A 121,896-nucleotide genomic window follows, 5' to 3' on the forward strand; every position below is an offset into this window, starting at 1 on the left:
CGGATCCTCATATTGTTCTTTAAATAATTGTTTATTATAATTAAATGTCTTTACAAATAAGAGATTGAAATAAAAATGTCTTATTACATTGTATAAAATAATAATGCAAACTTTTGCTATGTTTTTATTACTATAGCAGTTACAGTTTTTGTATAAATAAGCATTTTAATTGGATTTTGTAACTTTCGAGGTCCGTTGGTTCTATAGGCGCGCCGCTCTCCTGTGTACAGCATCGCACTGCGGCTACGCGCATAGGCTTTCCCCCACGTACGCATTGAGCGCATATATAGAAGTGAATTTTCATAATTCGGGGCAGACTAGTTTCTGACACGGCCCCAACTACTTAAACTGGCCAACGTACCTTTGTACACAACTCAACTCAAACTAGCCAGACGGAACTCTTGTTTCTTTATTATTGCCTAAACAAATTAGGTAATTAACTAATTCCCAAGTACTTTTTTTTAAACAACTAAGAATATACCCGAATAAATCATTCGAATATTGAACTATTGATTAATCACCAACAACGATATTTATTATCAAGTTTATTTGAAATATAGAAATATTAGTCCCCTATCTTAAAGAATTAATAAAGAATGAAATACATGTATTAGAGTTGATTAATGATAATACATAAATCTGAAATAACAATTTGTAACAGTGGCGAAATAATTGTTTGATGTACAGAATGATGAATTATTAAAATTATAATTTTTGTTTTTCTTGTTGAACCTGAAATCTTGTCTCCAAACCATTGTGTCTTCTTTTCTTAAGTGTTCCATTGCCTGTAATTCTAAAATCATATACTTTGATTGAAACGAACAAAAATAATTTATCACAAACACCACCTCCTTTCATATTTCCATCTATTTTTCTCTCTTCATCTCTCCCCTCCACCTCACCCTTTTTAACTGTCTTACCGCTCGGACTATCCTGAAAATATTAAACATCTTATTTTCTGCTAAGGGGTGATATGTCCACCAATACCCGGTCAAGAGTGAAAGGGAGTGGGGTGGTGTGGTCGAAACCGTAGAGGGCGACGGTGACGGCCGGTACAGTACTTATAAAAGAGAATGATAGTAAAATCTAAAACTGACCCGAGACAGTGTCTATTCTAACAAAAATCAAGAATAAAAGGCTTTTGTAGTAAAATTAGAGCTTTACAAGCACTGGTCGCATATGCTTTGTGAAACTAGTCTATTATTGTCATTTTCTTGATAAGAATTTTGTAGAAAATGTTCAGGGTTGTGAAGCTAGCGGCCATAAGATAGTCGAGACACGTTTTTTTGTGAATTGTATCATTTTTTTGAGAAATTTTTTTTTTTTTTACTAATCTTTTATTCTCTTCTCTCATAAAACAAAATTGAACATAGTAAAATATAACATTCATTACAAAGTTTGATTTGAACTTACAAATATTATGGTTACATTTGACAATTCTTAACAAAAATGAATTTAAATAATGTCATAAATAAATTCTAAATCAATTCAATTTGTTGTAAGTGTCTGATGTACATTCTTTTCTCTTACATTTTTATATATACATAATACATATGTTAATTGAAGAAAAACAAAGTGCAGCCTAAAATCGAATTATTCACCATTTATCACAAAGAAAACTCTGTAAAGAAACCTGTAAGTTTATCAAAATATAGGATTTATGAGAAAAGATTTACTATCTTCGGACCTTCCCGCACACTCACATCCCACCCCCATCACACTCAAAACCGATTCACGCACAAACACCCCCTGCCCACACACCCTAACACACACACACCCACACCCGCACACACACCCTCACACACACATACCTCCACCAGATCAAATGCATTTCATCTGTCCGCATAAGTGTTAAGGCAGCTGTCATGAAAATAAGTGCCATGCATTTATTAAAAACAAAAACAAATGGATTCGGAGTGCCTCGTCATCATGAAGTATGAAAATTGTCCCACTTCCTCAGGTGACCGGATAATTTTCCACGTGCCTCTGCTATTCTTTTTTCCTCCTTTTCATTTTCCAATATCTTTTTCCTTATCTCTTGAGGGGTTGGGGGTCTTCTTTTAGCCTTACTATGCTCAAATATCATAAATTTAATTAGAAAGATAATATGATTTAGTAATTGTTCCTTCCCTATATCAAAAACCTTAACTCCAATATGAATATCCTTCCAATTAACATTTTCTATTTGACGTAATTTAAATAAACAACCACATTCTTTCCATAAAGTTTTTATGTATTCCGTTATGACCCCGTTATCCGATCGATCGACCAACCGATAGACCAACTAACTCTTATTCGGCTGAGCTCGTTGTTGGAGGAGTCTTCCACTATGGCTGCAAGATATTTACTCAGATTACAACCATTGCCTTTGCGCTTTGGTTGCATGATTAGACAGATGGTATGTATGAAATAATCTTAGGCACCATAATCTTACAGTTAAAGCTACCAATAATGTTAGAAATACTGCTACAATCCAACTTTTATTCTTGTGAGTTGTGACTGTGTAAAGCTGTCAAGAATTTCATTACTATGGTCCCACCTCCTGATTTCTGTGTTAGTGAACATCCGGCTCTCTTACTCTTAGACACATGTATGTAGGATTGTAGCCAGGCGGCTTCTTGAGAGTAAAAATCATTTACTGCAGAGCTACCAAGTCTCACGCATTGTGCGTGAGACTCATGCATTCAGGGGCCGTCTCACGATCTCACGCATGGCACCCATTTTTCTCACGCATCGGGACCCGACAGAAAAAAAAATAGAAAAAGTAGCATTATTCGCCAGATTATACGACTGGCCGACCGCCTTCGCGTCTAGCACGGCACGCGAGACGAATCGAGAGTGCAGTCAGCACACAGCTAGTACGTGATATGATGAATCCCGTGCGTGCATCGCATGGTTTTGAAGCCCATATCTCATGCGCGCGCGCCCCTTTTGCTTTTCGCAACGTACGAGTGCAAGTACTGGCCGCGCGCGCACAGAGACGTCGAGTCATGAAAATCTCACGCATAACATTTTTTTTAACTTGGCATCTCTGTTACTGACGTAGGCTTACTTAGCCTGGAGGCGCTCTGGGGTAAAAATTATAGTACTATTCGTACCTTTACCCCCTAACGCCTGGCACTTGGCCCTATAGGGCCGCACGTCGGAAAGGAAAATGCAACTATACAAATGCACCAAACAGCGCCTTATAATTTGAATCTGACGTTAACACTTCTGTACATGGGTATAAATATCGGTTAGGAAAGTTTGGTACGATAGAATTAAATGAAAGGGAACAAAAATCGCAGAAATGGGATGAAGAAATAAAAGTAGAAGAGAGTTTACTCACATTTGTTGTCTTCGCCATCTTGGATCCATTGTTAATGCAACCTAGTTACGTGACGCTTATAGAGGGCGGCAAAATCAAGTGCTAAAATGTCCCGCTTCAACCACTGAACCAGGGGGGTGTTTCATATCAGCGCTGACAGTTGTCGCGTGACAATATTGATGAAACACCCCCCTGGTTCAGTGGTTGAAGCGGGACATTTTAGCACTTGATTTTGCCGCCCTCTATAAGCGTCACGTAACTAGGTTGCATTAACAATGGATCCAAGATGGCGAAGACAACAAATGTGAGTAAACTCTCTTCTACTTTTATTTCTTCATCCCATTTCTGCGATTTTTGTTCCCTTTCATTTAATTCTATCGTACCAAACTTTCCTAACCGATATTTATACCCATGTACAGAAGTGTTAACGTCAGATTCAAATTATAAGGCGCTGTTTGGTGCATTTGTATAGTTGCATTTTCCTTTCCGACGTACGGCCCTATAGGGCCAAGTGCCAGGCGTTAGGGGGTAAAGGTACGAATAGTACTATGATTTTTACCCCAGAACGCCTCCATGCTAGGATTACTCTCAATGAAGCCAGGTATTCCTTTCCATACACGTGCGTGTAGGCCGCCAAAACCTGAAACTTTTGCCCCCATCGTTACAGACGCGTGCGTCGCGTAACGTTTACGAAGAACAATGGGAAACAAGATGGCGGCGTAAACATCGGGCAAGTCTCTTCCGTCTTGTTTTGATGTTTTTCTCATTTTTTTGATGAATTGTTTAAAAATAAATTTGATGGCGCAGAAATGTCGGAAATGAAGTTGAATCCCATTGTTAGGGCTAGAAAAATCTAGATCTTTTAGAAGGAAAGTAGAAATTTCGGGGGCGAAAGTTTCAGGTTTTCCATCCACGCACGTGCATGGATAGGAATACCTGGTTCCATTGAGAGTAAGCCTACGTCAGTAAATGATTTTTACTCTCAAGAAGCCGCCTGGCTAATCACATGCACAAAACACTTGTCACAACTCGGGCATGTCGGGGAGCTCCGTCGTCTGGCTTCAGCGGCTACCGGCGGCGTACCTCAGGCAATGGTTCGTGTAGGCTCCACTACACTTCGCTACCACCACCATCCGCTAAACCAGTAATAAATAAAACCAGTAACAAACTGTCACTTTTTGGTAAAAAAGGCAACACTGCTTTTATTTTATTGATAGCCCCTCCCTGACCTAATCTTAAGGACTCCATGATGAGCATGTAAAATATAAAGAGATGCTGAGTTATTACAAGCGGACTTAGATCGTCTAGTTTCATGGTCAGACAAGTGGCTATTAAACTTCCACCTGGATAAATGTTGCGTACTTACAATAGGTAAAAAGAATGATGAATTCAATGACTATACAATGACACATGATAACGCCTCACATAATCTATCACAAGTTGAGACTAGTAAAGATTTAGGAGTGATTGTCGACAGAAAGCTTAGTTTTGACAAGCACTTTCAGTCAAAGATAAATAAAGCCAATAGGCTAATGAATCTAATTAGGAGAACATTTGTTTATCTCCACAAGAAGAACTTCTTACTCCTGTACAAAGCATTGATTAGACCTCATTTGGAGTATGCTCATGCAGTATGGAGTCCATATATTCAAGCAATAGAAAATGTACAAAGAAGGGCCACTAAGTTGGTACCTGAGGTTAAGAACCTTCCATATGAACAAAGATTGATTCAACTAAAACTTCCTACATTAGCATATCGCCGTGCGCGAGGAGATATGATCGAAACATACAAGTTATTTCACAGGTATGACCAAGAGGTAGTGCCAGATTTGGGACAGGTGCGTGGGCCTACCAGGGGTCATGATAAAAAATTGTACATTCTGAGGTCAGTAACTGAGAAACGTAAGAATTCTTTTTTTACATAAGAATGAGGAAACCTTGGAATAGCTTTAGTAATGAATTAGTAAATTCACCCACTGTCCATAGTTTCGAGAATGAACTGGATAAGTATTGGAGATGCGAACCTGTGAAGTTCAAGTTTGATGCTGACCCACCAGGACATGATCCGGCCAACCTAAAGAGGAGACAGAATTTGGAACTGAATATAGAGTCTTAGACTGCGTTCAGAAGCATCCATAGGTATCCATAGGTATGTCTTGTTAAAAAAATTGATACTTCTTCATCATTGGAGTCTTGAACCTCCGTCCATGTTCATATATGCATAAAAGATGGATTTCCCCAGGAAATCCATCTTTTTTATTAAAAATCATGTAATTGGTCATGATTTTAATTATCTCTACTCATTACTTTTAAAAAAAAACAGTCAATCGAAATGTATAAAATAAAAGTTTCTTACCAGACCGATGTCGTGTAGATCCCTCGATCCAAATTTACACAACGCAAGTACAGTAGGGTCAACCCTTGAACCGCCTAAGTATGACGTACATCCGGTTAGTGATGCCGTTTTGAAGAACAATTTATAGATAAAAATTATTATTTCACAAATAATAAATTTTATAATGTGATTATAAACAATAAGTGTAATACTACTAATTATTCATCATGGAGCCTTGAACTGCCTGCAATATATGTATGACTATAATAAGAGACACTGGTCAACAAAGATGGATTTCATCTTTTAAGATAAAAATCAGGTAAATGTTTTTTATTTTATTTATTTTTACACATTCATACACCTAATGCATATGAAGGTTTCCAAAATTGGTTATTGAAAAGGCGAAAATATTAAGGTTTCTTACCACTTTACCAGACCGATCATGTGTAGATTCCTCGATCTGTTTGTCAACAAAGCAAACACAATAGGTCTGACCCACTCAAGGGTTCACTACATGCCGCTGCGCACAGAAAAATCAAGCCATAGATGTTGTGTGTTGTGGACACCAGAAATGGGGTCGCAGCACGCGCGACCCACTAGTTAGAAATCCAATGCCAAATGCGGTTCATGGTGCGAGGTTAGTATACTAATAATACTTACCTCGCAATACGTGTGAGTGGGTCTGACCCTTGAACCACTTCGTACGTACCTTCGATTAGCAATGTTACAAAATGCAGTTTTGAAGAACAAGTTATGGATAGATTTAATACGTGATCATAAATTATTATAATGATAATAATTATTCATAATCACATCTTAATTTTAGTATAATATATGAATTATTACTACAACTGACATTGAGAGAGTAAACATTTTTTTTTTTTGTTTTACAGTATTCTTTTAATATTGATTCTTCCAGTGAATACAAACATCGACTGGCTTTGTTACTTGTAACATCCATAACTTCATAATGTCATAATAAATGATCCATGATAATAACTTCATAAATAATGCATCAAGGTACCAGTAAATACAAAAATTTATAAATCAATCCATTCATTTTTAGTCACTGAATAATGATCATCATGATGAAAACTGTAGGATGGGGGGTCGGGTGTCCGGACACTTTATCTTTTTGAAGCCTTCTTTTTTGTCTGTGGATTACACTAAAAATACGAATTCACTACTTGTTACAGGCCTATTGAAAGGAATTTTGATATCTTTTATTGTGCAGTATTTTAACTTATACTTTGCACGCAAATGTTTGAAATTTGTAAAATGACCTGAATCATACCCTACCCTTGTCAAAAAGTGATTTTGAGTATTTCAAAATTCTGACGAGTGCGTGCCCGCGTTGATAATGAAGATATGGTTGATAATGTGATTTTACAAAATGGCGTCTAGATGCTGTCATGATGACCTTTTGACCTTGAACTTGTTTCATACAGATGACATGAGAGTTCCCCATACCTGATGATATTTTGATGAAAATTGAAGATGTAGATTTTGTGGTAAGAAGAAAAGGGCAGAATAATAAGAATAAATAAATAAAAGAAAATTTGTACGAAATTAATAGTTGACCTGTCGATTGACAGAAAAGAAGAAGAAACACACCTGCACATCCCACTCACAAAAAATAATAAATGTACATGTAGGCAGATCCAGATTTGGTGGCACCACCCCCCCCAAAAAAAAAAAAACAACTTCTAAAGAAGGGAAAGAAAGTCAGGAAAAGGGGAGAGGAGACGATGAAGGAGGTGAGAATTGTAAAAATAGTGGGTTGTGGTCACTCCTAGCATTAATGTAGTGAAAACATAACAGAATTGACCTTTTAGGCAACAATATAGCGTATATAGCCCAGAATCTATGCTGAACTGACTAATCTGTCATCATGCCTCCTTGGACCCACAGAATCTGTTCAGTTTAGGTGAAATTTGACTTTGGAAGAATACAGGGGCCGATTGCACGAAAGTGTCTTTCCAAGGACCGTCCTTCGTGTCACCCATCTTTTATGATACGCTGTATGCGGGATATTTCTGAAATGTATGATAAATCAAATAAAATTTGTTAGCTAGCATTTAAAACCAATTTGTATGCAATTTCATGATACATCACATCATTTCATAAACAAAGATTTTGTTTTAACGGATGAACAAAATATGTTTGCAGGTAATTTATTCAAAATGCGTTTCACATGGCGCATCATAATAAATGGGCGACACGAAAGACGGTTCTTGGAAAGACCCTTTCGTGCAATCGGCCCCAGCATTCTGGTCTGAAATTAGTAAAAAAACAAATCAATGACATTGCATAGTGTGTCTCACTATTTTGTCATCAGTCACTCTCCAATGGTTGAATTTATAGATGGCTGTGATCAAAAGAATATTTTGAATGAGAATATACTGCAAGCCAGAGTCTAGTCTGTAAGCAATGAAGTTTGGGTTTTGAATGGTGCATAATGCAGAGTCTGAAGTAATGAGACTATGTAGATTCACTCAAATACTGTGGCTGCTTCTTATTTTACACACACATAAGATTCAGAGTGTAGTCTCCACCCTAGACATGGCATTAAATGTGAATGGTGTCAACTTTGAGTCTCAGCTTGTAAACTAGCCACAGACCCCATAATCGATGCCCTGTTGATGGTGAGATGGATTAGAGTTAGATATGACATTTTAAAAAGGAGAATAACTGGATTGCACTGGTTGTTCATTGGGTATGCTGTGCAAGCCCTTCACTAGAAGAAAGAGGTCTGAATATGCAGCCTAAGGCCCCTGTCAATTACTTGTATCTGTGCTAGTCTTGTGTGAAAACTTATTGATCAAAGTTTCAATGAGTCCACTCTGCAATTTATACATATTAATATCGTGTAAACAACAAAAACCTGGTTTGCGCGGTTGCCCCTTGTGAGCAAACAACATTTTTGTAGTATATTTTTGTAATATGTTTTTCATGGTAAAGTAATTTTCAGTGCTCTCAGTGTAAGTCTATGAGGAGTGATTTCAGGTCACTCGAGTATGACAGGGAGAGAAAGAGTAAAAGAAAGAGAGAAGGGAGAGAAAGGGAGGGATAGAGGAGGAGAGGGGTTATAGAGAAGAGAGTGAGAGAGGGGGATTGGAGAGAGAAATAGACAATAAAGAAAAAGTTCATGTAATGCAGATTGAATGGTATAGCAGTAAAAATATTCTGCAGTTTTAGTCTGAATACCAAGACTAGTTGTGAAATCAGGAAGTAAACAAATGATTTAAGTCACCAATATCTGAAGTCCCCTACAAAGATATTACTGATCAAAGTCTATCTCATTTTTCTATAGGATGCGTGCTCTCATTGTTATTATCCTAAAAGGCGATAGCTAAGAAGAGGACAGAACAGAAAGTCAATGGTGTTCAGTATACATGCACTCTTCAACACATAAACACTGGCAGAAGAATTTCTCATGAATGCACACTATAGTTACTGTTGATAAAGAAACACATTAACTTGTGAAGTTATCAGGATAAATAAAAAGAAAGGAAAGAACAGCCATGAAGCTTCTTCTGTATACATGTATGCTGCAGGTGTGTGCAGTTTTCGCAATAAGCAGGTTTGCTGCTTCTCCAGGGAATGAGCCAAAGTTCCAGACAGTAGCAAACAACTACACATTCCTGGTCCTAGCCGACTGGGGTGGCATACCAATATGGCCCTACTTCAGCCCTTTTCAGTGGGCTGTTGCAAATCAGATGTCCAATACTGCTTCGGATCACATTGCCAAGTTTATTCTTGCTCTTGGAGACAATTTCTATGAGAAAGGAGTGACCAGTGTGGACGATCCACGGTTTAAGGAGACTTACGAGGATGTCTTCCATTGGCCTTCGATGCAGATTCCCTGGTTTGTAGTTGGAGGAAACCATGATCACTATGGAAATATATCTGCACAGGTGGCTTACACGAAGGTGTCTCAGAGATGGATGTTTCCTGATTACTATCACAGTCACACCTTTGAGATTCCCAACTTCAACAGGAGGTTAGCCATCATTCTTGTTGATACTGTTATTCTGTGTGGGAACACCCATGACAAGACTACAGGATCTGACCTTCCGGGACCTTCTAGTACCACAGCTGCAGAGGAGCAATGGGATTGGCTTGAGAAGCAATTAGAAGCTTCCAAGTCTGCTGACTACCTCATCGTTGGTGGTCACTTCCCGGTCTGGTCCATTGCAGAGCATGGACCGACCAAGATTCTTGTTGACAGGTTGCTCCCTCTTCTTGAAAAGTACAATGTCACTGCCTACTTCTCTGGACATGACCATAATCTCCAGCACATCAAGCAGGATAACTCCACTGTAGAGTACTTTGTAATAGGATCGGCGGATATCGTTGAGCCATCTCGCAAGCATGCAGATTCCATCCCTCCCTCATGGCTCAAGTTTATGGATGATAACGTCGCAAGTTTAGGGGGGTTTGCTCGGGTGACGATCACCAATGACAACATGTTTCTGACTTTCATGACAGGACTTCATGGTAAAGATGTATACACTGTCAAAATGAACCCTCGTCCGAAGAATTTTGACTGATGACATTATTCTTGACACAATAAAATGATAAATGAATAATGAATGGAAGAGATCCGCATGCATCTGAGCTTGGCTTAATTTATTATCTTTAAACTATTTGTTGAACTCTTGATTTTTTATGAAACTTAATGTATCATGCTCAGGGGAGGGTCTTTTTTAAAAACTGTTTTTATATGTTCATTTGATTGCAAAATGAGATCTGAGAATTGCTTGTCTTGCTGGGATAATAGCCGGTTATACATGTACATTATTTGGGTTGCTCAATGTGAAAAAAAACAATCCGTCCACCTGCCAAGTTACATTTATACTAAATATATTTCTCTGTTGTGAAGGTTGTGTCTGCATTTACCATAAGGAATATTGAAAAGATATGCTATATTAATATGAAGAATACTAGTAGATATTGTAGCAGTTATAAGAGTACTCAACAGAGAGTAGATATTGAGTCTGATGTAAGACTATGTTTATTCAATTACCGATATGCAAAACTCGGTGGATATACATGTATTAATTTCCTTTCACAAAATGCAAAATTTTGTACCATTGTACAAATATGAATTTTCATTATTTGTTTTGTACAAGCCTGAAAACTATTATGTAGAGGTGTCGATCAATCAGAAATCAGGTTTGTAACTACATTTACATGTAGTTAACATTCTAAGCATTGTGAACAAAAAACATTCATGCATTTCTCATTGTGGGGAAAAGCAAGATACCTAACACCAAGTTTTGATAAATAAAAGTGTTGGGTGACTGTGTAAATTGTTGCAATAAAAAATAAATATGTATATATGTACTTGTCTTTCTCATGATTTACAGTGTAGTAGTGATTAATTAAGCTTGTTCTTGATTGCCATTCATACGCTTCACAAAATATGAAAAAGGAACAAAATTAACAAATAGAATCTGTTTTCATTACATACATATAGTAAACCTCTTGTCTCTTATGGTCATTTTCAAACAAAAGTGGACATGGGGGTGAAAATTAAAACTTGCTAGAAATCATTAGGCTTCAATGTTTTTAGAAACTAGACATCTTAAAGTATATTTTTCCATTTCATTTACATAAAATTATTAATTATGTCTTGAGATACAGTGAATTTTATGCAAGGGAAATTAAATGTTACAAAATGTTGATTTTTGCATTAAAATTCACATATTGCCTATCACAATATAAAATTTGTATTAGAAGCGCATTTGTTGGCAAGATACAAGCTGTGTATTGTATCTAACTCCTAAATAGCAAAAAAAAATTCTTTGAAGTGTTTTTCTGAAAAAACTTGGGTCTCAAAGTTTTCAAAACTGGTTGTCGTGTCACTCACGTTTTAAATGCAAAAAGTTTTCTAGAGCTGTGTATTCTGAAAATTTATTTATCCCAGTACTGGAGCAAATACAGTTTATCTGTACCTTATTGTATATAAAGTAACTTGGTCCAATGTGTTAAGGTAAAGCTAAAATTAACTGTTAAAGTTGTGTCGTGTCACTCACAATGTCGTGTCACTCACAAAATGTTGTGTCACTCACGGTATTATGTTGTATATAAAAAAGGACATCCAGTAATTTTTGAAGCGTTTTACCAGGGATACAGTCAAAATGTTGTTCCTGACATCATTTAGGCCTATTTTAGTCTAATAATTTCCTCCATCTTCCTAATTTTACTCCTTATTATGGAAATATTGAATTTGACATAAAGTTCATCTATTTTCTCTCCTCTCCGTGGTTGCCTTGGTTTAAAAAATTCTGACAATTTTCCATTGGTATGAAGACTCGGATCCTAATTCATATTTTGGTGAATGTACTGTGATTAAGAATATAACAACATAATCAATCAACACAAAATTATGAATGTATCAAGAGGAAAACCACAATACTTTAGCAATGGACATATTTACAATTATGCATAAAGGATTGGTGATGGTGATGGTTCAAGTCATACCTAGGTATTACTTGAACATTCTCTGTCTCCATTTACAGAAATGAGCAGAAAGTTCACCTTTCTTTTCTTTGTTATACTCATAGCTAGAAAGGTCAGGGATCCTTTTTTGAAATTTGCAGAAATTTTAGTGGTAAAGTAGTGTACATGAGATATAAGCGATCACCATGAACACCAAACATTTTTTCAAATTCGGAAAAGAAAATATTTTTCTTTTCCTTCTGATTGATTAAATCAACCTTTTCATTTGCCACAAAGCTTGTATTCCAGGACATGAAATAAACAAATTTGCAAGAAAACATAAACATTTCAGGTGAGAATGTACTGAGATTTGATAGAACATTTTGGATATTGCTTGAAGCAGCTACATGCCAAGTTCAAAATCATTATTTGTTCGGCCACCATTCATACCGCTAGTGATTAACTACTATGTAGGGTATGAACAGCAAACTACCGTAAGCGGGCCAATGTGTGTTCAGAGCAGATTTGCATTTACACATATTCATTACAACAAAATGATGCATGTTCATGTAGGTCCCAACAAGTCCCAACCAAGACCGCATTTTGATTTGAGCAACTTTGGATGGGTTGCCATGTACCAGTAGATCAATTTTGTTTTTTTGGGGGGGTACCCTGATAAGAACAGAGCTGGACCTCGAGGGGAAAAAGGTATTGAGGTATACATGTAAAAGGAGCCTGGTTAGGATGCTGAATTGGATTTTAGTGTGACATCCAAGGGCTTAGAAAAGGAAAGGCTAATGACTTGTAGTTGTTATGTAATAGTAGCAGACTGCAAGAATCAGGTACTGACTGCGTCTTTTACCTTGTGGCTTTCCCTGGATTCCCGTGGTATGGTATATGATCAAATAATTAGCAATGAAAAGGCACAAGATTCCAGCTAAAAGCATAGCTCTGAATTTTGGTATAGTGCCTACATGTACTGCCTTGGGAGGGTCCACATACAAGCAGTATTCAGGAGAAAACCTATGCTTGTTGAGTTGAATTCCCAAGTTTCTCAAGGATTTGCTGATAGTCCATCTGAAGTGTGCAGCAACGTGATTGTGGTTTGGTACCAAAAAAGACATTGAAACTGCCATGTCCTATTTGGACAATGCCTAAAATATTAAAGGAGGATAATATTGTAATCCAATATTTCAAGAAAAAGGAGTCATACATGACATCATTGGCTACCAGACCATGCCAGATGATGTGAGTGACTATTGAGAATACCTTTCTTACAGGGAAAAATTATTCCATCCCTTGTGGATGCTTAATTGTATTCCCCCTGAAACTTTCATATACAGATAGGGAGAAAGAGGATATCAGGCCACAAAAAGAATGTTTGAGTTGATGTCAATGCCAAGACCTCATAACACCTCCTTCAAGGGCCCCCTCCTCCTCTAAAGAGGAGAGTGGTAGAAGCCCTAGTGTGATAATGTGGTATGGTATAGGGAATATGAGTAGATGGGCAAATATGACCATAAACCAAGATTAAAACATCAGGATGACATATTATGAACTTTAAAGAAAGCAGTTATTATGTAATTAAGCTTGTTTTTTGGTTAATGGTATTTTACTCTTCTACATCATGCAAAAAATACTTTCAATGTTGAGATAAATGTTGTATTTTTGCACTTGTCGTGTCACTCACGTTTTGGATGTCGTGTCACTCACGGTATATAGGAGGGTACCATTTTCCATAGAGGTTTGATTGATTTTGACTATATGTGTTAGATAGGTACACTATTTTTGTCCATTTACTGGTACTCACAGTACTCCATGACAACTACTTGGGCACGAATCCAACCATATGTGTTAGTGGTCAGAAACCCATGTCCAAAATTTGTCGTGTCACTCACGCACCGTTTTTTAATCATATCTACTAAACGAATTGTTGAATTCAAATCAAACTCGTAGTGGCCCATGCCAGTCCTACATTGTATATAATATAGTAGTCATGATTGATTCATAACCTTTGAGTTTGAAGATATGAGCCCTTAAACCTCTCCGATTGTCGTGTCACTCACGTTTGAAAATGACCATATATGCTTGCCTGGACTTTGTTTTGATAATGTCTCATACTTGTGTTAATAATTTTACAATATGAGCTCAATATTTTTCAAATATTTAAGCTTATTTTGATATCTGTACACTCATAAATTTAATTTTGATAATGATATACGGGTTATTCCACTTTGAAATTTGGCCATATTTTACTTATTCCTTTCAAAAACCTTTATTTCCTTGATGAGTTGTTTGATTTTTGTTTTCTCTTGTATATTACAGTATGCTTTTGATCTTAGATTTTATTTATTATATTCATAAGATAACTGTTTAGTGTGAGAAATAAAGTGAGAGATAATGATTTAATCTTTGAAATGTTTAAAGGTAGAAACTCTTGTAAATGTCTCAGTTTCTTGTAAACATATGCCTTTATTCCTAATAATTCCATGAATTTGGAGTCAAATGACATATATACATGTAGTATGTAAATTTAAAGAGAATGATTGATAAAAGCATATTTTAACTTAAATTAAAACAATTAGAAATTCTACAGAATGACATATATTGTCATATTTTTCTGCTGGTTATTCAGTACAATCTATCTCTCAGAGAATGTCCTTCAAAGCTTAATAGACAAAAACAACACTGGTGTAAGTGGCTTTCCATAGATTTTTCTAAAAGAGCCCCCCCCCCTACCCTCCAGCTCCCCTACCCACCCACTCTGAGTGATACATATTTTATTCTACTTTTTGGCAGTTTTTTTATTTGTTCAGATGAATTAATAATCTATCAACATATGCAAATGATTTACAGATAATTACAGTGCTTGACCATAGCCTTTGAAATGATAATAAGTCACAAGACTTCAATCTGATGATAACCTTATGAAAAATGTCATCATAATTTATTTTTAGCAGTTCTGTATTCTACTTGTACTCTGATCAGGTAATTGAACTTGTAGAGGAGGTGTGTAACTACATGTATATTGTGTATGACTTTTAAAGTTATTTGTCCCTCCAAAGTTTGAAAGAGAGCTAGAGTATGAAGCTGCTTTAAATAATTACAAATGATGCTAAACAGCTGGATTATCAAGGTCTCTGTCAGATTAGAATGTCTATTTGTCATGAGTGCCAAAATGATATGCCCAAATTTTTTTGTAATTTTCAAAAAATCTTGACAGTATTTTGAAAAAAAAACATGATTAAATTGTTGTAGAACGTTATATAATATCTGATGTTTTCACAAATTGTGACAGTATTTACATTTTAAAAAATCTTCATTATATGGAAAAAAAAAATGCTCTTATATGAAGAATGTTTAGCAATAACTTGCATTAATGCAAGAACTGCAACCTTCATTTGTGTAGTTCAAATTTTGCTATTGCAATTAAAAACGCAGAAGATATTTAATCAGCACTTGTTTATGAAGTTGCTTGTAAAGTGATTTGTAACTTCTGAACAGTTTTATGACCACCATCTCCCGCCCATGTTGTAGCTTCTCCAAAGCTACAGTAGTGCTTCCTATGCAGAGCCGAAACGGGCTGTGGAAGGGGGGGGGGGGACTGCAGGGCTTCAGGCCTCGCACTTTTTCCAAAACTGTGTACAAAAATGTTAATTAACCCATCTTGTGATTATTATGATTTTTTCCATGGTCAGCCCCCATGCCCCCCCCCCCCCCACTTGCAAAACCATTCCACAGCACCTGCAAAAAGCATGCAAAGGTGAGATATCAGGCTAAGATGCATGTTGATGTACAGAAAAGGGTTATGAGAGATTAAATGGGAAGGAGAGAGGAGGGGAAAGAGATGTGTGAGGGAGGGAGAGAGAGAGAGGGATCGACAGAGAGAAAGAAAGAAACATACATGTAGGGATAATGGAGAAAGGGGGCATTGAAAAAGAAAATGTTTTTATAGAAAAAAGGGAGAAGGAGGAAAATATCTAAGGTTAAACACTGCAAAAGTTTCATTATGTAATAGGGATTAGACAAAACAATCAGATCTATCATCCTTTCACTCTGTGAAAAAAAAATCGTAATTTGAATGATGATTCCGGTGAAAAATACTGTAAGGCTAATGATGAAAATCTAGCATGTGTGAAACCAAACTAGAACATGATTGGAATCACGTACGATAATCACAGTCCTGATTACAAAAGCAATCGTCATTACAATGATGATTTAAGATTCACTTGTGAAAGGCCCCTCAAAAGATAGACAAGGTAGAGTGACTAGAAGTGATTGTTGGAATGAGACCCTGATCCCATGAATGACACCAAATGGAAAAAGATGTGTCATTCTAAAAATCCATTTTCTACATGTGTTTGGAGGAATTATTGCTCAATTGGTAGAGCAACGTCCTCCCATTTCAGCTCTCTGGGTTTGAACCATGTTGATGTGTGCATGCCTTTGCTACAAAATACATAAATCCTGGTACATTGGAGAGGATGGTTAGCCATCATTCCTTCTGGCTACCCATGAGCAGTTTTAATTTTTTAGCAGTCGGATAAAAACTAGTAACCGCCACTGGCCTTGAGAATATTTGCTAAATAAAATGTGAAAAAAAAGGTTTGATGCTACAAGAGAGATCTAGGAAAAAACTTACAATCATCGTCATAAGCAATAATGGTGATGATAGTCAGTCCCATGTTTTTTAAAAATAATTTTATTGCTGTGTACTCTTCCATTATCTCACAAATGTTGTTGTTTCCCTTTCCTACAAACAGAAGTTTCAACCCTGGCCTCTGCAGCAGCACTGCTACTGCTCTTCAGCTGCTCCTCAAACCAGCACATCCACACCATCTGCTTCATCATCGTCATCACCAACATCTTCATCACAATCATCTACCCAGCCATCATCATCTCAGTCATCATCAGTTTCATCATCCACCACCAGCACGACAGCTACCAGCACTCCCACTACAGCAGTGACCCCGTCATCGGGCCCCGCCCAAGATAAGGCTGTGACCAAGGCAACGAGTATGAACCCTGTCCTGGACGTTGGCCCTAACGACGAGGATGGCTTCCGGGAGAGATTCATCCCTCTCTCCAGACGATCTCTCATCAGGGAACTCATGCAGGAGGATGACTTTCTTACTGATGCCGAGAGGAGAAGGTTTGAGGAGTTTGCCATCGCCATGGACAATGCCATCAGCAAACAGTACCACGGTGTCTTAGCAGAACTTAAGGTATTTTTTGTTAAGTCTTTGCATGCTGACATAATTCTGTCATAATATTATGACAGAATTATGACAATTATTTTTATGTTTCCTTTGAATCCTGATTTCTTTATTACATCATTGATATTTATTTATTATATTGGATGAACTTGAGTGGTATATACCGGTAGCCCCATTGGAATTACATTTTTTTGCCTGGTGCTAAACCAGGCAAATAATGCTTTGACTTCAGTCGGGCTAATTATGAATTTTATAATATCTTATCTTTGGCCCCCATGGACTGATTCCCATTTGGTCTCAGTTGAGGAATTTCATCATGCCCTACCAAAATATGATATCAAATATGCTGAAAAAATTGTGATGTCATTACTTTGATACTTAACCACTAAGAATAAAAAAGTAAACAATGCTGCAGCATTAAAATAACTATCCATAATGTAGGTTCTCATTAATTGATAAAAAAAATAGTGGTAGATGTGTAATGGACAAGCAGTTAACATGAACTGCCCAAGTTATGAAAATGCTTAATTTATAAGTTAAAAGAATGAAGACTTTGTACTAAATGACATAAATTACCAGTGGCTGATCTAATAGCAGTTTTGTCCTTTATTATGGGTGTACGGTACATTTGCAAGTCTTCATCAGCTCTGAATTAATGATAAAACTGCTATTCTGTTTCACAAATTTTTAACAAAGACTTCTTACTTGTTCTTTTTAATTTGATGGTCATTTGATTACTCCTGTTATTGAACCCTTGTTTACATCGCTTGGTGAAACTCCATAGTAGCAATCTCTAAGAACTTATTCTTGTTTCTTTAATGATATTCTTTGCAGCAACTGTTTGACCCTGTAAACCCAGATAAGGACACCATAGCTAACCGATTACTTGGGAAACGGGAGAAAGAGGACAGTGAGTTCTGGTTGATGCAGAAACTCCAGGCTCTGATGGAGAGTGCTAACTTCCATGAGCTTCCAAGCCATGTTGTGAAGAAGGCTCTTGATGAACATATGGCAGGAGAAGGGGTTAATGTAAGTGCAATAAAGGCCACCAAAGGGAAACAGAAAAGTGGCCATTGTAGAATATGGCCTTTATAGACAGGTTCTTTACCGCACATTCCTTTCAAATGTGAGCACAATAGAAAGGTTTTCACTTTAGACAGATGACAGCTAAGACAGGTTTGACTGTTCATCAGCCTCCCAGCCAGTCTGAAAAGAGGATAAGATTTTTATCATTTAAAGCTATTTTATAAGCTGTTATTTTGGCCTACATAATTTTTCATGAATCGCGGGGGGTCCGAACATTTTCGCGATCAGAAGTTATATATCAAACACTTCCACTTCATTTTAGAGAATGGCACTGATTACCAAATGTGTCAATATTTTTGCCAATTGGCAATTCGTGAAATCCGCGGAAATAAAACCCCTGTGAAAATAACAGCTTTTACAGTATTTCAACACAACTGTTCTAATTTGCCTGATGTTTTCTTGATACTCTCACATTGGCAATGTTCTTCTTGCATTTAAGCCTTTTCATCTCTGCTTTTCTGTAAGAGAGATAGGGATGTGATCTTCATACAATGGTCATTTTTATGTTACATTGCCTGATCGTGACAGACTTGAGGCAATCACCGACAATCTTTCCAAGAACTGGTCATATCTTATAAACCAAACGAATCAGTAACTCAAGTTTGGTATTATCAGAACGTTAGTTAACTGACTATTTGTTCCATTATGGCATACAGTAAGTTTGCATTACAAATTTTCTTGTTACAGTTATACCTGTATGAAGGGAATGAGGTTGATTGTGACAGCTGCATCCTAAAAAAAGAAACAAATCAACATTATGCTATTTAAAAAAAAATCTAGTTTGACAGGAGATAATTGAATAAATATCTATCTCTTGCAAGTTTATGATCAGCAGTGTTTAGAATGTGCTTCTTTTATTAAAAGCAGGTTGATGTAGTTCACAATGTCAACATTTATTCAAAGGTTGTAATATCGTATATGCTTTACAATATTTAAACTTGATTGTTACAAATAATGAACATTTGCTTCAACTTCTTATGATTTTTTTTTTCTCCAGGTTAGTGTAAATCCAAAGAACTATCAGACCCTTAGATTCTGGGCTCTAGGCAAGGAACTACCTGCAGACACCACTCCCTGGTACACACGTCTGTCAAAATCGGCCTTCTACAAGGCATCCAAGAGGTCACCGCCTGCTCCTGTCCACTTCTACAAGCGCATTGTTGTTGCTGTCAAACCAAAGGGCCAAGACAAGCTTATGCTAAAGATGTTCAAAGAAATACCTACAGGAGCAATAGAGCAGTTGCTTCCTGATGGCAAGATAAAGATGAGTGCATTTGATCAAGGTCTCCTGATGGCTATGGCATCTATCGGTTCCCTCAGCTTACTGATGAAAGCTGTTACATTTCTAGCTGACATCCAGCTTCAATGGACACTTATCGCTGCCACAGCGGCTGGTATCTTTGGTCTTCGTGGGTGGAACAGTTACAAGAACCGACGTACTAGATATATGATGCAGCTATCCAAGACTCTTTATTTTAAGAATGTTGCCAACAATAGAGGGCTCCTTGCTTTGGTCGTTGACAGGGCGCAGGATGAGAGCTTCAAGGAGTGTCTTTTGGCTTATACCTTCCTGCTCACAAACAGACCTGACACAGTGAGGGAAGCAGCAAACAGCGATCCAACAAGTCTTCCTCCACTATTAGGTAATCAGAATGATGCATGTTTGTTTCTATAGATTCTTGTACATTGGAATCCTTAATTGTTTCCTTTGTAGGTGGAATGTCAGTATAGTCCCTGATAAAATAGAATAATGAGACAGTTACCATTCATGGCCAATATAGTCATGAGGGATGTATTGTCTTGTCAGAGCAGTGAGCGTCTGGTTTAGAAAAAAATTGGACAGGGTAAAACTTATTGATGATTCACTTTGCTATTCTGTTTAACCAAATTTTGTTGGAAATCTTTATAAATTGTTAGGGCTGAAAATGAGGGAAGGGAGTTAGCCTACCCCCCCCCCCATATTCTTGATATTTTTTCTGTGTGCTTCTTGAAATGTTGAACTTGCTTGCATGCGAATGTGCTTTTTTCTTACTTTTTTACATTTAATTTTCTTTGTTCTTTTATCTGTTTATTCAGGTGGTATATCTGGTTCAGCCCTTGATAAGACCGTTGAACAATGGGTCCAGGAAAGAACAGGTGCCACCATCAGCTTCAACTCCAAGACTGCCCGCAGCATCCTGGAGGACTTTGGTATCCTCTACGCCGATCAGGATGACGACCTTGCCGTCCTCCCTCTCGATGCTGCTCTCTTAGGTCTCCCACGGCAACCGGCTTCCATGGCAACGAGAACAGAAGAGGTGGAGCTTGAGGAGGGGTACGACAAGATCTTCAGTGAGGAGGAGAAGACCTACAAGAAAGAAGAAAAATTACAAAGGAGACATGGGTGGTCATAGGCAAAGATTAGTTTTTAAATATTACCGTAATATGAAATATTATATGAATTCTTAAATTGTTTCTTTTGCAATAAGAAGATATTTTCTCACGAAGTGAGCGAGGCACCTCAAAAGAATTACAATTTTATTACCGTGTCCAATAGCAGGAATCCTGTTATAAAGGCCATAAGCGTCTTTCACAGTAACTTTCTGCAGTCCTTTATTTTGACTGCAAATATTACTATGGAAAAAAATTATTGTTGGAGTCCTGCTAGAAATACCTGGTTGTACTTTTTAGTAAGGTGCCATATATGCTGATTCCCACCCCAGGGAATTAGAAGGGTTTTGATAGTACCCTTCCAAGGTTGTGTCTGACAGTAATGTGTACTTCAGGGACCGCAATCAAGTCAGAAGACAATTGGACAGTCGCCATAAATTGTTTTACCTGATCAAAATATCTTCAAAGGTGTCAAAGTGTTTGAAATCTTCTTGCAGTGTAGTCAATACTTGTTCAAATATGATACTTTCTGTGACCTCTCTGACATGCTTTCCATGAAAGTGTGTTTAATATGACTTATAAGTAATATCTCATATTTTAGTCTGACAGTAATGTCTACTTCAGGGACTGCAAACAAGTCAAAAGACAATTTGCCAGTTGTCATTAGTTGTACCTCTTAAAATCTTCAAAGGTGTCAAAGTGTTTGAGATCTCATTGCAGCGTAGTTGATACTTTTTCAAATACTAAGTGTTCGTGATCTCTCTGACATGCTTTCCATGAAAGTATTTTTTTCATGACATACAATATCTTGTATTTACCTAGGTGGCCACTTCAGCTATAAGCTGATCTTCCAGTGGGCTCTGCATAACATAATATGTTATTACTAGCCCTCCCCATTCTCATTGTAATATGCTGAGTGCTTGGCTAGATTGCAGGTTACATTTTTTGGAAGTCTTTGGTATGACTTGGCCAGGTATTTCACTCCCAACCTCCCGCCATGACATCATTTTTCCCCAAGTACTAGTATTCAAGATAAGCAAGGGAACATGTACTCTTAGGATTACTGCAAAATTTATGACTGGTTTCTGAAGGGGGGGGGATGCAGCATCTTATTCATTCAGGATTTGTCATATCACAAATCTTTTTCCAAACATTAATAAATGTATACTACACATTACTAAGAAGTATGCTTATATATGTTAGTTGGACAACCGCTGAATTTGTCCTGGGTGAGATAATCCTGGTTGGCGTTTCATAAAGCTGCTCATAAAGTTACAAACGACTGGTGATCTTTTCTTTGGAGCTAAATCTACACCTGGTGTGTACACTTGGGGTGTATGATTACCTCAAGAAAGGATCACCAGTCATTTGCAAAGTCGCTCATAACTTATGAAACACCCATCTGGGGGCTGTTTCATAAAGCTGTTCATAAGTTAAGAGTGACTTTGCAAATGACTGTTGATCCTTTCTTGTGGTAAATGATATTTACTATTCAAATGTTCATTGGTGATTATTTTAGCACTGAAGAAAAGGATTACCAGTCGATCTTAAAGTCGCTCTTAACTTCAAACAGCTTTATGAACTACCAACCTGGACTAAATGTGGGGCTAACCCATCTCACAATTCGAGGGAATGGACCTGAGTATAAGTCCCATGTTAAGGGTAGTGCTAGAGGCCAGATCAAGTACCACCAAATTCGAGGTGTGTAAAGCCTATACATGCATTTTTGTATTCATTAAGTGATAACTGAAGCTAAGCAAGCATTTTTAAAGGGGCAGTACCCCCTGATAGTAAATTTGTTTTAATAAAAGAAAGCAAAAAGAAACATGTAGGTAAAAATTCACTGAAATTTCATCAAAGATAAACTGAGTTGTCGATGTATCAAGTTTCAATTTGTTGACGTCACACATGAACAGTTCCATTCCTTCATGTGTCATGTTATCATTGAAATTGATTTTTACTTTTGCATTCATCATATCATCCGACACATCAATTCATATATTTTTCTATAAACGAAACATTTTCAGACATCATAAACCATTAAAACATTAAAATTTATTCAATTCAGACAGCTGTTTGTATAGGACAACACAATTTAAAACTTCATGAATTTTAAGAAAATTTTTTGATGGATTTTCATCAAAACTTACCAATTCTCGTCTCTATCATCAGGATGAACTTCTCCTCGATTGCTTACAGTCATGGCGGTGCAAAGCAACATTGCAAAGAAATATTATAACTTGACTTCAACAAACCTTAGTCACTATTAGCTGCTGAAATTTGCTGTTAGCATTCAGTTTGCAATCTCATTCTTGCTTACATTCAAATCCAAAATTCATGACAACCAAAGGTGCTAGAGAGTTGATCTAAAATATCTGATTGCCTGTTTGGCGCCCTCTTTTTCCAAACATTATATCTCTCAGTTTTCTCTCTGATCTATCTTGCCTTGTACCTCATCAGAATTTTTCCAAAGGTTTTTATTCCCTTTTTGTATCATTTCCATCTCAAGATGTTATTGTGAAATATTCAAATATTGATAGTCTAATCCAAGGAATCAGTAAACTTTTGAAATGCTCTCTCTCTCAGAATCTTTGCATATCTCAATTTTCCCCATTTTCTAAATTTTTAAAATTACTTATTAGCATTTGGGTCAGTCTAAGAAATGGCACTTATGTGTAAAATTTAAATAAGTTGCTTGCCTTTGCCACCTTCTGCTTAAAGCAATATGATGTCTTCTTGACTTTTTAAACATAAATGATTACCATATTTCATGACATTGTTTAAATTTCTGCACTCTTCCCATCCCTCTTTCTCTCTCTCTCTTGTTCCCAATTCTCTCTGTTTCTCTTAATCCCTATTTCCCTCTTTCACTCTGTCCCATCTGTCTATAACCACATCTTCACCACTCCCTTCCTTTCTTTCTTTCTTTCTTTCTCTTCCCTCTCTCTTCCCTGTCCTACCCTCACATACTTCCCTTCCCTATCTCTTTTTACATGACAGGAAGAATGATGTAACTGTAGTGCTTCACGTATGCAATCACAGAAAATAAGGAATGTACCATACAAACTATAAATTACCACCTACATCATTCCCTCCCTTCCTTCCTTTCCTTCCTGAATTTATTTACAACAGGAAAAGGTGGTATTTAAAGTCATTTGGCAGTAGAACTTAAAACAAAAAAGGAAAGACTTCCAGAGTGAAGGCCAGGGTAGCTATTGTAGTGTATTACCTATCTGTGTTATTTCCCGGGGTTTAATGCCCCTTGGAACGCTTTGAAAGCAAACAAACATTAGGTGGTTTCAGACCGCCTCGAAGTTCGTCAGTTCCAGGTATTTTCTGATCTGGAAATTTACCCCAATCAGAAAATACCAAGCAAATTGCGCGTAATCTCCTCGAAAGAAAATACCCACTAAATAGTAGGTACTGGTCAAAATTACGAGAACTTTTTCGGGGATTTTTCCAAGGTCGCAGGTATTTTGTCAATGTGAGAATAATGTACAGGAACTTTAGCCCAGCTGTAGTTAGGCGTGGGTGCCTTGGGTGGCTGCTGAGCTAGTGATTTTGAATCTCGCACCTCGCTTCCTTATCAGACCATACTGCGCATGCTCGTAACTTCAGGAATTTATCCCAAAGGGTATGTTTCGGGGTGGTGTAAATGCAGGAATAACTAATGGGTATTTTTTAGCCTAAAAAAGTTCTCATGATTTAACGGGGATTCTTATGATCGAGGCAGTTTGAAACCACCTATTGAAAGTTCATGTCATTGATACGAAGGAGCATAATCAAACAACAGTACCATTTTTTCTCTCACTACTACCAGAGGAGCTTTTATTATTATGCCATATTTCAGTTTATATCCCTTTTATGTTTGATTAACTCTTTGTGCGTTGGGCCATGAACCCCTCAGTGCTGATTGTTTGCTTGAGCGTGAAACGTGAAGTTCCTACGTAGCACTAAGTGTCCATTGGTGCGAAGTATGTGTGGAAAGGGTTAAAGGCTAGGGGGGGATATGTGGTGACAATATTGTGCTTTACTGAAAATATGTGATTACAATGCACATCACATTTCCCAAGTCGAATTGAGTTAATCAGCTCCATAGTTGGTCAACTAGCATGCATAATGTATTGTCGACAGTGCTAGTATATAGTCTAATATAATGTACGTGTCATTTCAACTCTACACAAGTCCCATTCAGCTCCTTTAGTCTGCTAATTCAGACACTTTTTGACAAACACACTGGCCTGAATAAACAAAATAGGATTAAACAATGAAGGGCTTTTAAAATCATGGATTTTTTGTGTATAATTTGTCGTATATGATAAAAAAAGTGTCAAAGACACTTTCCCAGGGACAGTTCCCCGTTTTTCCAAAGAATGTTGAATATGCACTAAAGTAATGCTGTTTATAAATGAAATCTGCATGTATCTATATCTCCCCATTGCTACAATTTCTTGTAATTTGGGGCTATTGTGGCTTTTATGGTTTGATATTGAACAAAAATTGTACTTTCCGTTAATGGATATTCCATTAAGCTTTAGAGGTTCATTGAAAGTTTTCTGTCTCATAGAATCCATAAAGTTCATGGAATAAATTTGAATTGATTTCATTTGACAATAGATTGAATTACCAGGGACCTACCCAGCTTAACTTTTCAGTCCAGCTCAACTTGATAGGAGAAATGCAGAGCTGCCAAGTAGGACAGATTTTCTGTATGCAGTACTGACAAATGAGGAGAATACTTATGGTTTCATTAAAAAATATTGATTTCTAAGCTTTCAGTTTAATGTGGTCCCCTATGGTATGTCTTTGAAAACACCAATTTTCTCACCAAAATACTGATTTTCATCCTTAAAAATACTGAAATGTTCTTGTTCAGTTTGGCAGCTCTAGAAATACAACTTAAACTTTCATCAATCAGGAGCATCCATTGTAGATTTAGGTTTAATTTTAGGATTCATCCTTATGATCAAATTGCTAACCATCATGCCACAGGGTCGTAGATTAATTACAAGAAACAACCTGGGCCCTGTTGTACAAAGAGCTGCGATTGATTCAGTTAATCGTAACTCTATGGAAATCCATTAGTGTTATAATTTTTTCTACGAAAAATTTGCACAATGTCCTATTAATGCAAAGAGAAGCGCAGTGAATTTTCAAGAAAACAATGAATGGATGAATATGCATCACATCTAGAAAATATTTTGAACAAACATGCATAATAGATGTTGACGTTGCTGGCCATCCATAGTTGCGATTGATCGGATCAATCGTAAATATTTGTACAACATGGCCCAGTCATTCATTCATTGTTTGTTACAACCAGTAATCATTTTACAATGACTAAATCTTGAATGTTCTCTTTCTGCATCATTATTTAGTGTTACATGATCAAGCACAAAGAAGTAAACAAATGAACCATTCAGGCGTTTTTTTTCTGCCAGCAATACCAAGGAAAATAGCAGCACAGTGCTGGTTACTCCTTGATATATCAAAAAGACAAATTAGACTATGCTCACATTTGTTCTACAGCAGCCGTACGGCGAGTCGAAAACAGCCGTTTTATCAATTTTGATTCAAACCCCCTATATGTAGTTGGACAAAAACTGTTAAAACGGCTGTTTTCGACTCGCCGTATGGCCGCCGTAGAACAAATGTGACCATGGCATTAGGTGTATGTGATTCTTTTGGGGGGTTCAATTCGTACATCAATGAAGATGCAGGCAGAAACCAAGAGATGTTGCCAATTCAAATTTGTTATTGTTAATGATGATAGAATTTACAGCATTTGTTTGAGCATCTGATTAAGATGGAAAGTACGCCATACAGATTCCATGTATTAGTATTATTGTTGTTGTTCTTTGGAATCAAATCTGTTGTAAGAATATTGAAAGGTGCAAACTCAAAAGGTTATTGAGGGATTGCCATACCTGTGTGATTTAGATTAACATGTGGCAATGTGTTACACTGGCAATGACCTATGGTTCCAAAACCAGGTCTGTGACAAAGGAAATGGAACAGAAACTAAATACTACTCAACACAGTATGGAACGTACAATGTTACAGATATCAAAACATGATAGCAAAACCATACAATAGATAAGGAACCAGACTATTGAAATAGAGATGGGCTGGCCATCTTGCAAGATCACATGACAATAGATGGACCAAATGCATCACAGAATGGAGACCATGGCTAGGATCACAATATTGGGGTAGACAAAAATTGAGATAGAGTGATAAGCTCACAAAGTTCATTGGCACAAAGTGGATTGCATCAGCTCAAGACAAGCACCTTTGGCACCAATTGAATATGGCTTATATGATGATGATGGTAAACCTTTCTATCATTGAATCCTATGTCTTAATATCAAATCAAATTCTTGATGTGATATCAAATTTCATTTGATTGTTGTTAACAACTGGCAAATCTTGAAAAAAAAAAATTCCTGGGGCCTGTTTCGTAAAGGACTTGCAACTGCTGTAATTTTGCAATAATGGCAACTACCATGGCAACAGTGATTATGATTGACTGCTGAGCCTGTCACCATGGTAGTTGCCATTATGGCAAAGTCACAAAAGTTGCAAGTCCTTTATGAAATGGGCTCTGATATCAATAAATGGGATTAAATGAGAAACAGCTTGCTATTATGTGAGTTGGCATACTTGTATGCTCAAGTATCAAATGCCAGAAGCTTATTATTTCCAATGTCTGTATTTCTAAAGTATATTGAAATTATTGCAGACTTTATTCATATTCCCATGCGCCCAGTCTCTCTATTCAAATAATGCATTATTTATAGAATTGTGTACTTCGTCATTTTGTGTTATTTGGCCAAGGACCAGTGTATACAAAAAAGGTTATTTCATACCATTGACTGCTTTTTATATGATGGTCATATTGTACATATTCAAAATACAATATAGGTTATTTCATACCATTGACTGGTCTTTAGAGGATAATCACATTGTACTTATTCAAAATACAATGGAATATTATTGCAACAAACAATATAGGATCAGCAAAAAAGTTTAAAGCTTAATGTTTATAAAATTATTTACTCCCCACCCCCCCCCCAAAAAAAATGAAATTCAAAATTTGAACTGCTTTACTAATAAATAAATTAATGGTGTTTAGGGTGATTAATGAAGATGTATCACAATTATTAATTCAATAATTGCAGTTACATTTTTTCTCTGATTTGGGGAGTGAACTTGATCTTATTGGTTGTGAATAATAATGCAATAAATTAGATCCTGTATGGTTTTAGCATGTTTTTTGTAAAAAATTGTTGTCTTCAAAAGATTTATCATAGGTAATACTAAACAGGTTACCTAATATGTTTGCTTAAATTGGATAAGCTTTTTAAAAGCATGATAACTACAATATGTGAGTGAATTGTGCATGACTGTGTATGTATATATATATATAAAGAAAAATTATTAGAAAATGATCATTATGAAAATGGATGATGGTCAGAACAGGTTCTTCCCACAAGGCTTGGGGCCCTTGAGGCCGAGGATCACTTTGTCTACATCAGAATTATTTTCTGGTCAGACTCATTTTAAAATTTTGTTTTCAAAACATGCCCCAAAGGTACATAGTTGACTTCTACATGGTTAAAATGACTATGGTGTTTTCTAAAGTGTATATCTCAGTTAACATTGTAGATGATGCTAAGCAAAAAAATGTTATGATGCTGATAAACATATGTAACACCCAGCCTGTGGACCCTCTCTGGTCAGAACAACGTCGTTGATTGACTTATCCACTTGTATTGGAACAGAACTGACAAAATAAAATCAATTCCTCTGTTTGAGGCTATGCATACATGTACAATCTGAATGTGTTCCTTTGTAATTTGCTCTTTGTTACTAGGTGCCTGTTGGAAATAGAGAAGACATGCTATGTGGCAATGGGGAAAAACATGCAAAAAAGTTTTGGATTGGTCTGGTTTTATGTTATGTATAGAAATGTAGCAAAATTACAAGGCACAAAAATTAATAATTATTGCACAAATAAAGAGATGGATGGGTCGCTATTCAGAGCCATTGATGAAATGGCTTTCTTCTTCTTAGAGGTCCAATGAAAGCCTAACATTTATATCCCAGTAGTGCCCCAAATTTTGTATGACATACCTTACATTGCAGTATTTACTATGTTTTAACCATATCAAACAATAATTTGTTAAGTTTGGATCCCCCTTTTCAGCACTTGCATTTGGTACTCAATATTTGCCATAAATCTCAACGCCTGTCAAAACTTAGCTTGGGCATAATATTCACAAAAGTTTATTACTTAAGATCAATTTCACATCTATCATAAAACTCCTGTGAAATTAATGAGGTCATGTCATGCCATTCCCTCCCCCATTACATTCCTGGGCACAGTCTTATAAGAAGTACCATAGATTCAAAACCAAATAGAATTGTGATTGATCTCAAAGTCCTCTCGCAACTGTGAGTTTGATTTGAATCATTTCTATATGTTTTTGTAATACAGACCTCATCTATCAGAAAGAGTATTTTAGCCTCTGATAATAAACAGATAAAACCGATGGTGAATACTGGGGGGGGGGGCATTCAATTCCTTTCCTTCCTTCTCCTTGAGTGAAAATTGCATTGTACCCTTAGTCTTCACGAGTGTTGCCCTTCTTATTTGAAGTGAGAAGGACAACCCTTTTACACAGTAAAAAAAATTATACAACGCTGTTTAATATATGAACCTTACAGTAATTGTTTTAACAGTTTAAACAAGTGTTTAAATCTTAAGCAACAAAGTTTAATTTTTAACATCCAATCTCCAATAAATTAAACTTTATTGTTTAAACGGTTATTAACAAATACTGCAAGGTTCATAAAGTAAACAGCGTTGTATAAAATCTTAAACAGTGTTTTTACTGTGTACTTTCTCGTATGAGAGAATTTCGGTTTAAAACTACCCCTTGGTAATTTATCGTGTTGCCCCCTCTTTCATGAAATCATGGAGCCACCTCCCGACGAGACTGTATTGCCCATATTCAAAAGCTGCTGACCCACTCCACGTACTATAAATTCATTTACGAGTTTACTCTTCAAAAGTAAACTTCGCAGTATTTTAAAGTTGCTCTCTGATCATTTTCCAGCTGGATTTAGCTTGAAAATCTATAAACTTCCAAACGTGTTTTTTTTTCACACTTCCTGATTTGTTTTTTCTCCTGAAAATCATATTTCATACTTATAATGAATAATGGATAAGTATAATTTACCCAGGGTGGTCGATTCAGTCGTGAATATGAACTCCCTGCAGTGGACCTTGCATAAGAAAATGTTATTTTTACCCTTCTCCATCTTCAAAATTCGAGCGCCTGCCAAGAATGAAGGCAGAAGGTCCCATTTGTTAAGTCATTTGGAATTACTCTGCCGGGGATCGAACGCACGACCTTCCATTCATGGGCCACCACAGGGGTCCTCAAAACGGGGGAGGGGGGCTACGGGGTTCAGCCCCCACATTTTTTTTCCAAAACCGTGTACAAAAACGTAAAAATGACCATCTGATTATTTTTGCATAACCCCCCCCCCTCTCAAAATCGTTCCGCGGCCCATGCACCAGTTCGGCTAATTTTACACGTCGATGTAATTAAGTTACTAGAAATAGGATAACCTCCCCCATAATATTTTCCAATATGTCTAGGATTGTATGGCCTCGTTATTCTTAAGCAGGTTAAGAGGATTGCAATGAACCAAACGCAATATGCATTTTTTTTTGTAGCGACATCATCGCTGGGGAAGCGTCTGAAATACTCGGAAAGGTGATAAACCTGTTATATGAACAATGCAAGAGTATATCTTTAATATCTACAGATTAAGTTACAATAACAATAGACGAGATTAAATCTCCTCAAATGGTTTCCTCTTCTGATTCTAGAATGGAGCTAGTAATTTGTCATTAAACAAGGACGATTCTTCGTGGTATTTAGCCTCTTGAGTTTAAAGTTAAAGTCAATACCATCTTAATTCAAATGCAGAAACTTAGAGTAAAATTTTCAGGAACTTTTTTTTTCTAATGTAAGTTTAAAAGAGTGAAAATCTGTATTGTGTTTTCCCATAACCTACTCGCTAACAGTGAACACGCTTGTATTTGCCACGAAATATATAATTCTTCATATTCTGAGTAAATAACTTGGAAAAAAGAAAATTCTCTCCTCTTTTCTCTCCTCTGAATTTGCTCACTGAAGAAGAAGGAGGAGGAGAAGGAGAAGAAGATGATGAAGAAGAAGGAGAAGAAGAAAAAGAAGAAGAAGAAAAAAAAAGGAGGCCTGCATTATAGTTATTAGTTGTCCTGCACCATTGTGTGTGTGTGTTTCTGTTGCTTTATTTTCTCATTTTATTCATTCCATCTATTGTCGCTTCCATTGCATGGCGTCGTCTTCGTCAGGGTAGTTTTTTTTTTTGTAAATGGTTTGCAATTCCAAATAAACTCCACCCCAATGACCATTCATTTTGATTAACGTATAGTATAGCATAGCGTGCATCAGTGTTTTTCTCTTACCAGAAACGTACTTGTTTATTTTTTTATATATGGGTTTCTTTGGAAAGAATATTCACGATGTTTGAATTTGCAATTTAGATCACCCATAAAACAGGCCATGGATAGACATGTCAATATGCATTATCAGGAAAATCTATATAGCTCTCTATTGAAAAAGAATTATACTCGCCGAGTGCGTTAGTGATATTGTATAAAAGAAACCTCAGTACACAAACTAGATAAACAGTTAAAGAAAGCCCCTCCCAGGTCTGTTTTTTTTTAAATCTTCTGCAATGTTCAGACTTCGACTCCCAATATTTAGTGTTTTTTGTATTTTGGTTAATTGAAGCACTTCATAACGAAGAAAATAATGCACAGCTCATTAAAATTGGTGATGTAATTTTGTTCCTACACCCTAGTTAAAACAAAAATCCAGTCATTTTATATCTCATCTTAGTTTTCTTTCCATGTCAGATTGCTGCTATATTGAATCGCGTAATATAAGTATTTATTGATCGTCTATAAATGAAAATTCGTGAATTTTTACATGCCATATATTTATAGACATGTAACATGAATAATGCAATCTACAGATCTGGGACATGATAATAATATAATGTTAATTATGCTATTTACATTATAATTAATAACAATGCAGGTGAGAGTGTCAGGAGCATCCCACTTCTTAAGTTTTGCACAATTTGGCGACAGAAAAAAAATCTTGGCAGGATATCATATGCCTACTGATGGACGTTGTTTGGAGGAAGTCATGTTAACATGAAAAGGTAAAATTCATAAAGAAAAAAAAAGTTATGTGACAGATTCTGTCATTGAAAAATTATGCGAAATTCGGAAATGATAGTACACAGCAAAAAATGTGGTGTTAACCGGTGTACATAGAAGACCACATCAGTTATTTTACACCGGCGTTAAATTGGTGGTGTCAGTTTTACACCTATAGGTGTTATTACAACACCTTTGTTGTTACATTTACACTCTTTAGTGTTATGTTTAATCTCTAGGGTGTAATTTTAACACCGCAGTTTTTACAGAGTATTTTAAGAATTAACATAATTTTTATTCAGAGATCAAGTGTTTTAATCAATCACGAACAAATCATTAAGGCAATGTACACTGAAAATCCAACCTTTCCCGTAGTTATGGGATATGCCTACCATTTCGAATCCTCGACAATCATGGCATGAATGTACACTCGGCTCTCTTATTTGTGTTCTAACCATTTTCAACCGTTCCTGCCTTTTATTTTTCTTTTCTTTCTTTAGAGTGACACGCTCTGGTAAAAATGATGACATGGAAATATGATTGTATAGTTGAACAACAATGATATTTCAGGTTTTCCCAGGTCCTTTTTTTTTTCTTTTCCCTCCAAGGTACATCAAAGAATATAGAATCGCGGATACGGCTGAAGGCCTCAGAGAGTGTTGCAACTCAAACCCTGATCATGGAGCTATGCCCTGATGTATGAGGCCCCTGACCCAGCTACTCATAACCCCGATACATTGTCATGATAACGGTTAATTTTATCATCGTATACGTTATAGTGGAGATGACAATGATATCCGTTTGAAAGAAATAAAAGTTGTACTTCATTCGCGTTCGCGTTCACATTAGCGTTCTTCTCTTTTATATTTGTATGTTTTATTGAATCATAAAGTCACGACAAAATTTGTGAGGTTTTATGACAGATCAGAGTTCTTGTTAAAAAAAGCAATAACAATTAAAACAATAAAAATAAACAAGGCAAACACATTAACAACATATAACATTGTGCAGTTGATATTTGCTGTATACGTATGGGTTAAAAAGGGAGTTGAATTATAAAATATATATAATTATAAGCACATTTTTAAATATCCTGGTTACACTTCAAATTTCAATTTTTTTGACGTGGATGGAAAGCTTATTTCTTTTTTGGGCTAAAGAGTATTCCAAATCTTTCTGTTTTTAACAAACAATTTAAAAGCCCCAATTTTTGTTAAGACAACCTTGATATTTCACTAGTACAAATAAAAAGGATAACAAATTATCAGTTGTACTCCAAATGGCTTCAAGAACGAATAGCAAAGCCAAAAAAAAACAGCCCTTTTCAAAATTCAAATAGAAATCTATAGAATCGAGTCAGAACAAAATGATATAAACAATTTTCTAGCTCAAGCCTCACTCTCCCCGGATGATGGACTGCTTTTAGATTTGGCGAAATAATCTCATTTCAACAGTTACAGCTAGGAGTGAGAAAACAACTTTAGATAATATTGTAACATTGTTCATTTACATGATTATCTCTTTGTACCATTATATGCAGATAGTCATTTTGCTTCATCTAAATAGAAGATTTTAAAATAGAATTTATTGAACTTGCAAAATTTAAGAACGGTTCTTTTTTTTAATTGGGCTCACTGCAATACTTTGCCCCCCCCCAAAAAAAAAAAAAAAAGTCGTATGTGAATGAGCACGTTGAGTTAATTTTGAACAGGGGAGTTACCTTTCTACGTGTGCGTGTGTGTGTGTATGTATTTGCCGTGGATCAATGTTGTTGTAGTCGGGTTTTTTAAACATCATCGTAATCATTTGCATATTTGCACACATCATCAGAATCAGTTGCAGAGTTGCGCACGACACATCAAAACCAGTTGCATATTGCACACGACACTATTCTAACTATTTTGCCAATGCCCACCTGAAAGAATAAAAGAAGCAGGTTTCGCTCAAAAACTTTTAAAGCCATGTAACAGTTGGTGGCTTATCAACGAAACCATGGCAACATTTCCTTGTATTAACAAGGTCAAATGATGTGAGGTTGTCAATGTAGACCTTGCCCAGGGTCGGTTCAAGCTCAGTCACCATGGACGGGGGGGGGGGGTGAAGACAAGCGCTTTGACCACCCCCCCCCCGATCCGCGTAGATGTAGTAGGCCTACTCCATTATTAGGATAAGGAAAATTATCATGTTTTCATTTCACATATACATTTTCCATATTATTTTTGATGAAAATGGGTAATAATATCCTGTGCCCTTTTTTTTTTACATTATCAGTAGTTTCAGAAATAAAGATATGGGGCAGTGTTCCTTGCCAGGTAAGTGGACAACCATGTCTCCCACTAAATGCTGCATACTAAAAAAATCCCATCGAGATCCCCAGTGGAGGATCTAGGGGACGCACCTTATAGAGAAAATAAATTATTTAAAACAACATTGTACTAATGTTTTGATTTAAGGGATGATATATCTCTCTTTTCTTATGTGCTATCAGCTTACTCATTGGGGTGAAAGCTTATGGATTGTCAGAGAAGTGCGCCCCTCCGCAATGAATCTGCCTCTGACTAAGCGCCCCTCCCCCTTCTTGCCTCCATTGGATCATCCTCGCGAACCATGCCCCCCCCCCCCCCCCGAATATGACGAAACAGGTAATGGTTTGACTGTTGGAGTAGCTCATCAGCTCTGCAAAACGATCTCCATACTGGAGAACGGACAATGCCCATGGATATTAACTTCTTTTCTTTTTCTTCCCTTTGTTCTTGAATTTGTGATATGTAAGCTCAGTTATCTCAGAACCAATATTTTTAACGTTGTCGTTCGTATAAATAGAGAGTTATTGACGACTATCATTACCATGTTATCGGATATTCTTTTCCTTCACAAAATGTACAATAAAGTATATGATCATGATTGACGTACATGGGAATATAGAATGTAGCAAAATAGTACATTCATTCAGTCATTCTATTATTTTGTACAATTTCATCAAAAACCGTTTTTATTATCATTTTAATATCTTTGTGGTACCTCAGGGTAACTCTTTTCGTTGATATTTTGCGAGCATTGCTCTTTCTCACTCTGTTTTAAAATGCTGTTCTTACTGAGTTTTTTTCTGGCATGTGTGTCTGTCTTTCGTTATCCCCCCCCCCCTCTTTCTTCTCTCTTCTCCCCCCTCCCTCTCCCGTATATTCACCATGTTCATGATAATGAAATACCAATATCTGATCCCAAACCAGCATGTGAAATTTTGTTGTTGATTTTTCGCTTGACAGTGGAAACCTGTTACATTGCTCCGTTCTTGAAATTACATACCACTATACACATCGAACATTAAAGGGGAATCACGAAAGTGGGCGTGGCCTTCAATAGGAAGCGGCATTGATCTGTACTTGTGTGTTCCGTTTTGGAAACTTATTAAGCGGTCATTCGTCACAAGGAGGCCGATTTGCAGAAGAGTTCAAAATCATCTCTCTCCATTTAGGTTTACCCTGGATATATTCATTCGTGTTTCTGACTCTGCCGTGGTTCGGAACCGTAATCATTGAGAATGGAGCGTGGTCGTTTGATTCTCATCATTGTCGGAATCACCATCCTGCTGGTGGCCATCGTCGTCGCGATCGCCGTTCCCGTGTCGCTGAATAACAAGAGTAAGAGAGATTCAGATTTGGCCAGGCAGTATATGAGAGAGGTGCCTCTGATAGACGGGTACGTCATAATTTACAAGCTTCGTTGGCTATCTTGTTCGATTGCTCGTGTTTTCTTCTTTCGTTTTCACACTTTCAACTTTTCACCCAGTGAAACACGGGAGAAGGCCTATTTAGTGTGTATGCAACGAAAGAGTAGGGTGGGTTTTTTTTTCGAACTAGACGGTCAGATCCCGGGGGGGGGAGGGGGATTCAGTATATAATGCATAGTATGTGCAGCGGAGGGGACCCCCATTTTTACACTCAAATTTCCGTTCCAAGGCATAGCATTTTTGTCCTATTGAGAAAAAAGAACAAGAAAGCAGCTCCAAAGCATATAGCATTTTCTTCTTATCGAGAAAAAAGAAGAAAGAAATCCGCTCCAAGGCTTCGCATATTTTCCGTTACGCCGTTCCGGTCGCATTGATCTGCTATACAATGAGCCGCAATTTGGTGAAAAGCGGCCGCAGAGCGCTGTCCGACCATCGCCTCTGCGCTAGCGTACCCTGCGCCCGTGCCGCCGGGCTGCGAAGTTTTTTTCCGTACTTTAATGCGCAATAAACCCGCGTGCGCATGCGTTTGGACTTGGCCAAATTTGTACTTCGGCTCGTGCCGCCTCGTTCTCAAATTCAGCGCACACGGCGTAGTCTTTGCACACAGACTCTATTTACTAGTATGACGAGCCCACGTGGAATTATAATTTGCAATTAGCTTCAATTAAAAAAAAAATAATAAACTTGCGATACGTGATATTTCTGAGATGAAACTAAATCATATATTTTCATTCAAATCGAGATTCATGATGAAAAAATGAACAGATGATATCGGAATTAAATTCTTGTTTCTTTTAATGAGGATATTTAAACGTTTCATTAATTCAAATCACACTTACCAAACCTGCCACAGCGAAAATAAATTTAATTGTTTTATAAGATATCCATTATTTTAATCATGCATTTTTTTCATTCATATTTTTGCAATGGAAAATTGTCTGAAGTTTGCATGCATAATTTTCGTCATTGATTGCAAACCTCATTATTATCATTCATTCTGTTGATATAATGTTCCCCCGTTTTTTGTCTCGCTAGCGGCACATACCTACTACTTTTTGGATCGAGTGCCCCCCCCCCGGGGGGGGGGGCGTCAGATCGAGACTGAAGTCGTAACAGACCCCATTTGAGTTCTATGTAGAATCATTTTTTGAATAAAAGTTGGGGATTGGTCAATTTCACACAATTTTAATGAGCTGAATCTTTTTAGACCGGTCCCCAAGCCGATTTTGACCACCTAATTCACACTAACAAAATGGATGCCAAATTGACCATTCAGAATCTTATTTCTATAATGTTCATTTATAATATTCTCTTTTACAGACATGGATACTGCAAAATTCTGCATACATAATGTGTGCCGTTCGGGATTTCTTCTGTTTGGGGTTAATTAATTATGCAAATTTATGCATATTTTTCATATCATGCTATAAAATATCAGCTCGAACGTTTATCAATTTTGGTACAAAAAGCATTTGTATCAGTATGAATAATTGCACGGTCCTTGAAATAATTATGTTACAGTCAATGTTTATCTATTACATTGTTCTTTGAATTTCTTGTGTATTTCTTTGTATTTTCTACCATTTGTTTTGTAGGCCTACATTTTTTTTTGGGGGGGGTCAGTATTGATTGTCAAAGACAGAAATTAGCTTTAATTTGTAAATCAAAACAAAATAATGAAAGCTCGATGTCCCAGCTGAAATATGTTTTGTATATTGACTTCAAAACTTGATATTTTTAAGCTCCGTATCAACCTATTGTGCAAGATATGAATCTCATAGAACGGGCAATGCGATGGGGAAGCGCGAACGAAATTTTTATATAGTGACATAAAATATATTTTAATCATTTTTTTCCAAGTCTTCCCCTCTCCTCATTTTGTTAAAGGTCAAGTCCACCTCAGGAAAATGTTGATTTGAATCAATAGAGAAATATCAGACAAGCACAATGCTGAAAATGTCATCAAAATCGGATGTAAAATAAGAAAGTTATGACATTTCAAAGTTTCGCTTATTTTCAACAAAATAGTTATATGAACGAGCCAGTAACATCCAAATGAGAGAGTCGATGATGTCACTCACTCACTATTTTTTTTGTTTTTGTTTGTTTGAATTATACAGTATTTCAATTTTCACCAATTTGACGATTAGGACCTCCTTGCCTGAAGCACAAAATGTTAAAATAATGGAATTCCACGTGTTCAGGGAGGAATGAAACTTCATTTCACGTGACAATGACGAGAAAATAAAAATATTTCATATAATAAAATACAAAAGAAATAGTGAGTGAGTGATGTCATCAACTCTCTCATTTGGATGTAACTGGCTCGTTCATATAACTATTTTGTTGAAAATAAGCGAAACTTTAAAATGCAATAACTTTCTTATTTTACATCCGATTTTGATGAAAGTTTCAGTGTTATGCTTGTTGAATTTTTCTCTTTTTATTAAAATCAAGTTTTTCTTGGGGTGGACTTGGCCTTTAAAGGTTGATACCACATATGCCTGTAAATATAGTGCTAGCCCCAGTCATTTTTTTTATCAAGTAAACCATTTCGCCCCATAATTGACAAAGCAGACAAATTTGGAAACATTGGCTAACTTGCAAATATCGAGAACATGACATAACCCTCGATAAAAACCCAGTGCGGCGCCCTGTGGAACTCCACACTGGACCCTCTCATGATGGAAGTTACCACTATATTAAAAACAATCTAGGCCTAGTGAAAACGTTGAGATAGATAATTCCTAAACCAGTCAGATGCAATTAAATGTAATACAAGACAGTGTAGCTTACTTTCTATACATGTATTGTTCACACTTCTTCCTATGAATGCAGACACAACGATTTACCTTGGCAACTAGTGATTTATGAAGACAACGATTTGTCTCGCATCGACCTCAACCAGCGTCCAACGTTTAACGTAACTCATACAGACATTCCTAGGCTCAGGGAAGGTTTAGTTGGAGCACAGGTAAGCTTTACTCAGGGCAGGGGGGGGGGGAAGCTGGACACCATGCTTGTTTACATGTAACTAACACGTATTCTTTCTTAAGAAACGCTCAAATTTTTACCTGTATTTTTTTTCATTTAAAATCCTGGATCTGCCCCACATTGCGCTTATTTTGTTATTGTTATAATTCCTTTCTAGTTTTGGGCGGCGTACACCTATTGCACATCACAATATAAAGATGCTGTCGTGCACGCTATCGCTCAGATAGATGTCATCAAGAGGATGGTACAGGAGTACCCAGAAGTCTTCGAATTCGTCACAACTGCCCAAGGTGAGTGACAGAAAAAGGGGAGGGGGGGGGGATAGAGAGTGATAGAGATGAGAGAAGGCGAGGGAAAGGTTTATTTATAGGTCTATAGGTCTTACAGTGCCAATTCGTCCAAATACCATCTCGGCTACTCTCATTTGGTCTACCATCAGTTCGTCCACTATCCACATGGTCTAATTGCCATTTCGTCCACTCACCATTTTACCTAATAACCATTTGGTACAATAGCCATTTAGTCCGTGTACCGTTGGTCTAATTGGACGAAATTAGTAAAAACTAATGGATATAAGATCAACTGGATATGAGACGCAATGGTAATAATAAACGAGCGCTCGTATGTATTGTTCTTTTAGATCCTTTTAGATCCTATCTTAATCATTGGTAAACATTGCAAACATTGGGGGAGGGGAAACGGGGAGATAGAAAAAGAAAGAGAGACGGGAAGAAAGAGAAAAAGAATGAGAGAGATAGCATTAGAGAGATGGATAAAGAACATAAGTGTGGGTGGGTGTGTGTATGGGTGCGCGCGCGCCATAGACCGACTTTAAGAAAGACTGGTTATCCTTTTTTACGCGCTAAACCATCGCCTATGGTGTATACAATTTACTAGATAGAAAGGATCACCAGTCGTTCTTAAAGTCGTTCTTATCTTACGAACGGCTTTATGAAACACCCACCTGGTGATTAGACGAAGTAATGATTGGACCTAATGGTTGTTGGACGAAATGTTGATGGACGGAATGGCATCATACGAAATGAAGCTAGACCGTGTGATGAGTAGACAAGTTGGCAATAGACGAATTGCCATATTGGCAACAAAACCATTTATATATATATTTTTTTCATCATCTTGCAGGTATAAGAGACGCCTTTGAGAACGGCAAGATTGCTTCCCTTATTGGAGTCGAGGGTGGTCATAACATCGATAACAGTTTTGCAGTACTTCGCGCCTTCTATGACCTTGGTACCAGATACATGACTATAACACATAGCTGCAATACACCTTGGTAAGGATAACCGGATGGTCTCTTCTTAGTCTGCAGGCACAGACCTGGGGGCCGTTTCATAAAGCTGTTCGTAAGTTTAGAGCGACTTTAAGAACGACTGGTGAACCTATCTTACGCGCTAAACCATCGCCAATTCATTGTACCATTTACCTCAAAGAAAGGATCACTAGTCGTTCTTAAAGTCGCTCTTAAAGGGGAAGTTCACCCTGACAGAAAGTTTATTGTAAAAAAAGCAGAAAAAATAATAAAAAATATTGCCGAAGGTTTGGGAAAAATTCATCAAATAATTAAAAAGTTATTAGAATTTCAATTATTTGATTTGTGACGTCATATGCGAGCAGCATTCCTACATAGCGAATGGTAAAAAATCAATGAAATGTCATTTTCTCAGAAAATTGAAAATGGTTTTCACTGTAACTTTTGTATATCAATAGACAAATCATTTCACACCCGATCATGAAAAGAAAACAAAATTAAGTCATCAGGAACCATACAAAATTTGATATTCATACATTTTATATTACATAACACATGGGGCAGCTGCTCGTTTATGACGTCACAAATCCCAAATTTTGAACTCTAATAACTTTCTTACTCTTTAACAGATTTTCCTCAAACCTTCACCAATATTTTTTACTATTTTTTCTGCTATTTTTACAACAAAGTTTTCTTCAGGGTGAACTTCCCCTTTAACGGGCTCTTAACTTCCGAACAGCTTTATGAAACCGCCCAGTGCCCTGGGAACGATTTTGTGGCTGAGGGGTGCTGAAGTAGGCGTAAATTCGCGCGAGCTGAAAATGTTGATACTGAGGCAATAAAACGGACATTTTACAGATCACTTGTTTGAAAAATCAATTTGTAAATAAAATAAAAAAGATAATGAAAGCTCGATGTCCAATTTGAAATATGTTTTGTATATTGACTTCAAAACTTTATATTTTGAGGAAGAATCTTATGTAGGCCTATCTCATCAAACATAATTCTTCAATATTCCAAGTCTTCCCCTCATCTTATTTTATTCACTCTTCTTCCTCTAATTTTCTCCTCTCTTTTCCTTTTTCTTTTCTTTTTAAAATTCCTTTCCCCTTTCTTCTTTTCTTTTTTTAAATTTATTTCTAGCAATAACATTTGTCAGAGATTCTAGCTTTGGCTAATAAGTTGGTTTAAATGAAATCACCATAGCTGGGGAAGGTGCTGGTTGCCTGGTTCGGATGACACCATTTAAATTCGATTTTTTTTTTTACATTTATTTGTTTATTTCGTATATATATCCTTTTTTCAACATACACATTAGAGATACCATGACTAATGAAGATCAAGAATCTCGGTTCTATCGTAGATGTCATATAGTCCAGGATAGGCCCCATAGAAAACTGACCAAACCTTGTTTTTTTATATATATAATATTTTTTCATGGTTTCTTGTCAATTCGAAGGTGCTGATTACTAATCTGGATGATGCCATCAAGCTTGAGCATTTTCCGCAAATTGGCAAAGTCCAATATGGCCGACAAAATATGCAAATTACCCACGAAACTCATAAAACTGTCCGGACATTGGCTGTGAAATGCATGAATATGTGTGGCAGGAGTGAAATACAATCTTAAAAAATAATTTTTGACAAAATATTCATTTTCCTGATTTTCAAAATGGCCGCCATTGGCCATTGTATACGCTATCATGTACAACATGAATAGGGAAAACTAATTTTCACAAAAATTAGCAATAAACTGCAAAATTCGCTATGTATGAACGAAATAATATATGCAAATCACCAATACTAATGAGATATATTTTTTATTATGTCAAATATGGGAACATTGCTGTATTTTGATATCTAAAATGGCCGCCACTGGCCCAAAGAGTATTATGTACAATGGCAATGGCCGGGGCCAAAAAAATGACAAGATTGAGCATTAAAATGCATATTATTAAGATAAACGAGTGGAATACTGACTAAAAACATAATTGTAAATATGCCATTTATGTGATAAATGCTGTATTTTGAAATTCAAAATGGCCGCCATAGCCCCTATATTCATCATGTACAATGCGAATGGAGAAACTAATTTTCACACGAAAATGCATGTAATTGTCATCTATGAGTAAAATATTGTCTCACAACATGTTTCATAGCAATACATATCATTTCTTTTGTCATGCATGAGATAAATACTGTATTATGAAATTCAAAATGGCCCCTATACACTGTTAGAAAAAATAAAAGAAGTTCCTGCAGCAGAGTCTCGAGAACACCTGTAATCTTACCGAATTGCGTAATCCTACAGGAAATTGGTATTTGATGTATGGAATCTTACAAATTTCCTTGAATAAAACACCCGTTTCCTCTTTTTAAACAGAACAGGTCTGTTTAAAAAGAGGAAAAGGGTGTTTTATTCAAGGAAATTTGTTTCCGACAGCCCGCGAGACCGACCCCCCCCCCCTTCATCGGGTGCCGCGGTCGAGTGGTTTAAGGCCATCGTTGCAGCGGAGTAATAGGTGTCTGTTACGGGGTGGGGGTGCAGGGAGGGGAGTGTACCCCCCCACGAGAAGCGTGGAAGGTCTGACGTTGCTTTTAATTGTTCCTTATCTGCTCTCGCTCATCTTAATACTTTCTCTGCCTGTTATCGGAGGGGGGGGGGCAGACCAAAAAAATCCCGGTAAATAAGTCGAGAATCATTGACTTGCTAGGATTTCATTTTAGGGGGCGGTAGTGAACACGCGATGTTTGCAAAACACTTAATAATGAGCGTGCAATGGACGCTCCATATTATAAGGGGAGTCCCCCCCTCTCCCGCGCGAAGCACGGAAGCTCTGACCTTTTTTCAGATTGTTCCTTGCCCGCTCCTGCTCTTTTTTACGTTCTCTGCTTGTTAACGGAGAGGAGGAGGGAAAAATTTCGAATTGCGGAAGGTCTGACGTTTCTTTTAATCGTTCCTTGTCTGCATCCGCTCTTCTTACGTTTTCTGCCTGAAATGGGAAGGGGCAGAGCCAAAAAAAATCCCGTTAACTAAGTCTAAAATTAGTGGCGAAGCTAGGATTCAACGGGGCGGTAGTCTGTAGTCAGCACGCTAAGCGTGTGAAACACGGGACACGGGAGCAGACAAGGAACAATTCGAAGAAAACGTCAGAGCTTCCGTGCTTTACTCCCCCTTATAAGGAGCGCATTTCGCGCGCTCATTATCAAGTGTTTCGCACACTCCGCGTGCTCACTATATACCGCCCCCTAAAATGAAATCCTAGCAAAGCCACTTATTCTGGACTTAGTTACCGGGAAATAAATGGCTGTGCCCCCTCCCCTCTGATGCAGGCATACTCCGCTGCAACGAAGTGCCTTAAACCACTCGGCACCTGATAAGGTAAAAAAAAGTCGGTCTCGCGGGCCTTCGGTCTTACGGGCCTTCGGTCAAATGGTCGGACCCCGTTTCGAATGTGCTTTAGAGCTTTGTGTTCAAAATTCCCAACAGCACTCCCACTTTCAAGCGTTATGATCATCAAGACGTTTATATTCAATATCATATTGGATGCAGTGGTAAAGGGTCTTTTTTTCAAAGAATCTGAACCAGACCCTCGATCGACCCCAAATTGGTTCACCAGCCAAAACAAGATTATTATTAATTTTCATAACCTGGGAACGCATGCTTATTGTCATTCAAATGTTTAAAAAGAATAGTACAGACGGCATACAAATAAGGAGAAAATATTCAACCACAATCGTTCGTGACAATTTTAACGTCTAAACTTTCCCCTATATTCTCTATGTTTTGCCCCGCCCCTAAACCTTCTCTGTCTCTCCACCTCTCTCATGTCTATTCTTCCTACCTTTTTTATCGGTAAACCAAGCACAGCTTTAGATCAAAAGAACCAGCCAGACAAAAATTAATGTTATAAAAAGATTAATGCAAACAGTGCAGTTTTCTTTTGCTTCTGATAAATTGAATGAAAAAAAATCCTGTCATTTGATTTCTTTTTAAAAAGCCCTCACGGTACACCTCTACCGAATTCGTAGTTAGGCCGATGAAGACATAATGATATATGATAAATGCCTAACCGGGACATGCACTCCTTATTTAATCTATGTATATGCGGGGGCTTTTTGAGAATTTATTGCATGGGGGGGGGTTAGACTGGCCATTTTTGTCATTTTTTCACTCTGTCATCTTTACTTCTGCCATTTTTACCTCTGTCATTATTAAACCGAACCGATCATTAGACGGATCTATCCCGTGATAATTATGACGGCGTGTTAATTAATATTATACAGCCATTTTTGTGTAAAACTGTATTTTCAATTTCATGGGGTTTCTTTTTTTCTTGGCAATCTCCCTTTTGGAAAGATGATTACTTATGTACTCTTGCCGAGTTTACAGGGTCCCGTACGTTATTTGAATTTTCAATTACTTTGAATTTCTTTTGTGTGGTCGCACTGCCTAGCACCTGGACAGATGCTAACCCTCTTCGAATTGTACTTCATTGAATTTGATAGAATTCTAATTATACTTCATTTTATTTGCATAATTTAGAAATTGGCGAAGCTTCCGTTGCACGTTGTCGCATGAAATACGAAAGTTAGACTGTGCTGCAACTTAGGTTTTTTACATTCGCGCCCTTGCATAACCTTTAAAAAACGTCCTCGAGCCCCGTGAAAACAGGGTTTATTTCCCATTCGTCTGCTGCCGATTCGACTAATGCCAATTCGTCCAATCGCCAACACGTCTACTATCACTTTGTCTACCGTCAGCTTGTCCACTGACCACATGGTCTGCTTTCATTGGCTATTCCGTCTTATATAACCAGTTGGTCAAATGGCCATTTAGCCCATACACCATTTGGTCTAATTGGACTATAAGTGTTAAATTGTGCAAAATGGATAGGGCCTATTAGACTAACTGGTTACGAGACAAAATGGTGATTAGACGAAGTGACGATTGGACCAAAAGGATGTTTGGCGAAATGTTGATGGACGGAATGGCACTAGACTAAATGAAAGTAAACCATAGGTTGAGTGGACGAGTTGGCAGCAAACGAATTGGCAATTTACCGAAAATAGCGCTTAGTAGAGAATACTTCTTTCTGTGCGGAGGTCTTCTGTGCGTAGAAGTGGATGTGTGCTTGACTGTAATTATTTTATCTCAATTTTTTTTTCATATATTGATTTCTACCAGTTAACATTTATTTCTGCAGGGCCGATAACTGGAAGGAAGACTTTGAACCAGAAGACCAACATAATGGACTCAGCGAATTTGGAAAGGTATAAGACCGACCTGAAGCAGTATATAAGCGTGCCTGTAATGATTGTATAACCAGGAGTTTTCTTTAATCATATAAAGAAGAGAGATTTGTTAGAAATTAAAATACAGAGAGAAAAAAAACTTGCAGAGAGAGGCTGACGTGGAAGGGAGGAACAGGGAAATTAATGTAGGAAATGCGTTTGATAGCATTTTTGAAATTCTAACTAACTTCCAGATAGGACTATTGGTGATTTTATTATCAAATTAAGTATATTCTATCTCCCGTATCAGCCTATATTAACTTAATGGATGTACTGACATTGTACATGATATATATGTATAGGCTCTGCCATTTGTTTTTATGGTCACACTGCCATTTACGATATCCATCAAGTGGCTGCATTACAATACTCGTGTGATATAAGGTTCTCGACCAGTGGCACAGACCTTCTTGCAAGTTGGGACTGGTGTCAACTAATGCACTCGAACAAAGTATTTTAATGTACATTTTCATGTGCGTCATAGAATTGAATATATAGATTAATAGCGACAAGGTTTGAGTTATTTCAGAACCAGCGAGAATTAAGTTATATTTAAAAATCATATGCCATATTGAGGTTTCTGATTTCAGCAGTTTTTACCACTGATTTGCCATAAATAAAACAGAATGCTCCTCGTAGTCCAGATTAGATGTGGACGTTACCTTTCCTAAAGCTTACCTATTGTGCGAAAGGATTGGTACTGGGTTTGGGAATTCTTATTTTATCAACATCCATTCCATTTTATCGACTACACAGGACGTAATTCGTGAGATGAACCGTCTTGGCATGCTCGTTGACCTCTCACACGTCTCTGTAGACACGATGAATGACGCTCTTGACGTAACCGAAGCACCGGTCATCTTTAGCCACACCTCGGCATACGCACTATGCAACCACTACCGAAACGCACCAGACAGTGTCCTCAGGAGAGTGGTATGTAAACTGTCACCAAAAATTGAAGCATTTATAGTATTATTAATTCCTGGCGACAATAACAATTTTAAACGTAATCGGCCAAACTTAGATCCTAACCTCAGCCCATGTAGCCCCACCCTTGACCAAAATCAGGTCTCTCAAGCTGTGCAGGGGTGTTACAATAGAGATTACGTCTGAATCCACTGACGGACACCAACTAGAAAAGTCAAAAGATGTTTGAAAGCTATCAGATTGATTTTTCAAGCACTAGCAAATTCTAAAAAAATAATCCCAGTCATATTAACATGTTGACCAGCATACCCAAACACGACCGCAATTCCTAGCCATATATATAATTTTTTTTAATCAGTCACAAAGGGTGGGTCCATGATGGTGGCTAGCTAGGAACCTACTAAAACGGCTAACGGAGCTATCCCACTTAGAAACTACAACCTTGCAGCTAGAGTCAAGGAAAGGGATAGAGCTATGATGGTATCATAAGCGCGAGATAGTAGGTATCTCCAACTCTACAGTAAGGAGACTGATCTAACAGAGCACCGAGGGCCAGTTTCATACAAATTTCCGGGAAATCCATTGCTAAAGAGATGGAGGGGCTTCAGTAGGTGGTCTGTGTGACAAATGAGAAAGGGCTGAAATCAAGACTGTAGAAGCGGTATTGTCTTGGTCATGTGTATACCTTGATAATCGCACCTTCAGAAGGCATTTCATTCAAAGAGACAACACATACATCATCGCCAGGACGTAGTCTGGACCAGATTCAGTAAGGAAGATCCGTGTATTCATTGACCTAGCATTTTATTACCGTGCCGCTTAATGGATCAGACATTGGGATGTCCAGTACTAGGGGCTGACTTCATATCTAGTGTAGATCGATGGTTTATGCTAGACACAGAATCCAGCAATAATGCCATGTAGCGTTGTTATAACAGAAACAGAATGATTAGGAAATGTTCATAGTCTATATACTGAATATCCTGAGCAAACAATAAAGCAGTATAAGTATGTGTGGCCGCCAAGAACATGTCCAGTAGAGAAACGACCATGCATGCAGCACTCTTGGATGGCTGTTAAGGCCTGGTCACACCGCCCGAGCGTTGTTGGAGTGGTCGTGGAGCGGAGAGAAAAAATCATCACCGCTCGCTATCGTTCACCATTTTCGATTCCGATTGTTTTTTTTTGTTTTTTTTTTCAATTTTTCCCCCAATTTTACGACCGAAATTCGACCCCCTCTCCCTACCGCTCCACGACCGCTCCAACAACGCTCGGGCGGTGTGACCAGGCATTAAGCAACCAGAGGTTCAACCGACATCCGGCTTGAAATCCAAGCAAGCTACGATGTGGAGACAATGCATCAGGTGTGGAGAGGTCACATTATGAGTAATGATGACGTCCTTCATCTCGACGACCATGTAGTCAGTGTGGATGAAAAGGAAGCCGCGCCCCTAACTTACTTATGCTAGATCGAGCAGTCTGACATCGAGAGGCTTAATTTGGAGATCCCAGCATAAACCAGTGATGGATATACTGAGGGAAGGGATCGAGGAAGCCATCCTTAAAAGAGCTAGGTGAAGTGACGGCGTTTACCTTCAAGGTAAAGGTTCCTATAATTCATTGAGACACGGGATTGAGACCAGCTGGATCTACAAGATGATTATATTCTTGCACATGGACGTTTCTGCTCGGTAGGAATGAAGGAAGGTGTCAGGCCCTATAGCTTCATTTCCCAGAATCGCCGACAAGAGCAGTGAAATTAGCTCCTCTAGAGGGTGGATAGCGCGTATGGAGGACATGGAAAAATATATCCTTGTGATAGCCGACCATGTAGCCGTATGTCGAGGCATGTAAAAATATTATTAGAATTGGTTGAAACTGTGGCACTGAAGTTGGTAGACGGATCTGTCTGCCGTAATCGAGGTCCTTGTGAGGCACACTGTGACCAGGACATGAACTTCGAGTCCAACATATTCCAAGAGATTATGATGATGATGATGATGATTTTTTTTTTTTTGGGGGGGGGGTAAGAGTCGATTTCGCTACTGTAACTACAACACATGACTTAAAATCATATGTCCTTTTTCTTCTTCCTTTCAGAAAGAAAATAAAGGTATTGTAATGGTAAACTTCTACACGTTATATATCAACTGCCCACCTAATAATGTTACGGCCGACCCTTCGTATGCCACGCTGGCTCAAGTAGCAGGTATGATATTTTTCAACTTATGACGATCGAGGTGAATGATGAGGAGGGGTCGGGGCGGGGTGTAACGTAAAGGGGACTCGATTAGTTAGATTAATTAGAATAAGACAAAATGATAAGAGACACATTAGATATCTATGCAAATTTGACTTACTCTTTCAAAGGGGGACATGGAGAGTTTATATTTATATTCTGCGACGTCACATACGTGAGGCTGGCAAACAGTGTTATAGAATATTATTTGTAAAAAAATATATATATTTCGCAAAACTAACTTAATTCCTTCTAATAATGGCGTGTATGCATGTCAGGAGACAGTGGCGTAACTACGGGGGGGCATGGGGGGCACGTGCCCCCCCAATCGGATGGCCAAAAAAAAAAAAAACGGGGAAAAGGAGAAAAAGAGGGAAAAAGGAAGAGAAACGTAGTGGGGGAAAGAAGAAATTGTTGTTTATCATAGTGTTATATTATGTTATATAACATAAGAAGCATTTTTCACAACTTTATGAAACATTATTTGCTTAATTGTGTCTTCATTGTTTCTGGTGCTCGCATAGACTTTTTAACGAGACATATAAAACTGCTGTACTAAAGCCTCCCGTTTTCAAATCAATATACAACAAAATAATATATTTCCTCGCAATTAGAGTAATTATTGTTTTAAGTAGTGATATATTCTTCTTTTCCATGACTACTGAAAGTTATTGACCTATTTTAAGGTCTTAATATAAAACATTTCCTGTCCGTGCTAACGTTCGCATTAGTGGATTGGTGAGATTTCTGCTCTTCATGAACTCCTAAAATCAGTCCTTAAAATGTCAATTTTTCTTATCTGAATATCAAAAAATTTTAGCTCGCGCTTCGCGCTCGCATCATTTGGTTAGTGAAATACGTGGGGTCTTAGTGAATTCCTACAAACAAGCCTTGGAATGCCCCTCTTCATGTCTGAATTTCCTAGATTTTCAGCTAGCGCTTCGCGCTCGCAGTATTTCATTAGTGAGATGCGTATGATAATCATGATTACAATGACTTCAAAAAGTGCTCCATGTGTTTAGATGTAATTCTAACAAAATCAGCAAGCGCTTGGCACTCGCATTAGATGACTATGGTGAGATATGTAGGCTATACTCTGACTTAATGGATTCGTAACTATAGTCCTTAAACTATCCATGTTTTGAGGTCAATATATACAAAAATTTCAGCTCGGCGCTTCGAGCTCGCATCATTTGGTTAGTCAAATACGTAGGGTCTTAGAGAATTCCTACAAACAACCCTTAGAATGCCCCTCTTTAGGTCTATATTTCCTAAATGTTCAGCTCGCGCTTTTGCGCTTGCAGTATTTGATTAGTAAGATACGTATGATAATCATGATTACATGACTACAAAAGGTGCTTCATGACTGTGTTTAGATGTAATTCTAACAAAATTAGCAAAGGATGGCACTAGCATTAGATGACTATGGTGAGATATTTATACTCTTAATGGATTCTAAAATATAATCCTTAAAATTTCCTTGTTTAGGGTCAGTATATACAAAAATTTTAGCTCGCGCTTCGCGCTCCCATTGTTTGTTTAACGAGACAGTTAAGTATCATGATTACAAAACAATTTCCTTATAATGTCAATTTTTAGCCCTCAATATCAAAAATTTTCAGCTCGCGCTTCGCGCTCGCATTATTTAATCGGTGAGATACATATTCGTTTGATGGCACTGCATGTCCTTAAAATATCTCTATTAGGTCAGTATGCCTGTCAACTGAGCGCGCTTCGCGCGCTCCCTAAGTGACCCGAAATTTTTGCTGGTGCCCCCCCAATGTCGTGACCCACGGTACGCCACTGTCAGGAGATTCATCGAATTCGCAGGCATTATAATTTCATTGACGTCTTAATGAATCTACATCACGTGACATTGTTGTGGAGATATCCGCGTGCGATGACACAAAATTGATTTTGTTAACTTCGTGACTTGGTGACTCTCCTTATGTCAGGCTTACAGAAACGATGTACATGCATAGGAATTACCGAAATAATACAAAACTTTAAAATATAACTTTTTCATTCCTTGTCTGATTTTGGTGAAACTTTCAGTGTTTTGTTTTTCTGAACTTCTTATCTGTTCAAGTCATATTATTTTAATCATGAGTAACGTTTAATTTTGATATCATTTCTTTGTCAGGTTTACACATACTTAACATTAAAGGAAACAAATATACAAGGAGAAAATTTATCTTGTCAGAAAGAATAAAATGAGAGGAGCAATCTAAAAGTTGTTTTATAAAAAATCGGTTATAGAATAAGCGAGTTATGGAAGTTTGAAAACTCTTGTTGTACTTTCTATTGGGATTCTCAAATTGGCAAACATGCTTAAAAATGAATTATTTATGGACAACTCTCCATTTGTTATGTACACAAATTTTCAGATTTTCCTCATTATCTTTCAAATTGCATCTTGCCTCCTTCTGAGCACAGCATGCTGTGATCATGCATATGTCATGGGAAAATATCGTTCACACCGCATGTGTCAAGGTCAGGAGGAGATAATGTGAAATATGTAAAACAAAAGGGAAAATTTGAAAATTTGTGTACAAAACAAAATCAGAGTTGTCCACAAAATCAGCCATTTTGAAGCACGTTGCCAATTTGAGGATCCCCGTAGAAACTAAAACATGAGTTTACAAACTTCCATGACTTGCTTGTTTCACAACCGATTTTAAAAAAATTGTTTAAATTGTTTCTCTAATTTTACCCTTTCCAATAAGATTGCTTCTCTTCTTGGGTTTCGGTTTCCTTTAAGGTCGACATTCATGAACGCTTGAAAAGAAAATCAATTAAAGCTCAAGAGCTTCTTTACAAATGAATTCTAAATAATTACATTAATTGTATTGATTATAACAACTTGTATGCTTTGTAGACAGGGCCGTTGTGGAAAGCAATGATAACCTGAATAGATAAAACTACAAATAAACATAAAACAGTTACACACTCCTCCTTTTCTTTTCCTTCTCCATGTTATCGCTAGAATTCCAAAATTATTATCTTTGTAAATCAAAAATTTCATCATTATCTAGATCATATGGATCATATAAAAGAAGTATGTGGCTGGGAATGCGTCGGGTTTGGCAGTGACTACGACGGGATTGACACGTAAGTTTTCAAGATTTGCGCCAATAGTACGCTCTTTTGGGTGGGATGTGGGATTCTTCAGTCCCCTGTTCATGATGAAATAAAGAAATCAAAATCTTCGACATGTTCATATTTGCAATTACTGATCTGTTTCTTTATTGATTTAATTCTTGTTTTCATTGAACAAGGTAGCTCCATCAGTCATCATATTGTTTTCTAGGGGTCCGGTTAATAACTTCTTTAATAATATAAATAATACATCATTGTGTACATAGCTGGCTATATTAACACATGAGTAAAAAACAAGATTACATAATTAGTGAAACCCAATACGAATGCCAATATTTCAATTTACAAATATGCATTTACAAATTGAGGTCTGAGCTCTTTACACGTTACGTACGGACTCAATTAAAGAGTAAATATACTGTCAAATGACAAAGAACACTTACTCTGACAAGAATTGCTGTATCAGAAGTTTAGAACAGCCATTTCGTCCTTAAACTCCCTATCTCTGTGATCTGATAGGTACAACCATGTTTGTGGGGGAGGGGGGGAGTAACTGTTTGGCCCCAAACGGAAGGGAAAACAATCTGACCTTTAACGTTTAACTTATTTAAGTGAACATTGAACATTATAAAGATCAATTTTTGTGATTGTCTGTGTATAATATTGTAGTGCCCCTGAGGGATTAGAAGATGCTTCCACGTTCCCTGCCCTAGTAACAGAACTCATCCAGAGACAGTGGACTGAAGAAGAAATAAAGGGCGCCCTCGGAAATAACTTCCTTCGTGTCTTCGAAGAGGCGGAACAGGTAAAAAGTTAAACTATTTTCCATCCAGATTTAGTTTATTTATTGTTGAATGATCCCGTGAACGAAATCTATGTATTCCCTAATACCCCCTACCACAGGGAGGGGGGGGGGGTCACGTTGCAAGGTACGTGTATGCTGAATTTCGACATCGTCACGTAGTCTGCAAGTCAAATTTCAAATCCAAATTCGTATTTCAGAAAAGGACGCGTCATGGCCCCTCGTCCGCAATTAAACGAAATACACTCCTAATTTGGGGTTATCTAAATTTTGAAAGGTAAATTTTGAAAGGTATTTTTTTCATAATTCAAAAGATTAATTTTCCAACACGTTGACATTTTAACTATTTGAAAGGATGATTAATAGTTTGCAGTTAAAAAGTGTGCAAGGGCTTACATTCACCTACAAAAAAAATCTTGATTTTTCATTTGGGATGATCGTTTTTCATCATCGGCAGAAGTGAATTGACAATATTGGTCTCATCATGCATGGTCTAATCCTAGTTAATCTGCCTAAGCAATGATTCAATTGCCATTTAGTCAAATTACCATTTGACTGAAGGTCTTCCGTCATTTAGTCGTCATGAGCAGGTCGCTCATGACAACGGTCTCCTGCGTTCTGAAATTCAGTTAAATAATATTTTTCATATACTTTTTTATATTCAGAAAGAGATTGTAAATGATACGTGTGTCTAAGATGTATATATATGTAAAATCTATGTAATAATTGATTATGTTGTACTATGTTGAACATGTGGAACGCAGAAATAAATTTCAAGCAAACAAACAAATGATAAAATAAACCGTTCATGAACCAAATTTTCATCTGACAATATGCAAAATAATAGACGAAGTGGAATATTTAGCATCTGGACATTAGCTAATTAGACTATGTGGATATTTACCCAAGAGTCGTAGTCGGTCGCTGTAGACTAAACAGCAATTTAATCAAACTGGTAGTGGACCAGATAGGTTTAGCCCCATCGGACAAAAGACTATCTAAGAAGAAGACCAACTGCGTTTTTACCATTTGAATACGAACCTCGGATGAGAGTTGTTGATTTAATCGTTTGTATCATGTTATGTTTTATTCAGGTTAGTCGAGATCTTAAAGCAAATGGGATGAAACCTAAAGTGGCTACACTCCCAAGAGATGAACCAGATGAAGCAAATAACGTTTGTCGCACCTACATGTATGGCACCTCCTTTTATTGATAGTTATATATAGTTTGGGGTGTTTCATTTGTTTTCTTTTCGAAGGAGGGGGCATCTTCTTTGCTATGGTCTTTTTAGATGGTGATATAAACGATGGTGGTGATGATGATAATGGTGATGATGATGATGATATGGTGATCAGTAGCGGACCGTGACCCGGACGAGACAAAGCTTTGGGGGGCACTGCATTGTCTGTGAACAATGCTGTGCCCCCCCCCCCCCCCAATGCTTTGTCTCCTCCGGGTCACGGTCCGCCACTGATGGTGATAATGACCAAACCATTGATATTATGAATATAATTTTAAATAATTGATGATTACGATAATAAGAATAATATCAGTAAGAATGACGACTAATGATAATGGTGGTAATGGTGGCGGCGGTGAAGATGATATCATGATATTGGAAATAATGATAAAAAATGCTGCTGGTGGTGGTGATGATGAATATTAGTAGGGATAGCCTTTGATGGCGGTGATGATGCTGATGGTAGTGTTAGTGATATGGTGATGATAACAAATATATTACTTTATCAATAATAGTAACATTTAAGATGATTTAAAAATAAAAGTAAAAATGTCATGATGATGATGATTATGATGATGATAGCAATAATGATAACATATGTAGACTTCGCCTAATGCTTTAATTGTTTTAGGTATAGAGGTTTATAAACCGTAGCTGAAGTTTACAATAATAATAATAATAATGATAATATTAATGACAGTAATATTGATAAAGGACAAACATTTCAATGCGCTGTTTACACATATACATAATGAAACAGAAAAGAATATGATAATAATAACCAATAGATAATAAAATATTACATTATATTTAGAATCATTCATTCGAATAGAAACAGTTAATACACAATTACATATTCTACAGAGTGACAAAATAAACAAATTTAATACATAACTATCGGTGCTGTTTCTGGAAAAGCTTCGTCTTGAGTCTCTTCTTTAAAGTGTCAGTGTTGGGTGCATCGTGAATGTAAGCAGGGAGAGAGTTCCAAAGGTGCACAAACAAATAAAGTCCAGTCCTGGGGCCGTTTCATAAAGCTGTTCGTAAGTTAAGAGCGACTTTAAGAACAACTGGTGACCCTTTCTTATGCGCTAAAAAATCACCATGCAGTGAACATTTTTCGTATGTACCATTTACCAGAAGAAATGATCACCATTCGTTCTTAAAGTTTTTAACGAACAGTTTTATGAAACACCCACCACCAAGTGGGTTAAGAACGACTTTATTTACAGAGAACAAGATCGCTGAAAGACCTTTAAAAGACCATGAATTGTGGTTGATCTTTCAGATGTCTCTCAATGAATCTACAATGGTCTTTGAGGACTTACACGAGTCCTGATCAATCTTTCAGTGGTCTTCGTGGTCTTCATGGGCTCCATAACTTTTTGAAACGGTTCAAAACAGTCTTCAACGGTCTTACAGGAAAAGGGTCTTTCAGTGGTCTTTCAGCAGTCTTTCAGTGGTCTTTCGATGATCTTTCCAAGGTCTTAATAGTCTTTCAATGATCTTTCGGTAGTCTCTCAAGATTTTCGCTGAGATCACTGTAAGACTCATGAGAGATCATTTAAAGATCATTCAAAGACCATTGACAGACCAGGCAAAGTCAATGGAAAGAATTCTGAAAGATCACTTGTTGCATAAAAGATATCTGAAAGACCATTGAAAGATCTTTATAGGACTAGTCTAAGACCAGTAAGACAAGAAACGTTCATCAGTCTTTCAGAGTTCTTTGAGGGGTCTTCCTGAGCCATTCCACAGAGATGACAAATTTCAATGATCTTGAAGACTGCTGTAAAACCTTACCAATTTTAAGTCTTTCAGTGGTCTTTCCACGTTCTGTGGAATGGGGGCCACCATTTCACAGAGATCAAGACCACTGGAAGACTTTTGGAAGACCATGAATTCTGATTGATCTTTCAAAGGTCTCTCAATAAACCTACAATGGTCTTTGATGTCTTACACGATTCCTGACCAATCTTTCAGTGGTCTTCTTGGTCTTCTTGCGCTCCAAATCTTTTTGAAACGGTTCAAAACAGTCTTACAATGGTCTACAGGAAAATGGTCTTTCAGTTGTCTTTTGACAAACTTTCATAGGTCTTAATAGTCTTTCAAGGATCTTTCGGCAGTCTCTCAAGATTTTTGAGGAGATCACTCTTAGACTTATAAATGATCATTGAAAGACCAGGCAAAGGCCATTGAAAGATCACTTGTTGCATAAAAGATCTCTGAAAGACCATTGACAGATCTCTAAAGACCGCTGTAAGACCTTACCAATTTTAAGTCTTTCAGTGGTCTTTCAACGATCTTACCACAAGAAAGGATCACCAGTCATTCTTAAAGTCGCTCTTAACTACATGAAACGGCCCCCGGTTACCATAGCGATTATAGGAGTGAGGTGCGAGCTGGGGGTCTAGGTGAATATTTGAGATTTCGTGTTGCCAATAATTTTTTTAATGGCGTGAATACATTTCATGTAAAAATAACGAATCGCATCGTGTACCTTGTTGAACGGTTACATCAACTCCGGAATTTAAAGTATTTGGTGAATTTATAGAATTTGTGATTTAGTCTGTATGATATTTAGATTTTGGTTAGATTTAGTGTGCAGACACCATACACCCCGCCCACACACACCCACCCCCACACATTATGTATATATATATATATATAGAGAGAGAGAGAGAGAGTGTGTGTGTGTGGGTGAAGGGGTGTGTGTGCTATCAACTCATGTTACCGAATCCACTTGGTCTAGCAGCAGATAATGAAAATTGATAAAAGAGTGTTTACATGCATCACTTGAAAGAAGAACTACCTCGCTTATTAATAAATCATCGAAGAAAAATTGGTAGGTTGTTTATTGAAAATATCCATATCACGTCTCTTCGTTTATCATATCATTACCTATGGTATAGATGATAATGGAAAGCCTATTTGCCTATATATATAATCTATTATTCCATCTATACTACATCTTTTGAAACATTTTGTTATATCATTCTAATGGATCCGATTGGAAATATGCACGATAAGCCAAATGTAAAATCTAACCGACAAAACCCTAATCCTTATATTTATTCTGAACCAAAAGTTTCTAACTCTAACCCTATATGCCCTCTGAGATAATGAGACTGGAGCAAGTAGTTATTTTCACCTCATTTTGGTTTATTTGGGGTTGGTAGTTGAAAATACCTTTTACTTCTGAAGAGCTCACTTGCAAAAGGATTTTAGATCTAGTTTATAAAATTTGATATTTTTTGTCTCGTGATTTTTTACCATAATTTCATGTAGGCAAGCTGCTTGCTTATGACGTCACAAATCAAATAATTTAAATTCTAATAACTTTCTTTTTTTCTCTAATGGATTTTTCTTAAACCTTCGGCAATGATATTATTATTTTTTCTATTGTTTTTACAATAATCTTTTAGTCAGGGTGGACTTCCCTTTAATTGCTCTCATGAATAAAGAGAACTGATCCAAATTATTGATGGGTATCACTTGGCAAAGAGACCACGTTTAAAATTGCCGAAGGTTTATTTTTTCAAGATTAGTCTTTATTTTGCACTTTTCAAAAATTCATCTTGTACGTTCTTCCTGTTGTGCGTTTCCTCTTGAACCTATCTTCATTATTATTACGCCTTTTAATCTCATTGAATTAGCTGTATGTGTGTGTGCGTTTTTTTCCTGTTCGCTGTACAACAGTGATATTGCTTCCTATCACACATCATATACGAATGAATAACGTGTAATACTTTCATATGATTATTTGTGAATTTTATAATGATTTGTGATATTTTTCTTCGATATTCAAACGTTAAAAAAAGACAGTTCAATTATATCTTTTAATTATCGACATGCAAACCAAGAACAATTGTACTTAAATTTCATTGGTTCCTTTATATGGTTTATCAATAACCATGATAACAAACCATGACACAGGTCTCTAATAGTCACGTAGCTTTTAAATTTATCGACACATTTGTTTAGGGCACGCCAAGATATACAGGGGGGGGGGTAAAACGGCCGAAAGATTACGTCACTTTTTCTTAATGGAATAATATAGAAAATTAGAATTCACGAGGCAGATTTCTTTTTGTTTTTACTTTTCTTTCTATTTCTTCCCCCTTTCCCTTTTTGTTCCTCTTTTTCAATCAAAGTTAATAGTTTTCTGAGAATGAATAATAAATCATTCAACATAGATCAGGTAACAGTGCAATTGACATGAAAGCAGAATTTGTTAATCATGAAACCAAAACTCATGAATTATCAATGACCTTGAAGAATGCCTTTTAAACGCAGGCTAACAATGCGGTCAGAATCTATTCTTGAACGCAGTAATGACTTCATACGTTACATTTTCAAAACATCTTTAAATGATAACATGATTCAATAAAGCTCACGTTAGTTGGCATCAACTCATAACGAAATTATATCTTTTCTGATTTACTTATTTGATGTGATTTTATTTTATTTTACATATTTCACAAGTACAAACAGAAATGTGAAAAACAATATAAAAACTCATGAGAATACAAATCAGACAAGGCATAACAATTAATTCAAATTAAAGAAAATAGCGATTTGGAATTAAAGACAGTTTAAAAGAGTGAAATATGAGGGAACCTGCATAAAAAAAGCAAAGCTTGTTAAGTCTGCAGGATCCAGAAAAAAATATCAGTCTTAATGAGAAGGAGAGGACAGGTAAGTAAATTGATTATAACAAGGTAATGCCAAAATGTTACGATTGTGGATATGTAAGGAATAAAAAAATGATAATAATAAAATAGATAAATCAAAAAGAGTCTGCCACTCTATGACTATTATCATAGACGATATGTAAGTTTTTTTTAACGCAGATCACATCAAGGAGTAGATTATTATATCTATAATAAATGCACCATTTATTTTTCTTTTCTTTTCAGTATATTTGTGTGTAATTTATTCCATTTTTTTTTTATATTATTTTATTCAACTCTATTCGGTATGTGATAAACTTTGTATTTGCGTATTCCTCCTACAGATCTTCAGAAAATTATACTTTGCCAAAAGCATGGAACAATAAATGGAACTTTATGAATAAAAAAAAAAGACAAAACGCCTGATTTATTGTCTCGTAAAGGACAGGTCCACCGCAACAAAAAGTCGATTTGAATAAAAAGAGAAAATCCAACAAGCATAGCTCTGAAAATTTCTTCAAAATCGGATGTAAAATAAGAAAGTTATGAAATTTTCAAGTTTTGCTTAAATTCACAAAACAGTTAAATTATCCTGGTCGGCATGCAAATGAGGAGACTGATGACGTCATCCACTCACTATTTCTTTTGTATTTTATTATATGAAATATTCTAATTTTCTCCTCATTGTCATGTGAATCAACGATCAATTCCATTCTTAACATGTGAAATTAGCATTGTTTTATGCTATGCGGTTCAGTCAAGTTGGTCCTTATTGTCAAATCTGAAAAAAAAAATGAAATATTGTTTAATTCAAACAATAAAAAAAGAAATAGTGAGTGATGGACATCATCGACTGACTCATTTGCATGTCACTGAGTTATGTATATCACTGTTTTGTGAAAAATAAGCAAAACTTTAAAATGCTACATCCAATTTTGATGAAATTTTCAGAGTTATGCTAGTTTTATTTATTTTTTCTATTTATTCAAATCAACATTTCCTGGGCTGGACTTGACCTTCAATTATAGATAAACTTGTTTGTATATGATGGCACTACATTTTCTGGATTTTTACTGTTTTCATGTTTTATTTATCCATTCATTGTATTTTATTTCATACATTAGTCAATTAACTGATTGATTTTATAATCATTTCATTTATTTATTTATTCATTTTATTTATATTTATTCATTTATTTATTTATTTATTCACCTATTCATTTATTTATTTCTTAAGTTGGGGGATATGTCCCCTCCTGGTACTTGCAGAGCTCAGCATTTGATGGGTTAAGTATCTGATCACACCATTTTAACTGGGTGCGGTGCTGATCCACCATCGCGTGATTATTATTAATAACTGATAGGTCCTTATTTCATACAATATGCTCTGTAATCTGACCCACGAACAATTCACAATTATCTTTGAACTTTGGCTGCCATGTGCTTGGTGATAAGAGTATATCGTATTGACATTTATTAATTTGAACTAATTAATTGGCGCGTAGTTACAAAAATAAAATATTGCCTCATGAAATCGCTTGAAATTAAATGGGCGAAAGGGTATAAATATTGCAAGAATGCACCGCTTTGGCCACACGGTTCCTGACACATTCAGCTACGAAGAAAGTTGACGAAGCCAACTTTTTATTTCTTTTTTCGCTAAGAAAGGTGAGTAAATTACTATTCTCTTTTCTCTTAATTTCAAATAAAATGATTATATTTTTTCATGCGAGCAGCTGGTATCTGTATGGACAGCGAATGCCGCCATAATTCGTACTTCGTATACCCATATTCTATGCTATCATTTCCATATTCCTTTTACGCAGGTGCGGATTTGACATCACAATTTTGTTTGGAGTTTTCAAAAATGGAATTGTACGGAATTATTGCTCTGACTGCCCCTGGTTCTTTACCAAAAATGCAACAGTGTGATCACGTAATCTTAAAATGTAGACCTATTAGAATTGTAAAATTATTTGTTGACTCTACCATATATCATATTTATGCAGTGGTGGGAGGGAACAAAATAAGATATTTTCTGAGTAGAGCAATAGTATTGATTGCTTTGTCAAAATCAGTGGCTATAATATCTAGGAGAAAATACTCAGGGCAGTTATAGGTGTTATCGCTCCCCTTCCAGCCAATGATGCTGGTCGGCAAATCGATCAAACCTTGTCTCTTAGAGCATCTCCCGCCCTCATCAAGTTTATATGTTAGCCTTTCAACTTGTAAGGTGGTTTGATCTTTCCGCTCCATGTTGGGTTCTCATTCCACTCCTCCTCCCTTGTGCTCCCCTCAGAGTGGAGTATTTGAGCCCCCCCTCCCCGCCATTGCCCCTATACGCCATTTATCAAATAGTATAGGCCTACGATCTATATAGAAACTGTCAAGAGTAGGCTGCATCAGAAGATTTTTGCAATTGATTACGCTTGGAGAAAGTCGCCCGATGAGAATCGAATCATTCAGGTGCTCAGTCATTTACAATAAAAAAAATCGTGAAAAACTTGTCAATGTGTTTACGTTTTCACACATTTATGCTGTTGATTGAAACATGTTTTCCATTTTTCTATACAGAATCTGAACATGAAGCTGCTAATATTCTTTGCCCTTGTGGCTCTGGCCAGTGCACGTCAATGTTGCGGACCTCGTCAGATCATGGCCGGAAATGGTAAGTTATAAAAGAACAAATTCATCCTGACAGCAAGTTTGTTTGTTTTTTTTAATAAAAAAAACATGAAATTTTGACGTTACTAGATTAATTATCAAAAAGATAAATCATAGCCCAACCACCAATCAGGATGAACGTTCATGGAATAATGGTAGTGGTGACGTGTGGTACATGCTCTGGGCTCGAACCCCAGACCTCCGTTTATAGGATAACTTCCAAATTATCTCTAGTAACAGTTTTACAGATGGGGAGGGGGGGCTTAGGGCCAAATGGACCCATATAAATTGCACGACCAGAAAAAGAAAAACAGAGTAATAGAGAGAAAAGTGTGAAATATAATATCATTTTCTCAGTTTTACGTATAGATCTCTTACAATATTAGTATTTTTTGTACTAAAATTGCCAGATTTTTTTTTCGTACACTTCACTCTCTCGCAGCTTTGCAGAAATTCTGCCCCACAGGCCATGTCTGGCTCCCTCATTTTTTATTTATTTTTTTTATTGATCGGTACTGTTTCTAGAGAGGGAAATTTTATTGTTGCCAAAATGGACCTTATTTTCGCCCTATAAAAATCTGATATCCTCAGTTCCAATCGGGGGGGGGGGGGGGAGGGTGGAAAAAGGGCACCTCTCATGTAGCCCTTTAGAGGTGAACACTTCATTCTCCCCCCCCCCCCCCGATCTGTGCTTGGTTCTATGACTCAGGTTTAATACAAAATGTATGTTTGCCGCAATGAGGGAAATTTGGTCGGTCTGTCGTTATGATAATAATTTAGTAATGAAATAAAAGAGCTCCTAGATCTATTTTTACATTGGAAGTGGATATTTTTTTTGTTTAGGCTCAGGACACCGTCCTCTTATTACGACACGAAATCTTGAGCATATGATTTAGATAAAATACGTCACGTCGATTAATAAAAATTAAATTAATACAATAAGCCAATTAAGGGAAACCTTAAACAAGATTAGGCCTATTCCTATCGAGGCCTTGTTTGCATCTTTATTGTCGCATGCGAAAGGGGATATCAGATTTATTTCAAGTTAGCAAAACTATCTTGATGACATCAATTGTGATTTTAGACATTTTTGTTTCAATTATCCTGCATAATTACAAGAAACAAAACATGAAACTGTATACATGCACATGCATAATGGATCGATAAACTACAATATCAGGAAAGCCTACGAAATTCAATGACAGATTTATCAAGTATGTTTGTTATGGTGCCCAAATTCTGTTCGAAGTGGATATAATAAAAGCATCAAAGATTCTTCTATTCACATGAATAAAAAAAATCACCAGAAATAAGTTTGGTCGTATAGCAATGGTGAAATATATGGGTAACGTCATGCCCCCATCTTTGTCTGTAAATACTTCGGGCTTGGAAAAGTGGCGTAATGAGAAAAACAGAAATGAGGAGGTGCCAAACATTGGTATATGGGACAACAATTTTTTAAGTCGCGAGCAAGCGAGCGAACCTGAAAAGTAATTTTGATCTTTTCTGTACGAAAAATTAATCATTTTGATAGATTTTTAACGTATGTTTAGAAAATGATATCATATATCTTTCTTTCCCTGTCCATTTCTTTCTTTATCTCATTTTTCTTGGTGGTGGAACTTTTATTGAGGAGGGGGGGGGGGTGGTCAACCCAGATTCCCCCTCCCCAGCTATACTCCAGTGCTCGAATGTAATTTATTTCTTGCTTGTTTTCTGTGCAGGTGCAACCGTTGGCATAGATAATGGTAGTCCAGAGGGATACCACACCTATGCTTATGGAGCGTTCGATTACATCAATCGCAGGTTTGGATATACCATGTACGTGAACAATGTCGACGGAAAAAGCTCGCATGTCTACCGTGTGGTCCAAAAATATGAGGAGGTAAGAGGAGAAACAATTGTGCGACTTGTGTCTGTGTCATAAATACTTGCTTAAAAATAGTATGTGCCGCCATTGTAAATTACTTGTCTAGCTTTCAAATCTGTCTGACAAAGGGAAGGAGAGAAGAAAAGGAAGAAAAGTGAATGAAACAAAGGAAGGGGAATAGGTAGGAAAAATAAGAACAAATTCAGGCCATTACAGAAAACTAAAAATGTCGCTTACGCTTCGTGTTCGCTTTGCATTGAGGGAGATAGGATTCTGTTAAAAAGGTTAAAATGGAACTTCAAATATCCCGTTTTCAAGTCAATAATGCATTATTCCGTTCGCGATTGTAATTGTCATTATTGTGTTCAGTGAGATACGTTCTTGTACATGCTTACAAACAAGTTCTGAATATCAAATATATTCGGCTTGCGCTACGCGCTCATAATATTTTATCAGCAAGATACGTATCATCTTAATCAATTCCCACAAACAGCTCTCGTATTACTAAGTGGCCCCTTTTCTAGTCAGTATGTCTAGGCCTGTATCAAATATTTTTAGCGCTTTGCATTCGCATTATTAATTTCATTTTCACTATCACTGACTATAGGATACTGAATGGATCATACATGAAGTTACACGGAGCTGTCTGAAGAGGAAGGCCTATCAACCAGAGCCAAGTCCTTGCGTACCAGGTAAGACTTATATGAACGACATTGTCTGTTTTATGAGATATACAAAACATCCCGTTTTCAAGTCAATATACACCAAATATATTTCCTCGCTCGGCGAGTTATTATTGTTTTATGTAGTGACATATCCTTCTTTTTCATGACTACCCCCTTTTAAGGTCTGAATATGAATCAGCTCCAGTCCGTATTTACTTTCGTATTAGTGGATCGGTGAGATAGGTCTGGTCATTCCTACTAACAATCCTTAGAATGTCCCCTTTTCTGGTCTGAATATCAAAATATAAAAAACTTTCAGCTCGCGCTTCGCGCTCTCATCAATTTAGTTAGCGAAGATGTATGGCCTTAGTGAATTCCTAAAAACAAGCGTTGGAACGATGACTGAAAACGTTAAACAAGCCTCAGAATGACCCTCTTCAGATCTGAACTACAAATTTTTTTAGCAATTAATGAGATACGTATCATATGATTACAATAACTACAAAAAGTGCTTCATGTGTTAATTCTAACAAAATCAGCAAGCACTTTGCGCTCGCATTAGATGACTACAGTGAGGTACGTATGCTCTTAAAGAATTCCTAAACAAATAGTTATTAAAATTACCCTGTTTAGGGTCAATCAAATAAAAATATTTAGCTCGCGCTTTGCGCTCGCATAGTTTGTTTAGTACCCGGGGGCCACTTACATTGACGAGTGGATACCATGCGCGACAAAAAAAACACGTAGAAAGGATGTCTTTTTCACGATAGGGCACGTTACGTACGTAACGTGATAAGGGTGTCAAAAACACAAAAATAATGAAAAAAGGGTATCTATTTTGCTAATAAGATTACGTGTTTAGGGTCGAATTTGCGGGGATGATAAAACAAAATTAAAATGTTTTATAAAGGATGCCCTTTTTGCCCCAACACTTCGTGTTTAGAGTCCGATTTGCGCGAGGTGTAGAAAGTGGGGTCGTACTAAACCAAATAAGGTAAAGCCGACGACCGAAGGACCCGTAACAATAAAACATTCCTGTACTTGTTTAGGGGTTCATTTCAGGTAATATTTGCCAAGAGTATCGTTTTGTTTCCAATACTTGTTAAGGGTATTGTTTCACACGCCAATACTTGTTAAACATGTTAAGGGTGCATTGTCAGAATATGGAAATTACGTGTTTAGGCTAGGGTGCTTTTCGAGACCCCATGGTCGCGCATGGTATCCACTCGTGAATGGAAGTGCCCCCCCCCCCCGGGGTTTAGTGAGACAGGTACGTATCAGGACTACAAAAATTTGCTTATAATAATCCTTCTTTATGTCTAAATATCAACAATTTTCAGCTCGCGCTTCGTTATTTTATCATTAAGATACATATCCGTTTAATAACACAGTCCTTAAAATGTCTATATTAGGCGGGATATTAGGTCAGTATACCTGGCAAATGAGGCGCGCTTTGCGCGCCAACTAAGTTTTTGGGGGCTGGTGCCCCCCCCCCCCCATGCTGTGACCTACGGTACGCCACTGCTTATGAAATTAAATGCAAATTGAGAAGATTGAAAGACAAATAAGTAGTAAGACTTGCATTATTGTCATATTATATACATAGACCAACAAAATAATGTAATGTCATTACATACATCTGCTCTTTTCATGCTTCCATTGAGTACTTCAAGTTTTGGTATAGAGATTTTTTTAATCCTTGGTCCTCTCATGGAGCTATTACAGAACTATTAATAGCTCCTGGTGCTATATTATATACCTGCCCTATGTAAAATGCATCGAGGCCTGCAGACACTGCGCGTGTTAACAACAACTTTCCTCTCCTCTCATTCTATCGATAAAAAAGAGCGAGCAGATTTCTCGACCACCTTCTTCTTGGGCGGGGCCAAAGGATTGGAGGTAGATACCTGGTCCTACACCTATACCAGTCCTAAGGATCCTCTAGACGGTGTGGTAGCTCTGAACACGGTCCATGGATCCTGTATACCTACGGGAGGATCTATCTTCGGCAAGGTCAACAGCGGTGGACAGGATGGTGAGTATAGGTGCACTGGCTATGTTTTCTTCTTCATTCAAATGTTATGAGATTCTATTCAATAAATACATTTTGGAAGGGGTTTATTGTGTGGTGGTTCGATGCTTGCTCGCTATACACTGTTAAAAATAATCCAAACAACGCCTTTTACTATGTGAATCGCACAGTAGTTGTTTAAACAGTTTAAACAAGTGTTTAATAATAATAATAATAATAATAATATAGGGTATTGCGCACCTTGTTTGCTCAAGGCGCTCCTATATTACCCGGCTAAGCTAGGCGTTCACAGCGCACAGCTTCCTGAGGAATAACTCCCTACAGGTACCCATTTACCTCACCTGGGTTGAGTGCTGGGTTATTAAGTTTAAAACCTAATAACCATACTTAAATCATTGATAATTAAATATTTGAATTTAGACTTTGTTGTTTGAGATTTTAAACACTTGTTTAAAATGTTTAAACAACTACTGTGCGGTTCACATAGTAAACAGCGTTGTTTAAATTATTTTTAATAGGGTTCTCCAGAACGTGGAAGAACACTCCCCTAATTATTTACATTTGGTTCATATTTACTTCAAATTAAATGTGTTTCTTTTATAGGATTATTCTTAAAAACTGAGATAATTGTGTTTTTCCTAGTTTCTTTCGTGATTGCCAGTGGAGTACTAAACATGACCCGTTCCATACCCGATCCTGATCGTTGGTTCACTCTACCAAGCTATTGCAACCAATCGGTGAGCTTTGTTACCACTATCTCATTCTCATTGAACTGTACAAGATGTATGTTTTTTTTTCAGTAGGCTATATACTTTTTATAGATAAGGTTTCGCCTTACCATACTATATTATCATGGGCGGAAATCCCAGGGGGGACGCGTCCCCCCTACCAAAAATAGTAGGGGGACATAATATCAAATGTCCCCCTGCTATTTTTGATGGAGAACATTTTCATCATTCACAATCGAAATAATACATGTATTTTGGACTAAATGACCCTAAATTTAGGGTTAAAACCTTTTTTTTCCTTTTTTTTGCTTGACAAATTTTTCAGCCCCTGGTCTCCCCTACCTTTGGGGACAGATTTCCGCCCATGTATATCATCAAATTACAGAGTATAGGCCTATTATTAATATTCTACAAATTGTTTGTATTTGGTTTATTGACTTGCGGCAGGGAGACATTCATTGGCCTATATGGGCTTGCGCGTAAAATGTGATGATTTATGAAGGTGTATGAGGTTAAAGAGAGAGTCAGCACATAAAAACTTATGTTTCAGTGTCATGTGATATAATTTTTTTAATGCAATTTTCTATTTAAAAAATTCAAATTGGTTTTACCTGTTCGGGAGGGGAGTATATCATCATTCATATATACAATGTAATACCCCTCCTATAGAAAATATTCTATTCATCATTTTCCATAAAAATAAAAGAGTATTTGATGTATTGGGGCAGCTGATCTCATAGTTACGATGTCTCAAATTCAAATAGGCCCATTAAGAATCATCTAGAAGTCTTATTCTTTAATTGATTTTCTTCAAACCTTCACCAACTTTATTATCTGCTTTATAAAAATCAGCTTTTCTCCAAGGTGAGCTTTCCCTTTAACTTCCAATGCAATTGTCCACCTCCATCCCTAACGCGACCCAATTTGTCCTCATTTTTTTTCTTTCTTCTTTTGTGCACCTCTTTATCCTGGAAAAGTGTTTACATCATTTTATTTGGACCGAGCTTTGCAAAGAAATTTTATTTTTTATTTTTATTTAGTTATTTTTTATTGTTATTATTATTATTTTTTTTTTTTTGGGGGGGGGGGTAATCGGAAAAGATTAATCACAATCCAACAATTACTTTGTACAATCGAACAATGCTTTTCTCTTTTTTCAGGTGAGCGTGTCCGGTGACAGCACAGTGTTTGATCACGAAGTCTTGAAGTTACCCATCTTCTTCTAAACGAGATTGTTCTCACAGATGTGTTTCATAAATCTCACGGTGCTTAAAAACATTATGCACTACTCTGCTTTCTTGATGTTCCCATTTTAAATTCAGAATAATATTGTCGTCAGCCCTTAAAAAAACTTACACCAAAACGCCTTTCAAAAATCAAGTTGCAGCTTATATGGATTTACGAACAGCTTTATGATACTTCGGACTGACAGTCACTTCTAACCATTTGGAAAAAAAAATTAGGCCTACCTGATGACTGAGGGGATGGGGTAAATCTTGAAGATTCCATTTTCCTTTTCAAGTAAAGGGGCGGCTGTGGTAAATTTCAGATTCTGACATTCCAAAACTTTCCCTAATATAGCAAGATCCATGGTAAAATCATGATTGTAAATTTTGGTAGGACTCTTGCAGACGAACGCTGGTACAATATTGGAAATGGTAAGACAAATGACATCCATTGTTAGATTTGTACCGCAGTGAATATATTTGATTAATAATGTTTATTATTTGTTTGACTAAATTTTGTATATAATCTGTTACTTTCCTAAATATGGTTTTAAACCAGTATCGATCGTTGCACCAGCTTTTTAGTATAGACTAGGCCAAAATAAATGTGTATGGGCAATTGCAAAATATTGTTGTACTAATTAAGAAATAAACCAAGTTTGAAACAAAGTTTGTGTCGGAAAAATATTGTTGCTCTAATTAAGAAATAAACCAAGTTTGAAACATAAATTTTGTGTCGGATTTCTTAGTTTTATGATGTCCAAAAAAGAAGTACCTACAAATTTGTCCTTTCCTTTCGGGCAGAGCACATGGAAGGGGGGGGGCGGCGGGTTGATGCAGGATTTCAACCCCCCACCCGCCCCATACACATACACTCCTTTGTCCTGTAAATGTGTGTATAAAATATGCCATCTTATTGTGATATTTAAATGGTCACCCCATGATCTTCATGGACCTATGGGACAGGGGCGGATCCAGGATTTTCCAGCGGGGGGGGGTCCACATTTTCCCGATGAAAATTTGACAAGCAAAAAAAAAAGAGGTTTCCACCTAAAATCGAAGGTCATCTCGTCCGTGGAAAATGATTTATGACAAGCAAGAAAAAGGGTCCTCACTTTCAAAAGGGGGATGTACACTTGGGTAAAAACGGTATTTTTACATTAAAAATTTTCATTATGGCTTTAAAAGGGGCACGGGCCGGCTGTGCCCTCCCCCTTGGATCCGCCAGTTATTGGATGCCTAGACCTGTGCAGTAGAGTCCCCCTTCCAGTGTGACTGTTCACAACGTGTTCACATTGTCGACTGTGTGAATATTTCAAATGCTCAAATTTAATAGTGGCCATCTCTATAGGCCCGCCCTGCAGTATGAAATAAATACAATATAATGAATAAATAAATAACAAATACTAAATGTGATTTCATATTGTGTTCCATGTAAACACGTACACCGTGGTACACAGTGCTCAAGTATAGGTTAATAATTACGGAAGAGTCCACCCAAGAGAGATTGCCCATAGCATGGACCATACATTGATTATAACTATAGGACCTTTCAAATGAAAATCTAAACCAAAATGTGGGTTTTGCACCCTGGGTAACTTGTATTTCTAATTCGATGTGTTGTGCAAATCATTGTAAACAATAAGGTCGTGTAATACAGCTGCATCTCTGCCTCTTTGCAATTTGAAGCACGTATGTTGATTGGTTGATTGATTATTGAATTTTATTGATCAATAATATTGGTCAATTGATCGATCGATAGATTGATTCGTTGATTAAGTGATAGATTGATCGAATTGTTGATTGATGCTTGAATTGATTGGTTGGTTGGTTGATTGATTGATTGATTGAATGACTGATTGATTATTGATTAAACGTTTTATATATATATATATATATATATATATAGATAGATATACAATATAAGTGCCCCCCCAAAAAAATCCCCCGTACGAAACAATGCCCTTTTTTCAAAATGAAATTTTAGGTTAGAAATCACAATTTTTGGGGCTAGCGCTTTGCACTTTCATATTGTTTAGTATAAGGGTTAGTCCTTGTATATTTGTCTTGTTTATGGTTACAAAATTCATAGAATACGGTCCAGTTTTCACACATTTTTGGCTCGTGTTTCGCGCTCGCATCAGTTTTTTTTAAGGTACTCATTCTGTTCCTGATTACAAACAGTGTTTAGAATATCCAATTTTCATGTGAGAAAATCACAACTTTCTGGCGTGCTTCGCGCTCGCATCATTAATGTTTAGTAAGATACTCATCCTGTTCATACAAAAATGCTTAGAATGTTAGATTTTCAGGTTGGAATATCACACATTATTTTTTTGGCTCGTGTTTTGTGCTTGCAACAATCCGATTGTTTAGTAAGGTAGTCATTCTGTTTCTGTTTAAATAAAATGCCTAGAATGTCCAGTTTTCTGGTAAGAATATCACAAAGCGCGAGTTTTACAACTTCAGATTTGAAATATCTTTTCGATCAGAAATCACAAAAAAACGTTGCTCAACTCATACCTCGGTCACATTTGCTCAAAGGATGCTATTCGACAAGTCGAAAACAACCGTTTTAACATTTATCTACCAGAGCTACATGAATAAAACGGCTGTTTTCGACTCACCGTGCGGCCACCGCGCCGTAGAGCAAATGTGACTGAGGTATTAATAAAAACAATCCACACAATTTCATGATGCACCAAAATGCCCTTTTTTGGGTTTGCCCCCCCCCCCATACGAAAATACGTTCTGCCGCCCCTGCAGTCTACCAACTTTGTCACTGAATGTGCTCTATTGTTTCCAGTGTATAGATACTCATAATGTGTATGCTGTTTTTTTAAATATTTTGTTTAAACTATTATGATTTTCTCAATTATTTGCGTTGATAATTACCTTCGATACTTGCCTGCTGTGATTTTATTTTGTAACACCAGGGGCGGATATAGCTTTTTTTAAAGGAGGAGATTGACCGAGAAATTTCACAAGCAAAAAAATAATATTAAAAAATATGAATGAAAAGCACAAAAAAGGCGTACGTAGGATTTTCCACGGGGGGGGGGGAACCGTCCGCCAAAAAAATTGACAAGCAAAAAAAAAGTTCTTCAAGCTCGTCAGGGGGGGGGGGGCAATAAAGGTCTTTAAGCTCGTCAGGGGGGCAAAAAAGGTCTTTCGAGCTCATCATGGGGGCAGGGATACGTCCTTTACATGGGTTGTGGCTCGTCAGGGGGGCAGACTGCCCCCCCCCCACTAGCGTAACTACTTGTTATATCCCCCACTTAACACAGAATCATGAACATGGCCGTACGTAACAGGAGGGCAGTCGATTTTTTTTCAAAAAAAGGTTTACGCATCCTACCCCCCCCCCCCGCAAGAAATTATGCTTACCTCCATGATCATCAAAACCCAAGGTAAAACTATGGAAGCTTAAAAGTGCCACCGAGATGTTGAGATAATTATCTCGGGAAGTCGACATCTTGATAGCAAAGGATAAGATGACGAGATCCCAGATCTCATCATGTCAACATCTTTAAGAAGAGATGATGAGATGACGAGATCCTGGATCTCATCATGTCAACATCTTTTAGAAGAGATGATGAGATGACAAGATCCCGGATCTCATCATGTCAACATCTTTTAGAAGAGATGTTGAGATGACAAGATCCCGGATCTCATCATGTTGACATCGTTTAGAAGAGATGATGAGATGACAAGATCCTGGATCTCATCATGTTGACATCTTTTGGAAGAGATGATGAGATGACAAGATCCCGGATCTCATCATGTTGACATCTTGTAGAAGAGATGATGAGATGACAAGATCCTGGATCTCATCATGTTGACATCTTGTAGAAGAGATGATGAGATGACAAGATCCTGGATCTCATCATGTCAACATCTTGTAGAAGAGATGATGAGATGACAAGATCCTGGATCTCATCATGTCAACATCTTTAGAAGAGATGTTGAGATGACAAGATCATCTCATCATCTCATCATCTCTTCTACAAGATGTCAACATGATGAGATCCGGGATCTTGTCATCTCATCATCTCTTCTACAAGATGTCAACATGATGAGATCCGGGATCTTGTCATCTCATCATCTCTTCCAAAAGATGTCAACATGATGAGATCCAGGATCTTGTCATCTCATCATCTCTTCTAAACGATGTCAACATGATGAGATCCGGGATCTTGTCATCTCAACATCTCTTCTAAAAGATGTTGACATGATGAGATCCGGGATCTTGTCATCTCATCATCTCTTCTAAAAGATGTTGACATGATGAGATCCAGGATCTTGTCATCTCATCATCTCTTCTAAAAGATGTCGACATGATGAGATCCAGGATCTCGTCATCTCAACATCTCTTCTAAAAGATGTCGACATGATGAGATCCAGGATCTTGTCATCTCATCATCTCTTCTAAAAGATGTCGACATGATGAGATCCAGGATCTCGTCATCTTATCTTTTGCTATCAAGATGTCGACTTCCCGAGATAATTATCTCAACATCTCGGTGGCACTTTTAAGCTTCCATATAAAACCACACAAAAAACGTAGTTCACGAAGCTGATCGATGCGACAGCCGGGAGAGGGCAGCAAACAACATCCGCGAAATATAAACTTTGCTTGGATTACACTGTCAATAATCAGAAGGTAAGCAATTTTTTATATTAAAAATTTTCGTGGCAGTTCATTCAATTATTTGAGAGAGAGAGAGTTAATTGTATGGTATTACCTCCATCATTTGAGTCATGATTTTATGTACCAGTTTATACTATATTGCTCAAAGAGGGGTGGATGATGAGGCGGTGGATAGCCCGCGTAATTCCGCCTCACGGAGTGCGACCTTCGGTACCGCCGAGTGTCCCCGACCGGACCCGTGCCAAGTCGGACGTAAACAGCTGACATGGCTGGCAGCTCGGCAGCCGTTTCTTTCGAGGATTTTTTTTTAATATTTTATTTTTTATTTCTCCTCGTACACAGACGGCTCACAATCGTGTAGCCACCATTAGTATAGGGGGTTAACAACGCAAAATCCCCAGACGGGGCTCATCGTTTTTGTCTTTATTTCATAAAATTAAAAATAGGCCTACATGTAGGCCCTAGCCCACTCACACAACATGCGAGGATGCGAAATGCGAGGTTAGTATTACTAACCTCGCACAACGCATGTGGTTTCATAGTGGACTTTGACGTTTTCATTCATCACACGAATGTGAGGGAATAAAAAACGCCAAACGTTTCAGTATTTCTCCACTAATGATTTCTTTTTAATAGTTTTAGTTTTAAAAAAAAATGAATTGGAAATTATTTATAAAACTGTTTTTATCGCTTACCTCCAAGTCTCAACCAGGATACTCCGTTCGATCCGTCCTTAATACTGCGGTGGAAAGTACGCAAACAACAATCGAAAAGCAATTTTTCGTATCGAACATTCTCAATTCAAGTCGTCAGCGCGTAATAGGAAATTGTACCAAAAATCAACAGGTTGCATCTCATGTATATACTTATTGGTAAAGTACGCCATCTTTTGACAAGATGATGATGAAAGTGGATTGAACGAGCAAGAAAATAATGCTGATCGCCTAGAATGCAGCTAGCTTGCAACACCGTAAACAAAGGTACGGTAGGCACTTAAGAACCAAGTTTGAAAGGACACTCGTAAAATTATGTCACTCTCGCGATGAATATTCATTAGATCCTGGTCGTGCGTGTTCAATACAAACTCTCTGCATGCATGCACTCGGTGTGTATTGAACACGCACGACCACGATCTAATGAATATTCATCGGCGAGAGTGACATAATTTTACGAGTATCCTTTCAAACTTGGTTCTTAAGTGCCTACTGGCTTGGTGAATAATATCGCGTGCCCTCTTTAGGCAAAAGTTGATATCAACGCTGATCAAGAGGCATCTACGTGAAGATCACGAAAATGCTCTTATTTTATTAAAACAAACAACATAGAGAATTCAACAAACGATCGATATGGTTCGGTAAGTGTTATAGAAAAATTATAAGTCATAGCTAATTAGCTATGATGTAAAGTCATAGTTATTTTAGTAAAAATGGTGTGAAAGATTCGCGTGCACCAGGTGCATATGAATCCTTCACACACGAGACGATTTGAAACCATGAGTGGCCCTAGCCCAGCCTAGCTAGTACTAGTAGGCCATGTAGGCCCACTCATCCTATAAAGAACTGGACCAATACTAGATAGGCAATAGATTATTAATTCCGTTTTGGACTGAAATGCACCAAAATAGGAGAAAAAAAAAATGAAAAGGGGAAAAAACATTGACTTCGGCTATCGCGCAAGTCCCACTTCCCTGGTTTATCCTAACTTGATACTAACTGTGATTCGTACATAAACATGCCCATTGACTGATTGAGTCCCTGTACAGATCAAGTTAGAACTTCGGTCGGACATTGGCGAGTGGAGCCAATGAAGTTCAGCAGAACAACCAACATAACAAAGACTGAAGCTTTTGGTCTAAGTAGGACGGTGCAACTAGCCATGGGAGTCCTACGACCTAGCTAAATAGATAGTCTTTTAGTTAATAGAGAGTAAAAATCACTAACGTGGGCTTACTCTTTATCGAGCCAGGGCGCGTGCCTATAATATGATCTCCATAGTGGCTGGGCTTTATAATGAAACTTAAATTAAACTATGGCTATACCTTAATGAATTGCCCCAACTGCCTAAGTCTACGCAGTGCCTGCTGCGCACATGCGTATCAGCGTGATTCGAATAAATACGCAACGACCACAAAATTTACACCTGAAATACATAGATATTCATTAAAGAATCTGACTAAAAACATGGTGGAAAAATAATGAATTTATGGCATTTCATGTGACGGCCTCAAAATGCAGCCTTTCTCATCAATATCCTTGAATCTTGTGTAAAGTGAACAGGTGCGCAGACAAGGGGCACCTTTGTTTTGTTCAATCTGAAAATGACTGAAGGTTTTTCCAAGAAAATCATGTAGGTCTAGATCTATTTCTTTCAAATTTTATGAGATTTTTGGCACACTTATAATAATACCTACCTGTATCATCAACTGAAAACTTTTGTGGAATAAAAATAAATTCATGTTTCATCTTAAGTTTTAGGTGTGCAGACATGGGGCTCCCCTTCATACTTCATAAGTCGAGAAATATTTTTCTTTTAAAACTGATATGAACCAAAAAATTCAGAAAATATTGTGAGAACATGGGACGGGATGGGATGTAACTCACCAATGTATTTTTTGCCATCGTGCCCTCTTTGTTATGGTAGCTTTAAGCTGAGCTACGACATTGATATGAGCAGTGCTAGATGTCTAATAAGACGATGCGTGCATTGCCATTTGCTGATAAATATCCCGAACCTCACCTCCGCCTCGATGGCGATGCTTACGTACCATCTTTCTTTCGTCTTTCTCCCTTCCTTTTCTTATTGAAGTCTCCCTCTTCATCCTTTTTGCGTTGCCAAATAGGATTGAGGTTTTATATATTCTGATATCTTTCTTTTTCTTCTGGAAACAGATGAGTGCAGGCCACCGTCTGGTGTATTGTTGTACCGGTGAAGTGCAGTGTGCAAGTGTATATACATTATCTGATAAAAGATTGCATACAGTGTGCAAGTAAATAAACTTTCCCCCTCTAATCTATGTATTTTTTGGTACAAAAAGATGCAAGTGAGTGCTCAAATTCTCAAGACTTGCCTACTCCACAGCTACATGATAATGCCCCAGCTGAGTGCAGATGCAGATCAACCCCCCTTAAAAAAAGATAAGAGGTCGGGGGGGAGAAAAAGAGGAAAAGGAGGAGGAAGAGAAAGAAAAGGGAGAGGGGAATGAAAAAGGAGGAGGAAAAATGAGAGGCAAATCTACTTGGCGATCGCATGATCAGTGGCCGAGATTTGAAGGGGGTCAAAGTGACACCCCCTCCCCAGTTAAAGCCTGGTCTGAAATGGCTCAGTTAAAATAGGGTTAAGCCAGGTAATAAAATGATCCCAGCTACTCGTTCAATATCTCGTTGAAGTCTGAAGATGATCAGATGTGACAGGAACTTAACTTGTGAAAATTTGCCTGAGCAAAGTTTTTTGGTATGATTTTTATTTTTTTTTTGGTCTGCTTTACAGGTATGGATTCTGTAAGGAGAAATAAGAGGCGATCTCTGGCAGTAGATGACAATGTAACTCCAAGGACACTGGTGAGATTATCAAACTCTTTAGCATTATAACTACATGTGACATACATGGAATGCAGTAAAGTCACAGTTAACATTTTAGATCTTATTCTACAAAAGATCAAGAACTTTGATGACATGTGTTGCATTTTATATTGTTCATGGGTTAACAAGAAAACATCCAGAAAAATCAAATTCAGACAGACAAATTCATGCAGACTAGTTCAAAATACATGTTGATCTGTGACTGAAAAATTATTCAATTTATCTCCTGATGAGTCTAATTGCAAGACATGGAATAAAATTGTGGTTGTGTTTCGGTTCATTTACATAGTAAATACACACTGTTTTGAAGCACTTAATAGTGATTTTGCATTTTCAGTTGCAATTTTTTTTTTAGTGCTTCACAGGTGACAAATGAGACCTTGCAGCTCAGATTTTTAAAGTCAATGTTACCCAATGCCTTTAACTATATCTTAACTGTTCTTGTGGAATTACTTTATGTGTAACAAGCAATTTCTCATACTTTGGACAAAAGACATTTCCTCCCAAGCAATCACTTATTAATTCCTCAAACACAATTCTCTTATTCTTGACCCTGATATTTTAGATCCAGGGGTTCCTCCAAACGGCACAGACGATTCGTCAGTCGCCCAGAAAGAGGGCCCGGATGACCCCCTCTCGCACCCCTGGAGCAACCCCTTCATCAGTCAGGGGTGCAAAGACACCACGTACTCTCCCCAAACCTGCCCCATCAAACAGACGTAGATCTAACCGGCTAGAGACTTTAGCAACTCCAGGTGGTAGCAACCCAACACCAAGAGGGCTTATCACAGGATTCTTGAAAGCAGGTTAGCTTTTTAGTTCATATGATGAATCAGATTAGCAATATTTACTCTTTTATGGATTTACCAAATCCTAAAATTTTTCTTAAAGTTCAGGCACTAAAAATAGATGAATATTGATAAGGGAATAGATACATGTACAAGAGTTGAAATCTTGTGGATAAGAGAGGAAAAACAAACTTTGATTTCAAATTTTACTTTGCAAACTTGATGATTCTAGTGTTTATCCAGTGCAGTTTTTTATACATGTATTTGAAATCATTCAAATGCAAAACGTGAATTGTAGGTTTGAATAAAAAAGAAATGATGCAATGATGATGATGCACATCATTTGTATAGCACCATATATCTGTCAAAGACATTCAGAGGCGCATTGGAGTAGCCAGCCAATCTGGGTCGCCAAGAAGGGTGCGCACACAGAACTGTGACCCGCATGTCTCTCCTCCCGATAACTGGTTGGGAAATGCAGGTGGACCACTACACCGGGGTTTCCCCCTACTCTTATTCGAATAGTGCAGTGGGTTCTGAACGTGCCAAGATGGTGATTCTCCTTTACACGGGGCCTCCATTTAATGTCCTATCAGAGGGACAGAGTGTTTTCCACTGTAACATAGCCTGCATCTATGAAACGGGAGAGACGTTTACACACAACGCACTGGCTTCAGTCATCCTCCCGGGGTGGACTCGAACCCACGATATTTGGTTCGACGGGCAGACGCTTTACCGACTGAGCCAACTTCGTGCAATGGAAATGTTCACACTATGTTTTGATTTTTTTTTAACATTCTTTGTTAGATTTGGTATAATTTTGGGCTTATTTTCATTGAAAGGCATTTGGCAACACTAGTAAAAGAGTGATCCATTCATCCTATGGACATAAGAAGAGGACTCGTTCATTTGATTCAATGATTTATTTTCTTGACTACAGCTGACATCCAGACACCTGCAGTGCACATAGGTACCAGACGCTCTTCACCTCTCAAGCAACCTACACCATCAGTACAAAGGAATGCATTTCAGGACAGAGCTGAGAGGTAACCTTTGTTTGTATACTTTGTTGAAATTCAATATGAATCTACCTTGTTTAGGTTTCTGTATAAGCCAGTATTGAAGTGTACAAATATTTGATGATTTTCGTAGTTATGGGATTTGATGATTTTTGTTGTTCTGTGCAAACACTTTGGTAGCAGTATTGCCTGTAGTGTCCTGTGAGCGTGATTGACCACAATATTCAATACATTTTTTAAATGATGATTGTAATAAATTATCTTGTTATTCAGTTGCTGATTTGTTACATGTATCCATATGATTAATTACTAGTGTTTGACATACAGAACTACTGGTCCTCATTAATGACCTACTAACCTTAATACTCAAATTATCTTGTTTTACCAGCACAAACTCATCCTCTGTAGAGTCTCCCATCGACCATGCTCTCTCACGCTTCATCAGACCGCAGCAGAGAGAGAGGCGAGGGAGAAGACAACATGCCATCGACAGGGAGGAATTTGCAGAGAGAGTGAGAGATAGGATCGGGCAAGAGGAGAGTGAGGTCACAACGGATGAAGACGAGATGGAAAGGTCTAGGGATGCCACTGGGAACAGAACACAGCTGGATAGCATCGCAGAAGAAGGGCGTGATAGTTCACCTGTAAGTACAAGAATAATTAAGGATTGCCAATATTTTTATGAATATTGGCCCAGATCATAATCTTTTAAGAAAGGGGAGAAATATGCAAGGAGTACAAAATATGGAGGACATAGTAATTACACTCACAAGATACCTTGGATACATTTCTAACATAAAGCTATGACTGGTCACTGTACTTCACTCATGAATGCTTATCACTGGTCATTGTGTAGGCATTAGGCTGCAATATATATATGTATGATAGGGTCATGTCTGCACATGGAACCAATCATTTCTTCTTCTAATGAATGGTACTATCTTCTTTTTTTCTGCTTATAGCCAAAAAAAGGCTATAGAATACAGAGTTTTGTTGAAGACCCAGCTAGTGAAAGGTCAAGTCGTAGTTCAAGGAGCCGTAGATCGCTGCTGCTAGAGAATTCATCATTCCAGGTTCCATCTGCTAAGGTCCCAGATGACTCGGTGTCAGAGATGAGAGGTACTTATATGCATGTCTAGAGAGTCAATATGTAGGTCATAGGTGACCCTCCACCCCAACATCAACAATAATTCACCAGGGCAGGTTCCTTTTAAATATGAAAAATAGTATTTTGGTTTTCAAAAGAAAAACTTCGAAAAATTGGCTTACGGTGTTTGAAAGAACAATCACTCTTCTTCATACTGTAAAAATTTTGAAGTTGCAAAGCTGAAAATTATATGGTATACTAGAGTGTCAGTGTCAGGTGTGGAGTTGGTGATCCCAAACTCATGAACAGGCAATGAACAGTTTGAAAAAAAATATTATATTGACATTGGCTCTAACAGTTATGATGAGTGCGAATCATTAGAGCTATTTTAATGACCAATAATATATACTCGGATTCTTGAAGTGATTCTTGCCTTTGCATTTTTTACGATGAGATTTTACTGCAATTTCTCCTTGATTTCATTTTCATCATCAAGACTTCTTGCTTAGATCATGATTGGCAGCGCAGCGGCATGACATCATGAGCTACCTACAATGCAATTGGCATCGTACTTCTGAACCCAACTCGGTGTCTGAGCTTAGTTCAACAGCATTTTTCAGGCTCCCAACACTGAACTTGAAATCACCCATTGTGTAGTACAAAGTTGATTTTAAAAAAAGTTTTGTCAAATTGGCAATGGTTTTGCCTGTGCATTCAATATCAAATAGATTCTAGCTTACCGCTAACAAAAATTGGTCATGTATTACATGACAGACAGGAGTTCTTTATGAGAACCCACTATTATGATCATTATCAATTATATTCTGTTTATGTACCATAGATTCAAAGGCATCCCACCTCAGTGGCTCCTTAGAGGAAGACTCCATCATGGTGCAAGCCAGCCAGGAGACCATAAGGGTACCACATTCCTCCCATAGTGACTCAGATAATGAAGAAAGAGGAGATGAATCCAGACAAGATGAATCGAGGCGGGAGGAATCGAGACAAGACGAATCAAAGACAGTGGAAGGTGATGAAGAGATTTAAGTTATTGAACAAAGCTCTATAATTTGGTGAAGCAGTTTACAGCTACGCCATGTAGATTGAGTAGTCCTGAAAAGGACTATTGTCTAATCTTTTCATCAAAATTTTGAAAAGTGTGCCCTGTTTTTTGTCAGGAGTATGCACTGTTCTTCCTCACTGATGAAGAGCTATGTCGTGAATCTTCCTGTTCCTCAAAACTCATTAACGTTATTAATGGTAACAATATGCTCATAATCAAACAAATCTTACCTAATATTGTATTTTCATATTTATTATAATCTTTCATAAGAAAAAAAAACTATTCGCCACATCACTATTCACCATTTCCTTACCCCTTAACGCTCCCCTTCAGTCTTGGTATCGTATGTATTGATATATCTGTTTGTTTGTACATCAGGGGCCCAATCTTTACATGCTCTGCTTTTTGTTGGCCTCTGATGTCATTTTCGTTTTCAAATTTTACTATTTGTTATCTTAGATATGTCACTTTTTGTTGTTGTTTTGTTTACTGAAAAAATATGACCCGCTACCGCAAAACTAACAAGTCACAGGGGAAGGCTTTCTTTAAGTAACCACAATAGAAATTGGTCTTCCCCCAAAAAATCAAAAATTGAAAATGAATTTATTGAAAGAGTAATTCTTAATTATACTGTTAAAATTTGAAGTTGCAATGTCGAATAAAAGGCAAGATAACTGAGTTTCTCTAACAGTACTTTTTTTCTGGACTGTTTGGAAGTTTCATTGAGATTGCATAGTGTGCTCATCTCATGCTTGAATGAACCCCCAAACTTAAAACCTTGTTTTCTTATTTTTTTGAAGCTTTCACTGAATTCATTCTGCATTTACATTCAATCAAGTATTTGTTTGGGTTATTGTTTACAGATTTCGACAGTTAATTTTCATTTTAAACCTTTTTGCCGTGTCAGGTTCAATAAAAATCTCAAAATTCATTGTGGGTGACTTATTGTTGTCATTGCAGTGGCAAGTCAGAAAATGAAAAATATGGAAATGAAATGAAATAAAATAAATGCCGTGTCTTCTTAAAGAGGGACTGCCACAAGGAAATGAAACGGACAATGAGACAAACGATGAAACGCCTGATGATGGAATGGATCAGGAAGAAGAGATGGATATTGAAGATGATGATGGTGTCTTTGATGAGGAAAATGTCATTGCACCTACTCAACCGACACAATTACACAGTGCTATCAAGGGGTAAGCAAGATCTTGTTTCATTAGTGAACAATTTGTTAATACGAATCTGTCATGTGTATTTTATTTTCATTTGTAATGATTCAGCATACTGTTTATTAAAGAACCAACCCAGTAAAATCAAACTAATAAGTGGAGTAAAGGAAATGAAAATGTACACTCTCGACACCTTTGATACTGAATCCAATAGGTTGACCTTCCTCACTCAAAGCAATTACCGGTATCTTCTCATTGGTCACATCGGATTTTACTAGGGCACCCTACCCAAATTCAAAGCCGCATCTCTCACACAGGAATTTTGCAAGCATCTATTCATTGCTAATTGCTGTATCCAAGTTTTGCCCGTTCTGCCCCTGCACTTTGGAATATCACCCCATTAAAAAAAGAACTCGTCTGCATCAAATTAAAATCCTCTTTAATAACCATACTTGTTACATATGAAATCTTTTGAATGAATCAGTGTTAAGATTGCCATTATTAACTTCTTTCTTCTCTGATCAATGCATATGGAGGCATTTTCCAGTGATCTGCATGTTGGTGTTGTTACTAGTAGGAACAGCAGTATTAATTCTCACATTCATCATAGATGAAATTAAGTGAAATGCTGGAATGCCCCTATGAAAGCCTTAGATTATAGTGGATTTCAAAGGCGTCTTGCATAGCCGCTTTCCTCCATTTCCACTGTATTTTGTATGTAAGTCTCCAGACTATGAACCACAGGGTCCGGGTTCAGCTCTCAATGCACCACTCTTGTCCTTTGACAAGGCATTTATTTTCATTTGCCACTTTCCAACCAGGTGGGTGTTTCATAAAGCTGTTTATAAGCTAAGAGCGACTTTAAAAACGACTGGTGATCCTTTCTTGTGGTAAAAGGTATACACCATTATGTTCATTGGTGATTGGTTAGCACGTAAGAAAGGATCACCATCAACAGCTTTATGAAATGGTTACCTGGGCTCTGTAACACAAAGCTTAGCGATGAATGGCAAATGTGAAAGAATACTTCTGATTGGTTCCTGGTCAGTATTTTCAACCAAATGCGCGGGTAACGTTGATCTTGATTGGTCAGTCCATTTAGGGATTGATCGCTAATCTTTGTGTTACGCAGCCCAGGTGTAGGAAATGGGAAACTGGTAAGGAGATATTCCTTGGAATACTTGAGCGCCTGATCAGCGTAGACAAGCGAGAGCCAGGGTAGTATGCAGTGCTTAATAGGAACATCGTATTATGACTATTGTTGTTGGTGTTATTGTCATTATCATGATTATTAAGTACATGCATATTTATATCATGTTTTCATTCTGTTGAGTCCTTGTCTTTTACTTTAGTTCGAGATCTTACATGGCCTCTCCTTTGAATACACCACACTTGAGGGATAGAGGAAAACACCCTACCCCAGAGATTAGGAGACCAACATCACTCAGAGAGACGTCAAACAGGTAGGAATCTCGCAGTAAAAACATATCTTTTAAAAATACTACTGTTGAGGTCAAGTATTGCTATGAAGTTACAAATTATTGTATGATTGCTGCAATGAATTCACAATTTATAGTACATTGCCTCTACAGGGTTGAAATTTGTAGTTCATTGCAACTGTAAATTCACTCTAGCATATTGCTGCAATTTTGCAATTCGTAATGGAATTTTGTCAGATAAGGAATCAACCCATAGGATACTGAGCTTTTGAGATTCATGTAGATTTTGTACAGGGAATATCCAGTTCCAGTAGGCAATGGGATAAGTTTTCTGGATTTTTCTTACAATCAGGAATTGAGGGAATAAGGGGAAAATTTTCAGCCCTTATCCCTGATTGCTGAACATTTTGGGGGAAGAATTTATTTAGAAAAGATTCAAATATGCACTAGTGAAGCAGGGAAAAAAATATCTTAGTACCAGAACTTCATTAAGCTTTTTTTTTCTCTTTGAACCAATCACACACATAATTCCTAGGAAAGGCCCGGTTCCTGTCTACCGGAAGGATATCCCAAAGAAACCTGCAGTTCCAGGATCAAGGAAGCCCCCAACTGCACCCAGCCTACCTAAGAGCCTGACAAGGGGTATCTTCACACACTTCTCCAAGGCAAGAGTTCCCCGTAATGCCTTGACTGCGCTTGATGAAGTGTGAGTAAGAAACAGCCTTGACTGATCATGTGTATCTTTATCCTGAATAAATATGTTACAATAAAATAAAAATAAAAATCGTAGATGGGATCTTCCTCTTAGCTGTCAGATGTTTCTGATTAAAGGGGGCCATATTCATAAAACCCTAAGTCACACTTGGCCCCCTCCCCCTGGATCCACCTCAAATTATATTACATTAATAATTGACGGAGTATTGCTAGGCAAATCAATTAACAAAGGAAGTGCAATGTATTTGCAGTGAGTTCCACATGTTTCAGTCATCCATTGCCATTACCGGTATATAATAGCTTCCGTATATGGATACCACCTGAAGTTACTGAGGTTATGGTCTGTTGTGTTATATATATTATAGTAATAGCTGGATTTATAAAGGTTTAAAAAGTTAAACCAGAGTTGGTAAGTTACCTTATTAAATACCAACTGAGACGATTTAAAACATGAAATAGCACATAGTGATGTAGGAATGTTCATTTTAATTGTACCTTTCACAGTTCAAGTAAGTTTTTCAAGAACGTATCCAAAGATCTGATGGCCTATTGTAAGCATGCTGGGAGGCAAACCATAGAGCAAGCTGATGTTGAACTCCTCATGCATAGGTATGTAGCTTTATGATTATATTAATAACACTAATGGTTGACCCATAGGAGAGTGAGTGAGGAAGTGTGTAAATGACATATGCCTGTATTCTGAAGTCAGGTTTAACTTAGACCATGGACTAACTCTGTACTAAAATCATGGGAAGCCAAAACTGTTGAAATTTTCATTACGTTGTATGTTTCTCATGTTTACTGTGCTCTTTCCTGATTCATTGATGGTGAAGACAATCACCTGTTTATAATTCCTAGACAATTATGAAGGATTTGAGAGCCAAATGAGCTGAAATATGATATCTCTACTGTTAGTGATTTATGTAACAATTGGTTATCCATACTTAAACCACAACTTTAAACCCTGAGTTAAAGTTAATCCGGACTTGAGAATATGGGCCCCAGGGACTATGGAAAATGGATGTTAAAGCATAATCAGCCAGTATCCATTTTGTAAGACAGGGCCCCAAATTGTAAATATATACATATCACATGCCTGCTGCTTCATTCAATGGCTAAATTGTATATATTCTTTTTGCTTTTAGGCAACGCCTAGTCTCGGACAAGGAGCCTCTACAGAGCCTCATTGAGAAGTATCTTCCAATGGAATACAGGGAGGAACTCATTCCAATCGCAAGGTCTGGAAATAAAGTCTATCCAAAGATGCCAAAGAAATGAATAACTTTTGAAGATTCAAAACAATATGAGCTTCCCATTCAAAGCATCATTGATAAGTATCTTCCATTGAAATACTATAAGCGAGAAGAGCGTAAATGATGTATAGTGCACGGTCGTAGGGACGTAGGATGAGCACAATCATCTTTCCAGACATAAAGTGGTGCATGGATGTGAATTTATTTAGCAAGACAAATTTTATTTCTCAGATCTTTATCTTGGCAAAAGGTTCCATTTTCCATTAATACAGCCCAATCTGTAGCTTTGCGAAATTCTAGCAAGTCTGGCTTATTTGGGCAGGAGCTTGATATTTAATATTAATTTCAGTTGCCGCAAGTAAGGCAAATTGTGTATCATAATTATCATGCTTCTGCAAGTCCTGTATGCCTGTCCATTATCTTTTTTACTCTCTCTCTCTCTCCTTGGTTTCTCTAACCTTATTCTCTATGCCACACTTATCATTTTACTGCCTTTATTTAAACCCAAATTCATATTGTGCTAAATTGTAAAGATCGCAATGTGGAGTGGAGCAACTGTTGACACCTACAGGTGAACTCCCAAAGAGTCCCAATATGTCTGAGGATTGAATAGCCGTACAACATTATAGGCAGTAAACTTGAAATAAGGTTATCATGTGCATTCTTGTTTGAGAGAACACATAGATGTAAACAGTTCTTAATTGTAGTGAAGTGAGAGCCATTAATAGGATTGCGTATGATCTGAAACTTATCTGATTTGTAATCAAGATGCATATCTTACCTTTCAAAAAATGAGTTTTGTACTTTGTCCAGAGACTAAGGCAAGGAAAATTGATTAATCATTATAAAAATTCTTAAATTTCATACTATTGCTATTTATAGCTTACTGTGAAGCATGGTTAACTATGATAGTCCCATGGTATTTTAATACTCTTTCAATTCCTGTCATGATGCTCCCCCTCAACCTTGGTCATGAATTGCACAATCAAGATAAACAAAATTCCTCCTCCTCTTCCCCCCCAAAAAAAAATGTGATCTATGGGGTTGCATAGCTGAATTTCACGAAATCAAATTTGGTTGAATATGAATTGAGCAATGAATCATGCAATCAAGACAAAACCCCCCCCCCCAAAAAAAAAAAAAAATCCTGTGATCTATTAGGTTGCATAGCTGAATTTCACTAAATCAATTTATTTGATTGATTATGAATTAATTATGCTAATTTATGCATGAAAATAAAGATTTAAATCATTTGACTGTAAATCTAGAAATAGGGCCCTTTAACTTAGGCAAATTTAGTGTAAAAAGATGTGTGAGACTTGAAAGTGAAAAGTCAGCACGTAGGGAAGTCAGAATATTTCGCCCGGCTGAATGGCCATGGAAAATGTCCAACAGATCATTTCAGGGTCAAGTGTAAGGTGTAAATTTTGGGGGCTAACTTGGCATTCAGATTATACAACCTACAATAACATTGCACTTTTAGTTTTAGCCACTTTAGTTGAAGTTTTAGAACAGCATTCAAATTAATTTTGAATTCAGAACTTTGTTTATGTAGGTTGTATTGCCATGATAATTATTTTTAAAGTAATCCACATTGAAATGTGTTTATTTTTTGTCATTTTAATGAATGAATTATGTCACACATTGCTTGGTAGTTCAATTGCTTTTCAAAATTCATGTATGATATTATCCATGTTTGAAAAATGGTATTTTAAATGATTTTACATGTGACTTTTGTAATACTTTGAAGCTTCCCCTGCCATCAAGGTTTGTGTTATTTTTAATGTCCTTATGTTCTGTCCTATTTATACAAGTTACACGTAGTCAACTTGTTTCCATGTACCGTATATCATTGTGAAATGTGAAGTAAACTATATTAACGTAAATAAAGTGATGGTAACCTAGCATTCATATGTTGTTATTATCTGTATGTATCTGAATCGTTGTTGGATAATCATCCTGAATGATGTTTTATAAATCTTCTTGGAAGTTATGAGTCGTAACCTTGTTGGGTACGAAACCAGATTCCAAGTAACATTAGGTGATTTCAAGTTCAGTGTTGACCTATTGGTGTTGGTGTTTTTTTTTTTACACGAGTATAACACCAAACATGAAATGAAGATGGTCCTGAAAACTAGTTTATAAGATGTCAATAATGTGATCTGGATCAGTTTTACATGCTAAAAATAGATTTTGGAGCTAGGGGAAGCAATGCAAATTCAAATTCCAACACTAACACCAACACCAATAATGCCAACACCGGACTTGAAATCACCCATTGATTCCCATAGTAAAAGTTGAAATCCAGTCTCTGTGGCCTGTATTCTGGAAAAATGTTTCAATTGTACCATGGTACCAAACCATGGACTATGCAGATTTTCATACATATAAAGCTTGTTTCATCGCGTTCACTGAAACGCATGCTTAAGTTTGCTAAAAGGGAAGCGCGATAATATGATAAATCTACATAATCCATGGTTTTATGGATAAATGGTTTAGTAATAAAAATCAAGACATCATCGCAACTAAGACCGAATTGCAATGTATTTACAAGGTAATAAGGTAAAAAAATGTTCAAACAATAACACAGATAATTACAAAATATACCATGGTAAAATTGAAACCTTTTTCCAGAATACAGGCCTCAGAGACTGGATGTTAAAACTGAAAAAGTAGGTATATCTTCAAAGAGACTTGCAGTTACCTGTATGTCAGTGTCACAATAAGATTTAAGAAATAGCTTTATAATGCTTTGAAAAGTTTAATTAAATCTGTCTCAGATTACGCATGACATCACATGGATAGAATGGTTAATCCTGTAAAAAAAAGAAGTTCAAATCTGATCTCTTAAGAAGCATGTGAATGTGAAGTTTGTCATTTCTCAAGATTTCATTAGAAAGTTCACACCCACTATACTAGAACAGGAAAATTCTGTTTAGATATCTATGGAAGCTTAAAGGTGCCACCCAGATGTTTAGATAACCATCTTGTCATGCCTAGGGGAAGGCGGGGTAAGTTAAGCATAGGGGCAAGTTGAGCCACCAGCCCCAGGCCAATAATGGGTCCGACATTGTGGTGATGTCATATATTGATAACCACTAACCCCACCATATTTTTTTCAACTTGAAACAAAAAGTGTTTTTTAGAGGGAAAATCACAAATTTCAGCCAAAAAAGTAGAAAAGGGTGTGAAATAGATCAGTGCTTTTTGCCCACACATGTATTTAAATATAATAAAGAAATAAGAACAATATTGTTAGTCCAGGTATGGATTCACATTCTTGTCATAGTCTTACATGATGAATGCATAAGAAATGTGTGGATGTAAAAATATTGCATAAAGTTCGGACTGGTGTAAGTTGAGCCAGAAAACATGGGCAAGTTGAGCCATGGTAATTCTTATGGTAATGTATAAGAGAAAAAAAAAAATCTTTAAAAATGCCATTGATATGCAGGCAGAAAGGAGCAAAACTACATGACAGTTATTTTACTTTTAGAGGATGTTAGTATTTATAGAGAATTAGCAAGTGAAAATACTTTAAATGAATAAATTGGCATGCTGGTTCTTCCAGCATACATTTTGTACATTGTTTTTTTTTTCATTTTTTTAGTTTCTTTTTTTTTCTTTCTGCCTTTTAATTCATTGTTTTCTTTTATTTCGCTTTCCTGAATATATTTGTTTGAATGAGGAGAAGAAGTTGAAAATTTTCGGGGGGGGGGGGGGGGGGAGGGAGAAAAGGGGGTGGCGATCAATGATCAATCAATATATTGTTGTCCCAATGCTTAACCTCAGGATTTACAAACCCACCTTAAATAAGTTTTATCCATTGGCCAAATTTATACCTTATTAAAAGTATTTTGGCATGTTTTTTCAACAACCTTGCCCCTATCAATTATATATATATCCTATAAATTGTTTTTTTTTTACAAACACATGTACCTACCTTTTTTCAGTGAAATTTGCTTTTTTATTTTGACACCATAAATGAGTGACACACCATTATCTGCTAAAAATTCCTTAATTCATTTTTTTATTACTCGTGTGTGCAACAATATGAACTTGATCTTGAGTGCCTCCCTGCATTTTTCCAAAAACTTTCTCAGATATTTCTGCTTTTATGAAAACAATTTTTTTCTGATGGAATGCTAGTGGTTACTATACAATAACACTATACACACAGATGCTAGTGTACTGACGTCGGTATCATAACAATGAAATGTCACTCCCCCCCCAAAAAAAAATCCCTAGAATCTTTTTTTTTTTTCATTTAAGGTTTGCTATATTAACATTACCATGAAACATTTTCTGCTGTTGTTGGGAACATCGCGTAATTTGTAGTCGATATCATCAGGAAAATCACTATAATGGCAGCATCCAGGGGAAGTCCGGTGATTGACAAAGCCAAGAAATATGATCGCCAATTGAGGTATTTGTTGATTAAATAAATAACCATAGTCTAAGATATTTCAGACACGTAATATCCCTCTAAAACCGGCGCACATAGCACCGGTTTTAGATGAATTTTTATTAAGCTCATTCACATCACCAACGCGTGCAATCTGTTATACACACAACTTGTGTAGGCGATCTCACGATTCCTTGAGAAATGAGTTCGATCAGCACACAAGCGAAGTTACCTACTTATGGCTAAGCTACAGCACATAAGCTGTGCAAATTTTATAGCAATATAGAACGCCCACTCATTCAATGAACAAGGTTATATAATATAACCTTGTTCTCACTTATATCTCCATGTGTGGCAAAGTAAGGGTGGCAATGTTTGGCTTATTTTCTCTTTTTCTTTGGGGCAAATGCTTGATTTTTTACACTGAAAGTTTCCATTACACATACAACTTGAGTGACTTATTTAAATTTGATTCTTTAAATTATTTTTTCTTAATTAAAAATAGAGATAAAAAAAATGAACATTTTCTTGCCATATTACTTTCCACCAATAGAGGGCGTACAAAAAAATATGCCCAAAATTCAAGTTTTTGAGCGCTCTTGTGTCTTGTGAATACAAAAATTATTCCCAAGTTACTAATGAAAAATAAATTGCAACTGTATGGAAATTGGTAATTTTGGTCACAAAAGTGATATTTTAATGATTTTTTTAAAGTATGTGCTCTGTACAACATTGGCATACCATAGTCCTACCTGTAGATTCCCCACAGGCAGGGTGGTAGCAGTGAACAAGTGGCGAACGCCTAAGATTGAGAGATGCATGCACTGAGTGATGGGCTATTCAAAATTTACTTACATCATGTACATTTAAAAAACAATATAAGGCAGGAGAACAAAAATTTAGATAGCTTCTAACCTAAACGAGTCCAAAGACCAAACCAAGCTTTTTTGGGTGTGATATTGACACGGGGGTTTGACTTTAGTTTGAGACATGCATGCAAGTTATTACTAACCCCGCACATGCACTACGCATGTGATTTCATAATGCATTTTGATGTATCTTTCATCACACGAATGTGAGGGAATAAAACACGCCAAAACTTATACATTTAAAAATTAATATTTTAACGCTTACCTCCAAATTTTGGCCAAGATACTCTGTCCAAATACTTTGGTGGAAATCACGCAAACAAGAATCGAAATGCGAATTTTTCCTATCAGTCTCGATTCAAGTCGTAGGTGCATAATAGGAAATTGTAAAAAAAAAAATCAACAGGTTGTATCAACTCATCCTTAACCATTCGCCATAGAGCGAGCAAAGAAAGAAAGAAAGAAAGAAAGAAATAAAGAAAGAAAGAAAGAAGGAAAAGGGAGGAGGGAGGGAAGGAAGGGAAATAAAAAAAATTCAGGGAAAAGAATAAGAGGAAAAATAAAATAAAGAATGAAAGGAGGAAAGAATGAAGGGAGGAGAGAATGAAACAAGAAAAATAATGGAAGGAGAGAAAGAATGAAAAGAAGTAAAGAAAAGTTTAAGGAAAGAAAGAATGAAGGAAATAAAAAAAATAAATTCAATAAAGAAGGAAAGTAAGAGAAAGAAAAATGAACACAGAGAGAAATGTCAAGGAAAAAAAAGATAGGAAATAAAAAATAGATGCAACAAAAAAAAGCAAGCAGGAAGGATAGGATGAAGAAAGAAGGATAGAAAAGAAGGAAGAGGAAAAAGTTTAAACTTGAAGCAAAAAAAAAATCTAACAAAAATCATGATATTTCGGACGATCCTGGGACGTCTGCTCTTCCTGAGTGAGAGAGTTTGACTTACCAGTCTTCCCCCCCTGAACCAAACGTTGATCTTGCTTCCATTGTTGCTGTAATTTATCTTGGAATCAAGATAAATCCTTGCTGTAGGATCTTATTCAAAACTGGATAACTCTTTTGTTAAAGTCCATGTACAGATGTGCACTGTATACCTTGGTATTCTGTAGTCATGGTAGGTTGCCTGGCATTTCATTAGGCATGTTACCCATAGTAACTAAACTGTAGGCATGATAGGTGGCCTGGTATTTCAGCAGGCTGGGTTGTCATAATAAGTAGACTATAGGTTAACAGGTGTGTGGATTACAGACTCTTTGTGTTACATATTTCTGTTTGATGTGCTGGCAAGAAAAGCCAAGCCAGCTCACTCAGACTTTTGATTTTGGAGAAGAAGGTCTCTGAATTGGGGTGTTTTCCTAACCAAGCAAAAGGGCGTTTGCCACCCGACCCAGTGCAGGCAGGTTCCTCTCTTCTCAATGCCGAAGTGTAAGTAATGTATATATTTTTAATGTTTATGCCATTCTTATGCTTAATATGGTATGTGTGTTTCCAGAAAGAAAGACAAATTTACATATATATATATTCTGCTCATTTTGTTACCAAATGACATATATATTTCCTATTTTACTCCATTCTTCTAAGTGAATATAATCATCCTTACAAAAAAAGAACAAAGTTGTATTTTGCTATTTAAAGTCATACAATTCTGTGTCATTTATAAAAACCTTGTTTTTCAAATTATGATTATTTCATGTGATACTTCCGGTGAAGGAAATGTATTTTGCAAGTCTGTTAATGTCAATTATGTAATTGATCTATGATTCAGAGAGAAAGATAATTATATTAGATTTCTCATCTGTTTTGTATTTTCTTGACTATCATAAAGCTCATGCTAATGGGAGCTTGTTATTTATTTACTTTTATAATAAATATGACAGCTAATTTCAATAAGCTGATATCCTTGTGAATAGAATATTGTTAGGGCCTTTGCTGTTAAGTATTTAGTCTATTTCTATTTTAGACGGCTGTCAACATCAGGTCAGCCCAGGGTCAATGTAGAGTCAACGTAGGTCAGGGTCAAAAATCCCATAACAGAGGATTACAAAAAATCGAAACAACTGACTTTCTCTATTTTTTTATTTCATACAAAAATGTCTTATTTTCATTTCAGTTTCACAAATATCAATTTTCGAAGTTTTTAAACGAAAGATCTGAACTGGTAGCTCACAAAACTGCATGCCACCTCATACTTCTCCACTAGCGTGATTACCATATATAGTTATCTTTGAATAATTCTATTCAAGGTTAGACTTCACCTCTTCGTGTACCTTCCCCTCTCCCTGCCTCTCTTCCCCCTCTCATTCCTCACTATGTACAATTCATCTCACTTCTGCTACAAATCCTTTATTTTCTCGTTGTGTCATCTTCACTTTATTTTAGTTTATCATTCCTTTCCTCGTTGGTAGGAATCTTCTGTGTCTATACAAAAAATGAATATTGGTCACTACACATTTGATCATCTACAGCAATTAAGTACAAAGTATTATCCTTAAATTCAAACTTACAAGTTATAGAAAGATTTGAATATAAATAAAATAATTGACGTGATGATTTAAAGTAACTATTTATGGGCAAAAAATTACTCCAATATGATTTATCAAAAAACGAGTCATGTTCTGTCCATTCCATATATATATCATACATACACCTCTTGAAATCTTTCTTAATTCCCCTACATGATTTCAGTAATAATATACTTCAAAATCAACATTATGAAACCTCTAATAATTTGGATACAATTCCCATTACTCTTTATCCATCTGAAAACTCATATATGATGGATGATAATAGTGATATATTATCAGTATTCAGAATCGTACACATCTGAAATAATACCTCTTCCGAACAATTAAAACAATCGTTTGATAATCAATAATCAAGAAAACAAAAATGAAGCAAATCTGTGGCGTTTCATATAATGCATACACAAGTCGCTGTTCAATACTCCAACAATGAAAGAGGCAACAGAAATGAATCCGAGGTTTATATACGTGCCAACAAACGTGTATATTTCGATTCCAAGTAGGTAATAAAAGTCAAAATTTACATATAATCCTTATTTTGTACGACAAAGTTTCTATGCAAAACATTATATAATGCCTTTCATGAAATTGTATTTATAAAGGGCTCTTTTGTTCCAGAGATGTTTATTTCCTTGCCATGTGCTAATGACATCAGATGGCCAGGTTTGAATTACTAGCTATTGCCCTGAACATATATGGTTTTATTTTTGTAGACAGGTTTTTGACCTGAAAATCTAACCAACTGTTGAGCAGTTAGTAACTGATGGCCAATTAGATTCACCCAACCATACAAACTGATTACCCTATGTGAGTTACGCAAATTTTAACCAATAGTTGACGTTGTGGACGGTATTATGTTAACCAGTGTTGGGTAAAACTTGAGCATTCATTAATTTTGATTAAGTATTTTAAGAGTGTAAGGAATTGGAATTCCTGCATATGCAAACATTTCCTTTCCTTCCCTTCCCTCCACTTTTTACTTGACTTTTCTTTTATGATAAAGTGCTAGAGAATGGTTCTTTTTATGAAATCCATATTTTACGATGTACAGATTGCATGTATCTCATCTAAGACCACTGCCCCAAGCTCCTTTTTATCACTGAGCTCCTTTGCCATGTCCTGAAAGTTCACTTCTGCCGCTTGCTCCGGGGTGGCAAGTATTATGGTTGCATCTGATGACAGACAAAGTTTAATGAAGGGAATAAATAGATATACAAATTAATTCCAAATGTACATGACACGTTTTATGAAATCCATATTTTACCGTGTACAAATTGCTTGTATCTCATCTTGGACTACTGCTCCAAGCTCCTTGTTATCATTTAGCTCCTTTGCCATGTCCTGGAACTCAACTGCTGCCGCTGCTTCCTGGGTGGCAAGTATTATGTTTGCATCTGGTGACAGACAAAGTTTAATCAAGGGAATAAATAGAGATACAAATTAATTCCAAATGTACATGACACGTTTTGTACAGATTGCATGTATCTCATCTTGGACTACTGCTCCAAGCTCCTTGACATTATCCAGAACTCAGCTGCTGCTGCTGCTTCCTGGTGGCAAGTATTATGGTTGCATCTGGTGACAGAGAAAGTTTAATCAAGGGAATAAATAGAAGTACAAATTAATTCCAACTGTATATGACTCATTTATTTATTTATTCATTTTTCCAACAAAATTTATAATGCAATAAGACATAACATCAGAAAATATAGTGACATAAATATTCAAATAAACCAAATATAAAGAATATACACCTGATACAGAAGACAATATTTCCAATTTGATAATAACAATATGCAAGATACAGTATGTTGCAAAAATGGAGTGGCCCACTAAAAAAGCAAAGCTTGTAAAGTGTGGACCACTCAAGAAGAAAAAAAAGTATAACACTTAAATCTATGTGGGCCAAAAGGAAGCAGCAATACAAAATAGATAATGAAATAAAGAAATATAATATAATAAAGGAAATTAATGTTTAAAGGTGAGCAGAGACAAAAACAAGACATGAAGACACAACAAAACAAAACAACAACAATAACAAAAAATAAGACACACAAAACAACAGAGTAAAAATAAACAAACATCGCTGCACAAACTGCGAAAATCCGAAGAAGGGAGAAATGGAGAAAGAGAAAGGCAAATAGAGAAAGAGAATGAGATAAGTGTAGTCAATCTAACACAATCACCGATTGGACAGTTGTCCAGCACCTATCATTCATTATTTCGTTTAAAGACATTGCTGATGATTAATTATTGATCATTCTCCTGAAAATTAATTTCTCTCTAAGACGTTTGATATACATAACCAGACCGCATCGGGCTACAAATGTAATGTTTGTGCAGAATACACAATATTCGTTTGTCACCCCTAGACTTTTTTTAAAGAATAAACTAAAAGAAACTAGGTATGGACAAGTTGTAATAATGAAATCCCTATAGTTTGGCTAAAATTATTATTTGTCTATTTATCAATGTTTATCAATGACATGACAAATCATCGTGCCAAAAATACAATGCATCTGGTTAACTTTTATTGCCTTCATTGTTTTTGTAGTTCTATTTTGTCATTAAAATCGGAATCCGATCGGTCGCTCTCTGAAAATGAGAAGCCTAGAAATGTGAAGTCATAATCATAATAAACCTTTTTGTGCTTGAGAAAATATACCCCTGCCCCCCAAAAAGTTTTCACCAGACTTCACAATCAATCATGCAACACCCAGATACCAATTCCAAGTCAGAATCTAAATGTGTCCCTCCAACTACATGGCGACGGGGAATAACCTTTCTCCCATTGCCCCCTAGATGTGCTTTACTGATTACTCTACAAGTCGGAGATGGGATGAAACATACTTTGATAATCTTCTTTAGATGCATTTTTGGTCCACTGCACCGTCGCTATACCATTATAAGTCCATGAATGTATCTGGTCCTTGATTATTGATAGTAAGGGTGTTACTATTAATACTTTTGTTGTCTTCTTGTCAATCAGCAAAAAAAATAGAGCGGGAATGCCATACCCTAAGGACCGTAATTGACTTTATGAAAAGGATGCATATCTCACCAATGGAATATAACAAAAATCTTATCTCGTTTGCAAGGCTTAAAGCAAAGTTGTACTTATCAACTCGAATTCATTCCACTTGCTGTGATGGATAAAACTTGAGCATTCATTAATTATTTTGAAAGTAAGGAATTGAAATTCCTGCTTATGCAAACATCCTTTCCTTCCCTCCACTTTTTAACTTTTCTTTTATGATAAAGCGCTAGAGAATGGTTATTTTTATGAAATCCATATTTTACCATGTAGAGATTGCGTGTATCTCATCTAAGACTTCTGCTCCAAGCTCCTTGGCATCATCCAGATCTTTCGCCATGTCCTGGAACTCGGCTGCTGCTTCCGGGGTGGCAAGTATTATGGTTGTATCTGGTGACAGAGAAAGTTTAATCGAGGGAATGAATAGAAGTACGAATTAATTCCAAATGTATATGACACGTTTTATGAAATCCATATTTTACCATGTAGAGATTGCATGTACAAATCTCATCTTGGACTACTGCTCCAAGCCCCTTGTTATCTAGATTTTTCGCCATGTCCTGGAACTCGCTCGAAGCTGCTGATTCCGGGGTGGCAAGTATTATGGTTGCGTCTGGTGACAGAGAAAGTTTAATGAAGGGAATAGAGGTACAAATTAATTCCAAATGTACATGACACGTTTTATGAAATCCATATTTTACCGTGTACAAATTGCTTGTATCTCATCTTGGACTACTGCTCCAAGCTCCTTGTTATCATTTAGCTCCTTTGCCATGTCCTGGAACTCAACTGCTGCCGCTGCTTCCTGGGTGGCAAGTATTATTGCATCTGGTGACAGACAAAGTTTAATCAAGGGAATAGAAGTAATTAATTCCAAATGTATATGACACATTCATTTATTTAGTTATTCATTTTTCCAACAAAATTTATAATGCAATAAGACATACATGTAACATCAGAAAATATAGTGACATAAATATTCAAATAAACCAAATATAAAGAATATACACCTGATACAGAAGATAATATTTCCAATTTGATAACAATATGCAAGATATGTTGGAAAAATGGAGTGGCCCACTAAAAAAAGCAAAGCTTGTAAAGTATGGACCACTCAAGAAGAAAAAAAGTATAACACTTAAATCTATATCGGCCAAAAACAAGCAGCAATACAAAATAGATAATGAAATAAAGATATAAAAAAATCAATTATAATAAAAGGAAATTAATATTAAAAGGTGAGCAGAGACAAAAAAGACATGAAGACACAACAAAACAACAACAACAAAAAATAAGACACAAAACAACAATAAAAATAAACAAACATTGCTGCACAAACTGCAAAAATCCGAAGAAGGGAGAAATGGAGAAAAAAAAGCAAAGAAAGAAAGAGGGATAGAGAGAGAGAAGTGTAGTCTATCTAACACAATCACCGAAGGCAACATGTAAACAGGTAAACAAAATAAATTATAGAGGTAAAGGAATCAATATGAGTTGTTGTAAGAATATTAATTTCAATTTTCTTTTAAATGAATGAAGAGAAGGGGAAAACTGGATATCAGGGTGAAGAGAATTCCAAAATTTTGGGCCTCTACATATAAATGTATTTTGGGCGAACAGCGTTCTAAGCATCTAGGCAAATGAAGGTCATTGCAACGTCTAGTAGGGTATTGAATGGAGATGGATTATTTTTTGTATAAATAAGATGTGTGTTTATGGTTTTCATATGATATTAACCTTTGATTTAAAAAAAAACATAATGCTGTGTTTTCATCAACATTACAGGACACTAGTCCAGCACCTATCATTCATTATTTCATTTAAAGACATTGCTGATTAATTATTGCTCATTCTCCTAAAACTAATTTCTCTCGAAGACATATTTCATAGATAACCAGACTGCATTGGGCTACAAAAATAATTTTTGGGCAGAATACACAATATTCGTTTGTCACCCCTAGACTTTTTTTAAAGAATAAACTAAAAGAAACAAGGTATGGAAAAGTTGTATTAATGAAATCCCTAAAGTTTGGCTAAAATTATTATTTGTCTATTTATCAATGTTTATCAATAAATGACATGACAAATCTTCTTTCCGAAAATATCTGGTTAAATTTCATCGCCTGCATTCGCATGCTCAGCTGATGTTTTATTTCTTTTTTTTTCAAAATCCATCACCGGAGTGGAAAAACTGGCTGCCGAGTTCGTGTGTGTGTGTTTTATGACTTTTATCAAGGCTTTCTGATATGCCGGCCAATCTATAGATACAAGGTTAAAGATGTCAATTAATATTTGATTTCTCTGCTCTTGTCTTGACACAGAACCTGGGGAGACCATGGACAAGAAGCATTAGAATCAGCTCATGTGTGTCTTGTCAATGCTACTGCTACTGGCACAGAAACCCTCAAGAATCTTATCTTACCAGGAATTGGTTCTTTCACCATTGTTGACGGTGGAAAGGTCAAAGGTGACGATGTCGGTAACAAGTGAGTGATGATGATAGTTTAGAAGCTTAGAATAATAAATGCATCCTGATGAGATTTGTAAAACTTTGATTGCATCCCTTTTGACTGCTTAATATTTTTTGTGTGATTTCAAATGAAGAAAAGCCTTGGTATAGTGGCTATTTGAAATTAAAAGGGCATGTGTTCAAATCCCACCACAGCCTTGCGTCCTTTGGCAAGGTGTCAATCCACACTTTGAAACTCTCAACCCAGTAGGATGTGAATGTCATTGTAGCTTGTCCAGTACTTTGTACACATCACATGGTGACTGGGTGGAATACTCCCCAGGGAGAGTAGAATGTGCATACAGTATGTTGTGTGCAGGAATGACTCATTAGATCTAATGACTAGGGCAATAACTAATTTGTTAGTGCTTAGATATGTACAATGTATGTCTTATGTGCCCTTGTATATACCCAGATTATTATCATTATGCAATTATGCAATCTGACTATGACTGCTGTGTCTCCTCAGTATCACTCTTAAAATATGTTAACTTCTTCCAGATTGCCTCTGAAGTAATACATGTAATTTGTACTGTATCCTTCACCTTATTTTTTTTATTCTCTTCAAATAAAATTGTTATTTCAATGAAGCTTATTATTGAAAGCTAATATGTGTTATACTTCTTTGTATACATATCTAAATAATTGAAAATTTCATATTAAAATCATCTAAAAAATAAGATTTCCATAATTTGAAACTTTTTATTGTTAGCTTTGATAATGTATAAATTTATATATTTTTGTACTGTTAATTTCTGTATTATGTTGATTTAAAATTCTATTTTCTGGTTTTCAGTTTTTTCTTTACGAAGGACAGTATTGGGCAATCAAGGGCTCAGGTAGCTTCAGAGCTGCTTCAAGAGTTGAACAGTGATGTCAGAGGAGATTTCGTAGAGGAGGTAAGATCAAATATCATAGAAGTACTGGTAGTAGCAGGAATGAATTACTGTGTTCAGGGTGTCCAAGGACTCATTTCCAGAGGAAAAATTTAGGGAAAGGAATCTATATTCGTCGTTCGAAATAGATATCTGAAATATATATACTCCGTAAATTCATTTTGCCTAAGTGATCGTGGTCCCGGCAGCCACTGTGCAGCGCCAGATCGATGTTGCTCTATCACTTAAATCGTTGAACACCAAACAGGGTAGCAGCAACTCCCATCTTTTAACGTCTTTTGGTCTGACGTGGCCGGGGTTTGAACTCCCGACCTACTGGTAGTGAGACGGACGCTCTACCAACTGAGCCAACAAACCCATTACATGGGATACTGGATACATAATGAAATTTTTTAGACGTATATGGGATTTACGTAATTTTTTTCTGGCATTGGAAGGTCTTCACTTTGTTTTAACCATCCTCTATCAAATTCATGCTTAGACTTGCAATGCATGCATAGCTATCAGATAGATGAGTATAGATTTTCCATTTCACTGCTCTGGAAACACATAGAATTTTGCAAACGAACCCCGAGTAGTAGCAGTAGTAATAATTATTCCTCACCTTCTTTGCAATTTATGTATTTATTTATACCCTGTAATTTTTTTGCAGAATTAATTGTAAACTTTTTGTCCGATATGAAAAAAGAAATGTTGAATATTAGATTGTCATACTGGTACTTAAATTGTTATTCGCTAATCAGATATCAGGATCATGCCCATGTTGCACTTTCAAAATAGGACTTGAATATCTTGAATAACTTTTTTTTTTTTTTACATTTATTGTTTATATTTGTTATACGTGTTGACATTATCGGTGTATAATATGCAACAGGTATGGTAATTGTGCCATGTATTCACTATCAATCATTGATATGAAGTTTTCTGTGTATCTCTTGCAGTCTGTTGAGCAACTTCTGGAAAGCAACCCCAGTTTCTTTGATAACTTCAGTGCCGTCATAGCGACTGCTTTACCAGAGAGGTACTGTATAATCTGCCTTTTTGCCAATAGGCAGTAAACAATGCAGTTAAGGCAGGGTGCTACATAACTTTTTAGAAGCACTTGCACTGGTTGGGCAAGTAAATGTTTAAATAGTTGGAAATATTATTTCACTTGTCCGAAAATATCATTGAAAAAAAAAGGTTTACCTCTTCAAAGGAAAGTTTTGCGGTTATTTAAACCATTTACCTTTTTCTCTCTTTTGACATGAACTGATCTACCATGTTATTGCATTTCTTTGTCCAAGTGGTTTTGTCTTGCCTGCCATGACCAAAATCAGGGTCAATATGATATGGTATTGACCCTAATTTTGGTCATTCTACTGCGAGAATTTTGCTTCCCCTAATCGGGCAAGTAGTTTTGGTTTTTACTTCAAAACACTTGCCTAACTCTAACTTTTACTTGCCCCGAGCAATCGGGCAAGTGCTTATGTAGCACCCTGCCCTTTCTGCAGATGGTCTGCATTATATATTTTCAATGTGTTCTAATCTTCTCTTTCACAAGGAGTCTATTCTTGTGCAGCAATACATGTACATGTATGTGACCTCCCTTCAAATTTTGTCTGTAGCATTGGAGGGCATACTAAAAATGCATGATTTATTTAATTCACTACAGACTATCGTGATCGAGATCTATGCTCTGATATATTATCCTTTACTTAATCTTGTATTATGTTCTGTATTGTCTGTCCTGCTTTTATCATTTGATTTATCATTTGGTGGTAATGTGCGAGAACCTGGACAACTCATTACATTTTCTTTTCAATGTGTTTGTAACTTTATTGATTTGAAAATAAAGTGTTTCAAAATCAAAATAAATCTGTGTGTGTGTACTTGTCTTTAGGACTCTACTGGATCTGGCTGCTGTATTGTGGAGTAATGATATTCCTCTGTTGGTATGCCGTTGCTATGGTTTCCTCGGCTACATGAGATTGGCCATCAAAGAGCACACAGGTGATTATCTGGGTAGTAAATTGTGTATTGAATTTTGTCTATTACTTTTTAACTTGCATCATACCCACCAACCAATAAGATTTTATCAGACATAATAAGATTTTTCCTTTCAAAATAGGGAGAAAAACAATCTTAAGCAAAATCAGATTCTGTAATTATAAGTAGTGTACTTTTAGTTTGTTTCTGCTTGAAAATAGATTTTTTCTATGTTCCAGGAAGATTTTTAATTTGAAACCTTTGGCAGGTATGCAGCACCTATGTAGACCCAAGATAAAATGAGATGTAGTTCAGGGCCCCCGTCTTACAAAGAGTTTTGATCGATCTGCTCTTTCTAAAGTATGTGGAAATCCATCAGTGTCATTTTTTTCTGTAGGATATTTGCTCAATTTCCTTTGAAAACAAAGAGAAGCATACTGAAAGCTTGGTGCTTACCAGCAAAAATGCTGTCCTGCCAAGTTCTTACGGGAATGCTAATAACAGAATCACAAACAAACAGAATTGTCCAGAAAAAAGTGAATGAATATACATCATTTCTAGAAATTATTTTGAACAAACATGTATTTTAGATGTTGACATTAACATTAACAGAGATGCCAACTAGTACTATTTTATTGTATTTAGTATGATAAAACAAGTAAAATACGACAGTACGATTTTTTGGCCATCAAAAATAAGATTTCCCGACTTTCTGTCATTGTCCTGTTTTTGTCCCATATATGTGTGCTGTGTATGTATAAGCACAGTTTCAAATTGCCAAGTGCGTCTTTTTTTCAGTACCATAAAAAGTGAGCTACGTCCGTCTTTTTTTTTCCTGTAATACATGTACGCGCGTGCTTCCAGTAGCGGTAACAGTTTTTCCTACTTCACCATGTGCAATTTCTAATGCACACATTTCCAGTCGGGATATCACAATTCTGTGATATAGTAATTTGAATTGCACAGGAGATAAATCCCCGTTCACAGCACATAGGATGTGCGAGTCTTTTATCCTCACAGTCGCCGACTTTGCTTGTCAAAACGGAGCCTTATTAATCTTTATCCAAAATCAATAGTTGTGAATTATAGCTTTTTAATTTCTTTCTTGGTGAGGGGTAAATATCAGACAATAAATCATCAAACAAGGCTCCATCTAAAAAAAAAATGGGAGGACGCCGTGCACTTGAGTGTGGTACTTGTATGCTGTTAGCTAGCCAGTTTGAGCTCATGTTCTCTGCCAGAGCTCTGGGTGAGAATTCTATCAGTAATGGCCTAAGTGATGGTGATTTTCTGTTTCAGATAGAGTTTAGATTTCATGTTAATTTTTGAAAACTGTCAAAAAAACTTCATGATTTCTTCATTGTGATGAATATTTAAGTTATTAATGAATACATTTTCACAGAATTTAGACTCTCCCAGAATGAAAGGCATTTTCTGTGAAGATCTGCGTTTTCAAATAACTTGTGAAAAACTTAAGGTACATGAACCTACAATACATGTACATTTAAAAATTTACATGTAGCCTGTGGCTATGTGCTGGAATTTGAATAGACTGAGTTAGATATTGATTTAATTTCTTCATTTCTTTAACATAATTTATATGCAATCCAAGTGCACCTCACAGTCACAATCATACACAAACACTCACCCACAACCGTGATTCTAACCATGAAAAAAAACCTTAAAAATTTTTTTCTAAATTTATTATTTGATCTGAATTCTCTTTTTTATGTTTATTTTATTCATTTATTTAGATTTTTTTTTGGGGGGTTCATTGTTTGTGGTTCATTAAAGATGAAAAGTAAATAAGCCCATGTAAAGGGGATGTGGAGTGAGGGTGTCAAAACACACTTAAACATTTAAATCTGATTTCTTAGTTGTTTGAATAAGCCTATTACTTAGCATGCTATTTCTGTACTAATTAAAAAATTGCAGGAGCTGCGCTTACTATAAACAAATTTGGAGTGTGGTTCACAGTTATATTCTTTTTTTTTAAATTGCCCCTGGTTCCAGAAAATTGCCCCCGGTTCCTGTAAAAAGCCCGCGAGCCGGGGGCAATTTAAAAAAAAAAATTGCCCCCGGCCTGCAGCTGCTTAATTCAAGGCTTGCACTGGTCATGTTGAGTTTTCGTGAAAATCTGATTTTTCACTAAAAAATATGATTTTTGAGGATATTCAGTCTGATTTTTTGTGTCAAGAGGTTGGCATCTCTGCATTAATGGCTTTCTATTGTCATGATTGAACAGATCAATTGCAACTCTTTGCAAGAGAGGCCCCAGTTCATATGTTTATGACAGAATTACTTGATGACAAATAACAAGTAATGTGTCTAATGGTATCTAAAAATACCATCATTATTATTTTTTATCAAGATGCTCTGGTATAAGGGGTAAGGAAATGTTCAGTGTAAGTGACTAGGGTTAGTAGGATGAGCCATAGATCTTAGAAGTCTTGTTAGCTGACTCGTTAAAGGTTGGACTATGGTATTGGTGATAAGACATTAATGGCAATCTGATATTTCTTACATGGGGAGTGGATAAAAAGGTAAATGTGGATGACTGAAAGGATGACAGGAGTTAAAAACTAAACAACATAAATAATGATAATAGTGATAATGGCTATTTAAGTGATGGGTGACACTGAGTTATTCAACAAACTTGAAATTGATTTTGACTTTTTTGTTGAACTATCCTCTGAAGTACAACTGTATGTAAATTTGTTAATTATTGACAATGCTGCGTATCATACTTGGAGAAGGAAACTATGAGGAACAGGTATTTGTGGTTATATATAAGATTAACCGAGATCGCAAAAATATCTTTACTTGCTCCACCCTAGACTTAGTTTAACCTTTAAAGTGGAAAAAAAATTCTGACAAGACAACATGGATTTTTAAAAAATGATGAGTCTCTTTTTATGTCTTTCAGTTATCGAGTCTCATCCAGACAATGCCCATGATGACCTGAGACTGGATCGTCCATTCTCTAGTTTCAAAGAGTTTGCCAGGTCCTTTGATCTTGCTTCTATGTCAAAACAGGTATGATATGGCCTCACAAAGGCTTAGAGATGCCTGAAATATTTTTAATGCCACTTTTTAATCTAGATTCTTGGTGTTTTTCTTTGTACAAACCTATGGAATCAAGACAATTCTGATACAGAACGACATCAGAGGCCTTTAAAATCAGTTGATGAAAAGCAATATATAAAGCTTATTTTGGAAACCTGATAGTTGGAGCTATTCTTAAGCAAAATACCCAGCTGGCAAGTAGTGAAAATGAATAAACCTGTATTATAATCATTGCTGTGTTTTTTAGTTTATGAGCTTCTATTAGTGTATAATTTGTCAATATCACTTTTAAGTCCGGTCAGGGTCTTTAATGCAAAACAGTCTATTTCAGGTTGGTGCTGTGGCTAACATAAAATCATGAATTCAAACTGTAGTAGCAATAGTCATGACCTTTGTTGATTTTATTATTACAGGACCACATGCATACGCCTTACCTCATCCTTCTACACAACTACTTGGAGGAATGGAGAAAAGAGGTAAGATATGAATGGATTTGATTATTTTTGTGCTTCGGCAAGAATAATACAGTTATCTGAAAACTGAGCATAAGCCTATGCAGATTGATTTTTGTCATTCTTTTCTCCCCTTTACCTTCTGTTGTGTTTACTAAACTCTCTCCTTTCATTTGAGGAGGATACCAAAACAAAAGTATTAAGTGAAATATTTGTTTTGTTGAACAGCATGACAGTGAGATGCCTAAGAACTACAAAGAGAAATCTGCCTTCAAGGAAATGATCAGGCGAGGGATTCTGGTCAACGAACATGGCGTGCCGGAGCTGGAAGAGAACTTTGATGAAGCCATCAAGGCTGTCAACGCTTCCCTGACAAAGACCAGGATCCCAAGCCAAGTCCAGGATATCCTGACAGACCCAGCATGTACTAGCCTAACGTCAGAGGTAGGTTAGACTGCTTGATTCTCCCAAAGACCTCATGCATTGATGTCATCGTGCTGCCATTTGAGGCTGAAGCTATTGCCTTCATACATTTCCGATCTCCAGCTGGCGCATCTCTGACAACTCTGTTTACCTGTTTTCCTATATCCTCTAAAGGAGGGCACTATAAGATTATGATGTCATATGCATAAGACATATTGATCAGTTACTCAGTTATCACTGTGGTGTACAAATATTTAAATGTTTCCCAAGCATAATGGCCTGTATTCACAAACGTGGTTTCTTTGGTACCATGGTATAAATTCATGGACTTTGTATATTTTGTGCATATCATTACGCCTATTTCAATGTGAAAGAAGACTCCAAACAAATTTATCCATTTGGCAAAGAATGCTAAATTGATGTTTGCATGATGTGCGATAATACAAGAAATCTGCATAGTCCATGGTACAATTGAAACCTCTTTTATGAAGTTAGTTTTATTCTATAAAAAGCTACACAAAATCTTAACAGGATTTTACATAGGATTCTGTAGAACAGTATTGAAGATTTCCCAAACAGCCTTCTTCCAATTTGAGAATGAATTTTATGTTTTTGTAGAGTTCAAATTACTGGATCTTAGCCCAGGCAGTCAAACAGTTCACTGAGAATGAAGGAAATGGAGCACTACCCCTACGAGGATCTATCCCTGATATGACGGCTGATTCCAAGAGATACATACAGCTCCAAAATGTGTAAGCAAAAGCAAATGCTAAGTTTTATTTTGTTTGTTATGGTGTCAAAGGTGTTATGAAGTAAAGACTGATAAAAAATATATAAAGTTGGTACCATTCCCAACTATCATATGCTTAGACTTCATCCTCTATGAAGATCAATCCCTGATACGACTGCTAGTTTCAAGAGATACATTCAGCTAACCGTTACATACAGGTCTGTCCTTTGGCTAGGATGTTAATAAAGGAGAGGAGAGTCACCAGTTTGTTAACAACCCACTATACTATTACGATAAGACTAGTACTGGTGTAGAGGTTCACCTGCACAACCGCAATCAGTTATATCGGGAGGAGAGATCCGATGGTCATAGTGATTCAGTTTGATTTTTGCCTTCTCGGCACAGGCAACGGCGCCAAACAAAATGATGTATGATAATAGTAAATAATGGACAGTCAAGAATCTATTTAGTTTTACATTATATTCATATTGGACCCTGGTATTGACTTCGATAATAGGTTGATGTATTGGAATACATTTTTGTCTCGCCCACCAGAGGTGAAGGCGAGACTTAGGGATCCAAATGTCGTCCGTCCGTCACAAACCTTATGACACATAACTCCACAACCGTAAGTCACTTTTCAACCAAACTTGGATGGTAGATGGACTTGGGGGACCTGCGTGTTATGCTGCAGTCGGAGGTCACATGGTAAGGTCAAAGGTCATTTTCAGGTCAACGTTAAAGTTTACATGCAAGACTCTCTTATGACTCCTAACTCTGCAACCGTATGTCACTTTTCACCCAAACTTGGATGGTAGATGGACTTGGGGGACCTGCGTGTTATGCTGCAGTCGGAGGTCACATGGTAAGGTCAAAGGTCATTTTCAGGTCAACATTAAAGTTTACCTGCAAGGCTCTTATGACAAGTGTTATTCCATCCCAGTCATTTCACAATGAAGTTTCGATATTCTCTTGCGTGCCCTCACAAATCATGATATTTCTGGTTATTTTCATATTAAGTGGGCGAGACACAAAATTGCTTTTGCCTTGTTATTTGATAAAATTGATTTTATGATCAACTTTTAAATTGATTATAATTCTATTTTTTTTAGTTAAAAATGTTGGGAGATGAATCCTTTAAATTGATTTTAAAAACATACAGCAGGTTTAACCTTGTAGTGTTAGGCATTGCAATTGATTTTGAATGTGATAAATTCAATGTTATGATCAATTTTAAAATCAATTGTAAGTCTTATTTTGTAGCTACAAAAAAAACGACTAAGAGTGAGCTTTTTGTTGATTCTAATGCAATGAATTGATTCAAGGCCTTACATTGGATTCTACAAAGACGTTGACCTAGTCCATACAAGCAATGATAGCTGTCTAATATTAAATGTTATGAAACCACTTGCTGAAGAATGATTGTCAAGTATCCGTATTCAACATTTGAGAATATCACATCTTTTCTATTTTACATTCAATTTTGATTAATTTTTCAGTGCTATGTTTGCTTGAATTTTCTCTTTTATTCAAATCTATTTTTTGTAGGTGTGTGCCTCCCCTTCAATGAGAAAGTATGCATTTTTTAGTAATTTTCTCTCTTTCTAGTTCAATCATGTCTGCTCAGACCTAAACTTTGAATTTTTTTTTTTCCATTCGTCATGTCAGGTATTTGGAACAGGCAAGACATGATGTGTCACAGGTATCCACACGTGTACAACAAATATTAGCTGCTCTAGGGAGGGTATGTGTATAACAATATTGTCATTATTTCTGTTAACTGTATTGGCCAATTCATCCAAAATATTTAATCAAATCCATGTTTATCCCACTCCGTACATTTTGACTAAAAAGCAGATCTAATGGTGGCTGTAGGATGACAAATAATTTGTCAAATAAAACAATTCCTTTCATTGGTGCTTTTTTCATTGACTGGAAGCCTGTAGTTATTGTGTCCATGATAATTCATTTTGAGTAATTGAAGAAAACAATGAAACGATTTCTGTGAATATGCTATTTGGTTTTTGGTAGCTTTTCATTCATTTCAGGCATTTCTGGATAGAATTTCAGGATGGAATTTCAGGATATAATTTACACACAAAATTGACTTTTTGTGTTTCAACAATATCCCGTGTTTATCTCAATTTGAGCAATTGTTGATTGGATCGTTCCCATATTCATATACTGAAATTCATGAGAAAATTTGTTTCTGTTTTCATTTAGTCTCCAGATAGTATACAAGAGTCTGAGATCCGTCTGTTTTGCAAGAATTCATCCTTCCTGCGTGTAGTGAGGTGCAGGGCATTAGCGGATGAGCATATACCAGAGAAGGTTAATGTAGCTGATATAGGTAAAGTCTTCACTTCCACTATTTTGTACGGTCTTTAATTAAAATACTGCAGGTTCTATGAAAATACTGAGGGGGGGGTAACCAAAATCTAATTGTACAATTGTCTCTTTGAGAAAAGTTTAAAATTATTTTTGAAATTATGAACAATAAAGTTGGGCAAGATTTTTTCATTTAGAGTAGGGATATAAATAAATATTTATTTACTGGCTCGGCCCTTTCCAAAACAAAATTGTTTGGAGAATATTTCGGGATTCTCGGCTCATCAATACTCCTTCATCTTTCCTTTTTCCTTAATGTCTATCATGAGAGCTTTGAAAGTTATAACACACTGTAAAGGGTACGTTTACCTGGTAATGATAGTAGAAAAATTAAAGAACAATATTGGTTAAGATTTAATGAGAATCAGAAATGGAGAGGAAATTCTTTAAATTTTTGTCTCGCCTGCTATTAGAGCGTGACTATAGGCACTGCTTTTCCGACAGCTGTGTCAACATCAAGTCTTAATTCAAAGTTAAGTTTTTGAAATGTCGTAACTTAGAAAGTATATGGGCCTAGTTCATGAAACTTGGACATAAACTAACATACCATGTTGGTTATCAAGTATCATTAAACATCCTGCGAGAGTTTGAGGTCACATGACCGAGATCAAAGGTCATTTAGGGCCAATAAACTTATACCATGTTGGGGGAATTATCATCAAAATCTAAATCAAAGGTAAAGTCTTTGAAATGTCATAATTTAGAAAGTATATAGGCCTCGTTTATGAAGCTTTGACATAAGGGTTATCAAGTATTACTGAACGTCCTGCCTGAATTTTAGGTTACATGACCAAGGTCAAAGGTTGGATAGGGACAATGAAATTTGTTCATGTTAGGGGTATTTGTTGATTTCCATCATAACTTTGAAAGTTACCCTTCAATAAGGAAAATAATTCTATTATCCATTCAAACTGGTTATTTATGGAATTTATGTAACATGTTTGGGGAAGCTGCTCGTATGTGACATCACAAATTGAAAAACTTGAAAAGAATCGTAACTCAATATTTTTTGATGGACCTTCATCAAATCTTCACCAATGTGTTTCTCAAATTTTTCTGTTTTTATGAGACACAAGTAGCAAACTTCCCCTGTAATAACTATTATGTTTATTATAGTTCATGATTACTTGCTGGAATTGCCTAATTGCATTGATACAAACTTACTATTTTCTGTATTATGATAATTACCTGCAGAAATTGCTTAATTATATAAATACAACTTTGTGTATTCTCCCATTCAGCCATGAATCTTGAGAACCCAGACAGTGAGATGTGTCTTTACGTGGCATTGAGGGCAGTAGATAAATTCTATAATCAATACAACCAATATCCTGGCTGGTATGATGATCAGATAGAAGAAGACTTTGGAAGATTAAAGGTAAATTGTTATAATAATTTTTTTAAACTAATATGTTATTATTATGATGATTTTTATCAATTCTATTTCTGTTATGTTGTGTAAGAGACGAGAAAAATAAGTAAAAAAAAATGGGGAAAGTTTTAAAGAAATCAAACTAAGCAATAAGATAGTTATGGCTGTTTTGAAATTGAGATTGCACTTAAGAGTCATGGATTTGTGGGTTCTCTCTCTAAGTGCCTATTCCCCTGGAGCAGTAATAAAAATATAACACATGTAGCATATTGTTTTGTTCTCATGAAATGAACATGAAATTAAAGTACTAGTAATACTTATGAAAAAAAATCATTTTAGCCATTTTATGCATTGGAGTAATGGCAGAGTTAGTCCATGCCCAATATTCTTATGAAGTCTCTATTGGTATAGTGATTATCAATTTTTACAACTTTTATGAATTCATATCGTTCTTACTGTTTGTTCAAACTCTCATCTACATGTATATACTTGTCTGATTTTTCCTTTTCCTCTAAAAACATTTTATTTTGTTTGGATTCCCCTTTAAACTTTATGTAGTGATTGAGAGCAAATGCACACACACAGAAAAGAGACAGATTTCATGCTTAAGTCATGGTAATCATGATTTAGAAAATAGCTTTGTTTTGATGGGAAAAAATGGTTCAGTCTTGGGTTTCACATCTTAAGTTTTATTATGGTCAATGGAATTGAACAGTTATGATCTTAAAGGATGCTGAATCACCCAAGCTGCTTTAGGCATCAAAATAAACCTGTCTCTTTCTCTCTCTTTCAGTTACTAACCTTATATTAAAGAGGAAACCATGAATTTTGACTGCCACCATTTCATAAATTTATGTCATGTTTCATGTTGTCTTTCTACAGGCATGTGCTAACAGTTTACTACAGGAATGGAATATAAGTGCAACCATCAAAGAAGACTTCATTAGGGAAATGTGAGTATAAGTCAACAAAATTATATTACCAGACTTGCGATTTAATTTAAGCGTTATTAGGACAAGGCGCATCAAAGCTTATCAACTTAGGTGTACAAATTCTGTTGGACTTCATCCTATACACAAAGCTCCATGTTTGATGTTTGAGATGTATATTGGAATCCAAGTGACTAGTAAAATCAGACCTATCACCCAAACCTCTGTGAATGTATGCATTCACTAGGTTAGCTAGCTAGTCTTGTCTCAGTCACTTTGTAGCATGGAAAATAAGAATTACCTCCTTGTATTAGTCACAAGGTTTTGTCAAAAGGCTTGTGTGCATTGGCATACCATTTTTTGCTTGCAAGGACAAATAACTGCAAACCAAATTCATTAAAATGAGCATCTTTCAGACTTTGATTGTATGTAATGCACATTAACTAGCATTTAATAGCAAGTTGGATATGTAATTTGAATGATGCAGAAATCTATCAGTCCTGGGGGCTGTTTCGTAAAGCTGTTCGTAAGGTACAAGCGACTTTAGGAATGCTTTGGGATCCTTTCTCAGGAACTAAATATGGTATGTCATTTACCACAAGAAAGGATCATAAATTAGTAATAAATCGAATTGTAATTTTAATAGCTTTATAAAACACCATGATAGTGTTTTGTAAAGCTGTTAGTAAGTTATTTACACATCCAGTGTCCCTTTGTTTTTTGTCATAAATGGGATACTCAACAAAAATTGAGGAATGAATATTCTATAACCTATGGAATTTTGATGAATGATAAACTTTGCATTCAAATTCTTGGTGATCAAAGAATTTGAATCTCACAAGATCAGATTTAAGTTTAGATGCTGGGAATCACCCTCGACAGATCACATTTCATTCATTAAAGCATGGCTTGCATACACATTTCATTCATTAAAGCATGGCTTGCATACATCTTTATGAATCAGATCCCTGATTTAATGTTAGTGTTATTTCAAAAGAGGATTTGATGAAAATCAAATTTTCTTTCTGATTATAACAGCATGCATTATTTTAAGTTGTCGTTATCCCATTAATTATTTGTCTTCAGATATATTAGATATTGGTGAATTCATATTATTTCTTTCAGATGTCGATACGGTGCGGCTGAACTCCATTCAGTTGCTGCATTCATCGGAGGTGTCGCTGCCCAAGAGGTCATTAAGGTCATTACGCGTCAATTTGTGCCTTTCAATAACACTTACATATACAATGCAGTCAATGGAGGATCAGCTACTTATCAGATGTGATTTACATAGCAATGACTGCAGACTGTGCGGATAGCAGAGACTTTTGCCTTGATTCTGGCCCTGACGACTTCCCATTTGAGGCTTTACAGACTTATACATGTATGTTGTAAAGCACACGTAGGGCTTTGCTGTGTTCAGACTGGCATCCTTGAGATGTCCGTACAGGTCTACTCTTTGAGAAAGCTGGGTACCTGTAATGGGACAGATGGCCCTAGTGGACAACTGCAAGGACAAATATGTACATGTGCTTGTGACTCGAAGTACGGGCCTCGATGACATCATGACATCCTTGGAAATGCATCTCATCTGAAAGGGAACTTCTGAGCAAATGCAACTTTAAAGATAACATTATTTGCTGGACGAGTTGCAAGGACAGATCTTTTTATATTAATTTGAAATGAAAATAACACCATAATACCATATCATGAATCCACATTCAAGACTTGCATAAGATTTTTTTGAGTTGGGTATAAACACAGGTGTTCCTGCGATATGCCCCTGATCAATCAAGAATTATCAAGGGAGCGTTTTATGAAAGGTCTTGTCAGACGTTTTATCTGATAAATTCTGTTTTATCTGACAATTACCATAGGAACAGTGCTTCTCCTCCAATCAACGTCAAGGAAAGTTGTCATATTTTACAACTTGTTGGATAAAAATGTTGTTGAAACCCTCCCCAGAATAGATAGATCTGAATGCAGAACCATCAATCATTATAAAAAATCAAATATTACTCAAAATTTTCTGACCTCTTTACAAAATAACAAATGCACCCTCAATAGTTATTAATATGAGCATGAATTGACATGCATACATTGAATACGCAAATATTGAATTGGGCAGTGGTGAACTCGTGTGAAAGTTGCTTGTACAAAATCTACTATCTGAATGTGCATCCTTTACATTTATTTGCAAATGTGCTGCACGATGTAATGTTCTACTTTTTCGAGGAATTATAATATCACTATATTCACTAATTTCATGTTAAAATGTATTCTGAACAACTGGATTACTGATTTTTACTTCTGAAGATTGGCATCTCTATGTATTGTAACTTTAAGTGGAGCTGCAGTGTTTAGATGCCTCTCACCAAAACAAACAGATATGATTTATTAAAGGTATGAGATGAATTGTTCAATCTCTGACTTGGATAATTATAGATGCTTATAAATATATCTTCTAGCTGTTTTCAACTCAAAGGAAAAGTCCACCCAATTGACAAGTTGATAAGAGTGAATAGAGAAAATTCAACGGCTATCATGCTGATAGTTTCATCAAATCTGATGTAAAATAAGAGTTACTGGCATTTAATATTTAGAATTTTGCTTATTTTCATTTTAAAAGGTTATAGCAGTGTGTCCAAACTTTACGTGTGTCCACTTTTCATGCATGGTCATTTTAATATTTCAAGAACTATTCTGAATCCATATCTTACATCACCAACATGAAAAAAGCAACCTAGAATTACCCTGTAAAATAAATCTCTATTCAAGGAGATCAGTATTTCTGTATTATTTTCAAATTATCGGCAAATATGTCACCTCTAGCATTGTTACAAGAAAAATCTGAAATTTTCAACAAGCAGCATGGAAATCACGAACTTGCAAGCAGATATCAAATTTGCGAGTAAAATAAAAACCAACTATACAGCATTTTGCTGTCCATCCAAATATTCTCGCCTTTTGTGCTTATTTCATTGTTCTCAAAACTATTGTGTGCAAAAGGTATAACCTTTTTCAGAACCGTTTTACAGCACAGCGTGCACTCGTTGATCAGCATAGAATTTTTAGATCACAATACTGGCAAAACCTCTTGACCTTCTCGGCGCTTTTCTTAATAAAGATTTAGTATACAATCTTGCCATTAATTTGGTAGCTATTTATATTGGTTTTTGTAAAAAGATATGAATATTCTAATATTTAATTTGACCCTGGTGATAATTTTTGAATTATGCACGAAATTTGGACACCTTTTCATATATGCACCACACCGGTGATATGTTTAAGGTCAAGTCCACCATAGAAATATGTTGATTTGAATAAAAAGGGAAAAATCAAGCAAGCATTATGCTAAAAATTTTATTGAAATAGGATGTAAAACAGAGCTGCCAACCTGAAAAGGAACATTTCAGTATTTTTGAAGCTGAAAATCAGTATTTCAGTGAGGAAATCAATATTTTCAAAAAATACCATAGGACCACACATACAAATGAAACTATCAGTATTCTTCTCACTTTTCAGTACTAAATACTGAAAATCAGTACTACTTGGCAGCTCTGGTAAAATAAGAAAGTTATGGTATTTCAAAGTTTCGCTTATTTTTCACAAAACGGTGATATGCACAATCCAGTGACATGCAAATGAGGCAGTGGATGATGTCCCTCACTATTTTGTTTTTTATTGTTTTTATTTCTTTTGTTTTTTTGTTTTTTATTGTTTGAATTATACAATATTTCATTTTTACAGATTTGACAAGAGGGACCAACTTGATTGAACCATATACATGTAGTATTAAGCAATGCTAATTGCACATGTTCAGGGAAAAATTAATCGTTTTACACAACGGGAAGGAAATTTGAATATTTTTGTATTTCACATACAAAAGAAAAAGTGAGTGATGTCATCAGTCTCATTTGCATACTGACAAGGATGTGAAAATAACTGTTTTGTGAAATTAAGCAAAACTTTAAAATTTCATAACTTATTTCACATCCGATTTTGATGAAATTTTCAGTGTTTTGCTTGTTTGATTTTTTTTCTCTTTTCATTCAAATCAAATTTTTGTTGGGGTGGACTTGTCCTTCAATGAAATGTGGGTCATAACGACCTCACTATTCACTTTGTTTTCTGTTTCATTGAATATCAAGTAACTTTTCCCTCTTTAATTGAAAGAAAATGGTTTTGACTACACTTTTGACATGTTGAAGAAGTGTGTCAATAGAAACTTTTGCATTTGAGATCTTATGGAGTTGGAGCAAATACCCCTCCCCCTAAAATCTTAGTCTGTAAAAGCCGTTAAAATTACCATCAAATGGCATGTGGCATTATGTTTTCTTCAGTTTTTTTTTTTTTTGGGGGGGGGGGGTTGTTGCTCCAATACCGACAGGTTGAGGTCTTGTTTTTCACATACTCTATAGACATTGAGTAGAGATTTGCTTAGCTGGCTTTTTTTTTTACAACACAAGCAAAGTGTTAGGAAGTGTGACATACGTAAAGTCTAAGCCCTGGAATATAGTATGTAGGTTCATGTACTATCGCTTTGATCATGTACTTCTGAGGAGTCATAGTTTATTAAGTTGAATATTGAACTAAAAGAAATAAATACCAATAACTAGCAACCAATATTTCTTGTAAAGCATACATTTATTTGTATTTTTCTGTTCATTGGGTCAGGGATGGTGCCTTGAAGATTGCACCATGAAAGAATTGCTTGGTTAATAATCTGAGCGAGTCCAAATTATTTTCACCTCACAAACCACAAATTCAATTTAAAAATGTTATGAAACAGAAGTATTGTATACATCATGAAAGGGTATTTTCTCAAACGGTTTATGCCTGGATAAACAAGGTATTCTTCGGCATGGCGTACATTTTGATTTGTGTCAAAGTAATGAATGAATCTGGTTGTCAATTATGTCATCTTCCGATAGTAAATTCCACTGCAACCACCTTTTCATTAATTATTTATGAGAAGTGTTTCATGAACACTTTAGTATCAAATCATAAATTAATTTCAGGTCATATATAATGTTTATGACATTTTCTTTTTTATTGAGTAAGCAATTTGTGAGGTGTAATTTTTTCCTGATTCACTTGGTTATAATCAATTATTTGTGATGTTTGGTGTCTCGAGATATGACACCACAGTTTAAAGACAGTGAAAATGCCTCCCATGTCTCAACTCCAGGCATATCATTCTTTGCACCAATTATTCTGGACTCATCTGGACCTAAAATGACCATGTTTTTTTCATCATATAAAATTTCTTTATAATAAAAGATGATTAAAAATACATTGGGTGATTTCAAGTACGGTGTTCGGTATTGGTGTTGAGAGAGTAAAAAGGCAGCTTTACAGAGCTGGGTTCAGAGGAACGAAACCTATTGCGTTTATCGATAGCACATGTCACTCGTGCCTCTGAGCTGCGCTGCTAAATCATCTCAACTTCACGCGAGAAGTCTCGATGACGAAAATGAAATTGGAGAGAAATGCATTAAATTCTCATACAGAATACCAATGCTTTAATTAATTCAAGAATTTGAAAGAGTGAATATTATTCTTCATCAAAATATATAAAGCTCAAATGATTTGCACTCATCTTAACTGTAAAAGCTAATTTTACGTTTGTTTCATCATTTTCTGCGACTGTTCACGAGCTTGAGATTGCCAATACCAACTCTGAACTTGAAATCATGATTTTCCCAATCCCTGGGGGTTGGTGTTGGTGAATGTGGAATTGCACGTAGATTTCAACACTGTACTTGAAATCACCCAGTGTCTCTTTGCACCATATAACAAAACTTTAAATAAATCATTCAAATATCTTCAGTTTCTCGTGGGTCTTCGACTTCAAAATCCTCCTCTTGATCGATGCTGTCAATGTCATACTCCTCCATTTTCCTCTTTATTTTCTTCTTTTTCTGGAACACCTTGAACTTTTCAAGTGAGTTTGTGATGGGGGAAAATCCGTCTGGAACTTTGGAAGATTCCTGCTTCTTCTGACTTGCAATCTGTGCCAATGCATCTGCATGATCAACAGCGAAGAAGTTTGGTCCTTTGAACCTGTCCTCTGCTCCTTTACCATGTTTACGCTCTCTTGTGAAACCATCCTGCCAATCTGCATCGTATGAACCATGCCATTCTATTCCGTGGAGGGCTCCCTCCGTTGGGGAATCATTGTCAATGGGTCCGAAGTCGGCGGAGGCAAGAAGGTGATCGACTTCAGCGATGTTTGCAGCCGTCTTGTCCTTCAAGAAGCATACTCTTGGTACATTTCCCAGGACATGGAGTGAGATAAGGGCATGTCTGTGAAGTGAGAGGTAGAGACAGGGAGACAGAAATATGAAGAGGAATTTAAAGGGAATAACAGATTAAATGGACGAGGACAGAATAGATGCAATTGATTAAAAATTGAGCTATACTATAACTGCAGGGCAATGAAAAATCATTTTAAAAACTTTCTTTTCATCAAAGGCACAAAAGCCTACTTTCCAGTTTTCCTTCTAAAAGAAAAAAACATTCACTATGATCCTTGCCCCACTCACTAGCTTATAGAGGCCCTTAAAAATCTTTAATATGTCATGTATTTTTTTTAAATATCTGAGCATTGATCTCTGTTTATACTCTTATGTTTGGATTTTTTAAAATAAATTGGAATTCATATTGGGGAACTGTTCACATAGGACATCACACTTATTAAATTTTAGAAATTCTTTGATGGAATTTTATCAAACCTTCACCGATACTTTTTTCTAATGTTTCTGTTTTTGTTAAAACCAACTTCCAAAATCAGGGTGAATATCTTCTTTTAAAGACTGGAACACATACCTTACTCTTCCAGTGTATTTATCAAGGATGCCCTGCACCTTGTCATCACTCTTGGCATTTCCTGAAGCTTGCCAATATACTCTAGCTACACTCATATCGCCTGCTACACGAACCTATGTAAACATGTACAAAATGAAAATGAACTATCAACATCGATCATAAACTACAGTATCCTTTTTTTATGAATGAACAGAGTAAAAAAGTATCTTATTAGATTTAGATATTGATTACATTTTGGATTTATTGATTTGAATTTGACATTCTTACAAAATGCAATTAAGTCAAATATATGAATGTAACATAGTCGCTTTTATAAAACAATCACAGATTTACAGAACACAATGCAAAAATAAACTCGATATTTATGCTAACAACAAAAAAGTGATAATTCAACATCCATCTCTACTGTGAAAAAGGCACGACATAATCGCAAATGGCATTGTTGATATTTTTACAGTCACATGATTGATTCAATTTGGAAAAATGGTCATCCTGACAATATCCTCCTTGTGAAACAAACAAATTCACAATAGGTTCATATTAATGTCACAGAATTATAATTTCAGTATGTTGTGAGCTCTCTTATCTCTTTCATTTCTTATAAAATGAGGATGATACACAAGCTTTTCCATTTTTCTTAATGATTATTAGTCAATCCATGAGCTATCCTGACCTGCTATTTTGTAAAAATGAGGAAAAAATCATGGAGAGGGAGGGGCAGAGCTGAATCTTGGAAACAATGCTTTTTCATGAGAAAAAAAATCCATGCTATTCCCTGAATAGTTAATTCTGTTGTAGATTGATATGTGAAAAGTCAAATATGCCAGATATTTAAAGAAATCCTATTAGAATTGTCACATTGAAAAAAAAAAATTCAACTAGAAATACCACCATGAAATGGGGGAAGGAGTGTTGAGCTCCCTCGAATGATCGAATCCCACCAGTAAATTGGTACAGCTTTAACCCCTCATACAGACAATGAGATTGAGGTTGTAGTATATTATAGGTATTAGTCATATAACTCACTGAGAGAATTTGTACTTGTAGTTGCTCCAACTCTTCACTGATGTAATTGGAGTTGACCAGATCAACAATGTGTTCGTATAAGATGGTGTTGAAGACTTGAAGTCTCACACCTTCCTTTTGACCATGCTTATTCTCTGGTTTCTTGGAGATTGGATTCAGCACAGTCTGGTAAAATAAACACAACACCAGAAATAATTGGTTTTTAAGGAATTAACTGTGATAACAATAGTCAAATACTCAAATTAAGTATATAATAGTCCTAAAAATGTAATAAATCTCATTTTGTCATATGATCAGATTTATTTCTAAGTTCTAATTAGTATACCACTTCTTTTATTTCATATTACCATGGCCGTATGCAAAAATTTTTTGCTGGGGGCACCACACGTAACTTTCTCGAAAGCGAGGGAGTGAAGCTACCCAGCTTGTCATTGGGGCATTTAATTTTGTCAAGTGAAATTAAAAGATTTTGTGCATACTTTTGGTGAATTTGTGAAAATTTTCAGAAAAAAAGGAAGTTTTCAAAATTTCCTGGGGGGGGGGGGCAACTACCCCTTGGCTGCATACGGCTATGAATACTACTACTACTACAAATGAAATAATTGGTGTTTAAGGAATTCATTAACTGTGAAAACAATAGTCTAATACACAAATGAAGTATAGGTAACAAATCTAATTTTTACATGTATGACTAATTTATATGAAAGTTACAATCTAAATGCTGCTGCTATGACCAAAACTACTATTACTAATATCTGCTAATAGTATACTACTAATAACACTACTAATTTTTCAAGTGTTATGCCAAGTTGCCAACTCTGGATTCATTAATAAAACATCTCAAAGTCCTATACTAGCTGCATTAGAAGACAAAAAGTTTTCAAGTCCAGAGTCTTTAATAATTCATATCAACTTATATCCTTATTTGATCCACTCCTAGAAAAAGATTGTTTTTTAAATGGATGAAAAATTATGTAAAAACTCACCATTTTCCCAAGCTGACTGGTATGCACAGGATCAGAATAAAACTTCTTTCTGTAAATCAACAAACAAGATCAAAATTAATACCTTCAAAGTAAATGTTGGTTGTCTCACTTTAAAGTATTATCAATGATCATCTTATTTTTTTTCGTCAACTCGAAGATTATTTTTCATTTTCAGAATACTCCTGAGACTCGCACATTTTAAACAAACACCTGAATTTAATGTATACATTCAGAAAATTTGATAAATTGCAATTATTTTTAATCTAACACTGCCCAAACAATCATATACATTAAAGCAATATTGACTGGCCTCGGGGCGATATGATATGCATGGGCGTAAATCTGTGACGTCATGCTATTCAAGTGGGGGGAAGGAACAATAGATCATCCCCCCTGAACAATAGGTGGGACGCAAGGATTTACGCCAGTGATTCACGGGGTTTCAAAAAGCATCAAAATCATGTTTTCGTTGATTTGAAAATGTACTCCTTAAAGGTCAAGTCCAACCCAGAAAAATGTTTATTTGAAATATAACAAGCGGGCCAGAGCCCAGGACTCGTCTGTGTAATATGAGGCAGAGGATACTCTCCAAAACTGGGTAGAATGGCGTCGCAATAGCACTCCAAATAAAAGGGGAAATATAAATACGCACTTACTTCGATGATATGGATGAATGTCTATCGCGACACAGAATATCCCGACATCTAGGCACAAACTGGACCCTCAAAAAAAAGGAAGAGTTCTGTCTCGTTGGTTCTTCTTTCAAATTGAAAACAAAATGGCCGATTGATACGAGAACGAACGCAACGTAGAGGTCTACCTTTTCCTTTTTTAAGGGTCCAGTTTGTGCTTCAATGTCAGGATTCTGTGTCACTATAGACCTTCATCCATATCATCGAGGTAAGCGCATAATTTATATTTTCCCTTTTTATTTGGAGTGCTATTGTGACCCTATGCTACCCCATGGAGAGTAACTATGTCTGCCTAATATTACAAGGACGAGTCCTGGGTTCCCTGGGCCTAGATAGCCTGGGGCGTTTTGGGGAGTGAAAGTTATATACTGTACGTATAGAGTCACACCCCACTAACGACTGGGAGCCCTACCTATATTTCCACACATACGGGTACAAGACCAGAAACTTTCGCCCCCGAGAATTCTACTTTCCCTCTTAAAGATCTAGCTCTAAAACATGTACATGGGGTCCAACTTCATTTCCAACATTTCTGCGATATTGATTTCATTTTTAAAGAAGTCATTAAAAAAACGAGAGATTTGTTATGAAAAGATGGGAAGAGCTTACAGCCGTGTTTACATCGCCATCTTGATTTCTTTGTCTTCCGCTTGGTGACAGCACGCAAAGGTTTCACTTTCTTTTTCACAAAGCAGTTAAATTATGTATGCACACCTCATAATTCATTACAAATGCGAGTTGATGATCCACTACAGTCCGACCTCTCCTATCCGGACACGTTGGGACCAGCACCAATCCGGATAAGGGATTTATCCGGATCTGGGAGACCCAATATTAAATACATGCAGCTGCGCTGCCGGCTGCCTCCCCAGGCCACCGGCGGTAGCTACACTGCACTATTGTAGTGGGTGTACGGTAATGTAAAGACAATATTCACTGCACAGTCAGTGCAAATTATAGGCAGTGTTTTTTATTGAAATTAAATCGATCGATGGCCAAAACTCTTGGATAATTTACCTGCTAAAATGACTGAGGTATACATCGAGCATACTTCGAAAGAAAGTGAATGACTCGATGAAACCAAGTTTTAAAATTAGATCATCGTGGCGGGTATCGCAGCTTCGCAATGTCAGCCATTGTTCCACTGACTGTAGGCTCAAACATGATAGATGGCGCTGTCCGTATTGAGGCCTAAAGTTAGCTAGCAAGACATGTGTTGTTTTTCCCGCGAAGCAAAAAGAGAAACATGATGAAATGTTTGCGCTGCACCCTGATTTACTGGAAATTATCATTCCTAAAGTTCTTTTGGTGATTTGGGTGAGATATTTTCATTAAAAATATGTTTGGTGTAGGGTGACTATGACTATGACATTGTTGGAAATATATGTAATCAGAGTGGGTTTATGTATAGGATTGAGTTTAGATTGAAATCTCATTTCCTCACGTACCTGTACTAGATTTAAAAAAAAAAAAAAAATCTCGGCAAGTGTGCGTCCGGATAATAGAGATCTGGATAAGGGGAGGCCGGATAAGAAGAGAGGTACTATGAGTATGACTGAGTATGACTGTATTCACTAATCACTATTTCTTTTGTTTCATTGTTTGAATTAGACCCTCCAGGCCCTCTACGGCTACGCTCTATTATAGAGCTATACAAATACAATATTTCATTCTTTAAGATGACCCCTAACAAAGTAACATGCCTAAACTAAAACGCCTAAAATAACCATCTACAAGTACAGGTCATACAACGGCCTCGCGATGCAATACGCGTAGGGCCTATCGATCCGTGTGAATGACCATGCACCAAAGCACTGCCACTTGTGCCAGACACAATAGTCAATACATGGGAATAAAGTGTAACTTACTTCTTTTTGGTCATCATTTTCTCGAACTTTCGAAGAGAAAAGCCATGGGTAACTTTATTTTTGTTGTAGTGTGTACTGGTACTTAATCGAAAAATCAATGTATTTTGTAAATTGTCCGCTCCATAAAAAGTTAATCGTGAAGTCAACATTTGACGGACATAGCAGATGACAGCCATTTTTCTCTTTTTTAATTTATTGATTCAGAACAAACGTAGATGGCGTCAACACTTCAAATTCAAGGCCGGCCCAAAGGAAGTTCACCATGAAGAAAAGTTTGCATAAATAGCGGGAAAATTATATAAAAATATTGGTTAAGGTTTGAGAAAAATTTGTTAAAGATTTAGAAAGTTATTACAATTTAAAATCTTGATTTGTGACGTCACAAATGAGAAGCTGGCCCATATGTTATGTAATATAAATTGCATGATTTCCATTAATAGTTCCTATTTTTTCTATAAATGATCAAGTGTGAAATGATTTGTCTATTGATATGCAAAAAGTACAGTAAAAACTATTTTCAATTTTCTGAGTAAATGAAATTTCATTGATTTTTTTTTTACAATTCCCTAGCTATGTAGGAATGCTGCTCTCATATGATGTCACAAATCAAATAATAAAAATTTGAATTATTTATATATCACTTCATTTTTACTTCTCGTTC

The 121,896-nt window shown here is 36.4% G+C and overlaps 6 protein-coding genes across 8 annotated transcripts; 5 read left to right on the forward strand and 1 right to left on the reverse strand.

The window, feature by feature from the left end:
- The first annotated feature begins 2,282 nt into the window (after nt 1–2,282).
- LOC121407441 (transmembrane protein 143-like) lies at nt 2,283–22,180 on the forward strand. 2 transcript variants are annotated; one of them, XM_041598510.1, is made up of 5 exons: nt 2,283–2,398; nt 16,850–17,314; nt 18,140–18,334; nt 19,389–20,034; nt 20,468–22,180. In XM_041598510.1, the coding sequence occupies exons 1-5, from the start codon at nt 2,330–2,332 to the stop codon at nt 20,782–20,784; spliced, it is 1,692 nt and encodes a 563-aa protein (XP_041454444.1). In that variant the 5' UTR covers nt 2,283–2,329; the 3' UTR covers nt 20,785–22,180. The 2 variants fall into 2 exon arrangements, with proteins under 2 accessions (XP_041454444.1, XP_041454446.1); XM_041598512.1 differs by having other exon boundaries at nt 16,853–17,314.
- Nucleotides 22,181–35,459: 13,279 nt separating this feature from the next.
- On the forward strand, nt 35,460–53,752 carry LOC121407442 (dipeptidase 1-like). Its single transcript, XM_041598513.1, has 10 exons — nt 35,460–35,750; nt 38,620–38,755; nt 38,933–39,065; nt 39,919–40,069; nt 45,253–45,319; nt 46,097–46,273; nt 48,368–48,476; nt 51,542–51,617; nt 52,275–52,410; nt 53,502–53,752. Exons 1-10 carry the CDS (start codon nt 35,593–35,595, stop codon nt 53,619–53,621), a joined length of 1,263 nt encoding a protein of 420 aa, XP_041454447.1. The 5' UTR covers nt 35,460–35,592; the 3' UTR covers nt 53,622–53,752.
- A 6,142-nt stretch (nt 53,753–59,894) lies between these two features.
- Nucleotides 59,895–68,234, forward strand: LOC121407443 (development-specific protein LVN1.2-like). The gene is made up of 7 exons (XM_041598514.1): nt 59,895–59,988; nt 60,895–60,988; nt 62,709–62,869; nt 63,462–63,546; nt 65,366–65,554; nt 66,194–66,288; nt 67,440–68,234. The coding sequence occupies exons 2-7, from the start codon at nt 60,904–60,906 to the stop codon at nt 67,503–67,505; spliced, it is 681 nt and encodes a 226-aa protein (XP_041454448.1). The 5' UTR covers nt 59,895–59,988; nt 60,895–60,903; the 3' UTR covers nt 67,506–68,234.
- A 3,857-nt stretch (nt 68,235–72,091) lies between these two features.
- On the forward strand, nt 72,092–84,690 carry LOC121407444 (centromere protein T-like). The gene is made up of 12 exons (XM_041598515.1): nt 72,092–72,168; nt 75,643–75,713; nt 76,300–76,540; nt 77,463–77,568; nt 77,930–78,185; nt 78,504–78,660; nt 79,470–79,658; nt 80,719–80,887; nt 82,213–82,323; nt 82,835–83,005; nt 83,518–83,622; nt 84,159–84,690. Exons 2-12 carry the CDS (start codon nt 75,645–75,647, stop codon nt 84,289–84,291), a joined length of 1,707 nt encoding a protein of 568 aa, XP_041454449.1. The 5' UTR covers nt 72,092–72,168; nt 75,643–75,644; the 3' UTR covers nt 84,292–84,690.
- Nucleotides 84,691–88,572: 3,882 nt separating this feature from the next.
- LOC121407445 (NEDD8-activating enzyme E1 regulatory subunit-like) lies at nt 88,573–112,755 on the forward strand. The gene is made up of 14 exons (XM_041598516.1): nt 88,573–88,692; nt 97,421–97,585; nt 98,405–98,507; nt 99,446–99,525; nt 100,387–100,496; nt 103,399–103,508; nt 103,952–104,014; nt 104,219–104,434; nt 105,032–105,165; nt 106,812–106,887; nt 107,367–107,493; nt 108,773–108,909; nt 109,786–109,856; nt 110,958–112,755. The coding sequence occupies exons 1-14, from the start codon at nt 88,631–88,633 to the stop codon at nt 111,115–111,117; spliced, it is 1,614 nt and encodes a 537-aa protein (XP_041454450.1). The 5' UTR covers nt 88,573–88,630; the 3' UTR covers nt 111,118–112,755.
- Nucleotides 112,756–114,191: 1,436 nt separating this feature from the next.
- LOC121407446 (putative ribosome-binding factor A, mitochondrial) lies at nt 114,192–121,418 on the reverse strand. Of its 2 annotated transcripts, none has more exons than XM_041598518.1 (5): nt 121,236–121,418; nt 118,676–118,724; nt 117,690–117,854; nt 116,664–116,776; nt 114,192–116,141 (listed from the first exon to the last, which is right to left on the reverse strand). In XM_041598518.1, the coding sequence occupies exons 1-5, from the start codon at nt 121,409–121,411 to the stop codon at nt 115,652–115,654; spliced, it is 993 nt and encodes a 330-aa protein (XP_041454452.1). In that variant the 5' UTR covers nt 121,412–121,418; the 3' UTR covers nt 114,192–115,651. The 2 variants fall into 2 exon arrangements, with proteins under 2 accessions (XP_041454452.1, XP_041454451.1); XM_041598517.1 differs by having other exon boundaries at nt 117,690–117,857.
- Nucleotides 121,419–121,896: the final 478 nt, after the last annotated feature.

The sequence above is a fragment of the Lytechinus variegatus genome, chromosome 2 (assembly GCF_018143015.1).
Source record: "Lytechinus variegatus isolate NC3 chromosome 2, Lvar_3.0, whole genome shotgun sequence".
NCBI lineage: Eukaryota > Metazoa > Echinodermata > Echinoidea > Temnopleuroida > Toxopneustidae > Lytechinus > Lytechinus variegatus.

Coding starts and splice junctions, on each gene's coding strand:
- LOC121407441 (XM_041598510.1), top strand. CDS start 2,330: ATGGCTGCAAGATATTTACTCAGATTACAACCATTGCCTTTGCGCTTT. Junction 17,315..18,139: donor GTGTCTTAGCAGAACTTAAG/GTATTTTTTGTT, acceptor TATTCTTTGCAG/CAACTGTTTGACCCTGTAAA. Junction 20,035..20,467: donor AAGTCTTCCTCCACTATTAG/GTAATCAGAATG, acceptor CTGTTTATTCAG/GTGGTATATCTGGTTCAGCC.
- LOC121407442 (XM_041598513.1), top strand. CDS start 35,593: ATGGAGCGTGGTCGTTTGATTCTCATCATTGTCGGAATCACCATCCTG. Junction 46,274..48,367: donor ACAGTGTCCTCAGGAGAGTG/GTATGTAAACTG, acceptor TCTTCCTTTCAG/AAAGAAAATAAAGGTATTGT. Junction 48,477..51,541: donor CACGCTGGCTCAAGTAGCAG/GTATGATATTTT, acceptor ATCATTATCTAG/ATCATATGGATCATATAAAA.
- LOC121407443 (XM_041598514.1), top strand. CDS start 60,904: ATGAAGCTGCTAATATTCTTTGCCCTTGTGGCTCTGGCCAGTGCACGT. Junction 65,555..66,193: donor CAACAGCGGTGGACAGGATG/GTGAGTATAGGT, acceptor TGTTTTTCCTAG/TTTCTTTCGTGATTGCCAGT. Junction 66,289..67,439: donor CAAGCTATTGCAACCAATCG/GTGAGCTTTGTT, acceptor CTCTTTTTTCAG/GTGAGCGTGTCCGGTGACAG.
- LOC121407444 (XM_041598515.1), top strand. CDS start 75,645: ATGGATTCTGTAAGGAGAAATAAGAGGCGATCTCTGGCAGTAGATGAC. Junction 76,541..77,462: donor CACAGGATTCTTGAAAGCAG/GTTAGCTTTTTA, acceptor TCTTGACTACAG/CTGACATCCAGACACCTGCA. Junction 78,661..79,469: donor CTCGGTGTCAGAGATGAGAG/GTACTTATATGC, acceptor TATGTACCATAG/ATTCAAAGGCATCCCACCTC.
- LOC121407445 (XM_041598516.1), top strand. CDS start 88,631: ATGGCAGCATCCAGGGGAAGTCCGGTGATTGACAAAGCCAAGAAATAT. Junction 100,497..103,398: donor GGCCATCAAAGAGCACACAG/GTGATTATCTGG, acceptor TATGTCTTTCAG/TTATCGAGTCTCATCCAGAC. Junction 108,910..109,785: donor AAGACTTTGGAAGATTAAAG/GTAAATTGTTAT, acceptor GTCTTTCTACAG/GCATGTGCTAACAGTTTACT.
- LOC121407446 (XM_041598517.1), bottom strand. CDS start 121,411: ATGGCTGTCATCTGCTATGTCCGTCAAATGTTGACTTCACGATTAACT. Junction 117,858..118,675: donor CCAGTCAGCTTGGGAAAATG/GTGAGTTTTTAC, acceptor TGTTTATTTTAC/CAGACTGTGCTGAATCCAAT. Junction 116,777..117,689: donor TACAAGTACAAATTCTCTCA/GTGAGTTATATG, acceptor ATGTTTACATAG/GTTCGTGTAGCAGGCGATAT.